The following is a 119,817-nucleotide window of genomic DNA, read 5'->3' as shown; positions in this document are numbered from 1 at the left end:
TTCAGAGGGTGACCAGGGTCCAACCACCCCCCCAACCTCCAGGGTCCAGGCCCTGGTCCACAGCAACTCTTGCCTAGACAACTGACATAGCTTCCAGACTGGGCTTCCCCATCCTGACCTGGCTCCTTTTCAGCCTTCACTTCACACAGCAGCCAAAACAATCCTTTTAAAACATAAAGTCAGCTCAGGTCATGCATCTGCTCAAAATCCTGCAGCGGCTGCCGTCTGCCCAAGTCAGAGGCCCTTCCATGGCCGAGGAGCCCCTTAACTGAGTTAGACCAGCTGTTCTGATCTTGCGTCCTGCTACCTGGCCCCCTACCAGCCACCCAACTACCCTGCCCTCTCCCCATTCCTTGCGGGCAGAGGCCACCCCCTCTCTGGCCAGCACCTCTGCTGCCTCCCTTGCCCAGAACGTCCTTCCCTCTGCTATCGACGTGCTTGGCACCCTCACCTCCTTCAGGTCTTGACTCAAATGTCACCTTCTCAGAAGGTGCAGGGAATTCCCTGGTGGTCCAGGGGCTTCCCTGGTAACTCAGCTGGTAAAGAATGCCCCTGCTGTGCAGGAGACCTCAGCACAATTCCTGGGTCAGGAAGATCTGCTGGAGAAGGGGTAGTATTCTTGGGCTTCCCTGGTGGCTCAGCTGGTAAAGAATCCGCCTGTAATGTGGGAGACCTGGGTTTGCCCTGGGTTGGGAAGATCCCCTGGAGAAGGGAGTGGCTACCCACTCCAGTATTCTGGCCTGGAGAATTCTATGAACTGTACAGCCCATGGGGTTGCAGAGTCAGACATGGCTGAGCAACTTTCACTTTCTTTTCCAGTGGCTGGGGCTTCCCAGGTGGCGCTAGTGGTAAAGAACCCACCTGCCAAAGCAGGAGACAGGAGCCTGCATGACTGAAGCAACCGAAGTGGTTAGAACTCCTGACTTTCACTGCTGAGGGCAAAGGTTCAGTCCCTGATTGGGGAACTGAGATTCCACAAGCTGCGCAAAATACATTAATTAATTAATTAAATAAAATTGCGAGCTATACCTTCCTCCAACACTAGGCCCTGCCTTCTCTTTCTCCAAGCACCCGTGACCAACACCCATTGTCATGTCGCGACGTAACACAGCACACTTCGTTGTTGTCATTTAGTCATTAAGTCATGTCCGACTCTGCGACCCCATGGACTGTAGCCCGCCAGGCTCCTCTGTCCATGGGATTTCCCAGGCAAGAATCCTGGAGTGGGTTGCCATTGCCTTTTGCAGGGGATCTTCCTGGTCCAGGGAGTCCACGTCTCCTGCATTGGCAGGCCGATTCTTTACCGCGGAGTCATCAGGGAAGCCCAGAGTGCACTTCACTTCTTTGTTTATTGTCTATCCACACCATAATGCAATTCCCTGAGGATAAACTTTGTTGGAAGAATAAAAGAGATTAAACTCCCTCCTGTCACTAGTTACACACGCTGGGAGAGAGATGGTGATTTAGTCGCTAAGTCGTAGCCGACTCTTGTGACCCCCGTGGACTGTAGCCTGCCAGGCTCCTCTGTTCATGGGATTCTCCAGGCAAGACTCCTGTGCCAGGCTGATAACAGTCTCAAGGAGACCTGGGTCCTAATCCCCGAAACCCTGTAAATACCACTGCTTGCTAGTAGTCTGTTCAGGCTGCCATAGCAAAGTGGCACAGGCTGGTTGGCAGAAATTTATTTTCTCACAGTTCCGGAGGCTGGAAGTCCAAGATCAAGGTGTCCGCAGGGCAGTTTCTCCTAAGGCCTCTCTCCTTGGAGTGCAGGTGGCCACCTCCTACTTGGGTCCTTGCATGATCTTCCCTCTGTGCGTATATATCTCCTAACCTCCTCTTCTTATAAGGACACCAGTCATAGTGGATTTGAGCTCATTCTGACAAACTCATTTTTATTTTAGTTCTTGTATTCATTTCATTTTTGTGTGTATTTTTCAGTATTGATTTATTTGGCTGCACTGGGTCTTCATTGCCGTGTGAGGGCTCTTAGTTGTGGCATGGGGGAGTCTTAGTTCCCTGACCAGGAATCGAACCCAGGCCCCCTGCATTGGGAGCATGGAGTCTTAGCCACTGGACTGCCAGGAAAGTTCCCGATGACCTCATTTTAACCTAATCGCCTCTTTAAAGATTCTATCTCCAGATACAGTGACGTTCCGAGATTTTGGGGGTTGGGACTTCGACATATGAATTTTAAGGGGGCATGAATTTTAAGCCCATGGCAGCTACCTTATATGAAAAAAGTTTTTGCAGATGTAATTAAGAATCTTGAGATAAGGATATTATCCTAATGGGCCCTAAATGCCGTCACAAGTATCCTTAAAAGAAGCTGGGAGACTTGTATGCCAACAAATTGAATATCCTCCAAGAAATGAATAAATTCCTAAAAACACACAATCTGCCAAGACTGAATGGTGAAAAAAAAAGAAAATCTGAACAGACTAATGGCAAGAAAGGAGAATGAATCAGTAATCAATCCTCCCAACAAAGAAAAGCCAGGACCAGATGGTTTCACTGGTGAATTCTACCAAATATTTAAAGAAGAATTTATACCAATTCTCCTGAAACTTGTCCAAAAGACTGAAGAGGTGAAACAGATCCAAGTTCATTCTAAGAGGCCAGCATTACCCTGATACCATTTCGTTACTCTGAAAGCCAGACAAAGATACCACAAGAAGAGAAAACTACAGAGAAATGACATTAGCAAGGTGGCAGAATAGGAGGTCTTCAGCCCACATGCCCTCACAGAAACAAGCCTAAAATTCATCCAGAACCTCAAAAGACCCCAAACAGCCAAAACAGTCTTGAACAGGAAGAATAAAGCTGAAGGCACCACTCTTCCTGACTTCAAAATATATTACAAAGCTACAGTAATAAAAAAAAAAGAGAGAGTCCAATGGAACAGAATAGAGCCCAGAAATAAACCCATGCATTTACGATCGACTGATCTTCAAGGGCTTCTCTTGTAGCTCAGTTGGTAAAGAATCCGCCTATAATGCAGGAGACCCGGGTTCAATTCCTGAGTTGGGAAGATGCTCTGGAGAAGGAAATGGCAACCCACTCCAGTATTCTTGCCTGGAGAATTCCATGGAATGTAGCCTGCCAGCTCCTCTGTCTGTGAGGTCACAAGAGTCGGTCACAACTTAGCGACTAAACCACCACCACCAATCTTCAACAAGGGTACCAAAAACACACAACAGGGTAAGGATAGTCTCTTCAATAAACGGTGCTGGAAAAAACTGAATATCCAGATGCAGAAGAAGGAGGGTGAACCCCCATCTCACATCGTACACAAAAATCAACTCCAAATGCATTAAAGACAACTGTAAGGCCTGAAACTATCAAATGTTAGAAGAAAATAAACATATAGAAGAAAAATATATTGAAGAAAACATAGAAGACAAGCTTCCTGACAGTGGTCTGGGCAACAATTTTTTTGGATAAGACCCCAGGGGAACAGATGACAAAAGCAAAAATGAGCAAGTAGGATGGTTTTAAACTAAAAAGCTTTCTCACAGAACAGGAAACCATCAACAAAGCAAAGAGACCACCTACGAAATGGGAGGAAATATTTTTGGATCGTATCTTTGATATAGGTAAATAGCAAAATGTATTTGAAACTTAAGCAACTCAAAAATCTTTTTTTTTTTAAATCCAATTTTTTAAAATAGGCAAAAAATCTGAGCAGACATTTCTCAGGAGAATGCATCTAAGTGGCCATTCGGTAAATGAAAAGGTGCTCAGCATCACTAATCGTCAGGTGATGCAAATACAAATCAAAACCACAATGAGATATCACCCCTTTCCTGTTAGAATGGTTTCTTATCAAAAAACAAAAGATAACAAGTGTGGGAGAGGACGTGGAGAAAAGGGAACCCTTGTATACTGCTAGTGGGAATATAAGTTGGGACAGCCATAATGGGAGAATGGTATGGAGGTTCCTCGAAAAAATTAAAAATAAGGATTTCCCCGGTAGCACAATGGATAAGAATCTACTAGTGGAACCCTAGTCTGGGAAGATTCCACATGCCTCGGGGCCTGTACTCTAAAGCCCACGAGACACAACTACTGAAGCCCATGTGCTTAGAGCCTGTGTTCCGCGGCAAGAGAAGTCACCGCCAGGAGAAGCCTGTGCACTGCAACGAAGAGCAGCTCCTCTTGGCTGCAGCTAGAGAAAGCCCTTGCACAGCAACGAGGACTCAGCGCAACCAAAAATAAATAAATTAAAAAAAAAAAAAAAGAACTATCATATGACTCAGCAATTTCACTTATGTGTATATGAGCGAAGAAAATGAAATCACTGTCTTGAAGAGATATTTGCACTCCCATGCTTATAGCCAAGATATGGGAACAACATACGTTTCCAACAACACAGGAATGAAAAGAGAAAATGTGGAGTATTATTCAGCCTTAAAAAGGAAGGAAATCCTAAAAATAAACAAAGGAAGGAAATCCTGTCACATGCTACCACATGGAGGAACCTAGAGGACACCTTGCTGAGTGAAAAGCCCGTCACAAGGGAAATTCTGTACAATCCCACTTGGATGAAGCCTCTAAAGTAGTCAAATTCATGAGAAAAGAGTGTAGAATAGTGGTCACCAGGGGCTGGGGGAGAGGGGGAAAGAAGATGGACTGTTTAATGGGTTCAGAGCTTCAGATTTGCAAGATGGAAAAGTTTTGCACTCTGTGATGATCTATATGGGAAAACACTCTTTAAAATTTTTTGGCTATATGTGCACATATCACTGATTCACTTTACTATACACCTGAAACCAACACAGCATTGCAAATCAACTTTATTTATATTCCAAATAAATAAAGAAATAAAGGCTTTTTTTTTTTTCCAAGTATCGGGGAATTCCCTGGTGGTCTGGTGGTTAGGACTCTATGCTTCCACTGCAGGAGGCATAGGTTTGAGCCCTGGTCGAGGAACTAGAATCTGGCAAACCAAATGGCATAGCCCCCCCAAAAAAGAAAATTAAACTTTTGGAGATCTGTTTCACAACAGTGTGAATGTACAGTTTACCCTGGAACAACATCCATTTCAGCTGGGAGTGTCCATTTATATGCAGATTTTTTTCAATAAAGATAGTACCTGTATTTTCATTTTACAGGTCTTTGATGAAGCGTGGGGAAAAGTTTGTGTTTGAGTAGAAATCGCAATTTGCAGAATCAAAAGAACAGGGAGTTGAGTCCTGATTCTTTCCAGTTTCGGCTTCCTGGCCTGGGTGAGTCATCATCTATCAGCTCTTTTGGTTTTAAGGCAGAGATAGCAGTGTGCAGATTTTACGACTGTGTGTGTGTGTGTGTGTGTCTGTGTCTCTGAGGGCAGCGGGAGTGGGCGAGAGGGGGTGTCGGTGGCCCTAACCTCCTGAATTGTTCAAGTATCAACTGTACTTAAACCACTGAACTGTACACTTAAAAATGGTCAAGATGATTAATTTATACTATGTGTGTTTTTTTTTAAACACAATTTTAAAAGGAAAAGAAGCCGGAAAGGGAAAGGAACAGATTCTCCTCTAGAGACTCCGGAAGGAACGCGGCCCTTGATACTGCCCAGTGCAACTGAGTTGGGACTTCTGGCCTCCAGCACTGTGAACACAGCAATCTGTGACAGCAGCCACAGGAAGCGAACACACTGAACAAACGATTAACCCTAACATCAGGCGAATCAGTGCTATGGGGATCAAAAGCCAGGGAAGGAGATGGAGAGTGAGGAAGAATGTTAAGTCAGTTGGGATGGTGGGGGACACCTGATCTCAGGTGAGAAGCCCTGTGACAACCCCTTGCTTGGGAAGTTACGAGAGCAGAGAGATGCACTGTGGTTATTGAAAAAGAGCAAAGGAGAGAAGAAACAGGAGCAAAGAGTAACCAGGGACGAGGTCCCCTAATGGCTGCAGTTAAGAGTTTTGGATTTGAAAGTAAGGAAATGTCACACTTTGACCCACGTGTGCAGAGGCATCATGGGGGAATAACCCGGGGGCAGTTGTACTGTACACCCAGCTAGACCAGGGAGGAGGGGGGCTGGAGGGAGAAGCAGTGGAGTTTGGGATCTACAGGGAATCAGTAGAATCTGCCAATAGGATTTGCTGATGGATCAGGTTCAGGGGGCGTTAGTGGTAAAGAACTCGCCTGCCAACGCAGGAGACATAAGAGAGGCAGGTTTCAATCCCTGGGTTGGGAAGATCCCCTAGAGGAGGAAGTGGCAACCTGCTCCAGTATTCTTGCCTGGAAAATCCCAGGGACAGAGAAGCCTGGGGGGCTACAGTCCACGGGGTTGCAAAGAGTTGGACATGACTGAGTACACACGCACGGGTGCAAGAAAAGAAACAGGGAGAGAGAAGTGGAGGATGTCTTCAAATTTTGGCTGAGCCACTAAAGGACAAGGGTGTCATTTACTGAGATGACAAACACTGAGGGAGGAACAGATCCAGGCACCAGTTAAGAGCTCTAATCTGGATGCATTCAGTTTGAGGTGCCCATTTGTCATCCAAGAGATGCCACAAAGATATTTGGGTCTTTGTGTCCACAGTTCAAGGAGAGGGCAGGGGAGTCACTGAGCCACGTGTCTGGGTGAGGTCACACAGAATGGGCAAGGAGGGGGCAGGCTGCATCTGACAGCAGGGATCCCGTGATGCCAGCTCTCTGTCCCTCCCTGGGCTAGGACAGTTTAGGCTCTGGCCCCTGTCCTGTGTCACAGTCTTGGGCTCATCCTGTTGGTGTTCCTATGCAGCCTTTTGGCACCAGCTTGTGTTCAGCCAGGCCACAATTTGGCAATTTGGGCAAATCCTAATCACTGACCTGGAGTAAAAGTGAAAATATTAGTTGCTGAGTTCAATTCAGTTGCTCAGTCATGTCCAACTCTTTGCGAGCACACCAGGCCTCCCTGTCCATCACCAACTCCCGGAGCTTGCTCAAACTCATGTGCATTGAGTCCGTGATGCCATCCAAACATCTCATCCCCTTCTCTTTCAATCTCTCCCAGCATCCCGGTCTTTTCCAATGAGTCAGTTCTTCACATCAGGTGGCCAAAGTCTTGGAGCTTCAGCTTCATCATCAGTCCTTCCAATGAATATTCAGGGTTAGTTGCTTAGTTGTGTCCAACTCTTTGCAACCCCATGGACTGTAGCCCACCAAGCTCCTCTGTCCATGGGATCCTCCAGGCAAGAATACTGGATTGCCATTCCCTTCTCCAGGGGATCTTCCCCACTCAGGGATCGAACCCAGGTCTCCTGCACTGCAGGCAAATTCTTTACCGTCTGAGCCACCAGACCTGAAGTAAGTCTTTCCCAAAGGGCTCTGGACCCCTAATCCCAAAACTTGTATCACAAACACAATCAGTAAAATATTTTGTAGCAAACATCACATATATATTTGCCACTTGGATGGCAAATGGGTACCTAAAACTTAACACCTCTAAGCCAGAGATCTTAATTTGTACCCAAATTAATATTTAGGAATTCTGTGGCAGTCCAGGGAATTTAGGACTCAGAACTTTTGTTGCTGGGGGCCCAGGTTCAATCCTTGGTAGGGAAACTAAGAGCCCATAATCTGTGTGGTACAGCCAAAAAATAAAAATTTAATATTTGTTCCCCAACACACACATAGACATAGTCACTTACAAATTAAATACCTTCTTGCTTGTATAAATTATTTTTAAAATGTTCATCACATAACAATGCAAAAACAGAATCTAAGAAGAATGTTCTAAAGATGAAAGTGAAAAGTGGAAGTGTTAGTTGCTCAGTTATGTCCAACTCTTTGTGACCCCATGGACTAGAGGAGCCACCCAGGCAGGGTTCTCTAGTCCATGGAATTCTCCAAGCAAGAATACTGGAGTGAGTCGCCATCCCTTTTTCCAGGGGATCTTCCCAACCTAGGTATTAAATCTGGGTCTCCTGCATTGCAGGCATATTCTTTACCACCTGATCCACCAGGGAAGCCCCTGGTTCTAAAGATGAGATGAACAATATGTGAATGTTTTATTTATTAAAAGTAAAAAGTTGGTTTGTTGCTTTCAGTTAAAAAGAGACTTAACTTGGATGAGCAATGCGACTGAATATGTCAGATCTGATGAGCTGGTCCCCGGTTTCACAGAAAAACGCGGCTGCCAAGGAGCTCCAACAAGAGAGGGACGTGTCAGCTCCATCTTCTTGTGCGTCTTACAGCATCAGCATCATCTTCAATCTCTGCTTTCTTTTCCAGAATCTTACACAGCCACAAGTCTATTCTGTAAGGGTTAATTGTGTTAAAACTGAGTGATTGTCTTCCAGCTAACTGGGCACAGGCCCACAGCCCCTCTACATCCCCCTTGGTAGCCCCCTGCACTGGGGGCCTCTCCCAAGCCCCTTCACCCAGGAGTACTAACTGCTGCCACACTGAGGCTGTGCCTGTCTTCATGGATTTCCCTTAACTCTGCCCAGTCCATTGTCAAATCTCCTTTATTAAACTCCTCAGTAATCCCCACTGACTGCTACTGTTTCCTATATCAGCCTGGACCCTGTCTGATACATACCTTGAAGGAAACCAACAAACAAGCAAAGATGTTGCTGGCCAGCCTCTGAGGACCTACACACCTCCTTAGGACACTTTACTATAAGTACTTTAGGGCCATCTGACCAGCATAAAGTGAGGACAAGCATCAACCTTGCATGTTAAGAAAGGAGGGAGGAGGAAGAAGGGAGGAAGGGAGAAAAAGAAAGAAATAAACAGGTAGGGAGGAAAGAAAGAAGGAAGAAAGAAAAATTATGTTTTGTTTCTTCCCCCAGGTAGTTGTTTTGCACCCAGAGGTGACTGCCCCTCATGTAGGCCACTGGACAAAGCCCTGGCTAGAGAAAATTTATACACACGATGGCTGGAGTTGGAGCATAAACAGCTCTGCCCCTTGTTCACTGGATGAACTTGGGTACGTGGGTCAGCCTCTCCCCATATAGGTTCCCAGGCAGTGGGATGAAGTGAGAGGGTGGATCTCGGAGAGACAGTTGTAGGCAGGGTGCTCCACACTTCCAGGGCTGGAAGGAGCACCTGCGCTTTGAAAGTCAAAGTGAAAGTGTTAGTCTCTCTCAGTCCTGTCCGACTCCTGGGACCCCATGGACTCCAGCTCGCCAGGCTCCTCTGTCCGTGGAATTCTCCAGGCAAGAACACTGGAGTGGGCAGCCAGTGCCTTCTCCAGGGGATCTTCCTGACACAGGGACGGAACCTGGATCTCCCACAGTGCAGGCAGATTCTTTATGGTCTGAGCCACCAGGGAAGCCTGTGCTTTGGGCACCACCCAATTCCTCCGGCCACTTCTCTCAAAACCCTCCTTTTAGCAGTACCTCCTCCTGAACCCTGGGCAGGGTGGTGCCAGCTCCAGGGCTCTAGCACTGGGAGGAGCAAATCCCTGGGCTCAGTTGTCACCGTCTCCCCTGGGGTCTGAACCTTTAGCACACTGCCTGGCTGGTGAGGGCCTCACCTTTCCTCCCCACCCAGCACCCCACCTGCCCCTGGTGGGGCCAGCTCTCACTGCAGGCCTCAGAGAGGGAAAGGATCTGGCCGAGGCCCCTCCCCCAGGCAACTACTATGGACCTCAGGGTCCCGCGACGTCTCTTTCCGATAGCGTCCCGGTTCTCAGCCTCCACCGAGCAGGCCTGGATCAGACGGGCTCTGCGCAGGGAAACCGAGGCTCCTAACTGCGGGCTTCTGGTTTTTCCAGTAGTCATGTATGGATGTGAGAGCTGGATCATAAAGAAGGCTGAGCGCCGAAGTATTGATCCTTTTGAATTGTGGTGTTGGAAAAGACTCTTGAGAGTCCCTTGGGCTGCAAGGAGATCCAACCAGTCAATCCTAAAGGAAATCAGTCCTGAATGTTCATTGGAAGGACTGATGCTGAAGCTGAGACTCCAATACTTTGGCCACCTGATGCGAAGAGCCGACTCATTAGAAAAGACCCTGATGCTGGGAAAGACTGAAGGCAGGAGGAGAAGGGGATGACAGAGGACGAAATGGTCGGATAGCATCACCGACTCAACGGACAGGAGTTCGAGCAAGCTCCGGGAGATGGTGAAGGATAAGGGAAGCTGTGCTGCAGTCCATGGGGTCGCAGAGTCGGACACGACTGAGCGACTGAACAACTGCGGCTTCTACACCCTCTAGATTGCCGCATCAGAGCACACATCCCACCTAAGCCGCAGTTTTCGGATTCCGGATTTGCCTAGGGACTCGGAGGAGTGCTGTCGCTCTGGGAAAGATGAATGAAAGGAGGAGCGGGGCGGGGCCCGGCGGGAGGGGGCGTGGTCGCGGCGGGGCGGGGCTGCGGGAGGGGGCGGGGCCGCGCAGGGCCGTTCCGCAGCTCGCCGGCGCCCCGCCCCGCCCCCGTGCCGCAGCTCGGAGGCCCCGCCCCGGTCCGCCCCTCCGCTTGCTCCCCAGGCCGCCGCTGTGCGGAGCGGTTGCCGGAGCCGGTATCCGAGACGCGGCGGCGGCGGTGCCGCGAGCCCCGAGCCCACCCCGGCCTGGCCCGGCCCGCGCTCTCCGCCCCTGCCTCCCTGGCCGGCGGCGGCGGCGGCTGCGGGCGAGCGCGCGGGGCCCGGGCCGCCCCCAGCCCCAGCCCCGCCGGGCCCCGCCCCCCGCCGAGTGCATGAGGTTGACGCTACTTTGTTGTACCTGGAGGGAAGAACGTATGGGAGAGGAAGGTGCGCTGGATGCGGGCGGCGGTGGCGCCGACCTGGGGGCCGGGCGGGCGGGGACGCTGCGCTGGGGGGGAGACGGAGAAGCAAGGGGGGCCGGGCGCGGGGAGGGGGCCGGGCCTGCCCGCCGCGGAGGCCGGGTCTGCGGCGAGGCCGCGCCCCTGTGTCGTCCGGGATGAGCTCGTCCTTCAGAAGCCCGCAGGCCCCTCCCTGGAAAGATCCCCATCCCGTTTTCCCCTCCTCGGCCCCGGTGAGATGCTCCCTCCACCCCTCGCTGGCGGAGAGCCCCCTCCTCCCTTTCATCCCCGCCTTCTCCCATCCTCCGACCGACGACCACCCCGGAGGAAGCCCGGGCACAGCCCACCCGGCCCTGGCCTCCATCCGCGCGTGCTGTGTCCATCCCAGGCTCGCCCTGGGCCACCCCTTATCGCGTCTCTAACCGGCCCTTAGAAGAAAGAGTCGATGGGAAAGCCGCAGCCTTGGGTCCGAATCGCAGCCCCAAGTCTGGGCCGGCTCTCTGACCTTGAGCCAGGCGCTACCTTCTGGGCCTCAGTTTCCTTGTACAGTTGGCCCCCGCATAGTTGGCGTGCCTGGGAATCTAGGGGCAGGATGGGCAGAGCAGAGATATGAGTCTGCTGAAGCTTGTGGGCAGCGGCCCCCACCCCACCCCCTCCCTGCACCAAACCCACTGCCTGCTGTCAGTCTTGATTGGGAGGATGATTAGTCTTTCTTCTGCCCCTTTCACCTACTACGACGGTCCAAGGCTTGGGTTTGCAGGACAGTTACGGTAGGAAGATCCCCACGATTCCCTCTCTAGCATCTCCTTTCCTGGGTTTCCTCCTCTGAGCCATCTCATAGGCCCACCTGGTCCAACAAAGCTTCTACTCTGCCAGCTCCTCCAGCCCTGCCTTCCCCCCAGGTCCATGAAGGCCCACTTGGAGCCACCTTACGGAAGCTCCTAGGTCCCTGAGTCCTCTTGAAGGGGCAGGCTGTGGCCTTGGAGCCTGGTTGGTGACCTTGCAAGCTTTATCTTGTCCAGGGCTCAGTCTCCCCATCTGTGCAATGGGAAGGGGCAAGCCGGGAGATCTTGCAGGGCCCACCCTGCTCCGAGGGTGCCAGGCCCCAAGGATGACTAAGCATGCCTAGTGGCCCAGCTTAAAGAGGTGCCAGACCTCCCTGGGAGCACGTATCTGGGAGCTCAGCCCTGAGGCCCTGGCCCCTTGTGAGGCCAGGGCATAGCCAAGCCTTCCAGGGGTCTTTAATACAGGACGCACCAACTTAGCACTGTACACTCTCTGCCCTTAGAAAGAGCTCCTCTTCCTGGGCAGGCAGGAGAGGAGAAGGGGCTGTGACGAGAGTGTCAGCCACTGCCTTCCATCTAAATCATGCTGCTTTCTTTTTCCACATTTACACTGCCAGAGCGTGAGCTGAAGAATGCTCTTGCTGGGGGGTGGACCTCTGCTACCTCCTCCTCAGCTTACATAGAGAGAAATTGAGGCCCAGGGGGGCTTGGAGACTGAGCCATGGTCTCAGCAACTCTCATTCTGTCTCCTGCTCTGCATGGACACTGCTCAGCTTGGGTTCTGTGTGTGTACAGGGGGCTTTATGGAGGTGTACATGGGGTCCAGCGAGGCAGGCCAGGCCTACAGCAGACGGCCCCTCCTGAGTATGGTTCCTAACGCCCTTTCCACCCCTCACCCCTGCAGGAAGTGAGTTGCCCGTGTGTGCGAGCTGCGGCCAGAGGATCTACGATGGCCAGTACCTCCAGGCCCTGAATGCTGACTGGCACGCAGACTGCTTCAGGTAGGGCAGGCTAGTGGGGGCTGGGGTGCCCGAAAAAAGGCTTGCCAGAGGCAGGGGGATCTCTCTCTGGTCCTAGGCCTCAGTTTCCCATCTGTAAAATGGGGCATCTGGCTTAGAAGCTCCCTGGAGGCCTCTCTTTTTTGTCATTCTAGACCTCTGAAGAGAGAAAAGGAGAGACCTGCATTTATGCTGATAATCCCAAGGCCTGATGGCACCTTGGCAGGCAGGGGAGTGGAGGGTAGTCCACCCTTACCTTCTGGATGCTGGTGCTTCAGGGAGAAGAGGCAGACCAAGCAGGCCTTGGGAGGAGATGGGCCCCCGTCGTGGCCCCAGGCTGGTTGCAAAGATGCATAACCAGTAAGACCAGTCCCTTCCGTCCAGGACACCAACTCCCAAGTATAGGAGAGTAGGATCAGGGTTGTGGCGGTGCACGTGGGGATGCAGAGGTGGCCCAGCAATCTGGTAGCACCATCCTGAGAAACAGGGCCGGGGAGAGCCTTAGAGAGCCCTGTGGGGCCAGAGCTGGGGTCCAAAGGATGGGAGATTTCCCAGGTGGAGAAGTGTGGTAGGAAGCAATTGTAGACAGAGAGTCCAGCAGGTGCAGAATGAATGAATGGTAGAATGAATGGTGACGGGGCCTGGCCCAGTCAGTGGCCAGCAGGGTTCAGGCAGAAAAGCACCAAAAAGGAAGGGAGGTAAAGTTGGGGAGGCCCCGCTGGGGTCAGGGCAACTACCACCAGCTGAACGAAGGGTTAAATTTGGGCACTGGGGGCCGCCAACAAGGATTTTTTTTTTTTATGTTTTAAAAATAATTTCTAATATTTTCCACACTTTAGCAAGGGCTGGACACTGGTTTAAGGACTCTGTATAGTTGGATATGTGTGGTCTCCTTTAGTTGGGACACAGAGTGGTTAATTCTTGACCAAAGACACACAGCCGCAGGGGTAAAATGAACATTGGCTGGGGAGCCCAGAGGAGAGGTGAGGTGGGTTCCATGTCCTGGGCTTCCCAATCAGGTGTTCAGAAGGAGGCCTTCAAGGAGGAACGGGGCTCTGAACAGGCAGAGAAGACCACATGCACGGAGACAGGGAAGGGGGGACAGCGCCAGCAGCTGAGGCATGGGAACAGCTCATCTGGTTGGACAGAGTGAGTTGAGGGATGTGATGAGAAGGCAAAGTTAGGACTGATGTGTGAAGGGCCCTGAATGCCAAGATAAGGCGCTTCTGAAGGCAGTAGGGAGCCAGCAGAGAGTGTCAGGAAGCAGGGGAGGGTTGTGAGCAGAAGTGCTACTGAAAAGTGCCATTCCAGTGGGCAGATGGTGGTCAGGTGACAGGGAAGGGACTGTCACAGTGGTTCAGGGATCTGTGCTCATAAGACCCGACCTGGGACAGTGACTCAGAGCAGAGAGAGTTTCAGATCTGAAAGGGACGCTATTTGGCAAGTTAGTCATAGTAGCCGCTGTTCATCAGTGACTCCTGTGATGTCATGTCCTCAGGCCTTCACCATAACTGTAGGAGGTACCATCATTTGCCCAATTGCCATGTTAGAAACAGAGGCTCGGAGAAATCAAGTAACTTGCCGAAAGTTGCAGCAGCGGAGCTGGGACTCGAACCTGTATCTGTCTCACTCCAAGTCACTGCAGAGTTGAAGAAGTCAGGGACCATGAGGGAGGAGCTGGGGGCTGGTGAGTGGCAGGGGCACACTAATCTAAGCCATTTGGTTTTGCACCCCCGGGTGCAAAGGAGACGAGTGGTCCGTTGGGTCTGGTGGAGCTGGGGGCCAAGTTGGCCATGAGTCATGCCCTGTTCTCTTTGAGTTGGAGAAGCAGTAGGCTAACCAGAGTGGCCCTGCCCTGCCCACAGCTGGCCGAGGTGATCCGAGACCAGTCCCAGGCGGAGAGATCAGAGAAATCAGCCCACTAAGGGCCGGCAGAGGGGATTGAGATGAGGCTGAGAGAAAAAAAGGGAAGAATTTTGGGGGTCCCTGTGTGTGGGGTGGGGAGGGAGGGAGAGTCTTGGGAGACGTGGGGAAGGGGCAAGAGTGCACCTGCAGAAGCCACAGAAGGGCAGAGTGGGGCAGGACGCGTGGAACCCAACTTGGGAGGGGTCCCTGCCCTGTTCACCAGCAGAGGAGGGAGGCCCCAGGTGGGGACAGTAGGGAGGGGGCACATTGGGTTTGTCCCTGGTGTGGTGGGGCCACAGGGAAGGCTCCCACAATGGGGCAGGGGCCCACAGGCAGTAAGAGTCGTGGCTTCCCCTGCTTCCATGACTTCTACAGCATTTCAGGCCCCACGCTGTGTGGTTCTCCCAACAGCCCCCAAACCTGGTTAAGGCCACCAGTCCTCCCGCCCATGACAGGAAAGCAGCTCATAAAGGAGGGACTGCTTGCTGGGCCCCCTGGAAGTGCCAGCCCCTGGGCTTCAAGGCCTTGCGGTGGGAGGGTTGCTGTGGGCCCACGGAACGCCTCTGGCGTTAGCACTAGGCGTCACTGTCATGGCAGGATCACCCCCTTTCTCTGTTCCAGCCTTCTGGAAGGTTGGGGCCAGGCCCAGGGTGGTCCAGGCTTCCTTTGGCCCAGCTGCTGCCTCCGGGAGGTCCGTTCTCAGAAAAGCATGGTGCAGGAGCCCCAGGGCTGCTGTAACTCTGGTAACATCTCCCTGGAGGCTGGTGGGGCCCGGAGGGCGAGAGCTCAGTGCGCAGCTGGCACTGGGGGCTGGAGCCTGGGCTGGGATGCCCCCCCCCACCCCTTCAGGGGACTTTCAGGGAAGGAGGATGGACTGTTCGTGGAAGTCAACCTCTGTTCCCTTGGGGGCAGCACCAGAAGAAGCAGCTGCTCCCTGTCCCCAGAGAGTCCCCGGAGCCTTTCAAAGCAGAGGCCGAGGGGGACTTCCCAGGCAGTCCAATGGTTCAGATGCCACACTCCCAGTGAGGGATTCTCAGGTGGAGCTAGTGGTAAAGAATCCACTTGCCAAGGCAAGAGATGCAAGAGACACGGGTTCGATCCCTGGTTCAGGAAGATCCCCCTGGAGGAGGAAATGGCAAGAATTTCAGGAAATTCTTACCTGAAAATTCCATGGACAGAGGAGCCTGGCAGGCAACAGTCCATGGGGTCACAAAAAGTCAGATATGACTGAACACACACAGACACACTCCCAATGCAGAAGGTGCAGGTTCGATCCCTGGTCAGGGAACTAAGATTCCACAAGCTATGCAGCAAGGCCAAAAAAAAAAAAAAAAAAAGAGGCTGCGAGCTGTGGAGGGTGCCTTTCTCTGATGTGCAGGGCTGAGGGCAGGGTGGCGGCCAGGCCTCCCCATCTGCACCAGAGCCCAGGCAGTAGGGCCTTCAGCTGCTTCCTGTTCTGAGCTAAGACCAGGTCCGCTAGCACCCACACTGCCGCATCCTCCTCCCCTGCCTCGTGGCCACGCTTGCCCCTCCCTTGGCAGCCTCCAATCCTGAGTGCCTGGAGTGGGACGGGGAAGCAGCTCTGTTGGCCCACCCCTGCGCTTCCCGCAGCCTCCGGGGGACCCAGAGATAGGCAGCAGCACAGGATGCTGGCCTCCCCCCTGAGAAGACGGCGTGTCTTCATCAGAAGGGCCAAGTAAGTGGAAAGCCCCCCTCCTGTCCCGTCCCAGGCCTCAGGCAGGGCCTGCGGTGTGAGGGCTGGGGCCGGCTGGGGCCGGAGGCCATGGTGGGACAGACCCACCTGAGGCCGGGTTCTGGGGCAGGAGAAGTGAAACTCCTTGGTCACTGTTGGCTGCCTGTCGAGGGGGAAGCAGGCTGAGGCTGCGGCCCCTGGCTCTTCTGGTACAGGTTCCCATCAGGCTGGCCCCCCAGCTGCTCTTTTGCACCCTTGGTATCCAGAAATATGATTCTGGGTAGAGGGCACCCCTGGGAGGGACTGCTCTTTCCTTGAGGGGGTCATCCTGGTTTCCCAGCCTGGCCTGTTCAGCACCCCCACTCCACCCCACCCCACCCCCAGTGCCCTTCTCTCCTGCCCAAGGTTGGCTCTGCCATTGCCTGCTCTCAGGGAGGGTACAGAATCCTGGGTGTTCCTCTCTGGACACCCTTTGTAGGGACATGACCTGCCCCACCTGCCTCCTCTGGCTCCTGCCCAGATGGGGCCCTGAGGGATGAGGGGATGCCCAGGGTCAGGGGCTCCTGTGTGCCTGCCATCAGCAGAGTCCACCGAGGCCCCAGGGGGCCGGCTACCAAGCCTCTGTGTGACCCTAGGCTGGGTCCGCTCTCTGAGGTGGAGGTCCCCTGGCCGAGGTAGAAGCTGAGCCCCAGGCTCCTGGGAGCACTCCCGAGGACGCTGGGGGATGAGAACTGCTCCAGCTGACGGAAACACTTATGTTCTCCGCGAGCGGCGAGCACCGTTTAAAGGTGCCTGGCCTGGGACCTCAGGGAGCCGGCAGGTTATAATGGCAAAGGCTGGGGGGATGCAGGCAGCGTGGGGAGCCCGTGGTGGGGCATCGGAGCAGGCTGCGAGGAGGTGGTTATTGGGGAGCTGACTGCAGTCTCAGCGCTTGAGTGAATCAACAGTCGCGTCTTCAGGGCTGCTGCAGTGTTGAGTGTGTGTGCGTGAGCGAAGGAGTAGTTCTCCGGCAGAAGAGCAGTCTCTGCCCTGGAGGAAGGTGACCGCCGCTGTCCCGCCCACTGGGGCGGGGGAGGGGGCTTCCAGCTGCCCGGAGTAGGGGGAGACTCCCACGGGGACACTCCCGTGACGCGGTGGAAGGGCGCAGTGACTCCCGGATCGGGGTGCGCGGCGGGAGCGCCCCGCCTCTGTGCGGAGCCCGCTCTCAGGCCGCCACCTTCCCTTCCGCGCTGGGTTAGAGCCCGCCGGGGGCTGCGCTAGGGACTTCCCCTAGGGACCTCCCCACCCTGGAGCGTCGTCCCACCCCCTGGCTCGGTACGTTCCTTGCCCATCGCCCACCCTGCGGTAAGACGTCCACCCACCACAGGGGCCACGAGTGTCGGGGCAGGAAGGGCCGCGGGGGCGCCCGATGACGTCATGGCTCTGGTCCAGCCGCTTCCGCTGCAGCGCCGCCTCCCACATCCCAGCGCTGCCTCCAGGAGCTTTCCTTGTCCCCCCCGCCCACCATTGAGGTTTCAAAACCTGGGCATTTTGTGCTTTTCTGCCACCCGACCCCACCCAAAGCCCTGAGCTGTGGTCCCCAGCGCCTCCCTTCAGGCTCCCAGACAACAGGGAACCCGCTGAATCCTCTTAAAGGGACAGCGTCCCATCAGCGCTCTGGTTGCTGTCCCCTCCCTCCTCCTCCTCCTCCTCCCCCCCCCCACCCCCCTCACCTCCTCGCCAGTTGCCTAGTTCAGGAGCAGTTATGGAGCACAGTCAATGAGCCCTGCCACCCTGCAGGCTACAATAGAGTGGAGGCCTCCCCTGCTGCCTGGGGCACGGGCTCTCTGACCCAGTCCCAGTCTCTCCTGCCCTCCTCTCTCCTAGATTGTTCCTGCACTGAGCCAGGAGCTCTGAGCCTGGTCCTTCTATCCGTGTGTGACTTTGGCACATCATGCAGAGCACCCAGACAGCAGCAGAGCTGGACGGATTCCCTAGCAGTTCTCTGCATGGCATGTCCTCAGCTCAGACATACCTGTGCACGCCAGGACCCCGGGTCAAGCTCTACGAACCCAGCAGGGCTCGTGCCCAGGGTGGAGGGGCTGTCGGTCACTCAGAGTCCATTCTTGGATTTGTTCACCCTGGCTTAGCTGGGCTGCTGGTCCCCACCCCACCAGGACCCTTGAGCGTAAAGAAGCCAGGCATGTCGGTCTGGTTCCTGGCCTGTGGAGTTGTGGCTAGGAGGAAACCTGTACATCATTTCTCTGCACCTGCCCTTCAGGGGCTCCACCAGCCAGGCCTCCCTGCTCCCCATGCCAAACCCTGTTCCTGTGACCGGCAGCACCCATGGGGCTGGCTGGAGTCTAGGAAGCCAGGAGATTTCCTTGTCTTAGCTGACTGACTGGTCGAAACTGAGCTGAACTCCTGCCTTGTGTCTTAGTGCAACTGGGAGCATCTTCGTGGGGCCTGCACTGCCCATCTGTATGACCTTGGGTGGAATAGACCCTCTCAAGTTCATCTGCCTCATCTCTAGAAATGGGGATAGCCATGCCTGCCTCATGGTACCCTGTGAGGACTAAGTAAATTTAAGCAAAAGGTGAGCCTGTCATACAGAATGAAGTAAGTCAGAAAGAAAAAACAAATATCATATATTAACACTTATCTGTGGAATCTAGAAAAATGGTACTGATGAACCTATTTGCAGGGCAGGATAGAGACACAGATGAAGAGAACAGACTGTGGACACACCCGGGGAAGGAGAGGTGGGATGAAGCGAGAGAGCAGCTTTAACACTTATACACTACCATGTGTAAAACAGATAGCTAGTAGAAGCTGCTGCGAAACACAGGGAGCTCAGCTCGATGCTCTGTGATGACCTAGGGGGTGGATGGGGGGGTAGGAGGGAGGCTCGAGAAGGAAGGGATATGTGTATACTTACAGCCGATTCATGTTGTACAGCGGAAACCAGTAGAACGTTGTAAAACAACTATACTCCAATTAATTTTTTTTTTAATGGGAAGATGTGAGCACTTAATAGGTCTTCACAGCTCCTAAAAGTCACCTCCATTTACATCAGCAGCCTCCCCATTGCTGGGAATGGGAGGACAAGAAGGGAGAAGAAGCAGCCTAGACTAGATGAGTGGGGCTCACAGTTTGTTCCAGTGCCCCCCGCAACATGAGTCCTGGGCTCCCAGGTTCTTCCCTGGGCCTAAGAGTAAGTCTTCTGCCCACACTTGGCCTTCTTCCTTGCACGACAGGGGATGGGGGCCTCAGATGAGGAGCACTTCTCACCCCAGGGCTAGCAGGTGGACCAGACACTCTGGGTGCAGAACTGCTGTGGTGGGGACGCAGGGGTTGTGATTTGAGGTTGCACACAGGACCAAGGCTTCTGGCCAAGGGAACATGGTAGAGGGAGTGGGGTGGTCACCAAATCCATCCCTGAGTCCACTCACCAGGCCCTGTGCCCAGAGCAGGCTGCCTCCATCCAGAGAGCACACCTTTCTCTAATGCTGCCTGGGGACTGGCAGGGCCCAGGTGTGGGGGGAAAGGGTGGGCCCCTCTGAGTCCCAGCTCCCCTTCCACCCAGGTGTTGTGAATGCAGTGCCTCCCTTTCGCACCAGTACTACGAGAAGGATGGGCAGCTCTTCTGCAAGAAGGACTATTGGGCCCGCTATGGCGAGTCTTGCCACGGATGCTCAGAGCACATCACCAAGGGGCTGGTCATGGTAAGTATGCCCCCCAACCTTACCTGGTGGGTGTGTGTGTGTGTGTTCACACGTTACTCCCTGCCCCAGATCTCTCTCCCATCATCTCTCTTGTTCTTCTTTTCACTGGGTTTCTGATTCCCCAGCCAGCTCTGCCCCCAAGTTGGTTTGGGGCTGTCCTTCTGAGAAGAGGCAAAGGGGAGAAGCTACAGGGGCTGAAGGAACCTCTGAGCTGGGTTCAGAGGTGTGTGCACGCCCCCCCCCCCACACACACAAACACTTGCTTCCAGGTGGCCGGGGAGCTGAAATACCACCCCGAATGCTTCATCTGCCTGACATGCGGAACCTTCATCGGTGACGGGGACACCTACACTCTGGTGGAGCACTCCAAGCTGTACTGGTGAGCGCCAGCCCCTCCCTGATCCTGGCGTGCCCCCAGGTCTCCCACGCCAGGGCCCTTCCCCTTTCTGCAAGAGGGCGGCCATGGTGACAGTGCAGAGCCCACTGGGAAATAAGACGCCGCAGTCAGATGGAGGAAGCCTGGGACGTTAGCTCTCTTCCTGACATCATTGCTGTGTAACTCTGGCACCAGCGTGAGCGCTACCCCTGTAAGCTCAGGACTCATCCCCAGCAAGACCGCCCACACCCCAGACCCAAGTGCGGGGGTCCCCAGGCCACTCACACCTCTGACCAACCGACTGCAGACTCAGGGACCCCCACAGGCCCCTCAGATTTGATGCTTCACTCAGTGGCTCACAGAGCTCAGGAGGCAGCACAATCACTGTGCTGCAAATACTACAAAGTGACAGTCATCCAAACAGTATGGTCCTGGCACAAAAATAGAAATAAGATCAATGGAACAGGATAAAAACCCAGAAATAAGCCCATGCACCTGTGGTCAATTAATCTTTGACAAAGGAGGCAAGACTGAAAAGCTAAGATCAGGACCAGCCGGCTGGAGACACACAAAGGGCAAGTCCGGGAGGTCTGGCATGCAGAGCTTCCACGTGTGCTGCTCGCAGAATCAGGACACGTGAGCCGTCCTCCCCAGCGTCACCACGGTTTTTACTGGGGTTTCGTTATGTGGCGTCATTGACCGAATCACTGGGCATGGGGGTGAACTTGGGCTCCTTGAGGTCAGACTGGATCAGAATGGCAGCCTCTCATCCCATGGTCAGTCTTTCTGGTGACCAGCCTACCCCTACCCCCCCTACCGCCGCCTGAATCGGCTCATTAACATTAACTCAAAAAAAGACAAAAAATAAATACAAATTTTGGTTCGATGCATGGGTGCTCAGGGCTGGTGCACTGGGACGACCCTGAGGGATGGGATGGGGAAGGAGGTGGGAGGGAGGGTCAGGATGGGGAACACATGTACACCCATGGCTGATTCATGTGAATGTATGGCAAAAACCACCACAATATTGTAAAGTAATTAGTCTCCAATTAAAATAAATAGAAATTTTGAAAAAGAAAGAAAAACAGATAAAAGCAAATGCAAAAACATTAGCTCAAGTGTGGGTTGAGGGGCTCATGAAAAAAGAAGACACACTCCTCTTCTGAGGATTTAGAGCCTCTTTCCCAGGAACCAGGGACAAAGATCAGAGAAATCCTTCAGTGTGGCAGCACTGATAAAGCTGGATTTGAGGGCAGCATGGCTTCTGAGGCCCCCAAATGGACTTTTAATGACTTCCTCCCAAATGGGATTTATCCCCAGGCCTCATCCTGGCCAGCTGACAGTGTAGACAACCCCGAATGACTGAGCCCCAGAGAGGGGCAGGGCCTGCTCCCAGCCCACCAAGCAGCCAAGACCCTCCTCCTCCCATGGGGAGCAGGAAAGCGAAGGTGGAAGGAGAAAAGAGCCCGGGACCGAGGGATTGTGGGGGGTGATGCTGCTGACTGCCCTGACGCACTTCTCTTCCCACTCTTTGGGTCCCCACCGCCGGCGGCTCTTGCAGCGGACACTGCTACTACCAGACCGTGGTGACCCCCGTCATCGAGCAGATTCTGCCTGACTCCCCTGGCTCCCACCTGCCCCACACGGTCACCCTAGTCTCCATCCCGGCCTCAGCTCATGGCAAACGTGGCCTCTCGGTCTCCATCGACCCTCCTCACGGCCTGCCGGGCTGCAGCACGGAGCACTCTCACACCGTCCGCGTCCAGGGGTGAGTGGCTGGGCTGCCAAGGCTGCAGCTGGTGTGGCTGTGGGCACGGATGCCTTAGATGGGCAGGCCGACTCTGGGGCGGGGACTGAGAACGGGTAAGTGTGAGCCCAGATGGAGCCCAGCTCCAACAACCTGGTATACCAGCTGTCTGATCCAGTCATTCCTCCAAGAGAAAAAATCTGTAACAATTGCCAGATATAATATTTAAAATGTTCTCTTTACTTACTGCATGACCAAACAAGAAAGAGAAGTAACCAGGCCAGGAACAGGTGAAGAAGGGAGCCTGAGGGTGTCAGCAGAGCATGGAAGGCAGCCATACCTTGAGGGCAAATCTAAATGGGGGGGGGATTAAGTTTCACTTTTGAAGTCTTCTTGTGGCTGAGCATCTCTCAAAGCCCAAGTGACTAGCTCTAGGAAAGTGAGTCTAATAAGAGAACACTTATCCCTGCTCCATAAAGTTGGGACCCCCCCCCACCTCCCCCCCCACCACAAAGTGCTCTCAAGGTGAGGAAAAACAAGAAATAAACCATGCCTTCCACCAGCGATTTCCACCCCTCCTTCCCAGAACTGGAAAATAAACTGATTTGAACCTGAACAGAAGGGGAGAGGGAATCTCCCCTGAGAATTCAAACACTTGAGTTTGCCAACCAAATTGACAAGCCTGGGTGGTTCAAAAAGCCTCCAGGAGAAGTTGTAAAAGTTTAAAGTACTTCTCCACTGGGAATGTCCCTAGGCCCTGACAGAAGCAGATGCAGGTGGGACCCACCTCCAGGCTTCAGAGAATTTCCTGAGATGAGTGTCCCAAGGAATAGGAGCCGTTCAGTCAAAAACCACAGAGCACGTGTGGCAACAAGGCACTGTGAGCGCAAGCTGACGGCAGCAATGGGGCAGAAGCAGACCTACAGAAACTGCAGAGAGCAACGGGGCAGAAGCAGACCTACAGAAACTGCAGAGAGCAAGATTATCAGAGACCATGTAAAATACGCACACTCCATGTGTGTTCATTTTCTGTTTACTCCATGCATTTTAATAAGTAAGAGATGCTTGGGAAAAGTGAGTAAAGAACAAATGAATTTGGAAAAGAACCAAATAGCACCTCTAGAAGTGAAATACAGGTTTAGCATTAGAGCAGGGTTTTAAACAGCTGAAGTGAGAAGCAGAAACACGAGATGAAAGTAGAGAAAGAAAGGCTAAGATGTACTAAGAAAGTAGAGAGGCTTAAGAAAGTAGTGAGACTAAGAAAGTAGAGAAAGAGAGGACAGAGTGAGTGGATCTAATTATCTATCTAGAATCCCAGAAGAGAGAATGGGAGAGAGGCAGTACTTAACAGCTGAGAACTTCCCAGAGGGGATAAAAGATGTCAATCCACAAACTCAAACCCGGTAAATCCCAAACAGAAAAATAAGAAATCTACCCATGGACCACCCCACCTAGTGAAACTACAACACAAAGGCCAAAAAATATATATCTTAAAAGTAGCCATAGGGAAGAAACAAATTTTCCTTCAAAAAAAGACCTGACTGTGTTCTGGTGGTTGAGACTCCAAGCTTCCATTGCACTGGGCTCGGGTTCGATCCCTGGTCAGGCAACTAGAAATCCTGCATGCCGCAACTAAGACCTGGCGCAGCCAGATAATTTTAAAAAGACAAAACAGAATTCTATACTTGATGAAAATGTCCTTCAAGGGTGAAGGTAAGGGGCTTCCCTGGTGGCCGAGTGGTAAAGAATCGGCCTGCCAATGCAGGAGACATGGGTTCAATCCCTGATCTGGGAAGATCCCACATGCTGTGGAGCAACTAAGTCTGTGCACATTAACTATTGAGACTGTGCTCTGGAGCCTGGGAGCCACAGCTGCTGAGCCCAGGCGCCTGAAACCCGTGCTCCACGATGAGAAACCCGCGCACTGCAACACGTAGCCCCCACGCGCTGCAGCTACAGAGAAGCCAGCACTGCAACGAAGACCTAGCCCAGCTCCAAAAAACAACAAACAGATAAATCAATTAAAAATTAAAAAAAGGAATGAAGGTGAAATAAAGATGTGTTAAAGCAGACAAAACAGGATTTGATACCCGCAGATCATCCCTAAAGAAAATTCTAAAGGATGTAGAAAAGGCCTGAGATGCAAGAAGAAATGAAAGTTAAGGGGCCAAGCCAGTGGTTCATACGCTGTGTGACACTGAGCTGCTTCCTTGTCCTCTCTGAGCTTCGTGCTGCTGCTGCTACTGCTAAGTCACTTCAGTCATGTCCAACTCTGTGCGACCCCATAGACAGCAGCCCACCAGGCTCCCCCGTCCCTGGGATTCTCCAGGCAAGAACACTGGAGTGGGTTGCCATTTCCTTCTCCAATGCATGAAAGTGAAAAGTGAAAGTGAAGTCACTCAGTCATGTCCGACTCTTAGTGACCCCATGGACTGCAGCCTTCCAGGTTCCTCCATCCATGGGATTTTCCAGGCAAGAATACTGGAGCGGGGTGCCATTGCCTTCTCTGAGCTTTGTAGTCTTTGTCTAAACCATGAGGGAGTCAGATACCTTGGAGCCTTCTAATATTTCTCCTGGGCCTTCATGGACCCTTGAGAAATAGTTGTCTGAGTGTAGGACAACTAACCCCTTGGAGTCAGTGAACCGTTCCTTCCTTGGGAGTCAGTGAACAGTTCTCACACACCTGTTGGGTACCAGGCCAGTGCCTGGCAAGAAGTGAAGATGGTTGGGGCGGGAGCGGAGAGGGTAGCGGGGGAGAGGAGGAGGCTGGACTTGATGCTGTGTTTCCAGCCCCATCTGGAGCATCAGCCAGGCCAGCAGCTGCCTTCCGCACACAAGTGAGCAGACAGACTGGTGAGAGACAGGGAAACTCCCAGACCAGCTGGACCCTGACAGCAAGGCAGAATTTTAGGAACAGAGAGTCAATGACACCTCCTCCCTGCCTCCCTCACTGGGCGAGCATTCTTTCCAGCCAACGTCTGCTTTCCCAGCAGTCTGCGAGGGGCCACACCCTTCTCAAAAGCAGCCCAGCTTGCCCAAAGGCTGCTGGCCAGATTGAACTGTTTGTTTGAAGAGTCTTAGCTGGCCACTTTTTATTTTGTTTATGTGTATTTTGTTTATAGCAGCATTGAAAGGGAAGTTAAATTTCTTTGCCCCAGCCTCCCCGCTACTTGAGCAGGAGACTGAGGCAAGGGAGACGGAGAGTCTAAGAAATATATATATACACGCTTTCTTATTGGTTTTTCGGCCAAGCCGTGCGGTTGCGGGATCCAAGTTCCCTGATCAGGGACTGAACCCAGGCCCCCCCACAGTGGAAGTGCAGAGTCCTAACCACTGGACTATCAGGGCAGTTCAGGAAATATATTTGGAAGAAAAGTTATGACCAACCTAGATAGCATATTAAAAAGCAGAGACATTACTTTGCCAACAAAGGTTTGTCTAGTCAAAGCTATGGTTTTTCCAGTGGTCATGTATGGATGTGAGAGTTGGACTATAAAGAAAGCTGAGCGCCAAAAAATTGTTGCTTTTGAACTGTGATGTTGGAGAAAACTCTTGAGAGTCCCTTGGACTGCAAGGAGATCCAAACAGTCCATCCTAAAGGAAATCAATCCTGAATATTCATTGGAAGGACTGATGCTGAAGCTGAAACTGCAGTACTTTGGCCACCTGATGCGAAGAACTGATTCATTGGAAAAGACCCTGACGCTGAGAAAGATTGAAGGCAGGAGGAGAAGGAGCCGACAGAGTATGAGATGGTTGGATGGCATTACTGACTCAATAGACATGAGTTTGAGTCAACTCCCGGAGTTGGTGATGGACAGGGAAGCCTGGCATGCTGCAGTCCGTGGGGTCGCAAAGAGTCAGACGCGACTGAGTGACTAAACTGAACTGAACTGATCCACAAGAAGTCTCTGTGAAAATATAGTCACGATTTAAAATTTTTTTATCTTGAAAAATACCAAATTTACAGAAAAATTGCTCAAATAATAAGTGTATTGAATACCTATTCACCCTTTCGGGCTTCCCAGATGGCGCTAGTGGTAAAGAACCCACCTGCCAATGCAGCAGACATAAGGCATGTGGGTTCAATCACAGGGTCAGGAGCATCCCTGGGAGGAGAGCATGGCAACCCACTCCAGGATTCTTGCCTGGAGAGTCCTGTAGAGAGGATCCTGGGGGGCTAGAGTCCAGGGGGTTGCAAAGAGTCAGACACAACTAAAGTGACTTAGTTGTGTACATGTACATCCTTTACCTAGGTTCATCATTTTTAACTTTTTGTCACGTTTGAGATATGTGTGTGTTTTCGTCTATGTATATCTAGGTGTCAGTGTATCAACATATATATATATATTTATTTGTATATGTTCATACACACATGTGCACATATTGCTGTTATTTACTGAATCATTTGAGAGTAAACTATAGGCACCATTGACTCATCTTTTCCTCAAATACTTCAGACATTCTCCTGAAAATAAAAGCATAAATTCTCTTTATGTAATTACCCACTGTGTCCTATAGTGCAACTATATGAGAGTTAGGAAATTTACCATCAATATAATACTTTTATCCAGTATACAACCCCGAACTCGGATTTTGCCAGCCGTCAGGATGCTGTCCTCAAGTGTCTTCAGCTTCTTTTAACCTGTGCCAGTGCCTCCGCCTTCCATTGTCCTTTATGCCCTTGACATCCGTGAAGAGTCCAAGTCAGTCGTTGAGGAGGATGCCCCCTGCCCCGCACTCGGGTTCCTTTTCCCTAGATTTGGGTCGTGCATTTTGCCCGCGTGACTGATGCTCTCTCCTCCTCCGTGCATCTTAGTGGTAGACACAGGAGGTATAAAGTGCACCCTTCACTGGGGATGCCCGCTTCGATTATTTGGTTAAAGTGCAGTCTACTGTCTCTGCTGTAAAGGATTTTTTTTCCCCCTTTGCAGTGTAACCAGTGAGTCGTCTGTGAGATTTGAGTCTGTAAATATCCTGTCCCCAACCACCTTTCACTAAGTGGCTCTTGCCTTCATGATAAGCCTTCCCTATGGCAGATCCTGCTGTGGTGGTTACAAAGGATGATGTTTCGAGCTCTGTTCTTCCTGCTTCATTTCTTACCTGACCTCCCTGTGTAAGGAAGCGCTTCTCCCCCACGTGAGAATATACTCTCAATAATTGAAAACTTGCTAAGACTCTGTTTGTCTTAAAGCTCTGTCTCCTTTCTGTCCTGCCCACCGCCACAACCGTATCCCTCTGCCCCAGCCCTTCCGCATCTCAAGGCAGAGATAAACATTCCTTGAAAAGCTTTAATGAGGACAAAATGAAATCAGATCATTAACACTCAGGAGGAGTTAAAAGAAGCAAAGGAGTGTGGCAAGTTGGCCATCTGTGACTTAGCTCGTGGCCAGCTAATGGAAGTCACCAGCCCCACCTCACCCGTAGCTGTGGTTCAGGGAAGGCTGCTTACCCCTTCCTGCCAATCTCGGAGGAGTGGGAGCCTTAGGCTCGTTTTGCAGGGCATGTTTGGGGGTCAGGCAGGAAGCCAGTAGGTCCAGACCCTCTTAGGCCTCTTTGACACTCGTCTGCTCCAAGCATCACAGGCAGTTGGAAGGAGAAGTCTGCCCTCCGTAGCAGAGACAATGCTCTGTTGAACAGGAGCCCCCGAGCATCTCATTGTTGCTGCTGTTGCTGTTCAGCCACTAAGTTGTGTCCAACTTTTCTGCGACCCCATGGACTGTAGCCTGCCAGCTCCTCTGTCCCTGGAACTTTCCAGGCAGGAACACTGAAGTGGGTAGCCATTTCCTTCTCCAGGGGATCTTCCCAACCCAGGGATCTAACCTGCATCTCCTGCATTGGCAGGTGGGTTTTTTACCATCTGAGCCACCAGGGAAGCCTGAGCATCTCGTATAGCAGGGCAGATACCTCGGGGCATGGCACTTTCCACCACCCATGGCAGGCGTTGCAATTAATGTAGAACTCTTCCCACTACCCAGACTTCGGTGTTCTGGACAACTGCCACCCACCAGTCACACAAGACAGCATGGTTTGCCCCCACACTCCTGACCTGATCCCCTTGGCCTTGGCTTCCTGGGGCAGGCAGGGGTCTGACCACTGCCCTGTGCCCACAGAGTGGACCCAGGCTGCATGAGCCCGGATGTGAAGAATTCCATCCATGTCGGGGACCGGATCCTGGAAATCAATGGCACCCCCATCCGGAACGTGCCCCTGGACGAGGTGCGGGTCCCAAGTCTGGCAAGCGGGGTTGGAGGTGGTGCCTTCGTGCCTGCTCGCCACCACCTGAGACTCACCTGTCCACGTGCCTGCTCTCCCCAGATTGATCTGCTGATCCAGGAAACCAGCCGCCTGCTCCAGCTGACTCTGGAGCATGACCCCCATGACAGCCTGGGCCATGGGCCGGGGTCTGAGCCCAGCCCCCTGGGCTCCCCGGCTCACACGCCCATCGGGGAGGTGGGCAGCTCCGGCCGGCAGAAGCCTGTGCTGTAAGTCAGCCCTGCACCGTGATGCTCTGTATCTTGTTACTTTCACTGACACTGGGCCTCAGTCGGGGTGGGGAGGGGTGGTCCCTGCCCTCCAGTTGCTCACAGTCTGATAGAAAAGTCAGCCCTGCAAAAAAAAAGAACACACCAGCAAGGGGTGCAGGGAGCTGGGAAGAAGAAGGGGAATGAGAAGGAGGAAATGGGGAAGCGGCGCCCTTAGCCGGGGGTGAGAGGGCTCCCGGGGTGGACCAGAGCCCTGGCTTCAAGGAGCCGCTGGCCTGGCGCTCAGGATGCTGTGGCGTCTGGTGTGTGTTGAGAGGTGGGCTCCGAGGCGGCAGCTGGTGGCCAGGGTCTCACAGCACAGTGATGCATCCCACAGAGACCACTCTGGTCCCCTTTGCGAGAAGGTGCTCAGGACCAGAGACAGCCCGAGGGCTGTGATGTGGTCCAGGCTGGAGGGGCCAGGGGCACCTCTTAAAGAGAGGTGAAGGGTGCAAAGAAGCCCAGAGACAGCCTGGTCCTCATGCCACTCACTCTGGGGCCTGCTCAGGACTCCTGGTCAGGGGGACACCTGGGGTGACAGCCTTACACTAGGAAGCAGTGACCTTGAAGGCCTGTGTCTCCTCCTCCCCCGTTTGGAGCTCAGGTCACCCTGCAGGGCCGCCTAGGGGCGTCCTGCGCAGGTCCTCCGCCTCTGCACCTCGGGGCCAGGACTCAAATGCTGGGAGACAAAGCATCTGATCCAGGGTCGTCAGGCAGAGAATGCCAAGGGCAAACATTCCTTCCTGAACGGGAAGTCCAAGCCAGACAGGGCACGGAGTGCTCTCATCAGGGCAGGGCAGGGCTCTCATGATGGTCCCTGGAGAGCTGCCCGGTCCCACCCTTCCTGACTACGGGCGATTTACATGGACTGGCATCGGTGGGGCATGGCAGGCTGGGGGAAGGGGCAGGGCCAAGGCCTGGCCTCCGCCAAGGGGCCCTCGGCCAGGGGCCCACCTGATACCGGTGGCACCTGGCACTGGTGTGTCTCCCCAGAAGGAGCTGCAGCATCGACAGGTCCCCGGGCGCCAGCTCGCTGGGCTCCCCGGCCTCCCAGCTCAAGGACCTGGGTCGCTCCGAGTCCCTCCGTGTGGTCTGCCGGCCGCACCGCATCTTTCGGCCTTCGGATCTCATCCATGGGGAGGTGTTGGGCAAGGGCTGCTTTGGCCAGGCCATCAAGGTATGGGGCACGCCAGGAAGGGAGGGGACCACCTGGGGGTGACCTGTTGGCTCTCCACCCTCTTCCCACTAGTGTCCCCAGGAAGCCACAGTGGAAAGGCATCTGGCTTCCAGGCTCCCTGGCCAGGGCTTGCCTCCCCCTGGACCCCCTCGAGCTAGCTACCGTATATAGGTAGACTGCGTGAAGGAGGTCGTAGGACAGTGGCTTCTCAGAGTCGGGATGAGAGGGCAGCCCAGACTGACCCTGAAGGCTTCCTCCCCCAGGCCCCCCTACTCAGCCCAATGTGGGCCGCTCACCCCCTTCACACTCTCACGACCAGCCCTCTCCTGCCTCTGATGTTCTCTGGCAGTGACTAGCCTAGAAGGTTCAGGTTTATAGAAAAGGCACCAGTCAGGTTGCCATGTCCACCAGCTAGGCCTCAGCCCCCGGCCCCGTGTGTCCATCTGCCTGGGGTGGGGTGGGGTGGGCCTCCTGCAGGGCGGCCTGGAGCAGAACCCATGCCCTGCGTGTCCCCATGCAGGTGACGCACCGAGAGACAGGCGAGGTGATGGTGATGAAGGAGCTGATCCGCTTTGACGAGGAGACCCAGCGGACGTTCCTCAAGGAGGTGGGTGAGGGGCCTGCCCCACCCTTGCCCATCGAGAGGGGGTGGGTGGCAAAGGGCTCCGGGAGGAAGTGATACTCAAGCCCTCATCGAAAGAAGACAGACTCTGCCAGGAGGGCGAGAGGGGCAGGGACATCCCTGGGGGTGGGGACAGCCCAAGCAAAGGGCAGGGCGGCAGCAGGTAAGGCAGGAACCCCCAGTGAGGGGGTGGGGTGTGGAGACTCCCCCTCCTTCAGAACTGTCCATGGCGGCTTCTGGTGGGACAGTGGCGGGAGAAGATGGGGGCGCAGCCTGTTTGCACCCCACTCCCCAGGTGAAGGTCATGCGATGCCTGGAGCACCCAAACGTGCTCAAGTTCATCGGGGTGCTCTACAAGGACAAGAGGCTCAACTTCATCACCGAGTACATCAAGGGTGGCACACTCCGGGGCATTATCAAGAGCATGGTGAGTGCAGGGCGGAACCACGCCCTCCCCCCTCCCCACCCCCACCCCTACCTGCATCCAGTCCCAGCCACTCCCACCGAGGGACCCTGGACCCAGTGCCTCCTCCCTGGGCCCCAGTCTCCCAGGCTCTTCACTGGGGATCAGCCTCTGATCTCAAAGCCGCTCTGTCAGGAAATTGTTTGGAATTGTTCACCCACACCCCTTGGAGGGGACAGTTGTGGGTATCGTAGAGACTGAGGGGGTGGTCATCAGCCCCTACAGGACACTCACCCCCTCCTGCTTTTCTTGCCCACTGTCCTGTCCCTGTGGCCCTGTTGGCTCATCCTGGACTTTCTCCCCCCTCACCCCCACCCCCAGGACAGCCAGTACCCCTGGAGTCAGAGGGTGAGCTTTGCCAAGGACATTGCTTCTGGGATGGTGAGTAGGCTCTGATTTCAGGGGCGGCACGGAGTGGGGGACTTCGCTGACGGTCCAGTGGTTAAGAATCCATGCTTCCACTGCAGGGGACATGGGTCTGATTCCTGGTCAAGGAACCTGCCTTGCTTTGCAGTTCCCCGCCACCCGACCCCTGCCAAAAAAATTCTCTACCATTCTCCTAAATTCCATAGGAAGCTTCAAGAGAGGACAGAGGGAACCCAGTGGGAGGGAAGCTGGGAGTCTTCCGGAGGATGACGGGTCATCCTTGAGGCTGGGGTCCCTCAGCACGGCTGCCCCCTCATCTCCACGCCCCTCTACCCTCAGGCCTACCTCCACTCCATGAACATCATCCACCGGGACCTCAACTCCCACAACTGCCTGGTTCGTGAGGTGAGCAGCCAGGGCTGCAGGAGGGGCCAGCGGGACCGCCACCCACCATACTCCTAGGAGGTTGGGGGTCTGCTGGGAGGGTAACCGTCACAGAGAACGGCCCACAGTGTGGCCACGGGCCACACCAGGCTGCATCAGCGGCTCTGGGCCCGGAGGAGGGCCTGGATATGGGGCTGGGGCAATCAGGGGAGGTTTACTGAAAGAGATTTGGGGCAGGGAGATATACTTCATTGGGAGGCAGTGGGAGCAGGCAGCCCGGGGTCTAGGGGGCAGTGATGGAGAGACCACAGGCTGCCCCCAGAAGGCAGAGGAGGGAGTGGGCAGGTGGTGGCGGGAGCGTGTCTCAGCGCGGCCCTGCTTCCCCATCTCCCCAGAACAAGAACGTGGTGGTGGCCGACTTCGGGCTGGCGCGGCTCATGGTGGACGAGAAGACGCAGCCCGAGGACCTGCGGAGCCTCAAGAAGCCAGACCGGAAAAAGCGGTACACGGTGGTGGGCAACCCCTACTGGATGGCGCCCGAGATGATCAACGGTGAGTCGGGGGCCCCGCAGGGCACATCCCTGGGGCCGCATGGTCCCAGGCGGAACTGCAGGAGGCAGAGGTCCCGGCGCCTCTTCCTCCTCCTCGAGTCCTAACATAAGTTTCCTTTTGCTGCTGCAACAGATTATCACAACTTGGCTTAAAAAACACAAATCATCCTAGGGACTTCCCGGGCGGTCCAGTGGTTAGGACTCCATGCTTCCAATGCAGAGGGGCACAGGTTTGATCCCTGGTCAGAGAAGTATGAGCCCACTGAAAGTGACAAGTGAAAATGTTAGTCACTCAGTCATGTCTGACTCTTTGTGACCCCAAGGACTGACTGTAGCCCACTGTCATGAAATTCTCCTCTGTCCATGGAATTCTCCAGGCAAGAATACTGGAGTGGGTAGCCATTTCCTCCTCCAGGGGATCTCCCCAACCCAGGGAGCAAACCCGGTCTTCCACATCGCAGGTGGATTCCTTACCATCTGAGCCACCAGGGAAGCCCTACATGTCATGAGGTTCACCCAAAAAATTTAAAACTGCACACACAGATTATCCTATAGTTCTGGAGGTCAGGAGTCCAGTATCAGGCTCGCTGAGCTAAAGTCCAGTGTCAGCAGGACTGCGTTCCTTCTCGAGGCTCGAGCGGGAAGGATCTGTTTCCTTCCCTTTTCCAGTTTGCAGAGGCGGCCTCACTCCTTGGCTCCTGGCTCCTCCTCCAGCAAGGCCAGCAGCGCACGCAGTCTCTTCTTTCCGACACCCGTATCCACCGTCACCCCTCTTACCCTGACCCTGACTCTCCATTCTCCCTCACAAGGACCTTTGTGATCAGAGGGCTCAGCCAACTAACCCAAGATCATCTCTCCATCGCAAGATCCTTAACTGAGTGATACCTGCAAAGTCCCGTAAAAGGCAGCACATTCAGGGTCCAAGGGTCCAAGGAGCAGGCGGTCCCTGGACAGGGTCTAGGGTCTCTCAGGACCATTATTAGGCCTCCCACAGAGCCCCCTTCTCCCACCCCATTTGTTTTTTCAGGCCTGTCACACAGTGATCCCATGTGTGCCCAGACTGGGGGTGATAAAGTCCATCCACAGGCAGGGGACATGCAAACACAGGGTCAGGACAGGCAGACTCGGGGTCACCTTAACACCAACTCTGATCAAAGATAATATAACCCACACCCTAATAACATAACTGGTAAAGTGAAAGAAAGTGAAAGTGTTAGCATTAGTTGCTCAGTCATGTCTGAATCTTCAACCCCATGGACTGTAGCCCACCAGCCTCCTCTGTTTATGGAATTTCCCAGGCAGGAATACTGGAGTGGGTAGCCATTTCCCTCTCCAGGATATCTTCCCGACCCAAGAATCGAACCCAGGTCTCCTGCATTGCAGGTAGATTCTTAACCATCTGAGCCATCAGGGAAGCCCTTGTAAAGTGGGGTTAATAGTCCCTCTCTTGAAGAAAAGAAAAATAATAAAATAAATAAACAAACAAAAAGAGTCCCTATCTTTAAGAAGTGGTATGAAGATTGGGTAAGATTTGTTAACTAGTCAGGATTCAGTGAGAGTGGTTGTCCTGATTATCTGTAGCATTATTAGGCAGACGGTATTGTTCCCATTTTACAGATAAGGCAGGCCGAGGCTCAGAGAGTCTGTATCAGTCCCTGAGGCTGCTGTAACATGGGCACAAACTGAGTGCTCACAGCAGAAGTCTGAAATCCAGTAGAGCCTTGCTCCCTCCAGGGATTTCAAGGGAGAGTCCATTCCTTGCTCTCTCTAAGCTCTGACCCTGGCATTCCGGGCTTGTGGCCACATCGGCCCAATCTCTGCCTCTGTTTCCACGTGGCTGCCTCCTCCTGTATCTTCTCCTTTTCAGTCTCTCTTATAAAGACAGTTAGGATGGCATTTTGGGGCTTCCATGCTGGCTCAGTGGTAAAGAATCTGCCTGCACTGCAGGAGATGCAAAAGACTCGGGTTCAGTCCCTGGGTCGGGCAGATCCCCTGGAGGAGGGCATGGCATCCCACTCCAGTATGCTTGCCTGAAAAACCCCACGGACAGAGGAGTCCAGCAGGCTGTAGTCTAAAGGGTCACAAAAGTTGGACACAGTTGAGTGAGTACACATGCAGGAGGGCATTTAGAACCTGCCCAGATAATCTAGGATGGTCTCATCTCAGGATCTAGAATCGTATCTTCAAATCAATTCTTTATCTTTCCAAAACAGTAGCACAAACAGGCTCTGAGGGTCTGACACAGTTATCTCTCAGGGTCACCACAGGGTCCATGACATGCCCAGAGTCACAGAGTTGGTTAGTGACTGAGCTGGACCTGGAACCCCTTGCCCAGGGCTTTCACCCTGACTCCCCCTACTAATCAGCCACCAGCCACCCCTCCCCCCCGAGCAGGCTGGCTCAGCCTGGGTGGGCCCAGGTAAGGTCAGAGCCCAGGGCCTGATCCTGCGGAGGCTGCTAGCATCTGCCTCCTGGTCCCCACCTACGGGTCAGCACATCCCCCAGTGGGCAGTCCCCGGCCTGGCCCCCTCGCCAGCTGGCACCCCCAGCCCTGTGCACCTGCCAACCGTAGTCTCTCCATCCAGGCCGCAGCTACGATGAGAAGGTGGATGTGTTCTCGTTCGGGATCGTCCTGTGTGAGGTAGGCCCAGGGGCGGGTGGCAGCCGGCTCCAGCCCCCTCCCAACACATTCTGAGCTGCAGGCTGGAGCCCTACGGGGTCCCAGGCCAGGGAGGCTGTGGGGACGGGCTGCCCGCCACTGCCTGCATCCCCGTGATCAGATGGGTGCCAGACCCACCCTCAAATCCATCTGGGTGGCACCCAGCCCCAGGGCCCCCCAGGTAACTGCCGGGCCTCCTCTGGACAGATCATTGGGCGAGTGAACGCTGACCCAGACTACCTGCCACGCACCATGGATTTCGGCCTCAACGTGCGAGGCTTCCTGGACCGCTACTGCCCCCCAAACTGCCCCCCGAGCTTCTTCCCCATTACCGTGCGCTGCTGTGACCTGGACCCCGAGAAGAGGTGAGCGGGATGCGGGGCTTAGGGCGGGGTGTGGGTGGGGGGGGTTCCCGAGCAGAGCCAGAACCCACCATGCCCCCACCTCCTGTCTCCCACCCCCCACCCCCACCCAGGCCCTCCTTCGTGAAGCTGGAGCAGTGGCTGGAGACCCTCCACATGCACTTGGCTGGCCACCTGCCGCTGGGCCCCCAGCTGGAGCAGCTGGACAGGGGCTTCTGGGAGACCTACCGGCGTGGCGAGAGCGGACTGCCCGCCCACCCTGAGGTCCCTGACTGAGCCCAGCGCCCCCGGCTGCCCCTGTCCGCCTCCATGGAATCTGCCCAGCACCGGATTCCTCTACAGGAGGCGGCCTGGGTGTGGCGCCCTCACCGGGGCGGCGGGCACCCAGACCCTCCCCCGCGCCAGGTCCTGCCTTGCCCCATCTCTGCCCCCGGCCCCAGAGCTGGTCTGGCCTCACACACACCATCACCTCACCCTGCCTTACCTCTGTCTTGGTGGGGCCGCCCCCTCCCGCCTGTCCTTGCATGAGCTGGAGGGCCCATGTGAGCTGCGCCCTGTCCCGCACCTGCCCCCCAGCCCACCCCCACGCACACTCCGCTGTCTGCAGCTCCTCCGAGGCTGGGCTGGAGGACAGGCCACACCCCCCGACCGTGGCCCATCATGTGTGTTCCCAGGAGCAGACAGGGAGTCTGGGGCCCGTCAGCCCCCCAGGGGGTTGTCTCAGTAGCAGCAGGTATAGATAATTATCCAAACCCCCAAAGGGAGAGAGGTCTGCTCCCATGGGGCGGAAGTCCCGGGGGCCAGACAGCAGCCCTGACTCGCTTTGGGTCTTTTCCTTTCTTTATTGAAGCCACTTTAGTGGGAAGCAGGTACCAGGCCTCAGGGTGAAGGGAGGGTCCCTGGAGGGGGAGGGGAGCCGTGGTCCGGGGGCCAGAGGTGCTGGGGGACGCCACAGAGGGTGGTTGGGCAGAGTCCCCCAGCCTCCCAGCCCCCTGAAGTTCATCTCAGCACCCCCTCCAGGCCTCTCCCCAGGCTCCTTGCCAGTGGCTGAAGCAGCCCCTGCCCCTCCCCACACCCCTCTGTCCTCTGGGTTCTTTCTGTGTAATCTATTTTTTAAGAAGAGTTTGTATTATTTTTTCATAACGGCTGCAGCAGCAGCTGCCGGGGGCTTGGGGTTTTATTTTTTTTCGGCGGGTGGGGGTGGGGGGGCCATTTTGTCACTTTGCCTCAGTTGAGCATCTAGGAAGTATTAAAACTGTGAAGCCTTCTCAGTGCACTTTGAACCTGGAAAACAATCAAACACAGGCCCTTGGGACTATGACTCAGGGAGGTGACAAGAGTCATCTCCATCCAGGAATGGGGACGTCTAAGGAACAAAGCCCAGACTCAGAATAATAAAATAAATTCCGTACTCCCCCCCCAGATCCCGCATTGTGACGTGTGTCTGGGGGCCCCACAGAAACAGGAGAGAGGGACCTTTTGATTGAGAAGCCTGGTCTGAGAAGACAGGAATGGAGGTGTGGGTGGGGACAGATAAGAGGGTGGGGATGGAGGTGTTGGCCCAGCTTTTCCAAAGTTGAGTTTGAGGGTGGGGGGAGGAGTAGGGAGAGAGCCAAGGGAGACTAGGGAATGGATTGCTCTTATTTCATGCTTGCTTTTTTTTTTTCCTAAAATGTAAAGAGTCCCATCGGGAAACTGGAAACCACCCTAGTTATTTCAAATGTAGGTCATTTAATCCAGGGAATCGTTTAATCCAGTGGAAGGACAAAAAGTGGATGCTGAGATAACCATTTCTGTTGAACTCTAGGAAGCAGCCACCCCTTGGCTGGGGCACTTAAGGAAATAATTTAGTTATCTGGTGCCAAGGTTAACAATTCACCCCTTAAATTTGGTGGCTTGAAATAACAGTGGTCACTCGTGGCTCAGAACTTCTCTGTTAAGAATTGGGAACAGCTTGGTGATTGGTTTTGGCCTGGGGTCTCTCCTGTGTTTGTGGTCAGATGCTGCCCAGGGCTGCAATGCTTTGAGGGCTTCACGGGGACCAGAGGGTCCCTTTCCAAGGACCTTCTGTACATGGCTCATGCTCATGGCTGCAAACTGGGCTGGCTGCTGACTAGAGGCTTCCGTCCCTCTCAGAGGCCTCCCCACAGGTCCCCTTGAGTGTCCTCACAGCATCCTCGAGAGTGAGCATCCCAGGAGAGCAAAGCAGAGGCTCCACTGCCTTTTAGGACCCAATCTCAGAAGTCACACAGGCTTGCTTCCACCATATTCCACCGGTCACACAGACCAACCCCGATCCAGCATGTGAGCTGTCTACACAAGGCCACAGATACAGCCCAGAAGAAATCACTGTAGTCAGTCATCTTGGAAGCTGGCTAGAGACGTGGAGGGCGGAGCCCCAGAACAGTGCTTAGATTTTTGATGTGTGTTGGGGGGAAGGGTTGGATTCCAGTTGGTGCTGGAACTTCTTACTAAGAAGATAGACGCGGGACTTCCCCAGTGGTCCAGTGGTTAAGAACCCACCTTCCAGTACAAGGGACATAGGTTCAATCCCTGATCAGTGTACTAAGGTTCCGCATGCTGTGGGTCAACTAAACCTGTGTGCCCACACACGCTCTGGAGCCCACGTGCCGCAACTAAGACCGGATGCAGCCAAAAGTAATTAAAAAAAAAAAAGATGCAAAAATAGTGCTAGAGCTAAACATCGGCTCCTGCTGGACAAGGGCAGAAGAAAGTCTCTTCACCTGCTCCATGTTCCAGTCTCTCTCAGGGGACCGCTGTTAGCAGGCCCACCTCAACAGGAAGCCAGTTGCAAGGAAATCTGGGAAATGTAGTTTTCAGCAGTCCAGCAGCAACACTATCACAGAACAGGCAGTGGAGCGGGCTTGGGGCTGAGGTACCATAAGCAACCAGCACAACCCATCCTTTCGGCTCCTCACCCACACACACCTTTCTGCCATATTTGATTTCCATACAACTCTTAGCAATGCTTCCACATAACAAGACGCAAATATCTTTTGTACACAGATGTGTCATTCTCTTTCTAATGCCAAAAATTAGAAACAGTACAGGAAGAGGAAAATCAGGCACCATTGTTGTCCTAGAAATACCTAAAAGGAATAATATGCTACGACAAGTAGGATTTACCCCAGGAATGCAATAGTGGTTCAGTATTTGGAAAGTAAATCCGTGGAAAACCACAGCAAGACACCACTTAGCACCCACAGGATGGCCATAAGTTTTAAAAAGAAAGGAAAAATATGTCGATAAGGACGTGGATAAATCAGAAACTCCCTTCTCCGTTAATGGGAATATAAAATGGTGCTGCTGCTGTGCAGAACAGTTTGGCAGTTCCTCAAAATGTTAAACAGCGTTACGGGGCTTCCCTGGTGGTCCCGTGTTTACGAAATTGCCTGCTAATTCAGGGGACATGGGTTCAACCCCTGGTCCAGGAAGATCCCACATGCCACGGGGCAACTAAGCCTGTGTGCCACAACTGCTGAGCTTACACTCTAGAACCCACGGGTCACAACTACGGAGCCCGAGGGCTGCAGCTACTGAAGCCAGCCTGCCCTAGAGCCTGTGCTCAGCAAGAAGACGCGCCACCACAATGAGAAGCCGCCTCACCATAATGAGAGGCAGCCCCTACTCACCGCGACTGGAGAAAGCCCTGTGCGCAGCAACAAAGGCCCAGAAAGGCCAAAAATAAATATTAAAAAAATTTTTTTAAACAGAGTTCAGATCAGATCAGATCAGTCGCTCAGTCGTGTCCGACTCTTTGCGACCCCATGAATCGCAGCACGCCAGGCCTCCCTGTCCATCACCAACTCCTGGAGTTCACTCAGACTCACGTCCATCGAGTCAGTGATGCCATCCAGCCATCTCATCCTCTGTCGTACCCTTCTCCTCTTGCCCCAATCCCTCCCAGCATCAGAGTCTTTTCCAATGAGTCAACTCCTCTCACAAGGTGGCCAAACTACTGGAGTTTCAGCTTTAGCATCATTTCTTCCAAAGAAATCCCAGGGCTGATCTCCTTCAGAATGGACTGGTTGGATCTCCTTGCAGTCCAAGGGACTCTCAAGAGTCTTCTCCAACACCACAGTTCAAAAGCATCAATTCTTCGGTGCTCAGCCTTCTTCACAGTCCAACTCTCACATCCATACATGACTACAGGAAAAACCATAGCCTTGACTAGACGGACCTTTGTTGGCAAAGTAATGTCTCTGCTTTTGAATATGCTATCTAGGTTGGTCATAACTTGCCTTCCAAGGAGTAAGCATCTTTTAATTTCATGGCTGCAGTCACCATCTGTAGTGATTTTGGAGCCCTTAAACAGAGTTATGACCCAGCAATTCCCCTTTCAGGTTTACAAACAGAAGAGGTGGAAACGTGCACATAAAAACCTGTACATGAAGGTGCATAGCAACATTATTTGTAAGAGTCAAAAAGTGGGAACAACAAAATGTCCATAACCTGCTAAATGGACAAACAAAACTAGTATATCCATACAATGGAATGTTATTCAGTCATGAAAAGGAATGAAATAGTGATACATGCTACAACGTGGATGATCCCAGAAAACACAATGCTGAGAGAAAGAAGCCAAACATAGAAGGTCACATGCTGATGATTCTGTGTACACGAAATGTCCGGAATGGGCAAATTCATAGAGACAGAGAGTAGATGAGTTGTGGGAAGGGTAGATGTGTGTGTGTGTGTGTGTGTGTGTGTGTGCTCACGTTCAGTCATATCTGACTCTTTGTCACTCCATGGACTGTAGCCTACCAGGCTCCTCTGTGCATGGAGTTTTCCTGGCAGGAGTACTGGAATGGGTTGCTGCGCCCTCCTCCAGGGGGTCCTCCCGACCCAGGGGTGGACCCCGCATCCCTTGCGTCTCCTGCATTGGCAGCGGGTTCTTTATGACTAGCGCCTCCTGGGAAGCCACTCCTACTGTGTTAAATCCACCCCTTGAGGGCTGGATTGTGCCCTTTCAGTGACCACATTTTCGGTTTTTTAGGAACTTTATTTGGTTCTTTGTCAGATGGAGTGTTGTCTAAAAGTTTGGGTTTATTATTTTGTGTCTTTAAGAGTCTTCAGCATACTGAATTCTATGTTGTCTTTCATGCTGCTGTTGTATATCCTCAGCATCTAGGGGCTATAATTGTCCTAATTGTAACTTGGATTCTCACATGTGAAAATTTGTTTAAGGGCTTCGATATTTCTTTGTAAAAATTGGGTTTCTTTTTGGCTGCGTGGGTTTTCATTGCTGCACACGGGCTTTCCTTGGTCGTGGTGAGCAGGGGCCACCCTTGGTCGTGATGCACGGCTTCTCTTTGTGGTGGCTACTCTTGCTGCGAAGCCAGGTGCGCGGGCTGCGGTAGATGTGGCTCGTGGGCTCAGGGGCTGCAGCTCACAGGCTCGAGAGTTCTGGTCCAGAAGTTGTGGAGCACAGGCTTAGTTGCTCTGCAGCATCTGGGATCTTCCCAGGCCAGGGGTCAAACCAATGTCCCTTGCCTTGCAAGGCAGATTCTTAACCACTGCACCATGAGAGAAGCCCTCGACACTTCTTTTTTTTTTTTTAATTGAAGGATAATTGCTTTAGAGAATTTTGTTGTTTTCTGTCAAACCTCAACATGAATCAGCCATAGTATACATATATTTCTTATATGTATATGACATTTCTTAATAATGGGTACAATTTTCATTGTAGGTGAGTCCAACTGCCATACTTAGCCCAAAACTTTATGTATACATAATACATCCTGAATTAGTCTGTATTTTTTTTTTCTTGTAAATCTCATCTCCTGTCACTCCTGGTTATAGACCCTAACTAACACCTAAGGGAAGACACATTATCGACTCATTGTTGGTCATGTGTGGTGTTTAGTCCCCTGTTTGTTTCTGGACTCCTGGGTTTTCTCTTTCTTCCCTGGGAGCTCAGCTGCGCATCTGCTGCTGTTGCTGCTGCTGCTAAGTTGCTTCAGTCGTGTCCAACTCTGTGCGACCCCATGGACTGCAGCCTACCAGGCTCCTCCGCCCATGGGATTTTCCAGGCAAGAGTACTGGAGTGGGGTGCCATTGCCTTCTCCGCAGCTGTGCATCTAAAATTAATTTGATCGAACATTTCAAAGGGTTTTACTTGTCGAGTTTTCTGGTTATCCTAGCTGCCAAATCAGAAGCATGTGGGGAGGTTTCTCAGAACATGTTTCCTAGGCCTTCTTCCCCTGCCAAAATCCTGACACTGCTTCCTAAAGAGTCTGCCAAAATCTGGGTGCATCTGGGGCCAGAAATGGGGTGACAGTGGGGATTGTTCCTCTGTAACTTGAGAAGCGGCGCTAGTGGTAAAGAACCCGCCTGCCAGTGCAGGAGACATAAGAGATGTGGGTTCGATCCCTGGGTCGAGAAGATCTCCTGGAGGAGGGCATGACAACCCACTCCAGGATTCTTGCCTGGGAATTCCATGAACAGAGGAGCCTGGAGGGCTACAGTCTGTAGGGTTGCAAAGAGTCGGACACAACTGAAGCGACTGAGCACCCACGCACAATTTGGGAAACAACACAACTCACTTCCCCAGTGTTCTGATTCAGTTCCTGCTGTCTTACACTTCTGTGCCTAATGCACCCACAGAAGATGCTGAGTAAATGTACAGCGAATACGTGAATGCATGAAAGATGACTGGCTGACGCCTGTAGTCAGTGTAACACCCACTGTGCAGGTCTGATGTGTGATTAAACCAGAGAGCAACTTCTCAATAAAGATCATTTTCCCTTCCCCTAAAACAGGAAGGAGGAGCTTACCACCACCCCCACGGACTTAGCAGGCCCAGGTCAGACTACCCTTGGGGTGGACAAGCTGAATTCCAGCCTCTGTCCGGGTCTCTGAGGACCTCGATGGAGGTCATGCGGGAAGCATGCAGGTTGGCCTGGATTCCATTCTGTGGATTTACACCCACATGTGCTTGATGAGTGGGCCAGTCAGCCTGGAGGACAGGCCCTAGGGGTATCTCAGAGGTCCGCATTAGGCCCCACCTGTTTGTCTGTTCTGGGTGTGACAGAGTGGAGAAGGATCAGCAGGAGAAGAAGGGGGGGATAGAGGTTGAGATAGTTGGATGGCATCCCTGACTCAATGGACACGAGTTTGCACAAGCTCCGGGAGATGGTGAAGGACCAGGAAGCCCTGAGTGCTGCAGACTCCATGGGGTTGCAAAGGGTCAGATACGACTTAGCGACTGAACAACAACAAAGGACTCCTTAGGTGACAGGACCCTGTAGGGCCTCCTTTTGCCCCTTAAAGCCTCAGCTTTCCTTCTCCATCCCTTCCCCACTCTTCCTGTCCTCAACCCTTTCCTGACTCCCAGCAGAGAATTCCACCTGCAGCAGGGCTGCCCACCCTACGGCCTCCAACTCAGCTCTCCAGGTCTCCAGCTGGTCGCAGGAAGACCCAAAGACTCCTCAAAGGCCAAGTGCCCAGACACAGACTTCAGTTTCCCCCAAGCATCCTGCTCTCCTTCTGGGATCCAAACTCCAATGTGTCATCCTTAGCCATCCAACCCACTTAGCCATCCATCCATCCCAGGCTGACACCTGGGAGTCACCCTGGACTCCACCCTCCTCTTTCTGAAAGTTTCCAGGATGGAATCTACTTCTGGGCATCTCTGCAATCAGGCCTCTGCCTGCCACCATCCCTCTGCACCATCATCTGAGGTCAGCCACCAGCATGGCCGTCTGGGTCATCATACCTCTTAACTCACCCGCGGCCTCTAGTCTGGGGTTGGTGGGCCCCTGCTCAGGGCCTCAGATTTACTTTGTCTGCCTCCAACGGTGGTTTGCTTTCTTTTTATTTTTTCTTAATTAAATATATATATATATATATCTGGCTGTGCCAGGTCTTAGTCGTGGCACGTGAACTCTTCAGTTGTACCACGTGGTTCCCTGACCAGCCATAGGATCCAGAACCCCTGCTTTAGGAGCTCCGAGTCCTAGCCAAGGGACCACCAGGGAATTCCCTGCTTTTGCTTTTAAATGAGCTAACACTATACAGTAGATTTCGCATACAAGGAAAGAACTCTGGCTGCTTTTGAGTGATTTATTGGGCCCATGTGCATGTTCTTCCCTTGGTGTCCCCAAGTGGCAGCCTTACCCTGATGATCACAGACCCCCAAGGACAAGCCTTGCTCTTCAGGGCACTTGAGATTAAAGCTCTTCCCCTGTCCATTGTCACCCTCTCTGCTCCCAACTACAGCCCAGAGTTGACCCATTTGGCAGCTGGTCCAAGTCCCTGCAGAGGAAATCAGCCTCTTTCACCTGGCATTTGAGGCCTTTCCCCAAGCCACCCAGACCACCCTCCAGCCTCACCTTCTTCCCTAGAGAAACACAGCTTACTGGCCTCACAATTCCCAGATACCACCTGCTTTCCCAAACCTGTCTCCATGGAGTTGAGCTTTTGTCTGCTTGGTTTACATAAGCTGACTGTACAGAACCACATACACAAAAGTGGGCACACCGAGTATAAAACATAATCTGCTTTTTTTTTTTTTTGGAGACATTATAGAGTTCTGCTTAAAATATTTATTTGGATGCATTAGGTCTTAGTGGCAGCATGGGAACTCATAATTTCGCATGTGGGATCTAGTTTTCCGACCAGGGATTGAACCTGGGGCCCCCTGCATTGGGAGCACTGGAGTCTTAGCCACTGGACCATGATGGAAGTCCCCCAGTGGACTGTCTTTAAGGAAAGATGTTTCTGCAAACTTTTCATTATGAGGCATTTCAAACATTAAGAAAACTTGGAATAATAAGTTAATGAGTCCCTTACGCCCACCACCTACATCCAACAATTGTTAACATCTGCCAGTGTGTGTACAAGGTTAATTGTTTGGTTGGTTTTGCTGAACTATTTGAAATCACTTTGCAAACATCATGACATTTCACTTCCTGAACATAGCAAATACTTCGGCATGCAGACGCCTCCTAAAAATACATTATCTTCAAAACCACAAAACCATGATCAGACTCAAGAAAATTAACAATAGGGACTTCTCTGGTGGTCCAGTGGCTAAGACTCTGCGCTCCCAAATGCAGGGGGCCCAGGTTCAACCCCTGGTCAGGGAATTAGATCCCTCATGCTGCAACTAAGACCCAGAACAGCCAAATAAATATTTTTAAAAACAAAAGACAAATAACAATAATTTCCAGTATTACTACTATCTAGTCTAAAGTCAGTTTCCCCAGTTTTCTCAGCTAAGCATTTTATTTATTTATTTTTTCTCAGCTAAGCGTTTTATCACTGAGTTGTTATTCTTTTGCTGGTCGCATCAGGACACAGTCAAGGCTCAGGGCACCTTTGTCTGTCGTTCTCTTTCTTCCTGTGCCCCCACCAATCCTTTCATCCCTGGTTTTTTTTTTTTTTTTTGTTCCAGGCCAATCGTCTTGTACAAAGTTCCATCTTCTGGATCTGTCGTTTTCCTTGAGGTGGCACTTACCTCATTCCTCTGTCCCCTTTATTTTCTATAAATGCGAAGAGAAGTTAAATATAGAGACTTGACTGGGCTCAGTTAATCGTTTTGACAGAAACATCTCATGGCTGGAGTTCCCTAGTGGTCCAGTGGTTAAGACTGCGCTTCCAATGCAAGGGGGCCTGGGTTCGATCCCTGATCAGGGAACTAGATCCCACGTGTTGCATCTAAGAGTTTACATTCTGCAACTAGAGATCCTCCCTGATGCTGGGAAAGACTGAGGGCAGGAGGAGAAGGGGAGGAGAGAGGATGAGATGGTTGGATGCCATCACCAACTCAATGGACATGAGTCTGAGCAAACTCCAGGAGATAGTGAAGAACAGGAAGCCCGGCATGCTGCAGTCCATGGGGATGCAGAGTCGTTCATGACTTAACAACTAAAAAACAACTAGAAGTCCTGCATGGTGCAATTAAGACCCAGCACAGCCAAGTAAATAAACAAGCAAATGGAAAACTTAAAAAAAAAGAAAAGAAATGACTCATGGGTGCTGTGCTGTGTTCAGTCGAGTCTGACTCTTTGCCACCCAATGGACTGTAGCCCACCATGCTCCTCTGTCCATGGGATTCTCCAGGCAAGAATACTGGAGTGGGTAGCCATGCCCTGCTCCAGGGGATCTTATTGACTCAGGGATGGAACCCAGATCTCTTAAGGCTCCTGCATCGCAGGCAGATTCTTTGCCGTTGAGCCACCAGGGAAGCCCCTATCTCATGGGTGGTGTCATGTAAATAGGGGAAAGGAGTTTGATTTACTCTCCATGTTTTGACTGATACCTGGAACTAACTGGTGGACATTACAGGGGAAAGGAAGCTGTGTGTGGAGACAGAGCTGCTAAATGTGGCATGGGCTGCCTGGGGAGGTGGTGAGCTCCTCGTCACTGGGGGGTATCCCAGAAAGTTTGTGGACCGTCAAGTACACTGGTGAAGAATCTCTTGCTTTGGTTAGTGCACCCCAGTCCCCTCTCACCCGCTGGATAATTTAAGGGGTACTTTTGGTCGTCATGGTGATTGCAAATATTGTTGATGCACAGTGGATGCTGAGATCCTTGCAACTTTCGAGACAGTCCCGTAAAAAGAGCCACATACCCAACAGGCTACTGAGAACTTCTGGGCAAGCATTTCATTAGAAAAGGGGCTTTTGGACTCTTTAGCAACAGAGTTATTTTTCAAACAATAGCTTCATAGAACCGAGTACACAGAATAGATTCACAGTGCTTAAAGCTGGGGTCACGGCTGCGGGGGCCCTTCTCCAGGCTCCTAAGGCACCAAAGCACTCCTGTGAAAGCCACAGAGCTGGGGAACCTGAGATCCAGATGCTTATGAAATTCTCCATCATAGGAGTGGGGTGGTTCATTCCAGGCCTCACTGCCAGCATCGCTCATGCTGTGGGTACCTGCAGGCTGGTGATGGTCCTCTCAGGCTCAGGTGAGGAGCAGGAAGCATGGTCCACCCAGTGCCTGGTAGGGGCCCCATAAGGTTTCTTAAAGGCCAATCTGAAACATTTTCTCCAATAAGAAATTCATTCACGTGGCAGAAGTTCAGGAGGCCCACGCAATTATACTGTGGCTTTGCAGCAGAAAAGAGGTTCATGCTCTTCCCAGAAAATAACTTGTTTTTAATGGGCGTGTACTCTCTTTTTCTTTCCATCTCAGCCTTAGAGATCCCTGATTGCAGTATATGGAAAGGTTTCTCATTTCTTTTTTGTAACTTCTTTTTTTAAAGTGTAATATAATATACATATATAAAAGTGTATATATATATATAGGAAAAGCTCAATGAATTTTCACACACCCAATTGACCAGCATCTAGATGAAGCGGTAGGTTCCAGCCTCCCAATACCACCGTGTGCTACCCCAAAAGTAACTGCTCTCCTGACTTCTAACACTGGAGTTGAGTTTTGCCTGTTTTTCGGACATTTATTATATAAATAGACTCAGTATGTTCTTTTTTATGTCTGGTTTTTTTTTTTTTTTTTTTTTGGGCTGCACCGTGAGACATGTGGGATCTTAGTTCCCCCACCAGGGATGGAACCCGAGTACGCCCCCCCTGCAGGGGACATGCCAAGTCTTAACCACTGGACCGCCAGAGGAGTCCCTGTGTCTGGCTTCTCTCATTTATCCACATTGTGTGTAGTTGTAGCTGATTCATTCTCACTCCACTGAATGACATGACTACTTATTCATTATTCTGCCACTGATGTTCCAAGGTTTTGTTATACCCATGTGTGCCTGTGCTCACAGTCCTGTCTGCTTCTTTGCAACCCCTTGGACTGTAGCCCATCAGGCTCCTGTCCATGGAATTCTCCAGATAAGAGTACTGGAGTGGGTTGTCATTACCTCCTCCAGGGGATCTTCCTGACCCAGGGATCGAACCTGCATCTCCTGCATTGCAGGAGGATTCTTTACCACTAGCACCACCTGGGAAGCTCCTTGTTCTACCTAATAGAGCAGTTTATGGATCAGGAACAAAGCCAGCTCCCAGGCTGGGACCCTGGGGGAGCTGGTGGGTGCATTTCCCAGTTGCACTATCTTTCATTCTCATGGCAGGGGTCCATGAGTTTGAGTTGCAGTCCAGACCCCTCATTATGGCTGTATATTCCCTCTTACTATCCCTGTCCTCAGGTAGCGGTGGCTTGCCCAAGCATCAAGCCCGCCCTTAGTTCTCAGAGAGCCTACAGAGAATAGGATTATCCTGCTGTTTTCCAGGCAACGGCTGTGAAATCCACATGGCCCTTGAGGAAGGGTGTTCACAGCCTCGAAGCACAGCAGTTGTCTGTGTACTGTGCTACTAAGCACAGTGCAACCCCTCAGCAGAGAAGGCAGTGGCACCCACTCCAGCACTCTTGCCTAGAAAATCCCACGGGCGGAGGAGCCTGGTGGGCTGCAGTCCATGGGGTCACTAGAGTCGGACATGACTGAGCGACTTCACTTTCACTTTTCACTTTCATGCATTGGAGAAGTAAATGGCAGCCCACTCCAGTGTTCTTGCCTGGTGAATCCCAGGGACGGGGGAGCCTGGTGGGCTGCCGTCTATGGGGTTGCACGGAGTCGGACACGACTGAAGCGACTTAGCAGCAGCAGTAGCAGCAGCAACCCCTCAGGGGGACTCTTTGCAACCCCATGAACTGTAGCCTGCCAGGCTCCTCTGTTAATGGGGACTCTCCGGGCAAGAATACTGGAGCGGGTAGCCATGCCCTCCTCCAGGGGATCTTCCCAACCCAGGGATTGAACCCAGGTCTCCCGCACTGCAGGCGGATTCTTTACCATCTGAGCCACCAGGGAAGCAGTTGTCTTTGGGAAGAGGAATTGGATGGCCTGGAGCCCAGGGCGTGGGGGAAACAAACTTTTTACCTTATACCCCTGGGTGGATTCTGAATCTTATGCTATAAAGTGAAAGTGAAGTCGCTCAGTCGTGTCCGACTCTTTACAACCCCACGGACTGCAGCCTATCAGGCTCCTCCATCCATGGGATTTTCCAGGCAAGAATGCTGGAGTGGATTCCCATTTCCTTCTCCAGGGGATCTTCCCGACCCAGGAATCGAACCCAGGTCTCCTGCATTGCAGGCAGACGCTGTACCGTTTGAGCCAGCTTACTCTTAAAAACAAATGTTATCCATGTGTATATGTACACACACCTGTGTACATACATATTAGAACACGGACGTGTATTAGAATATTTGGGGAGTAGAGAAGTTGGGCTTTTGGGGGAGGTGACATTTGAGACTGCCTTTTTAAAAAAAAAAAAAACCTTTTTATTTTGTATTGGGGTATAACCGATTAACAATGTTGTGATACCTTCAGGTGGACAGTGAAGGGACTCAGCCATACACATATATCCATTCTCTCCCAAACTCCCCTCCCATCTAGGCTGCCACATAACATTAAACGACTTCCCTGGGCTGTACAGTAGGTTCTTGTTGGTTTCATGCTAAGTGTGTGCTAAGTCGCTTCAGTCCTGTCTGACTCTTTGCAACCCCATGGACTGTAGCCCACCTGGCTCCTCTGTCCACGGGATCTCCAGGCAAGAATACTGGAATGGGTTGCTATGCCCTCCTCCAGGGGATTTCCTGACCCAGGGATCAAACACAAGCTTCTTATGTCTCCTGCATTGGCAGGTGGGTTCTTTACCACTAGCGCCACTTTAACAGTGTGTACATGTCCATCCCCAAATCCCTAACTGTCCCTTCCCCCATCCATTCCTCCCCCTGCCCCCCCCCCTGCTGGCAGCCATAAGTTCATCAGGATGGGCAGAGGCCTGCAGGCTTTGGAAAGTGGGACCAGTGTGGGGAACCCTGAGATGTATTAGGCTGTTAGCGAAGCATCCAGGGGAGCTGGAGCCCCTGGAGGAAGAACTTTCCAGGGAGAGTCTGGGGTCAGGAAAGGGCTGAAGACAGAATAGAGGAGTGGGGTGGGGAGACAGAAGGAATGCTGAGGCTTTAAGGGACAAAAGAAGTCATCCAGGCTCTTGACTGTCACCTAAGTTGCAGTGGTGATTAAATTAAAAGACGCTTACTCCTTGGAAGGAAAGTTATGTCCAACCTAGATAGCATATTCAAAAGCAGAGACATTACTTTGCCAACAAAAGTTCGTCTAGTCAAGGCTATGGTTTTTCCTGTGGTCATGTATGGAGTGAGAGTTGGACTGTGAAGAAGGCTGAGTGCTGAAGAATTGATGCTTTTGAACTGTGGTGCTGGAGAAGACTCTTGAGAGTCCCTTGGACTGCAAGGAGATCCAACCAGTCCATTCTGAAGGAGATCAGCCCTGGGATTTCTTTGGAAGGAATGATGCTAAAGCTGAAACTCCAGTCCTTTGGCCACCTCATGCGAAGAGTTGACTCATTGGAAAAGACTCTGATGCTGGGAGGGGTTGGGGGCAGGAGGAGAAGGGGACGACAGAGGATGAGATGGCTGGATGGCATCACTGACTTGATGGACGTGAGTCTGAGTGAACTCCAGGAATTGGTGATGGACAGGGAGGCCTGGCGTGCTGCGATTCATGGGGTCGCAAAGAGTCGGACACGACTGAGCAACTGAACTGAACTGAACTGAAGTTGCCATGAAAGTGAAAGTTGCTCAGTCATGTCCAACTCTGTGACCCCATGGACTATATAGTCCATGGAATTCTCCAGGCCATGGGTAGCCTTTCCTTTCTCCAGGGGATCTTCTGGACCCAGGGATTGAACCCAGGTCTCCCGCATTGCAGGTGGGATCCTTCTCAACTCTGTCATACTCCAAATAGACATAAATAGGTGGGGCCTAATACAAATCCCTGAGGCACTGCCCAGGGCCTGTCCTCCAGGCTGACTGGCCCATTTCATCAAGCACACAGGGGTCCAAACCCACAGAATGCAATCTAGGCCAACCCAGGAGCTTTCCAGGTGACCTTTTCCAAGGTCCTCAGAGACCTGCATTCGGGTCTGGAATGCGGGATATCCATGTTATCCATGCCCTGGGGTTAGTCTGACCTAAATTCCTCCCCCCTTTCAAAGGCTGCACTGTCCAGTACTGGAGCCACCCGCCACATGTGCTACTTAAATTTCAATGTCGTTTGGTTAAAATTAAACAGAATTTAAAAATGAGTTCCACAGTCGCACTACCTTTCAAATGCTCGGACCTCCTCAAGTTGGACAGAACAGAAATTATTTGAAATGCTCAGCTGAGGTCCCAGGAAAGAGAGAAATCCCAGATGCCAGAAATAAGAGGGGGCTGACCCCTGCAGAGAACAGCTTGCCCTACTTCTGGGGTGAGGACAGGGGGCACAGCAGGGGCTTGTGCTCAAGTGTATGTGGGGACAGGAGACAGCCTTGGGAGCATGCCTAAACTCAGCGCAGGTCCTGAGAGCTCTGTCAGGACTAACCCCAGGGCATGGATAACATGGATATCCCACATTCCAGACCCGCATGCAGGTCTCTGAGGACCTTGGTAAAGGTCTGGACCTTTAAAGAACTTGAGAAAAAATGCCCATCTAGGGGGCTTCCCCCGTGGCTCAGTGGTAAAGAATCTGCCTGCCAATGCAGGAGACATGGGTTCAATCCCTGGTCTGGGAAGGTCCCACCTGCCATGGAACAGGCAAGCTTGTGCACCACATCCACTGAGCCTGTGCTTCGGAGCCCGTGCTCAGCAACGAGAAGCCACCACAGTAAGAAGCCCACACACCACAACTAGTAGCCTTCCACTCACCAAAAATCTGAGGAAAAGCCCATGCAGCAATGAAGACCCAGCATACCCCCAAATAAATAAATGAATAAAATTATTTTTAAAAATGGTCAGCTACAAGGAGGTGACAAGCAAGCTTATCTGTCGCAGCCTGAGAATCAGAACTCCCAACCCAGCATTGTACTGGACGGGAATGGTTCAGAAAACTCCCAACTCTAAAGACAGAAGTACTGAGCAAAGCCTGAGGATACTTCTGGGGGAAAAGCGAAAAGGGGAGAAGAAAGCTTGGAAGTTGTGCTCCCAAGATCCAGGCTGCAATGGTTTCTATTGGAAGGAAAAAACAAAAACCAGCCACCCTAAGGATGAGCTCACAGTAAGAAATGTCAAAACCCCCGGGGGCATGATTCACTGGGGTGGAAACTCTGAAGACAAAACAAACCAGAGGCCCCAGGTCTCCAGAATACAGGACAACAATCTGAAAGAGAATACAAAGTGAGTCTGTTAAAGGTGATAAGAGAGTGGTTGCCAGACTTCCCTGGAGGTCCAATGGTTAAGACTCTGCACTTCCACCACAGAGGGCGTGGGTTTGATCCCAGGTCAGAGAACTAAAATCCCGAGTGCCAAAAAAGGGCAATAGCACCCCACTCTGGTACTCTTGCCTGGAAAATCCCATGGACGGAGGAGCCTGGAAGACTCTAGTCCATGGGGTCGCTGAGGGTCAGACACGACTGAGCGACTTCACTTTCACTTTTCACTTTCATGCATTGGAGAAGGAAATGGCAACCCACTCCAGTGTTCTTGCCTGGAGAATCCCAGGGACAGGGGAGCCTGGTGGGCTGCCGTCTATGGGGTCACAGGGAGTCGGACACAACTGAAATGACTTAGCAGTAGCAGCAGCCAAAAAAGGAGAGGGGGGAAGAGTGGTTGCCTTTAGGGGTGGAGTGGACATGAAGGAGGCTTCTAGGGGTACTGGAATATTCTGTGTCCTGATCCAAGTGCTGGTTACCTGTATTTGTTCAATTTTTGAAGATTAGTGACATGCACACATAGGATTTGTATACTTTTTCAGATGTATAATTCAATGGCATCACTGACTCAATGGACATGAGTTTGAGCAAGCTTGGGGAGTTGGCCACGGACAGGAAAACCTGGTGTGCTGCAGTCCATGGGGTCGGAGTCGGACACGACTGAGCGACTGAACTGATGTTATAATTCAATACAATCATTTAACAAATGATTAAAGGAAAAATATTAGGAATTAGAAAGGTAAAGAATAAGACATTATCGGGTGGAAACAGAGGCAGGGTGGTTTTGTGGGGTTTTTTAGGTGCACCTTGCGGCTTATGGGACCTTAGCTTCTCAACAAGGGATGGAACCCATGTCCTCGGCAGTGCAAGCGTGGAGTCCTAACCACTGGGCCAAGGAGACAGGTTTTAAGAAGAATCAAACAGAACTTTTAAAGATAAAAATGCACTCAATGTAACACAATTTTAAAAGGGAAATCAGTAATGTAACAAGTTAAATGAATCCGAAATGACAATGACTGACCTGGGAGACATATCTGAGGAATAGATTGTGCTCAGAATGCACAGAAGGGTAAAATGGTGGAAAACATGAAACCGAAGTCAGGACACACAGAAGGAAGAATAACAAATTCACACAGGTCTAAGAAGTTCTATAAGGAGACACAAAGAATGGGGGAAAGACAATATTTAAAGAGGATGATGACTAATTTTCCAGAATTGGCAAAAGACAGGATGTTAAAGATTCAAGAAGCAGAAACCCTACTCCTGCTCAAAACAGGAAGCCCACGTTTATTTACTTATCAGCCGCAGGTGCAGCATGTGGGTCTTAGTTTCCCAATCAGGATCGAACCTCGGCCCTGGCAGTGAAAGCACCAAGTCCAACCACTGGACCGCCAGCCAATTTCCAAAATGAAAATTTTTTTGTGCTTCAAACAGCACCATAAAGAAAATGAAAAAAGACCCATAAACCTGTGAGATGGCTATAATCAAAAAGACAGATTAAAAAAAAAAAGATAACAAGTGCTACAGAGGATGCAGAGACACGAGGACCCTTATGTACTGCTGGTGGGAATGAGAAATGGTGCAGTCACTTTGGAAAACAGTCCAAAGAAAGATCCTCAAATTGTGAAATATTAAGAGTTAACCACACCCAAGAGAAGGGAAAACATGTTTCTACACAAAAACTAGTATACAAATGTTCATGCGACCTCATTCATAATGGCCCCAAATGAAACAACCCAAATGTCCACCGACTGCTGAATGGATAAATAACATGCAGCATGCCCACACAATGGAATTTTATTTCATGATAAAAAGGAAGAAAGTGCTGCACATGGATGTACGGCATGGCACAGCATGGGTGAAGCTTGATAATATTAGGCTAAATGAAAGAAGCCAGTCGCAAAGGAGCACATTTGATTCCATGTAAATGGCACGTCCAGGGGAGGGAGGCTCAAGAGGGAGGTGGTGCCTGTGTAATTACAGCTGACTTGCCTTGTTGTATGGCAGAAACCAACACAAGGCTGTAAAGCAACTCTCCTCCAATGAGAAGACAAATTTAAAAAGAAACAGTAATAATAAATGGAACATTCACAATGGACAAATCTATAGACAGTAGATTAGCTGGTCTCTGACTCTGGGGTAAGATGTGGGGAGTTAAGGCTAAGGAGAGCAGTTTCTTCTGGGTGTTGCAAATGTTCTGAATTTGATTGTGTTGATGGTTGCACAACTCCGTGATTACACTACAAACCACTGAATTACACACTTTAAATGGGTGAATGGCATGGTATATAAATGATATCTCAATAAAATTATTAAAAATAATACCAAAAAGCACATGAATGGTGCCATTATTGAATTACAGGGTGTCTTTGTCTACAGAGCACCAGCAGTGGCCGTGGAAGCTCTCTGCAAGGCTACCCCAGTGGAGGGATGGGAGGAAATGGGATGATGAAGACAGGGTCTTAGTCAAACTCCACATATTTTCATTTGATACCCAGTTTTCATAGAAGCAAGCGGTATTTGTTGAACTTCCTCTGTGAGTCAGGCCCTGCTTTCAGGTGCCAAGACTTCATGTGCCAGCAAAACCAACTCCCCACCCTCGGGGAAGATGGACTTTAGATAAGAAAATGACAAACAGGTAAGAAGTCAGGTTAGACAAGCTGGAAAAAGAACCAGCTGGGCAGAAAAGAGATAACTGGTATTGGGTTGGCCAAAAGTTGGTTCAAGCTTTTCTGCACCATCTAATGGAAAAACCCAAATGAACGTTTTGGCCAACCCAATATTTTGCATACAACAAGTTAGGAAGGCTCCTTTGAGAAGAGGCCTGAAGGAAGCAGTGGTGGGTACTGTGTGGGTATCAGGGGGCAGGAAAAGCAAAATCTTGAAGTGGGAAGGTGATCAGGGCGTTAGAGGAACAAGAAAGAAAACAGGGTGGTTGGGTGGATGAGTGATGGGAGAGACAGGGAGGAGGGGTTGGGAGGGTGAGCAGACCAAAGGGCCTCTGGCTCCTTCCCAGGAAGATGGCAGGGTCCAGAATGCCCTGACTCAGGTTTTAGAAGAAACACTATGACCACTTTGTGGAAAATGGACCAAAGGGCCAGAGTTGAAGCATCCTTCTCCAAATAGTTTCACCTCTTATTCAATAGATTTGAGATCTTTCTAAACGGTTTTGTTTCTTTGCAAAGTCTGCACACTTTTAGTGCCACTAAGCTATGGTTTTGGTTAAAAAGAAAACATATTCAGTATTCTTTATTCTCATCATGTATAGATGGTGGTATCATTTTTTCTCATATTCAGATTCACTTGTTTGGAAAGTCTTTGACCTAAGAGTAACACTCAGGCTTGTAACAGAAGCTTGGCAGTAGCTCAATACAGATGCTTATTGAGATTCACATGGGTGGATCTGCATAGATTTATACAGTATCAATATGTCTTTTCACATCAATTGGCTAAGTCATTGATCTTAGTCTCAACATAAAAATGATTCACATTTGAGATTACTTAAGATAAGTTAGAAAACACCAACATTTCAGAACTTAAAAACAGCTGAATATTAAGACTATTGTTCTTTTACAGGCAAAGAATTGACAGATTAAAACCACTTCTGGAGATCACATAGCTAGTAGTTTAAGTGGTGTGGCCAGGATTTAAACACAGGCAGTTTAAAATGCAACCCACAAGGGACTTCCCTGATGGCCCAGTGGTTAAGACTCCGAGCTTCCAATGCAGGAAGCACAGTTCAATCCCTGGTCGGGAAACTAAGATCCTACACGTGCTGTGCAGTCAAAAAATAAGTAAAATGCAACTCATAAACTTCACCACTACACTAAAGGCACCTCCCAGAAAGAGGCATCTGAGTTGGGCCTTCTAGCAGGTTGCACCTCCCCACTCCCAGGATTAGAGGGAACTGGCAAAGGCTGGCATATCCATTCTGGGGAAGGAGTTAGGGAACAAACGAGGATCCCAGCTCATGAGAACAACCTCAGGAGAGGCTCAGTATCTTGTTTTACCATGGAGGCAGTCAGTGCATTTATGGAAATTTCTAGGGTTGGCCTTAATCTTCCAGATCCTGTGTGGGGTGGAAGCTGTGTGGCTGGAGATCAAGGGAGGGGAAACGAGGCCTAGAGACAGTAAGGTCTTGGAAGATAGTGAGGATCAGGAGTGTGGCACGATGGGTGTTGGCAGTGGGTGTTGGCTAAGAAGAGAAAGGACGATTAAGCCTGGTGGGAGTGGTGGCCCTTGGATGGTCCTGGTGCTGGGAGAGCCCCAGCCATAGGCCTTCCTACAAGTCCTCCCTCCTTTTACTTCATTCATGATAAATCACACTCTTCTCCCTCACACAGTGCCCTGTGGGAGATGACAACTCTCTCAACAAAGGCTCCCGTCCTTCAGAATCTCACCTTGAGGTGTGGGCTGGGAGACTTTGGTATAAAAAACTTTTCATTTAATCTTTCCAATCTGAGGTGGCTGGTATCTTCCACCTTAGGATAAAATGATGATAAAACTGGGACCTTAAAGAAGCTAAGTGACTTGCTTGAGATCACACAGCTAGTAAGAGGCAGAGCCCGGGTTACTTGAGTTAAAAGCTGCTGTCAATGCTAGCACTGGGGGAAAGTAGCAGAAAATGCTTAAATATACCAATAACGGACGTGAAAGTGAAAAAAGTGAAAGTGTTAATTGCTCAGTCTTGTCCCCACTCTTTGCGACCCCTGGGGACTGTAGTCTGCCAGGTTCCTCTGTGCATGGAATTCTCCAGGCAAAAATATTGGCGTGGGTAGGCATTCCCTTCTCAGCCCAGGGATCCAACCCGGGTCTCCTGCATTGCAGGCAAAGTCTTTACCATCTGAGCCATAACTGCAAAAATTCTATGAGGTTTTCGATTTTTCCTAGACAGCTCTAGAAGGGTTTAAGGGCATCCACTATTACCACAATCTCAATCACAAACCTGTGAAATTACCAGCATAATGAATTTCCACTGCCTTTCCATTCTGTGCTATTGCTAGAGGGAATTCACTCAGGATAGAATTCTTTTCCAAAAGCAAGATGCAACAACTCTCTGTTTCAAGGACAACTTACACTCCAGTCACAACACCCCTTCCCCAAGACCGACACCTAGCTGGCAGTTAGAATCTCGGAGTCAGGACTCAAAAGGTCATCCACATTGCCTCGCACGCTCAGATTCTGACCCCCAAACTCCACCTTCCAGGCCCTTCGCCCCTGTGCGTTCTCAACGGAATGCTCAGCTCAATGTGGCGGGGAGGTGGCGGCGGGGAAGGGGAGGGGGAGGGGGAGGGGGGGATCGGGGGCGGGGTTCTCCATCCTGGGGGAGGCAGCCCTTACTTTAGTGTTAGCGAGCGACACCCTGGCCGGTAGATGTCGGAGTGGGACCAATTGGAGGAGAGCTCTGGGGTCCCTGCCAGGTCTGGTGTTCGGAAAGCTTAGACCACAGACAGCACCGCCGGCCCGGCGCAGATCCCAAAGACAGCCCGGAGAGGAGCCCTCGCTGTGCGCTGCAGCAACCAGAGGAAAGGTTCGGGAGGTCAGGCCAGGCTCACGTCCACTGGCGGGGCGGGGCGGGGGCCGGAGGCGGCCGCGGGTGAAGCCCGGATGCGGGGGGCTAGCACACAATGGGCCGGAGCGCACGGCAGGGCGCGCAGCCAACGCGCCGCCGCACCACGTGGGCCGCAAAGCGCGCCAGGGCCACCAGAGGCCCGTCGGCCCAGGCCGGGCGCGGCGCGGCGTACGTGCGCGCACGCGCGCGTGCGTGCGTGCGATTTGCGATCAGGCGGCGCGGCGGACAGCCCCGGCGGCGGGGCGGGGGGAGTTATATTGCGGGGTCCTTCCTCGCTCACCCTGGTTCCTCTCGGAGCGGAGACGGCAAATGGCGGACTTCGATACCTACGACGATCGGGCCTACAGCAGCTTCGGCGGCGGCAGAGGGTGAGGCGGGCGTGCGCGGGCCCCGGCCGGGCGCGGGAGGCGGACGGGAGTCGGAGGTGGCGAGGTGGCGGGGTGGGGGGGTGGGGGGGCTGGCCCCTGGGCGGCGGCCTTCCCGCGCTCACACCAGGGGCGGCGAGCCGTAGGGGCTCGGCTGGGCCGGCGGAGGCCTCGTAGAGGTACCTGGAGGACCCGGGCCTGGAAATGGCGCGCTCGGGGAGGGTGCGGCGGCGGTTAGGCTCCCAGGGGTTTGCTCGCGGGACAGACCCCTCCCTGTGCCTCCTCCGCCGCCCGCGACGTGTCTTTCCTCTTCCTCGGCCGCAGGGCCGGGCTGCCGCGGCGCTGAGGGCCCGGGACGACGGGCTCCCGCTTCCAGCCCCATCCCCCAGGACGGCAGGGCCAGCGCGGGGCTCTGCTGCAGAGCGGGGGTGGGGGCCCGCTGCCTGCCGGGCCCCAGCCCGGGTCCCGGCCGCCCCTTCCTGTTGTCAGCCCGTGCTGCAAGTGTGCTGGGCCTGTTTGGCCATGAGACCAGCAGTCTGTGTCGGGTCGGAAGGCCGAGAGAGAGGTTATTCCCTTCCGTTTTCGGGTGAGGCTGGGATTTGGCAGCTGGAGCCCAAGACGACCAACCAAAACAAACACACACCGTAGCATTTTCCTTTTATCCTTCCTTAGATCAGAGTGCCTTACTGACAAGTGCTACGTGCTTACTGGCAGATAAATGTTACGACCTGGAGAAGGAATCGCGTTAGGCTTCGTTCTGATTCTGGTCATACACAGACTATACGTGCACCTTGTTTAAAAGAAAAATCCTTGTCTAGTGAATTAAAAGCTTATGGTGCTTAATTCCAGGGACCTGCTCTGCATTTTTTATTTTTTTTTATACACGAGTGACCGCGTACAGAATTTAGGAGATGGGCTATGAACATCTTTCTGTTTGTCAAGGGTACACTTTGCCTTTGTGTGATTTGCAGAAAGGATTACTTTCCCAAGAAAACACCACAATAGTACCTACTGAGGTGTCCAGTCTCCTGAGTTTCAATCCCAAAAGTATCTTTGTTTGCTGAAGAATGACCTTTTAATACCTCGATTTGGGAATGGCTCAAATAAAAGCTTGTTTGGGTGCGTGAGTGCACTAAGTACCATTTATGACTGTAGAACATGGAAGTTGGGGGAGGTGGAGCCACCTGTTATTTCAAAGAATACTTTATTTGCTAATAAAAAAGAAATAGATGTTGGATTACATGTACAATTACTGCCTTTGGGGTAGGTTTCTAGACATCAAATTTGTAGTTAAGTCATCTTGAAATTTAATGACCAGTATTTTTTTTTTTCTCCTAGTTTCAAAAAACATTTGGAAGAACCCAGGAAAACTCTTAAGATTAAGACAGATCCAAGGAATTTTAGTTGGTTTGGGACTACAGTGTTAGTTGTAGTATACAAAACCTGGGGATTTTTTTTTTTTTTTAATTCTTGGCTTTTGACAAATGTACCAGATGTTCTGGTGACTTGAGGTGTTCGAGTTAGTCTTCCTGTGTGTATCAAGTTTTGACAGTTGGGCTGCCTTGAATAACAAGTTGATCAAAAGTAAAATTCTCGTTTAAGATGCTGTTTATCAGAGTATCAGAAAAGACAAAAGACAGTGTTAGCCATTTGCCCAGATGCACTCCAGAAACTTATACGAGAGAGTAGTAGTTGGCCCAGTACATTTCCTAAGCTTTATAACAAAAAATCCTTTTGCTATTAAGCACCTTCTACAAATGACCTTGGAATTTTCCACTTGACTTCATCTTTATATAATATACATAGGAGATATTGCTCAGGTAGCTAAAAAGTAGTTTTTAAAAACCTGTTGGTGAATTTGTGTGTTATTTTAGGCAGTGTCTGGAGTGGGTCCAGAAACTTCACAGAGGACCAGACATGTAGTGGTGTGATCTGTGCCAAAACTTTCTTGTTCCAGATGGTTAATGTTAACTTCATCAGGTCGGAAGTTATCAGTTATTGGGATCTTTGACATTTAACAAAATGATAGGATCAGATGATCATCTTCAGTGATCGAGTTATGTTCACATCAGTACTTGTCTCAGGGCTTCCTGAGTGGCTCAGCGGTAAAGAATCCGCCTGCCAACGCAGGAGCCACAGCTTCCATCCCTAGGTTCAGAAGATCCTCTGGTGAAGAAAATGGCAACCCACTCCGATATTCTTGTCTGGAAAATTTCATGGACAGAGGAGCCTGACGGGCTACAGTCCTTGGGGTTGCAAAGAGACACGACTGAGCATGCATGCACAATACACGTCTCAGTGCTGTTTATGTCAGATGCGCTGCTTCACCATTATGGGTGATCACCACCTGTGTTGTTTCATGCTTGTTTCTTGTTGTTTTTTTTTTTTTTTTTTGTTTTTAATGCTCCACCTTTTTTTTTTTGGCTTCACCCTGTGTCATGTGAATCTTTGTAGTTCCCCTACCAGGTATCAAACCCACGCTCCCTGCAATGGGAGCACAGTCTTAACCACTGGACTGCCAGGGAAGTTTGTGTTTGGCACTTTTGTAAAGCACCTTGTCTCTAGTCTGGGCTTCCCTCATAGCTCAGTTGGTAAAGAATCCACTTGCAATGCAGGAGACCCTGGTTCAATTCCTTGGTTGGAAAGATCTGCTGGAGAGGAGATAGGCTACCCACTCCAGGATTCTTGGGCTTCCTTTAATGGCTCAGCTGGTAAAGAAGCCACCTGCAATGCAGGAGACCTGGGTTTGATCCCTGAGTTGGGAAGATCCCCTGGAGAAGGAAAAGGCTACCCACTCCAGTATTCTGGCCTAGAGAATTCCATGGACTGTACAGTCTGTGGAGTCACAAAGAGTTGGATCCAACTGAGCAACTTTCACTCACTTCTCTCATCTAAAACACCTTAGGTAGGATGTCTTAACTCTGTAATCAACTTGGGTCACAGGTGAAAGGGATGGCAGGTTTGTCAAAATCTAAAAACTTGGGTTTTAATAATTATTATACATTTCTTGTAAGTGTATTTTGTAGTTGTGTGTAATAACCAGTATGGTTGTCAGGAAGCAATGTTGAACAACTGCTTTATTTCCCCAGCCTCTGAAGGCATGTTCCCAGCAGCAGAGGGGAGAACCAGGGACAGCATTGTTGCTCAGAAATCGAGTAAAACAGAATTCCAAATTATCAGTTGATTGTACCAGATCTTGAGTGTACTTTTGTTTTGCACTTTGCTAACTTATCTTTCTGAGGATCTGATTTTTCATTTGCCTTTGGCAATAAAGTGCCATTGACACTAATTTTACATTTCTGACTACAAAAGGTCTTTTGAGTGCTGAATCTAAAAGGAGCATCAATCCTGAGAATTAGATTGGAGCTTAGAATTAGCAAGAATTGATATTGCTGGAATGGTACCTGCTAAAGATGAATTAAACTACAAAGTTAAATATTCTTTATTAAGTTCCAGTGGGGGGAGGTTAGAATTCTGATCTTTGAGTCTTAGAGGACTTAAGCTTGGCATCTGTGTCTAAATGTCTACGTTTAAGTCTTATAATGCAGAAGAAAGTGTATGAAAGCTGACTAGTTTCACTGACAGGATCTGTAAAGGTGTTGAAAGGCATATTATGAAAACCTATCAAATGGCAAATTGTTTAGGTTTATTGTCATCCTCCTCTCCCCTCCTTAGTCTCCCCGTGCTTGATCCCAAGTCATTGTTCTCTTCAAATACTTGGTTTTACCAAGAGGTCTTTGAGATGTCAGAGATGTTCGGGCAGAAGCCATGGCATTAGAATGAGTCAGACAAGAGCTCAAGTGTTCTCTCAGCTGTGTATTAGCTGTGTGGTCTAGACGAGTTCCTTAACCTCTCTAAGCCTCATTTTCCCCACATATACGATAGAAACTCCTCTGTAGAGCTGTTGGAATATTAAATGAGATGTTAAACTGCAGCACGGTATCTGGAACATAAATGCTTAACAATCGGTAGCTGTTGATTTATAATTTTTTACTTCTTAAAAAATTTCCTTTGGAGTTAGTAAGAATGGGGAAGTTTCTATTGAGAGTTAGCTGGAATGAGTTATTGTTTTCCTGGGTATATTTCTAAAGCCAATTAAGGGAATGCTATTCATTTTATAGGCATAAAACATTTATAATAAGCATATATAAGTATCATAAATTAGTATTAAGTAATTTGTTCTTGTACATTATTGGTTTGTAACAGTTCATGTTGGATTATTAAAATGCTTCTGAGATTTCTTAAAAAAAATTCTTATGTACTTTTAAAATTTATATTTCTATTTGAAATTACCCTTAGTGTTCTAGAAAGACTTCATACAGAATCAAGACATCTTCCCAGAAACTTGGAACGTACAAAGCAGAATGTTTGGCTGAGAGGGTCAGGGCATCGGGGAGTCAGTCCTGGATCAGATCCAGCTTCCCCTGGAAACAGGAGAGTGTTGGGCAGGAGACCCTGCTGCCTTTTTGCCTTTCCATCGTTTGTACAGGTGGTTAGACTTGCACACTCAGGGCGCAAGTGACCAGCTGGTTTTGATGGCACTTCATAGCTGTGATGTCTAAGTTGTGTTTGTGAATCATTGAATATCCTTGGATTTAAGTTTGCCAAGCGTATCATAGTTTTTTTAACGTTCTTGAAAGGACCCTCAGGATGTGTTCACGTGTACTGATACTCTGTTGAAGACATGGCACCTGCACTGTGCGCCAGCACAGGGAGATGGAGCTGGTGACCCCCTCGCTCCACAGGCTATTCTTCTGTAATTGGAATAATCAATTGCATTTTTGTAGGGAACCCCCTGATTTTTTTTGGCCAAGCCCCACAGCCTGTGGGATGGTAGTTCCCTGACCAGGAGTTGACCCTGGGCCCTCGGCAGTGAAGGTGCATCATAACCAATGGACCACCAAGGAATTCCCTGGAACCTTTTGAATATCTAGCTTAGTAGAAGACAGCTGGTTTCTCATTTTTGTGTCTGTATTCACTCTTAAGGTAGGTTGCTTGACATTCATGAAGAAAATCCAGCCTTAAACAGATAAACAGTTGGAAGTGGGAGGATTGTTTTAATGGACTTTTTAGATAATTGTAGGTACTCTTAATTTTTAACTACCAAAACTTGCCAGTTGGTAATTTCCATAAAGGTTAATTGTAACAGTAAACATCTCTTACATTAAAATCCATATAGATTTGTCTTATGTTTTGAGTGTATCTTTTACCTGTGCATTTTTTTGGTAACATGATGTATTGGTCCTTTGGAAAATACCAGTTCACTGAGTTATGCAGAGCTTCCAAAAGCTGACATATTTCACTATACAGTGTCAAAAATCAGGTTCATCAATGTCACCGTCAGTTTCATCAGAAAAATTTCAGGAATTGGGAGACTGTCAAGCGTATGTTGATAGATAAAAGTTTTCTAAAATTCTGGGTTTTGCTTTTGCTTGAAAGCCTGCATTTTGTCATTGGCAGCAGATAGTATTGTTGGTTTCCTGAAAGGGACAAGACTCGCTTCATTTACATGAAAGTGCCTGACACCCAAGTCTGGACCACAGTTGGTTAGTTCTTTCAGGTAAAAGTGTTGTTCCATGAAATGAATAGCTGGTTCAGTTTGTAACTCACTCACAGGAGTGCTTTTCCTTAAGCTAACCACGTACTTCTGTAAGCAGCAGAGTGCTTCATTCCCATTTGGTAACAGGATATTTTTTAAATGGGTCAGTATTTAATAAAGTTAATCATTTTGACCACTTTATCAAAAAACATTCTTTGCTAAAGATGGCTTTTTATTTTTTGTCTGAACCACTCACTCGTGGATCTTAACTTAGTCGACCAGGGTTTGAATCCAGGCCCTTGGAAGTTAGCGCATGGAGTCCTGACCACTGGACTGCCAGGGAATTCCTCCCTCCCCTTGTTTCCCCTATTTTTTAATTTAAATATTAAAAAAAACTGTTAACAGTACTTTGTTGGTTCCGCCGTACAGCAATGCAAATCAGCACATTTATACACACCCCTCCTCCCTCTCCCCTCCCCCAGCCCCTCCCCACGCCAGCGCAGTGCCCGCCTGGGCTCCCTGTGCCGCACACGACCTCTCACCAGCTCTCTGTCCTACACCTGATAGTGTGCGTATATTGATGCTTCCCCATTCGTCCCACACTCTCCCTCCCCTGTGTCTATGTCCACAAGTCCCGTTCTCTACATCTGCGTCTCTATTCCTTCCCTGCAAGTAGGTTGTGGTACATACATACAATGGAATAGTATTCAGCCATTAAAAAAAGAACACATTTGAGTCCGTTCTAGTGAAGTGACGAACCTAGAACCTGTTACACACAGTGAAGTCAGAAAGAGAAAAACAAATATAGTATATTAATGCATATATATGGACTCTAGACAAATGGTATTTGATGAATGGTTTTCTTTTTTTAAATACTGCAAGTGCATGAGTAATGGTGTGGTGTGGTGCCCCGTCTTGATGTACGTGATGGCCAACAGCACGATCTGTGGAGGTCTCTGCACTCTTTGACTTAACAGGACTACTACAGCTGGTTAGCCCACGGAACTGTTAAATGGAAGAAAGGTTTTCCTCTGGAGAGACAGAGCCAGAACCAAATAAAGGATGCTTTAATGTTCTTTTAGGGACCATCTGAAAATCTAAATGAGTACCCATCTTGGTGAAAGAGGTTACTTGCAATCCTAAAGTAGTTGGCAGGCTTGTGGCTTCATTCCTTCTACCCTGATAAGTAGCAGATACTGTTGCAGTTTCGGAGATAAAGCAGTGAACAAGAGTTCCTGCCTCAGAAGGTTGCAGTTCCCTGCCTTGCTTTTTGTATCTTTCAGATGTGACTGAATTACGAAGCTCCCATTCACAGCAGAGAGAGCCCCCTGAAATAGGGCTCGTTGAAGAACTCACCCCAGACACTGCCCCCCACACCACTCCCAGTGTTCACCAGAAACTTGGAGAGGCTTTCATGCACATCCTGTAGTAATGATAGTTGTCAGGATAAAGGGATTTAATTTTGAGTGCTAACTAAAGGCTTTGGGAAATCCATACACTTAGAGAAAGATCAGAAGGCAGTGGCACCCCACTCCAGTGCTTTTGCCTGGAAGATCCCATGGACAGAGGAGCCTTGTAGGCTGCAGTGCATGGGGTCGCTAGAGTTGGACACAACTGAGTGACTTCACTTTCACTTTTCGCTTTCATGCATGGGAGAAGGAAATGGCAACCCACTCCAGTGTTATTGCCTGGAGAATCCCAGGGACGGGGAAGCCTGGTGGGCTGCCATCTATGGGGTCGCACAGAGTCAGACACGACTGAAGCGACTTAGCAGCAGCAGCAGCTACTTGGGAGTGCAGTGTCTTCAGTTGGTCCATGGGCTTGTTTTTTAAAACCTAAGCTAAAATTGAAATGTAATGTGACATCTTGGACGGGATCCTGGGACGTGAAAATGACAGACAGGAGGTGAGAGCTAAGAAAACCTGAATAAACTGAGCTTTAGTTAGTAAATGTGTTGATGTTGGTTCAGTGATTGTAATCAGTGTCTTACTAATGTAAGGTGTTAATAGGTAAGGGGGCTGGTAAGATGTTAATGAAATGAGGAGCTGGCTTTTGACAGCCTTACCTTTTTTGCTTATTGTCTCGAAACGAAGTAAATTACACATTTTGACCTTTCTTTGCACGCTCAGAGGATTTTGTCTTTGTTGCTTCCTTGCGTTTTATTCTCAGAAAGGCATTCTTACTGGGATTTATATAGGATCTAGGAAGAATGCCTCATGGCACGTGATATATGCTAGTGTTTGTGGGTGGCACGTGAACGACCAAAGCTGTTGATGAGCCCTGGAAGCACTAGAGGCAGAGGAGGCCCGATGCTTCAGTTGGCCCAGAGGCTAATACCCAGGCCAGGGCACCTTGTCACTGGTCTTAAATGGCAGCAACAAGACCTCCATTCTGCATAGTGGTTTTTGTTCGTCTTTGGTTGTGCTGGGTCTTCAGCGCTGCACCTAGGCCTTCTCTAGTTGTGCGAGTGGGGCGGCTCTGCAGCTGCAGTGGGCGCGCTTGTTGCAGTGGCTTCTCGCGCTGCGGAGCGCGGGCTCGGGGGCACGTGGACAAGTTGCGGCGCATGGGCTTAGCTGCTCCACAGCATGTGGAGTCTTGCCGGACCAGGGATCGGACCGTGTCCCCTGCGTTGATTGACATGCGGGTTCCTATCCGGGCCCCGCCGGGGGGGTCCTGCTTAGTTTCTGATTCACTTAGAAGTCTTTGTAAAGTTCTTTCCCAGAAATAACAGCATGTGTCCTCCATTATTTATTATCTTACATATTTGGAAGCAAATCTTGAGCGCTTAGTTTTGTTTCATACACTTATGCTTGTAATCCCTGTCATGTTAATCTCTTTTCTTACAGTCACCCTTCCTCCAGTCTCCTCTCACTCCTCTTTATCTTTGCTTATTCACATTATCATGTTGAGTTCAGTGTTTTGTCTGCTGTCTGGAAAATAAGAGTTCAAGTGCCTTTTGCTCCACCCTGCAGAGATGTTGCTCATTACTGTCTCCTGAATTTTCTGTCATCTTTTACTTGGGATGTGATTTCTTCTTTGTAGATAACCTGGAGCCCCTTAACTGAATTATCAGCTCCTTGCTAGTAGGAACTGAGTCTTAGGTTTGTGCCCTTAATATGGTGCTCTGTATTTAATAGACATTCAGATACTTTGTTGACTTGAGTGAAGAAATGTGACCTATAGGATTTTGGTCACACATGGAGTTGAAAGTTGGCTTTCTGAAGTGACTGAGGGTGTAATTATTACTTTAAAACTTTCATATATGTATATATTTTCAATAGGCTGTCCCTGTCAGCAGCAGGCGTGAGTGGGCAGGACCCTTGCTCGATGGGGGCGGGTGATGGGGCCTGGGAGCGAAGCATAGACCTTCAGCTCAGTCTGTCTCTGAATTACAGCTTCGCTTCGTCTGTTGCCTGTTTTTCGTCCACAGCTGCTAGTCAGGCTGCTTCTGCGTGAGCAGTGTATCCCGCAGGGTGTTTAATCGACCCATAACACTTCAGAATTGTTATTAAACTTTTATAAAGCAATCAGTCTTGTGAAGTATTTTTATGGTCAGTCTCAAGCTCCTCTATAACATAAAAATTTGAATATTTATAAAGTAACAGATGCAAAAACGGAGGTACAGAGGTGATTTGGAAAAGGTCCTTCACCAAGCTAAGGTGCCAGATGAGTCTTCTGTGTTTTAACCTATTTTAGAAAGTGCTTTCGTGTAACATAGCTTATTTGGAATAGTAGTCCCCTCTAAACTCAAAAGTATCTCCTAAGAATTCTGGCTCACAGGCTTTCTGACATTTGACTTTTATTTGACGGTGATGACAGCGTGTGGCGCTTTATCACGTGCACGCGTCTGCTCTGGGGTTTGTCTCAAGTTGCTGGCACACTAGGCTCTTGGTAGAGTGAATACATTGAAGTCCGTCCGGCTCCAGTCCCGTTGCGCTGTAGTGTCTCCAGTGAACTACTCTGTGGGAAGCTAAAAGCCACGCAAGCCCTGTAGAGCCGAGGGCATCGGGTGGGGCAGTGTTTAGGACTGCCTCTGTGATTCCTTGAGAAAATCTAGTGTTAAACCACTGGCAGTTGCGTGAGGCTGGGGTGAAATGAGCGAGTTCGTGGGTCTGAATTAGCTCTTTCCACAGCTCCTGCTCTTAGAGTACTGCTTGCCTGAAGTGGGGTTCTTCAGTCTTCATCTTCCCAAAGCCAGAGCTGGCTTCTGATGATCCTGCATTCTTGCTAGAAGCGATCCTTATCAAGGCTCAGGTGGCTTTCTGCACTCAGAGGCCGCTTCACCCTGTCTCTTCAGTCCTCTGTCCAGCACCCCACAAAAGTTCTCACATGCCCTTTTAGCAAGTCTTCCTCCCTCCCGTTTTCTTGGTTCATTAAAGGTACCCCTGCCAAATTTACCATTCTTTCATCCTCACCTTCTCGTTAATTTTTTTTTAAGATCATTTTAGCCCTTTGCCTTTTTTATGTATCTGTGTAAATACATACACAAGCATGTGTGTATGCATTTACAGTTATTTTTGTTTTATTTGTGGTATTCAGACATAAGCTACTTGAGGGCAAGGGGCTGTTTTCCACCAGGTGTTACTTTAAGTGTTTTAAATTACAGTTGGTTCTCTGTTCTGACAGTTTTCCGAGTGTTTGTACTGTTTTTATACATTCAGTACCCAGTCCCAAGGAGTATCTTCCTGAAAATATTTTAGGTTTTATGGTTATTGAAATGCAAAATAAGCCACATTCACTTGTAAGTCTATTTTTCTCTTATTCAAGTGTTGTCTTAAAGGTATTTATTATCAAACATTTGAGGTATCTGGAATTCATGTCAGGCAAGTTGTGGAATTTCTATCATGATATTTCTAGCACTGCGTGAATTTTAAAAGTCAAGTTACTTTCCAAGACCTGGTGTTAATATTATACCCTGCAGAAGAAAGGGAAGGTGACTTTGGGCAGAGCTTTGACTCATGTGAGGAGACTCATTTGCTTTAAGTGTCTCTTAAAAGCAGCACCTCCCTCTTTTAAATTGTTTTCCTCTGAACCTTTTATTTTGAAATCTTGCAGGTCTCCAGTAAAGTTGAAAGAACATGAGACAGTGGACCGTAGTAGAGTTGGAAGTTTCACGGTTGTTCTGTCTTGATACATTCATGCGCGCACACGACATTTGTGCCAGACCCCCTGAAAATGAGTGGCTGTCCTGACTCTTCATTCCTAAGTAGTGTGTCTTCCTGAGAACAGAGGCATCCTGCTCACTGTAGTACCAGTTACCACTCCTAAGAGATTCAATGCTGACAGTAATATTCACACACACCAGTTTCACATTTCTCCACCTGCTTTTTCTTTTATGGCTGTTTGTTCTGGGATCCAAAGATCATAGGTAGCACTGGTTGTTATTTTGTTAGTCTCCCTGCCTTAAAGAAGTCTTTCATGACTTTTATGTGTTTGAAGAGTCTGCTCATTTATAGAGGGCATGTCATTTAAGTTTGTCGCGTTACTGGAGATACTAAGTTCAGTTGCCTGTTCACAGTGGCAACTGAGCCTTGCCTGAATCAGTCACTACTGTGTTGGTGTGGTTTTCTAATTACATGATTCCTCCTGCATTTTTTAGCTGACATCATTATTAACGTAAAGAAGAGTTCCCCTGCCTTCCATTAATTTTAGCAGACCAGTGTAGGTTCAGAGCAGAATTGGTGAGAAAGTCCAGCGTTCCCATGCCCCCCTCTCCTCAGAGGCGCGGCGCCCCCGCTGTGGACATCGCAGCGGCGCAGTGGCTCCGGTCAGCGAGCCTGCGCTGACGGCTCATCACGCAGTGTCCGCAGGTGGCAGTAGGTTCCCTCCTGGCAGTGTGCGTTCCGTTCTGTGGGTTTTTGCAAATGTATAATGGCCCATGTATTTTAAAATTGCCTGTAAAGCATTGTAAATCTCCGGTTGCAGGTGGCCGTGGTGGTGGTCACTGTTACTCCACACATGCACGCTGTGTGTATGCAGCAAGCAGCGCGTGTGATTTCTCAGGAATTCAATGTTTTTTATAGTATTGACACAGTTTTCCAAATAAAGCTTAGAAAAATTGAGAAACTCCTCCAGGTGAGTATTGGTAGAGCTGGGATTTAAACCACTACCTCTCACATTAGCAATGATGTGATGGAGTCCAGGTCCTGCCACTTGTAAGCTCTGTGAAAGGGAAAGTCGCTCAGTCATGTCCGACTCTTTGCGACCCCATGGACTGTAGCCTGCCAGGCTCATCTGTCCATGGAATTTTCCAGGCCAGCATACTAGAGTGAGTAGCCATTCCCTTCTCCAGGAGATCTTCCCAACCCAGGGATCAAACCCAGGTCTCCCGCATTGCAGGCGGATTCTTTACTGACTGAGCCACCATGGACAAGTAAACGCCTCTTGTCTCAGCTGAGGAAATTGCATTGAGTTTTAAGTGAATTAGTCATGTGCACATATATCTGAGGACCCAGTGAGGTAGTGCGTGGCGGAGTGGAGAGTATGTATGTACATAGTACTAGCTACACAAAAATCTGTATGAGAGCCTGTTATCCATCATCAGACAATAGCAAGAGACAGTTGTATTGTGAATGAGTTAAACTTCAGCTTCAGGACAGGAAATTGGACAGTTCATTTCTGTATGTGTTAGTATTATTGGGTGTGTGGGAGGGCATTGGCTTAGGTTCTGTTCTTCTATTATTATTTAGGGAATAGGAGAACCCCTTTTCTGTAGGAGGATGTTCTGTTTGGATTTGATTCTCTAGGGAAATCTATGTTTACACTGATTGTGTATTTCTGGACATTTTTGTCATCCAAAAATAGGCATATTTTCCATAATGAATTTTGGAATACTTTGTCATTTCAGGACAATGTACATGGTGGTACGGCTGAGTGAGAGGCATTTTCCTTGGCCCTCTGGGCAAACTTGAATCCTGTCTTTTTCTCCCTCAGGTCCCGTGGCAGTGCTGGTGGCCATGGTTCCCGCAGCCAGAAGGAGCTGCCCACAGAGCCCCCCTACACAGCGTATGTAGGTAATCTGCCTTTTAACACAGTTCAGGGCGACATAGACGCTATCTTTAAGGATCTCAGCATAAGGAGTGTACGGCTAGTCAGAGACAAAGACACAGACAAATTTAAAGGTGAGTTCAGGGGATTTTTACCGGGCTATTGTAAGGGGGAGAGAGGGTCTAACGCAGAGGCCTCTAATTATGAAAGTGTTGGAACATTTGCCTGGTCCAGGTGGTTGAAATAAACACAGCCCTTTAACTCATAGGTCTTCAGTTCTATGTGGCAGGGAGGGGAGGTATTTATAATCTAGTTTGTAGAAGATGTGACACATGCCGAAGTAAACCTGGAGTGTGCCTAGCCTGTGTAGCAGTTGTGTCTCTGCCAGAGAAGGAGTTCCCAGGAATGAAATGAAGAAATGGAACTCGGGGCTTTTCAGGTGTGCATCACTTTGGCTGACTCGTGCACTTGGGGGTGGTTTTCCTGTGATCTGGTTTATTATGAAGTCCAAAGAGTAACCTGGTACTTGTCACTCTACATTTGTGACGTCAGCGCATGTGTTTGGGGAAGTGATGGGGTCAGACTGCAGATCAAGTTAGTGTCTGTGGATTAGTCTCTTTAGGGCTCTTGAGCAGAGAAGGACTAAGAACAGGGAATCAAATGGCATTGGCGTCTAGCTGAATGAAGGGAGGTGTGCCTGTATTTAAGTGCTTGATGCAGGGTCCAAGGGCATTTGGTTTGCTTTATTGACCCAGAAATGCGCCCATGAAGAGCGCAGAGAGGCTGTGGTGGGGTGGGGGCTGTACCCGAAGCAGTGGTGTGCTTGGCAGAGTGCTTCTGTATTTTTGTCGTTCTGAAAGCTTTCTCACCTAAGAACCTAGACCCTTTTCATCGTAAGTGATCAAATAATGAAAACCCGTGTACCCGTTAAGCTTGTGGAAGTAAGTCACACTGCGAGGAAGCATTAAGAATTCAAATTTAAGGTACAAATATGTGGGTGAATGGTCATTACCGAGGCATTTAGAATGCAGTTTCTCATTTGCTGTGGACATGACCATAAAAAATGATTCCCACTAGGTTTTCTTTCTGCTACTTTGTTAGCATTCAGCCTATTTGGGAACATTTTATCTAAGGGGAATAGAAATGTGGGGGTGAAGCCAGCCTCAGGGCCGAGCCAGCAGCAGCAGGTTTTAAGAGTTTGTCTCATACGAGGGCATCTTCGGCAGCTCTAGAGTGAGGCAAGTGTGAGCTCTAGAGGGACCAGGCGACTGTTGGCTGTTTGAGTTTGGAAGTGGTTTTCTCAGTTCCTCTGAACATTGAATCCACGTGGGAGAGGCATGGATACGGAGGTACAGGCCGAGCTGGGGACGGGGGCTCTCCAGCCATTCTTTGTGTGAGCAGATGGTGAACAGGAGAAGTTAGGACGCAGGCTGTCGCGCTTGCCGTCCTAGTGGGGTTTGAGGGTGGCTTGTGATCATACAGGAGGGGGAGGGGAGGGTGGTAATACAGGGTGCAGTGTGAGCACAGGGGGCAGTGGGGAGAGGGCTCTTAACCCAGATTTAACCCAGGGGGCAGGGAAAGGGCATGGACCAGAGTGTGGCAAGTAGAAGGGAAGGCTTATTCAGAGGTTTAAGCGGGGAGAGAGGGTGTGTGGTCTCCGCTGCCAGGGGTGTCCTGTTTACAGGCCCGTGCCAGAATCTGGCATCAAGGACTCGGGTTGTCGATAAAGCCCCCAGACTAGCTGTCTTTAATTAGCCTCCTGAAGAGCATGTGCTTGTTGCTGAGGGTGTGTTTTTCAGCTTTGTAAAACAGATTTTACACCAACTACCTGAGCGTAAGTAATAGGCACCTTCAATGTAGTATTCCTTCAAAGCGTGTTTAGTATCCAGTTTGAAATGTGTCTTCAAGCCCCGTTAGATGTGTTCAGAAGTTAGAAGTCATTCAGAAGTCAAAACTAACAACTCTTCAATGATCCAAGCAAGGTTTTAATATTATGGTTAAAAGGTAAAGCTTTATAAAAATAGCTACTATTTCATTGCCTATTTGGTTAGCACTTTCTGATAGAATATAATTAAGAGGAAGGACTTCCAGGCAAATTCTATTTATTAGAAAGTAAAACATGCACTTTCGGGTTCTGCACGTCTGTGGCCGTCTAGGTGCAACAGAAGTGGTAGTTGTGAGGTAGGGAAGCGGTACAGACAGGGTCCCGCCGTGTCTTCAACCTAGAGTTCCTGGAGAAAGTCAGGGTTTGTTTTCTCTTACAGGATTCTGCTATGTAGAATTTGATGAAGTGGATTCCCTTAAGGAAGCTTTGACATACGATGGTGCAGTAAGTATATTCGGGTCTTCTCTGTGGTGGTAGTCGCTGGATTTTGTCTTGCCAGTACTTACCATATTTTCCCCTTATTAGCTCTTGGGTGACCGATCACTCCGTGTGGACATTGCAGAAGGCAGAAAACAAGATAAAGGCGGCTTTGGCTTCAGGAAAGGTGGACCAGATGACAGAGGTGATTGGTTCTTCTACAACTGAACATAAAAGTTGCTGTATGCCCACTGATTACAAGTCTTGTAGGTTATAGTAGACCTCTTATCTCGTGGGTCTGATTAGGTATTTATGAGCTTTTGAAAACGTGTAAAATCTTATAAAGAATGGATGATGCTTCTGCAAGCCTGGGTTTTTTTCTTCTTCCTTTTGGCAGCAAAAAACTTTTCTAAAATTTCAGTGAGGTTCCCATCACATGAGCTGAATGTCTTCCAATGAATTGCCCCATGTTTGTGCAGCAAGGTAATGATCAACCTCAATTTTACCTTTTTTGTGTATTCTCAGGAATGGGCGGCTCTTGAGAATCTCGTGGTAGATGGGATTTCCGGTGTCAGTATCTAGAGTGTCACCACTTACCCTTTTTGGTGGCCTTGCTGCCGTTGTATGGTTCTTGTGAGTAGCCCGCCTGGCCGGACTGCTGCCTTCGATCCTCTCACAAAAGAAACTTTCCTGAAAGGTACCCAGGCACGCATCAAGCCTCTATTAGAGCCTCAGTGTTTTGGGGTAGGACTTCAACGCTTCTACGTCGAGCCCAAGTTGAACTGATCCACCTTGTTTTGTTACCATTTCTTTGCTCTTACACATGCCTGTATCTCACACTGAGTCTTTCCCCTTGGTGGAGTCTAGTGTGTACGGCATGAATAGAGTAGTGTTATTTCTAGAAGTAGTGTGGAGGTTCTAGAAGCTTAGAGAAAGCCTCATGCTAATGGTTCCTGGTGGCTCCCTCCTAGATAGTAAGAAGTAGTCCTGTTGACCTCTTGTTTCTTAAAGGTGGACATTGTCCACTTGCTAATTGCCTCTCTTAACTCACCGAGGCAGGCTTGGGGTGCCTCCTGGTGTCGGTTCATGAGGTCAGTTTGCGTGCCAGGCTTTGAAGAGTTGATGTCCTAAACATTTCTCATCTCTCTCTCTCTCTCTTTTTTTAATGATGAAAGTAGTTAATATTTGGTCAAAATGTCCATTGTAACCATAAGGTAGAAAATGAAACACAGGTCTGTTTTCTTTCCTGTAAACTGGAGATGCTCTGCACTGGCCACCTTGTTAGAGGAGAGCATTCGTGCCTCCCTGCAGCCCTGTCATCCCCTGCAGAACAGAACTCGATAGAAGGTGACTGCCAGGTGTGGGAAGAACTGGTCTTGGGAGTCAGTTTCTTAAAGAATTTATTTCCAGTACTGCTTTAGCTAAACAGATGGCTGCTTATATCTCTTGAATGATTTAATTACCCCAAATCCTATAGCCAGTCAGAAACAGCTTATTCACAGAAGTACAGTATAAGCCAGTAAACCTGTAGCTTTATGTGCAAGCTCGTCTCGGATTGAAAAGTGCAGCAAAGTCATCTCAGAGCCGCCTCGGGTGCAGTTGGTGACTCGGTGAGTGCTGGCCCCCGTCTGCCAGCTCTGCATGCCCTGGTACTGAAGAAACGGCACAGCGAGTTCCAGCTCTGAAGCTTACCAGAGGAACTAACACCTTTCTACTGTTCGCTTAGCTTGGGTTTTTGGAACTCTGAAGCAAGACATACAGTGAATGTAGCCAGAGAAAGTACCTTGAGCCCAGCCGGTGTAGACCATACTGTATCTAGAACCGGCAGTGCCCAGGTGGTGGCGTACAGCCCGTGCAGGTTATCTCTATAGGTAGACCTCTCTGACTCTTTAATGATGTCTGTTTTTGACACATGCTCTTGTTAAAAAGAAAAAAAAATTCAAGCAATACAAAAAATAGAAAGAAGAAAGCAAATAAGGTCCCTGTCAACCAGAAATAAACAGTATATTAAACTAAACTTTGTAAAGAAAGCTCAGAAGTTTTTCATGGGTAGGGTGCCTCCTAGAAATCTGTCATCAGACTTGATGGAAAGGTGGTTGTTAATGTCAGACCATGCTTTTTATTCCCCATTGCTCATATAAGAAGAGATTTTGAAGCGAGGTGGTCGCTTAACGTTAACGTACACTGGTTTGTTTTCTTTCCCCTGCTGTGCTTGGTCTCATGATCCTGGACGGAGTATTGATAGCAGTTGTGTTTATGTGTCTTGTCTGTATGGGTGTGAGCTGATTTGTTCTATGCTAAACTCTGAAGCAAAAATTAATCTTATTTAAGGGGAATTTACTTTCATACCTAGTGAGGAAAGGTACACTTGACAGTTTAGTTTGGGGAAAATGTCAGGTTAATTGAGTACTGATTAAGCTTGGTTAATGAATGGTGAATGCTCTGGTTGTTAAAAGTGATTTCACAAAGAACCTTAGACTTGATTATATGCGTCCAGATTAGGTTTTCCCCCAGAGCAGTGCTCCTGCTGCTCTAAGTCTTTTTACAATTGTTTTCATTACTTGTTTTGTTAAAAATGGAATTGTTCAAACAAGTAGTCTCTGAACTGAGTTTCAGATAACTTCATCAATTTACAGATTCCTTGCTACCTTTAAAGACCATAAAAATTAAAACCTTACCTACCGTTTACGGTAGTCAGTTGTCTGTATTCACAATGTTGGGTTCTTGCAAACACCCAGGTAGCGGATCCTGAGCTATTGTTCCTGGGGAAATACTCGCCATGGTGAGGCTCAGGCCTGTGAGCCTTTGGTCATGTTTTTGTCAACCAGTCGATACATCACCGTGTTTAATATATACACAGTTGATGGGTTAACGGTGAACTCACAGGTGCTGCCTGAGAAAGGCTTCTCTGACCAGGCGCGCCCAGCCTTCTTGGTCTTCGGAGCGCTAGCCAGCATGTCACCGCGATGTTTAGGTGCTGCTCTAAACAGCAGAGTCACTCACAAAGAGCGCAGAAGGGCAGAAAGCGCAGCGTTAACTAGGTTGTGAAGAGGGCGCTCGCTTGTTTGAGCCGAGGTCTGTCCGCCACTGGGTTGGGAGTACACGTGTCAGGTGACAGGTCTGCCCCTGCCCTGTGCTGTCGGAGTGACACCAGAAGGCCCGAGTACTGATCTCGGGGTTCCAAATCCGGTTAGTGGGTAGACACATTGCAAACACGAAATCTGCGAATAAGGGGGACCGACTTCCTCAAGCTCAGGATCCTTCTTCAAGGATAAGTTCCTACAAAGCTTTGACCAGTGACACCATCCTTGGAGTGAATAAAAGTAGTCACCTTCAGGAGCTTAAACAGAGAGGGCAAGCGTATTTGTTTAATTATGTCTTAAATTTTTATTGAAAGCTAAAGGTTATACTGTTAAAAGGTTATCTTAAAACAATTCATCCCCCTCCCCAATGACTTTCAGTTAAATACAAAACAAAGTAAGGCTTAAGGCTCTTAAAAGTCCATTGAGAAAATGTTTTTCACACTGATGACAATTGCAGCTTACTCTGATTGTAAATAAGATGCGATTTACTTATTTTAGCGGATGCACAAAGGATTGGGGGGGGAAGCCCTTTGCAGCTGTAAGAGGTGTAGGTTGGATGTGCGGTTCCTGCTCTCTGACTCCCTCTTTGGGAAGGGAGTGGGCCTGATGACAGCTTTGTTTACACACGGGTGCTTTGCTTTTAGAATGATCCACACCTGAATGGCAGCAGAAACTGGAAAAAGGGGAGTGGTCACCCAGAGGTGACTTGGTGTTTTTATTTTGTCTTCACATCTAGCTCTGTGTGTGTGATTTTGCATTCTAAATTGTTACTTCTAAATTTCAGGTTTATCTTTTTTTTTTAACAACTATAGATGATAATCAAAAACAATAAAATGTGCTTTGAGGAGTTTTGTTTTAAGCCTTATTAGGATATAGTCTTACTGGCTTTCCCTGCAAACTTAAGAATTTAAACAGCTCCTTTCATTTTTCTCTCCTAAAATTCTTTTTCTTTTTAATCTTCTACAATTCAAAAAGTGTCAGTGTTGAAATTGCCCAGCAGATTAACATTTGAACCCGTTTTGAGTGCACTTGATCTCGGAAAAATTTCTGATGCTGGACACACTAAAGAATTTTAAATGGAGTGCAAACAGTTCACACAGCTGTATAATCAGCTTTGAGGTGGGAGTATAAAAAATCCTTTGTGGTTCTCTTCCTTCCGCAGGTTTCAGGGATGACTTCTTAGGAGGCCGGGGAGGGAGTCGCCCAGGTGACCGGCGAACAGGCCCCCCAATGGGAAGTCGTTTCAGAGATGGCCCTCCCCTTCGAGGGTCCAATATGGATTTCAGAGAACCCACAGAAGGTATGATGGTGACGTGTAAACGGGTGGCAGGAGGGCGCCTTCTCACGACGCCTCGGTAAACCGCGCTGTGTTTCTTTCCCCCAGAGGAACGAGCACAGAGACCACGGCTCCAGCTTAAACCTCGAACAGTCGCAACGCCCCTCAATCAAGTAGCCAACCCCAACTCTGCCATCTTCGGGGGAGCCAGGCCCAGAGAGGAAGTCGTTCACAAGGAGCAAGAATGAGCTTGCGGTGGGGAGGGAATGGGGTGTGGGGGGCGTTCGAGCAAGACCACAGCCTGGCTGGCCCCCCGGACCGGCAGTCCTGCAGTTACCATTCCTGCGCCTGACCTTTGTCCTCCTTTCTTACAACGGAAACACAGAGCTTGTGAGTGCATGTCAGCAGTTAACAAGTGGTTTTTAGTACATTCTTGGCTTTGCTGTATCTACCTAGTGCCTGTTTTGTGCTTTTTTTTCCCCTGCCACTCCTTTCCCCTTTTCCTTCTGTCCTTTTCCCTTCTTGCTCCTTGTCTCCTTCCAGCACATGAGTTTCTCTAGAGGGGCAGAGGCGGCCGCCGTGCGGGAGTTCTCTGGGTTGAAGTGCTGCTTCATTTCTCTCCATTGCTTTTGCCTTTTACTTCTGCCACACCGGCCTTTTCCTTTGCCTTTTCTCAGTGCTTCTCTTCTGACCTGCATGTCGAGTTCTGTATTGCTGTGGCTTCCAAGGAAGAAAGCAAGTCCCACGTTGGATAGCCCCTTGTTTTTAGTCAGCTGTGATTAACAGACAGCCTTTGGGACACCTTGCTTTCAAAACAAGGATAAAGTATCTGTTGATCTCTGCAGATTCCTTCCTATAACTATTTATAGGTAGTCCTGACTCCACTACCCGCTTCCCAGATGGGCTGTTCACGTGGAAGAGGCTCACATTTCAAACAGCAGAACCCGAGAGAATGGTGTGAACTGTCAGTGGGGAGTGCACGCAGGAGGCAGACTGAGTGCCCTGCTGCGCTCACTGTGTGCTTATCACTCTTCCATCACCGTGTCCACGGTGGTCTCCCTCGGGCACCAGCCGTGTCAGAGGCCCCTCTGTGGCTGTATGTCTAGCTTGCTCTCCGCCGGGCACAGCGGTGCTTTCGGGGCCGCGGGGGGTGGCGCTGTGCTGGGCTCACCCTATGCGGACACGGCTTCCTCTTGGGCCCCCACGGTGTGTCCGGCCTCCCTCTCTGGGCTTCGCTGTCCCCCAGTGTTAAGTCACAGTGAGAGCCTGTGCTTCCCACCGCCCCTTAATTTTGGAATGAAAATGGGCCTAGGATCTGGCACTTTACTCTATCACTTGATGAATTGAGAATTTGACTATGCAGATCTGTCAGGTAACAGGGAGGTGGCCCAAGGTCACCAGGTCTCAGCTTCAGGATGTCACTCCCACATAGAGTGTTCAGCTCTCACCCAGGGCCGGGCAGCTAGGCAGCAGCTTTTGAGCTCAGACACCTATGTGTGAACACATTTTTCAGCACCCGAGTCCCAGTTCATCCCACTGGGAGCAGTCCGGGCTCGGCTAGAGCCCCAGAAAAGAGAGACCCTCACCAGCAAGACTGGAGGGCCGGGGCAGCCGGGCCTGGGCGGCGCGCTTAGGAGACAGCTCCTCGTTAGCTGCCGCCCTCGGCTTCCCTGTCCCCAGGTCTCAGCAAGTCACAGAACTCTGCCTCCTGTCCTCCTCCCACCTGTCGTCTTTGCTTCTGAGATAAGAACCATTTGTGTAACACCAGTACTTACCTAAGAAAGACATGCATTACGTGGTTGTGATCAAACCTGATGCTTTCAGATGACCTACTTACATCTCCAATGTGGAAAAGATTAAGAACAAAACAAATTCATCTAAACTTCTGGGCAATCCAGTTGACTTTTAAATGTAAGAATGGAATTCCAAACACTTAACACATTCAGCTATATGACAGAAAGTAAATCTATGGATATGGTATTTTGTGAATGATCTTTTAAATAAAAGAAAACCTTACGTAATATTTAATGCTTGTCTTTATTTTTTTGAGTTGTTTTTTAGCTGCTCATAAAATTAGCAATTTTATATTTGGAAAGTCGTGTCCAAATTTAGTAGGATGTCCTATTCAGTGGGCAAAGCCTCTTGCTTTCAGAAGTTACAAGATTTGTGAGCTTATTTTAGAAGCTTGTAATGATTAGAAATGGGATGCCAATTTTTCTCTTTTTTCCCCCATAAAAATAATTTTCCTAACACATCTTAGATGGTGTAGCCATAGGTTTTGGCTGGGTAACCCTGGGCGTGGCCTCATGCTGGTGCTGGGTGCTGCTGCTCGGCAAGCGGATTGTATGTTGAGGAGGCGCCGTGTGTAGTTTGGTGGTTCCTCTGACCCAGTGGGCAAGGTGCGGGCTGCAGGCGGCCTTGGGGAGAGGCCCGACTGCTGGGGAAGGTGGCGAATTGACTTACCTTGCGGTCGGAGCCTGACTGCAACTTAATCTGGAGAAATGAGCGGGGAGGGTGGGTGTGTTCCAGCAAGTGCCTGAGCGACTGTTGACTTCAGCTGCTCCCCAGCAAGAGGACTTGACGTCAGCTGGTGTTTTCGTTCAGAGGGGAGCAGGAACGTCCCTGAGGCTGAAAACCCTCTGCCTAGAGTTAAGCAAGTGGGACTTGGTCTCCTGGAGGGGTTTCCTGGAACTGGTGGTGGGCAGGGGCTTGAAAATCAAGTCTGATGATGAGAAGCCTTCCCACGGATTCCGTCTTTGCAGGCCCGTGGACCTCGGAAGGGTCCTCTAGGTCTGCCAGCCGTTCAGAGGTTTCTTGTGATTGAAATGAGACTGCCCCTGACTCTGTCTCCCCCAGATGCGGCTGTAACCGCGGTGGTTGCTTCTTCACAAGCACCATTTTTAGAGACCACGGGAATCATTTTAGTACCTGCATCGAAGGTATGTCTTTCCCCCAAATAAGCACCTGAATAAATAGGGTCAGTTTCGCAAATATTTGTACTAACTATGTGAATGTTCCACAGATCGGTTCAGACGGATCATTGACATATGGTTTCTCTCTGCTATTCTTGAACTGGCTTCAGAGAAACTGATTTTAGTAGAGTGCCAAGTGAGGCCCTTTTAATAAGGGGTTCAAGTTTCTAAGAATGTTCTTACCTCGGAGTCCATTTTGTCAAGAGGCCGGATTGTTTCTCCAGGTCCCAAGAGAGGACAAGTTTCCACAGCAGGCTTCCAGAAGCCTGAGTTTCCCATCCTGTCTAATGTTCCTTCAGGGAGGTCCCGGTGAGCTGGGAGCAGAAAGAGGGCAGTGGTCAGGAGGGCTGTATGTAGAAGGACGGTGTTGGGAAGTTGTACCTAGCGTTCCCTCTCAATTTGTGATTACTAAAGATTGGCCTGGTTCTTTCCGAAAAGGAAATTTCTTGGTAGAGATTAAGTCTAGAAGAAGAACTGATTTACTTGAGTTTTGTAAAGCCACTCTGGCTTGAGACCCGCTAGAAACAGGGTTTCTTTGCAATGTCAGGAGACGGTGCAATGCAACCTCCAGAGACTATGCTTGCCTTTTTTTTTTTTTTTTTTTTTGAGATTAGTTGTTTGTCAGTTGCTTCATTTGCTATTATTTTCTCCCATTCTGAAGGCTGCCTTTTCACCTTGCTAATAGTTTTCTTTGATGTGCAGAAGCTTTTAAGTTTAATTAGGTCCCATTTGTTTATTTTTGCTTTTATTTCCAATATTCTGGGAAACAACCCTACTGTAATTAATCTCTTCACAAGTTGCACTTCGAGTACACTTTGGCTTCCCTTCAGACCTCAAATTCCAAATGGCTGTTGAGGTTGTGCAGGGCCACTTGTGCACGACGGGGTTCGGTGTTCGGAGTGGCAGCCTCACTAGGACCTGAAGCCCCGTGCTCAGCCGCCTGGAGGTTGGAGTCAGCGAGCTGTTTTCCGGCTCAGCTGCCAGTGCTGCCAGCAAAGAGGGACTCCTCACCAGCGCTTTTGTAGGGACGTCAGGGAGGGGGCCCGACAGATCACGTCCCGAGCTTTCTGATGTCACCGATGGCTCTCCTGGTTCTCCCCACCCTCCCCAAACAGTTTGCTCAGCCTGTGGGGCAGTGAATCACCCTAAAAGGTTCCCCCGAGGGGAGGCTGTGCGGACAGCAGGCTACTCGGGGCCCCTGGGCCTGGCCACTTCTGCCCTTATTGGTGAGGAGCTTTGCTCTGTCTTTTGCCTTTTCTTGGCCAATCTTTTAACACCATTTTGTGTTGCTTTTTATTTGAGTGAGGCTAACAGGGTTAAAAACACATCTAGTATCTAAGAGTTTTCTTTTTGCAGTTTTTTGTCATGAGAATGAGCCAGAATAATGAAAGACTTTATTTAATTATAACCTACGACTAATCTCTTCCCACATCTGTAACCACACTCTAACTGTAAAATATTAAATATATAAACAAAAGCGTGCTCCTTTGCAGTGGTGGGCTCATTGGTTTTCAGTTCAGGAACTTAGAGAAAATGTTTCCTGTACCTGTTCACCATGGGACAGAAGGCAATAAAATCATCACTGGCCTGGAAACTTACCTTTTCTAAGCAGGATAGAGGGGCAGGGAGATCAGCGACGCTTCCAGGTCACCGAAGCCTTCTGTAAGTAGCACCAGGATTCCTCGGAATTGGTAGCAGTCTCTCACGTGCATTACACTCCTGAAATACAGAATATGCTCACCAGATTTTTTTTTTTTAAGTAATGTTTCAAAATATAAATGACGATGTTAACAGTCTAAAAACACATGAAGTATATGAAGATTTCCTGCAAATTGGTAAGAGAACAAGAACTCAATGGAAAACTAAGCACCAATGAACAGGCATTTCACAGAAGAGGAAATAAAGTGCTCAGCTGCCGGGGTCCAGCCCCAGCTGATCCAGGGTATTCGAAGGAGAGACGGCTAGGCGAGGGTCGGGGAACAACTGCTTAATTAAACGTTAATTAAGGATATAAAGAATAATAAGATGAGGATAGCTCAGTAGGAAAATTCAGTGGAGAAAAGAGGCTGAGTAGCTTGGTTTACGCGGGGGACCAATAAAACTTCAAGACAAGAAGCTTGCACCACTTACGTAGGCCGCAGGCGTCCTTCCGTTCTCCCGGAGGAGAGGAGACACTGAGGCCTCCCCGGTCGGATCTTAGAAGCCCAGGCATAATTAGTAAGCATGGCGGGTTCCGCGCTCCAGATGGAGACTCAACCAGAGTGAGAGAGAGAGAGAGACATGGGGAGACCAGTCTTTCAAGGAACTGATCCCAATTCTTTATTTTCCATGGTCTACTTTTATACACTGAGGTGTTATGCAAAAGTCACGCGGGGTCAGCAGTCCTGACTTTTATCAAAGTCAGGTGCTTCATACAAATGTATACAGAGGTCTTAGGGGTGTTACATCATCTTCTGGCCAGGGGGCCTGCTGACAATTTACGACCCTCTCCTTGTGACAGCGGTCAGTCAACCAGGACACTTATTTCTCCAGGGGTGATTATTCTTAAAACAGACGCCACCCAAATAAAGTTACATTCCTATAGGGTGAGGGTGTAGAGGGTTTTAGTTAAGGAAAGAATTTACTTAGCCTAAGGTCTAACGTGATTAATATCAAAGGTTAATACTTATTTCTTCTATATATTCATTAATGTGTATAAGGGCAGGGGATGTGGAGACATAGCAGTAAACATCAGCTCAACAAATGAAAAACCCTTCACCAATATGATTTCTAATCAGCCCATTATACTTATACTAATAATTTTCTAACTTTTCTAAGGAACCTGTTTTTAGAAGGTTTAAAGCATCTCGTGCCTCTCACAGTTGGGAGGCTGTGAGCAATCACATGTGGCCAGACAAACCTATTCAGGCAGGCTAGAGGATTTCCAAAGGAGTTTTTAGGTTAAACACTGTCACACCCAGGAATTATTAACTGGAGCTGTAAGCTAACTCTTTTTTCAGAGAGAGGTAGTGGGAGACAGCCCCCCGTAAAGTCAGAGGTGTAGGTGAAAGCACAAAGCAGAAAGTAGGCAGACTCTGGTTTTGGGGGTAGATGCTCGAGAATTTCCAGGGGGACTCCTGAGGCTCGATCCCGCCTTTGCGTATGCCGAGCCTCCTTCCTCATGACCTTTGTCATGGGCGGAGTGCCTCACGCTGGCTCCAGGCAGTGATAGAATTCCAGTTGAGCTATTACAGATCCTCACTCAATATGCAATATGCCGGCTCCCGGCACTCAGCCTCATTAGCAGTCAAGGACCTGCATCAGGACTACAAAGAAAATACTATTTTATACCCATCCAAACAGCAAAGATGGAGAAGCCTGACAAACCAGTTGCTGGCAAGTTTGTGGGTCTTCACATGTTACAAATGAGAGTCAGTGAGTACAGCCACTGTGGGAATTAATTTGAAATGAGCATTAGCCCAAAAATTGAATGGTCCCACATTCTAGCCCAGCGGTTCCTCTCCCAGAGATCCACCCAAGAGAAATAACAGCCACACAGCTGTGTTAATTTCATACACACACACACACACAAACCACTTTACAAATACCTATATACAGAATAGAAAACAAAGTCTTTTAACTATGTATAGCACAGGGAACTATATTGAGTATCCTATGATGAACCATAATGGAAAAGGAATTTTTTCTTTTAGAAATGTGTATGTATAACTGAATCACTTTGCTGTACAGCAGAAAGTTATAACACTGTAAGTCAACTATACTTCAATTTTTAAAAAGTACTTTGAAGGCTAAAAAAAATACACAGATGACAAAAACATCACTTAGTTGTGGGGAAGGCAGAAGAATGAGGGAATATTCTTGGTTCCGCTGAGTAGTGAGCTCATGACCAAAGATAAATGCCACATATGCCTGGGCGTGAGGGGGCAGGAGTGATTCTTATTTGAATTGTAAAGGTTGAGAGTGGCAGCAGCTTTATAGACAGGCTCCAGGGCCTTCGAGAATGTTGTATATGCTTCTCAATGTGCATATACCTGAAGAAAATCCATCACTTCCCATCAGCCTTGAAAGGACGTATGACCCCAGAAGATTCTCGGCGTTAGAACTTAAGTTCTTAGAACTGCTGTGTTACTACTTAGCTTGCTTCTGTAACGGTTGTGCACACAGCTGACGCTCAGCTGTGAGCGAAAAGCCAGACAGTCCTGTTTGGAGTGATGAAGAGTTGCACGAAACTGAAAAATTAATGCCTCTGAGTTGCCCACTTAGAAGTGGTAAAAATGGTAAATTTTATGTTACCTGTATTTTGTCACAAAAAAAATACCAGAAACCATTGAATTGAAAAAAGAGTGGGAGATGCTAGTACTTAAGCAACTGGACACAAAATGGCTACTGGAGAGGGGTTGAAATGTCTAGTTTTTTAAAGCTTCTTTTCTAACTCACATCTGAATGATCTATAAATGAAATAGAACTTTGAGGAATTTCAGAATTGCCTAAAAGGGGGCAGTGGAGCCTCCTGGATTCAGGAATGGATTCAGATTGAGTGGCTCCTCCTCCCACTCAGTTTCAAAAAGGGTCTTTGGGTTGAGAGACCCTTGTTTTTATAGATGGAAAATGGGTTCAGAGAGGATCCTGGGTGCCACTGTGGACGGACCCCGAGACTTTGCTGACAGTCAGCAGTCAACTCCGCATCCTCCATAAATAAGAAGGCCCTTGACAGAAGCCAGCATGTGAAACGGCTCTATTCCCACTAGACACGTTGGCCCTTCTGTACATCTCTGCAGATGGAGAAACCTGGACAAGCACACAGCCCAGGGTTGGATGGGAACCAACACAGACTTGTCCCAGTGGGTGAGGAGGGGCCGGGCGGGCGGTCCCAGCGAGCCCCTGAACCCACGAGTGGTGAAAAGACAGGCTTTGGGGTCTGGGTTGAAATCCAGCTTAGCCTCTCAGCCTCCAGCCAGCTTGCCTAAGAAAACGAAGGTCTTCCTGCAAGAGTTGCCAAGGGACTTACACGTAGCGCTGCCCCCACATGGAACGAGGGAGGCAGCCGCGGTTCTCAGGCGCAGGTTTGGGAGTCAGGTGAGGTTGGCTTTAGCCCTGCTGCCCCCACTTGCAGGGGTGAGGACAACCAGCGCTCAGGGCCCACGAGGTAGCCCAGGTCCCCGCACCACCCTTCTCCCCCACAGGGTGGCAGCAGTGAGCACCCAGCCCTGGCGGTTCTGTTCTGCTTCCCACTGGGCCCCCCGGCAGCACTCCTAGCATCACCTGGCAGGGCTGGACTGGGACCGGAAGAGAAACCCTGTCCCAGCAGAGAGGGGCCCAGAGCTGGGGAGCTCAGGCTCTGAGATGCCAGACAGATGGGGGCTTGAGGTGAGACCCCTGTGGGCTTCCCTGGGGCCCCTAGCAGGTGGGGTAAGAGTTCAGTGGCCTCGGGCAAGTTGTTCGATGACCACTAACAGGAGGTGCTGGGGGACCCGGCCACCTGTCCAGCACCTCCTCACCTCTACGGCCGGATGCTGGAGCAGCAGGTGGAGGGAGTGGCCAGCTCTGCACCTCTATGAGCCTCATCTGGAAAATGGGAGTAAGGGGGCCCCCGGGCCTGGAGGAGCGGTCATGCATGTCCTTCCTTCTGCCCTTCACCTGGGTCTCCCTTCCTCTGGTGCCGGTGTCTGTCTACTCCGTCCATCTGTCTTTGCCTCTAGCTGTTCGTTGTGTCTGCCCTGGCATGCGTCTGCCATGCATCTCTGTGTGTTGGTGTGTCTGTGTTTCTCTTTCTTTAGCATGTGTATCTCTTTGTGTGTGTGTCTCTCTCTCTGGTTTTCTCTGTGTGTCTGTGTATTTTAGTGTGGACGTGTATTTCTGTGTGTGTGTGTGTGTCTCTGGTTTTGTGTGTGTGTGTGTGTGTTTTAGTGTGGACGTGTATTTCTGTGTGTGTGTGTGTCTCTGGTTTTCTGTGTGTGAGTGTGTGTGCGTATTTTAGTGTGGACGTGTATTTCTGTGTGTGTGTGTGTGTTTCTCTGGTTTTCTGTGTGTGTGTGTGTGCGTATTTTAGTGTGGACGTGTATTTCTGTGTGTGTGTGTGTCTCTCTGGTTTTCTGTGTGTGCGTATTTTAGTGTGGACGTGTATTTCTGTGTGTGTGTGTGTTTAGTGTGTCCGTGTCTTACTCTCTGGCTGCCTGTGTGTGTCTGTGCAAGCACCCCCGTTTCATTCTTCATTCCCTTTCTCCTGTCTCTCTGTATGTCTCTTCCTCCCTGAGACGGGTTCATGCGTACGTGTTCAGCGTGCATGTTGCGTGCGTTTGTGTTTCCATGTCTTCTGTCTCTCTGTCTCTGTGTTTCCCCGCCTCCGTCTATTGCAAGCGGGGCCTGTCCGGCAGAGCAGCGGATGTGTGAAGGCTGATTCAGTGGCTGACAGGAAGCCCGTCGCCCTGCCTGCTGCCCGCCAGTGTCTGGCGTTGGCATCGGCTCGGGCAGGTGTGCGTGCTCAGGATGAGGTGGCCGCAGTGAGGAGGCCCCCCCGCTCTCAGGTAAGCCTTTCCCAGGGGTACCTGGAGCCTGGGCCTGAGGCCAGGGTCCTGAGGCTGCCCCCTGACACCCCGGGGGGATTGGAGAGGCCCTGGTGTCCTGGCAGGAGCATCTGGTTGCCCACTGGGTGGGCCAGGAAGAAACCAGGACACCCCACACCTCCTTCCTTAGCCCCCACCCTGTCCTGGTGGCCCCCCCCCCACCCCCGGCTAGGAGCCCCTTGCCCCAGCCCCTGCAGCACCCCGGGGGCAGTTGTTTCTGGGGCTCTGGCCCCTTTCCTGCCCTCGCCTTCCCCGGCCCAGCCTGCACAGCCCTGGGAAGCACCCAGGGTGGTCCCATCACTTCCAGAGACTGCTGAGGGACCAGGACAGGGCTCCTGGGGGCTCAGAAGCTTTGGTTTCTTCATCTATAAAATGGGTCTATAAATACCCTGCCGCGGAGCTATGGGAGGATGGGAGAGGCGCTCCGGGCCAGCAGGCCGAGGTCCTGCCCCAGGCCCCGAGGAAGAGCTGTCCCGGCCGCCCCACCCAGCCCCCAGCCTGGCCACCAGGTCCCTGCTGGGGGGGTCGAGAAACTACAGGCCCTGGGGCTCTCCCAGTGCCCTGCTCTGTCAACGGGAGGCCATAGCCTTCCCCTTCCCCTGCCCAGAACAGGAGCTTCCCCGGGGCCCTGCACCAGCCACCTGAGCATTAGGCACCTCCGTTAGAGACCTCTGGTCAGCCTCATCTGAAGGCCAAGGTTCTTTGGGGAAACAGAGTAGAGCCCAGCAGATAAAGCCTTCCCAGGGCTGGGATGGAAACCTCTTGACTCCATCCCTACCCCGGCGGGCCTCAGTTTCCCCATCCATAGCCAGAGAAGGGCTGGGGGCTGGGCAGGAGGGTTGCCAAGGGCCTTTGGGGGCAGGAGCCTGGGTGCCGGGGCCGCTCAGCCCAACCCTGAGAGTTCTTCCGCCATGGGCTTGTTGCAAACCTTGTTCATCTGAAAACTGCCCACTTCCCTTTCTGCTATTTTGGCCGGCAGGCCTGGGGCTGCGGCGGCCTCCTCTCCCCTCCCCACTCCACCCAGCGCGGCCTGGCCCCTGGGGCCCCTCCTGGTGCTGTGGGGGCCCAGCCCCTCTCCTTCCCCCTGCCACCGCCCCGCCCGTTCTCAGACCTGGGTGGGAAAACAAGCAGAGGACCAATTGAGTCAGTCTCGGTCTCGGGGAAGAGGCAGCCCTAGTTTCTTCCTCAAATGAATCTTTTATTTTTTTTTTCCAAATGAATATTTTAAAAACCATATTGTGTGATTCTTTAAAAAAATGTAATTTAAAAAAGGATTTACGGGAAGGAGTGTAGGCCTTAGAGTCCACCTGCCCTGAGTACGGATCTTGGCTCTGTGACTGCTCAGCTGTGTGACCTTGGGCAGAGTGCTCACCTCTCTGGGCTGCCCTCTCCTCCCTTGGAGAAGAAAGGAGCCGACCTCTCCGAGGCGATGCTGTGTGGCTCTGTGACAGCTGCGGGGCTGGGGGCAACAGCCACACTCGCCTTCAGATCCCAGGGCCTCCCAGGGTCCCAGCACAACGCCCGCCTGGGGCAGGCTCAGGCCTGTGTGTCTGGGGGAGCAGGCAGGGAGGGCTTCAGGCAGGGTTGCCCCACGCTGTCCAGTGCAGGCCATCCAGCCAGGATGCAGCTGACCCCTTCCCATCCCACAGGGACCGTGATGATGACAAGTCACAGAGGTCACAGCCAAATGTGCCCCACGCCAGCCATCAGCAGCACCTCCGGGTGTCATCTCAGTGCTGGGCCTCCTATGACGAACCCGAGGGTTGCGTGTCATTTTTTCCCCCCATTTAACAGGGTGACTGGTGGCATTGGGATTCAGCTGCTGGGGCAGAATTTGTATTCTCATGCCCTGCCCCCTTCCCTCACTCAGTGCCAGGCGGGGGGAAGACGGACCAGGGCTAGGGGCACGCCTGACTGTGCGGCTCATCCCAGAACAGCAGAGCCAGGAAGCAAGAGCGCTTTCTGGTGGTCGGGGGTCCTCAGGGAGGGAGGGCAGCAGAGCTCAGCAGCCCAGATCCTTGGGCCTCAAATGCCAAGCTGAGTGTGTGGACTTGCCCGTGGGGTCTCAAGCAGACCCCAAGGGTGGCCAGTGCCAGACCCTTGTCCCATGGGAGTAACCCCCCGTGGGTCTACCCCCAAACCTCCTTGGGGGCAGAAAGAGCCTTCGTCTTGACCCAAAGATAAATGTGTCAAGGGTGGGTGCTCGAGGGAACTGTCCAAACCAGCTGGCCGGAAGTGTGACACTCAGCAAGTTTCTCTTCCTGAAACCCTGACTGTGGTCCAGGCTGGATGTGTGTGAAATCCCCACAACTGTTGGAGGAAGGCCCTGGTTGATCCCAGTTTTACAGATGAGAAAAGTGAGGCCAAGAGACCCTGAGATACAGGTAGGGGTCCCCTGTCCAAGACTAGGGGCTCCCAACCTCACCAGCCCTGGATGGACTTGGGCCTTGGCTGGAGGCCCAAGAGGGAGGCAGCCCTGGACCAGAGGGAGGTCTGGGGAGGGCAGAGGGTATGAGGCCTGGGAAGACGGTGCCCCAGCTCCTAGAGGATGGGGAGCTGAGGTCCCCCTGGAACGATATCCCGGGGGTGACCGATCCATCCTCTCTCCTTATGTGGAGGCCACTGGGTCCCGAGGTCTGGGAATGGTGGTGTTCCCCCTGACTCACTTGGCATTTGCGGGAAAGAGAGGTAACTTCTTCACGCCGGGCCGCTGACAGAGGCTGGGCCCTGCACGGAGATTCCCTGTCATCTTTGAAACGGGGATTCAGGAAGCTTGGGGTGGTGAGCGGGGCTGCGGGGTATGGTGCAGGCCTCTGGGGAAGCCAGAAAGAGGGGGGAGGCCTGCACAAAGCTCAGGTCTCCTTCAGCCTCACCTCCCGCAGCTGTGAAGCGAGGAGAAGCCTCCTCCCAGGTGGCCGAGGTGGGAGGCACAGGTGTTCACAGAGGGGATGCTCTGTAGCATGGGCTCCATGTGCCCATCGTGGGGCACAGGCCCCACAGGACCCCTGCTGCCCTCTGTCACTGGCCTTTGCATAGGGGGCTGAGCCTCTTTAGAGTTGCAACAAATCTCCCTGGAGGGCCCCTCAAGAGGGCTGAACTTGCACTCAGCAGGCCTTGCTAGGTGGCTGCCTGCGGCTTCGCTGAGGCCCTGAGGCTGGGACCGGCCACTGACCACAGAGCAGCCTCTTAACCCCTTCTCACAGCACAGTCCTCCACCAGCCACCAAAGTCCCTCTCTGCCCAGGCGCCCTTCTCCCCTTCCTGGTCTGAGGCCCACCTCCTCCGAGAAGCCTTCCTGACCTCCCTCCTCGCAGCTCCCAGGACAGGAGGAGCCAGAGCACCTGGGTAGATGGGCATTTTAGGAATGGAAATCGCACCCCCAGCTTCCCTGGGAGGCCTTGGGTGGGAGCAGAGAATCACCCTAGGGTGGATGGGGGCTCCAGTGTAGAAGGGGCAGTGGACTCTGAGCTTGGGGAACAAAGCTGGGTTGGCAGGAGGTTTCATGACAGGATGAAAGAGCAGAACAAGCATTAGGGTCTGGAGTGCTTGCACGCGTGCTAGGTCACTTCAGCCGTGTCCGACTCCTTGCGAAACTGTGTGGACTGCAGCCTGCCAGGCTCCTCTGTCCATGGGATTCTCCAGGCAAGAATACTGGAGTGGGTTGCCATGCCCTCTTCCACGGGATCTTCCTGACCCAGGGATCGAACCCTCGTCTCTTATGTCTCCTGCATTGGCAGGCAGGTTTTCTTTACCACTAGCACCTCCTGGGAAGCCCCTAGGATCTGGAGGCTGGCATTCAAATCCTACCTTTCCCCTTTACAGCTGTGGAATTTGGGGCTTCCGTTTCTCTATTTGTGAAATGGCGCGAGCCTCTCCCTCGCGGGGTGGCTGGATGGACTAAGCAAAGGTGTGCGTGGGAGTGTGCGCTTACAGGCAGGTTTCCAGAACCTTCCAGCACTTGATGATGGCCCTGGGGGACCCGAGGTGCAGGTCTGGGGTCAGATGAGCAGACAGGGCTGTTTCTGTCCCCGTCTGGTCCCAGAGCAGGGAGGGTAGGGGACGCTGGGCTGTCAGGGGACATTGGGGGGAGGGTTCCTAGCAGGGGCGGCCCTGCGGCCCCCTACCCTGGCTCACAGTGCCCCCTGTGGCAGCCCTGCAGGAAGAAGAGCAGCCCAGAGTGGACATGAGCGCGGACACGGAGCTGCTGTGGCCGGGGGCGGCTCTGCTGCTGCTGCTGGGGGCAGCGGCCAGCCTGTGTGTGCGCTGTTCCCGCCCAGGTAAAGCCTGGGGGTCGTGGGCCTGTTGGAGGAATGGGCGGTGTTCCCAGAGAATCGTTCAGGCCCAGACCCGGCTGCTTGGAAGGGGCAGTCAGATAAGCCTGGGGGCGCAGAAGTGAAACCCAGGGACCCGGCCCCTGATCATTCTCTGAAGACCACGGGTCTGACTCAATGGGAGTGTTGGTTCTCCGGGGTCAAAGGCGTCTGTCTGCGCATGGATTGCGCCAGACAAGGGAGGGGAGAGGGGGCTGGGCTGCCTGCAGTGTCTGCCTTCATGTTGCACTCTCCTAAGTAAATGGTGAGCAAACCTCACCAGGGTCAGGTGGCCCCCCAGTGATGAGTGGCTCAGCCCCCATGTCCGGTCTGAGGCCTGCCCAGGGCAACAGGGGAGATGGTTGGGCCTCGAATCTCAGCTCCCACCCGGCCCAGGGGGCAGGGAACTGGCTAATCTGGTCCTGCTCTTTCAGGTACAAAGAAGTCTGAGAAAATCTATGAGCAGAGGAGTCTGTGAGTGTCTCCCCAGCCCGGTGATGCCATGTGTCCTGCCTGGGCGGGGGCCGTCCCTCTGGGCCTCCCCTCGGGCATCCCCGCCCCCACCCCTCTCCCCTTCACTCTCACCTCCTCCATGCCGGGCTCCAGTGGGTCCTCAGCACTTAGGGGAGGGCAAGGGGGTGCCCAGGGACCGCCCAAACCCTGCCCCAGACTAGTCGGGGAGGGTGGGAGGCACGCTCCAGCGAGCACAGGAGCGTCTCCAGAAATCCCCGCCGTGACCCCAGCCCAGTGGGGACTAGGCTGTGCTGGGGGGGGTTGACAGAGGAATCCTGCCCTCCCGTTGCAGGGACAGGGACCAGGGACCAGGTGCTGGGTCCGAGAGAGAATGTGGGCATGAAACTTTGGGGGGATCAGGGAAGGCCTCCTGGAGGAGGTGGGAAGAATCTGAAGAGAGACAGAAGGGGAAAGGGGGACATTCCAGAGAGAGAGGGAACAGTGTGGGCAATCACTGACTTAAGGCTGGGGTGGACACCGTCTTGGGGTTGATGCAGCTGGAGTGAACATGTCTTGAGAGTAGTGAGCTGAATTCGGAGGAAGGAGAGTCTAGACTGTGGCCAGAGGCCTTGGCCTTTGTCCAAAGGGCCAAGGGGAGTCGCAGGAGAGCTTGAAGCAGGGCGGTGGTCAGGGGAGATGAAACGCTGTCACTGACCCCGGAGTGTCAGGACCCCGGCATGAGGGCTGCGGCCAGCGGTGTGCTGGTGGAGGGCTCCGAGACCTGCGTGCACACACGTGCACAGGTCTGCACGCCCACGCACACCCACTGGCTCCCCCAGCACTCATTCATGCATGCACTTCTCACACACACACACAGGGCCTGCTTGCACGCCTGGGCAGGCAGTCACATACAAACTCGCTCACACACCCTCTTCTCATTTCCTTTTGCAACTGAAAAACCACAGTGAGATTTGAAAATAGAATTTTCCCATCCATGCCCACTCCTGGGGCTGGGGCTGGACCTTCCCAGCCTTTTGGGGTCCCTTGGTCCTCTGGCTCGCCAGCCCACAACCTCCACCGGGGCAGGGGTGGACTGGACTCCCCTGGTGCCCTCCCCCTGCCCCAAGGCAAGTTCCTCAATATCTCCCCTCACCCCTCCTCCCTTAGTCCCTGCCCACTCCAGGCCCCTGATTAATCTTAGAACTGAAGATCCTCAGAGGCACAAGTTAAACCTCCCCATGTGGGAGGTGGAGAAAAAGGCCTGAGTAAGAGGAGATCAGAGGGAAGACTTGGGCTCTCCCCACCTCAATTGGGTTCAGTCCTACCTGTGCCCGGCCCAGCTCCTGTATCATTTCCTCTGGGAAGCCATACCAGACTCTTCTGTGGATTTAGGGCCTTGTTCCTAAATCAGATCACTTTCACCCCTCAAGAGCTCCTGGAAGACTGGACCAGGTCACCTTTCTGGTCCATGGAAGAAACCCAAAAGGCTTTTATAATTAGCTAATCTGCTCCACTAACCTTAGTGGTGGCATTTATTCCCAAAGGCACTTCATGGGCCAAAATGGCAGCTAAAGCTCCAGCCCTCATCTCTGCATTCCATGCAGCAGTAAGAATGAAGAAGGAAGACAAAAAGGGTGCATCCCAGTTGGGAGTGCCTCCTTTAAGACGCTTTCCTGAAAGCCCAACAGTTTTGGCTTGCATATCATTAACCAGAGTCTAATTACATAGTCACACTTACGTGTAAGGGAGGCTGGGAAATAGAGTCTTTTTTTAAAAACAATTGAAGTAACATTGGTTTATAACATTATTTAGGTTTCACATGTAGAATATTTTATTTCTATTTCTGTATACCTTATATCAAGCTGGCCAACGAACATTTGGCTTCCATCTGTCATCACACAGTTCATCCCCTTTACCCATTTTGCCCTCTCAACTTTGGTAAACACTACTCTTCTCTCTGTATCTACAAGTTAGTGTTTGTTTGGTTTGTTCATTTGTTTTTTGTTTGCTTTTTATATTTCACATATGAGTGAAATCATACTGAATTTTTCCTTCTCTAACATATTTCACTTAGCATAATACCCTCAAGGTCCAACCACATTGTCACAAATAGCAAGATTTTATCTTTTTATGGGTGAAGAGTATTCCATGGTGTATATATGCCACATCCTCCTTACTCATTCATCTACCTGTTGATGGGCACTTAGATTGTCTCCGTGTCTTGGCTGTCGTAAATAGTGCTGCAGCAAACATAGGGGCACATATTCTGTTGCTGTTCAGTTGCTAAGTCGTGTCAGACTCTGCAACCCCATGGACTGCAGCATGCCAGGCTCTTCTGTCCTTCACTATGTCTCGAGTTGGCTCAAATTCAAGTTCATTGAGTCGGTGATGCCATCCACCCATCTCATCTTGTGCCTCCCCCTTCTCCTCCTGCCCTCAATCTTTCCCAGCATCAGGGTGTTTTCCAGTGAGTTGACTCTTCGAATCAGGTGGCCAGAGTATTGGTGCTTCAGCATCAGTCCTTCCAATGAGTGTTCAGGGTTGATTTCCTGTATGATTGACTGGTTTGATCTCTTTGCTGTTCAAGGGACTCTCAAGAGTCTTCTGCAGCTCTATATATAGCTTTTAAAATTAGTTATTTCATATTCTTTAGATAAATACCCAGAAGTGGGATTTCTGGATTATATGGTAGTTTTATCCTTAGTTTTGGGGGCATCTCCATATTGAATTTATAGTGACTACACTAATTTATATTCCCCCCAATAGCACACAAGGGTTTCCTTTCCTCCACATCCTTACCAACACTTTTGATTTCTTGCCTTTTTGATAATATTGTTGTTCTATCAGGTCTAAGGTGAAACTTCACCATGGTTTTGATTTGCATTTATTTCCCTCATAATTAGTGATGTTGAACATCTTTTCATATCTGTTGGCCATTTATAAGTCTTCTTTAGAAAAAAAAAACTTATTTAGTTCCTCTGCCCATTTTGTTAATCAGGTTGTTTTTTGGCTGTTATGAGTTGTTTTTATATTATATTGTAAGGGACATTAACCCCTTATCAGATATATCATTTGCAAATAGCTTCTCCTGCCCGGCAGATGGTCTTTTGGTTTCATCGATGACTTCCTTGGCTGAGCAGAAGGTTTTTAGTTTGATGTCGTTCATTTATTGGGAAATAGAGCCTTATAATGGGTGTGTGATTGTCTAAATATAAATCAGGTTCTGTTTGAAAGGAAGAAAGTGATAGTTAGATGCCTAGCTGTGTTTGCTAAGCCCTGAAGTTGCCTCATCCATTACTGGGGAATAAATGGCATGTTTGAACATCTCCAGCATGCCATGCTCTCAAAGGAATCTTAAACATTCCTGGGGTGGTAGGTGGTGGGGGCAGCCTCTTTGTTGCTCCTGGTTGAAGTCACCACCAAGTCCCTGAGCAGCTCTCCCAGCCCTGCCACAGGCCCTCCTGACCGTCTATGTGTCTGGTTGGCTCCAGCCCAGGCCCGTGTGAGAAGGGTGGGCACCTGGTGGGCAGGCAGGGGAGCTGTATAGACGAGGAGACCATCAGGAAGCCCCGGATCTGAGTCCTGGAGGGCTGGCAGCACCCCCTCACTCTCGCCGTGGTCTGTCCCTCCCTGTCCATCTGTTCTCTCTGTCCCTGGGGCTGTGGGAAGCCAGGCCCTGACTCAGCACAGCTCTGTGTGTTTCCAGGCAAGAGAATCAGCAGAGCTTTGCAGTGGCCCGGACCTACACCCGTGAGTCCCCTGGCAGATGGGTCCCAGGCTGGGCCCAGGGTTGGGGGTGTCAGCCTCAAAGTCCCTTTCGTCCTCATTGTTCTGAGGCTGTGGCCAGGCCTGATCGGGCTGGGTGATGGGATGAAGGGACTACACCGGCCAGCTGGTCTGGGGCCCAGCCAATACCCCTTCATCCTTTGCAGTGGTCAGGGAGGCCTGGCCCGGGGACACGGCCTCCAACATGGAGTTGACAAGGTAGGAATGAGCCCCCAAACCCACACCCAAGGGAGGTGATGAGGAGGGCCCTGGGGAGTACCCACCTGGTGGAGCCCAGGCCAAGACCCTGCTCCTTCCTCAGACCTCAGAACCCCAGTTCTGATTCTGAGGGCGCCACCAGGGGGGCTGTGGGCTCCAGACCCCCAGGAACCCCGGGGGCCTCCTCCCAGCCCCTTCTCAGCCCTGGCCCCGCTCCCATGCAGGAAGGACAAGCTGTTGCGGTTCTCCCCCAGCCTCGAGGGTGAGTGACCTGGGACACAGGGGTGGGGGCTGGGGCAAGGTGGGATGGAGACAGGTGAACACCTGGTAAGACAGGTACTAAGCACGAGGCCTTCCCAGAGAGACATGCCAGCTGGGCTGGGAGGCCTGATGGCTGGCCCAGGGGGGCGAGGGGACAGAGAGCAGGTGTGACACTGTGAAGAGTGGGAAACACCTGGAGGGGCCCTGGGCTGGGGAACCAGCATTGAGCCAATTGGCCTGGACTTTCTTCCAGATTCTTCATCCCCCAGGTACCAGTACTTCAGCAAAGGTAGGTGGGTTCTGGGCAGGAGGGGGCTGCGGTGCGGGCCCACAGCCCCTGCCGCGGCCTGATTCTAGCCCCCTCCCGCAGGAAGCAGACCCAGATCAGAGGAAGCCTACATGTGAGCGGCCTTCTGCGGGCCCTGGCCACCTCCGCCCCGCCCCCACCCGTCCCGCCCTCAGCTTCCTTCCGCGAGAACGGCCTCCTGCCCTGGAAACCCGCGGGCCCGGGCAGGCTCCCCGCAGCACCGTGGCTCCTCAGAGGACCGCGGCTTCGTGGGGACAAGGCCGGGGCAGGGACGCAGCCCTGCTCGGGGGCGGGGCCGTCTGGGTGGGCGGGGCTGTCTGGGTGGGCGGGGCTCATCCTGCGTCGGCTGACCCTAAGAGTCCCCAGGACGTCTCCTCCTGGGCTCCCTGTTGGGCAAACTGAGGTTCCGGGGCGGGAGGCGACTTGCCTGAAGTCACCCGGCGCGGTGGCTGGAGCCAGGCCACCACGCTTTCAGCCCCAGGGTGGCTCAGGGGTGAGACCCTGGCTGAGCCCCCCACGGGCTCCGGGAGGAGTGACGACGGCTGGGGCAGCCGTGGTCTCACCGCCCCCCACGTGAAGCCCCCACCCCCACCACGGGCCTGCCCCGCAGCTGGTGCTGTGTCTGTGTTTTCTTGTCAGAGACCCCACCTCCACGGACTATTACAATTACGATCCGTTCCAGAAGCCCGTGGAAGGTGAGGCAGAGGAGGCAGCGAGGGCAGATCAGCTTCAGAGCCCACACCCTCGGGCCTGGGCCAGAGAGGGTTCGGAGGACCCGGGAGGACAACGAGGACCGGGGAGGATCTGGGAGGACCAGGGAGGACTGGGGAGGATGGCAAGGACCTGGGAGGACCGAGGAGGACTGGGGGAGGACCGGAGAGGACCGAGGAGGACCTAGTAGGACCGAGAAGGACTGGAGGAGGACCGAGGAGAACTGAGGAGGACCGAAGAGGATCTGGGAGGACCGAGGATAGGGGAGGACTCGGAAGGACGGAGGAGGATGGGGAGGATCTAGGAGGACCTGGGAGGATGGGGAGGATTGGAGGAGGATTGAGGAGGACCTGAGAGGATCAGGGAGGACCCTGGAGGACCTAGGAGGACTGAGGAGGCTGGCACTGCGGGCAGGAGCTGAGATGCAGAGGAGGGCAGGGATGGGAGGGAGCAAGAGTCAGAGAGCAGAGGGGAGCTGAGGGCAGGGACCGGGGGCAGGTTGGTCCCCTTGTCATTCAGGGCCTCCCTCAAGGCTGGGGACACATGGGTCCTTGGAGGGAGGCCCTGGAAGGGGCAGACTTGCTTGAAGGATGCCAAGCCCTGCCAGCCCTGAGGGTGCTGGAACCCTGGGCTCTTAACACCTTGGCTTTACAGAACAGGAGGGTGGGCAGTGCCTGCTGAAGGGGGCATAGGCCTGGACCCCCGCCTAGGCCAAGCTAGAGTGGGAGTGAAGGTCTTCTTCTCCCCCGCTGTGCTCCTATATTGGGGGAAAGCCCTCACTTCTCAGAGCCTCTTCAACAAAGATGGAAGCTGGGTGGGGCAGTGTTTAGAGCTTAGCTTGCTCGTTGGGGGGTGGGGGTGGGGTGAAAAGCCAGGGTACCAGGCTCTGATATGCCACACCCAGCCTAGGCCCCCAGGCAGAGGATCCTCAGCCTACCCCCACTGCCTGAAGGATTAGGCAGGTTCCTGTCTCCTGTGCCCGCAGTGGCTCTGCCTGCCCCTCTTGCCCGCATAGAGATGGGTCTCCCTTCTCTTAACTATCCATGGTGGGCCTGCCCCTCCCCAGAGCATTCAGGGGTAGCTCTGAAAGACAGAAGGAGCCCAAGGTGGAAGCCACGGAGCCAGGCCTGTGCCCATTAAGAAGCTTGTCCAGGAGAATGTTCGAGGCCCTGCGGGACCCAGGGGGGGCTTGATGAGACAGAGGGAGGGAGGAAGAGCCAGGCTTGTCGCGCAGGACCCACCAGCAGCCCCCACCCTCTCCCCTGTCCCTGGCAGATGACGATGACACCAATTCCTATGAGAACGTGCTCATCTGCAAGCCAAAGAGAACGGAATCAGGTAAGGTTGTACTGCTGGGGTCTGGAGCTCCCGCTGCAGGGTTCACCAGTACTGGACCTCGTGTCCCGGGAGGAAGCCCCGTCAGTCCCTGGATCTCCCTCCCTCCCTCGAAGGTCTGCCAAGCACGTGAAGGATGCAGGCTGCCCCCCTAGAGGGGCGGCCACGGCACCTCGCTGGCCTGAGGAATGGCCGTGGTGGCTGTCCCTTCCCCAGCCCCTGTCCTGGTGCTCTCCCTGCAGGGGATGAGGGGTCTGAGGATTATCAGAACTCGGCGTCCATTCAGCAGTGGCGGGAGTCCAAGAAAGTCGTGGGTATGTGGCCAGAGCCCAGACATTCCTGAATGGTCGCCTACAGCTGGCTTGCATTGGAGGGGGGCCGCCCTAGGACACACAGTCAGGGGGAGGGGGAGAGAGGGGCACTTAGGGTATCTGGGAGGACGGGGCCAGGTGGGCTCCCCCGAGGCCTGTCCAGCTGATCCCACGGCGAAGCTTCTGGCGCATCAGCGGCTGCAGCGGCTCAACCATGGCAGGACCTCCTTCGGAAGCACTGTGGCCTCTGAGGTTGGGTCCTCCTGGCCTGCTGCCCGTCCAGTGGCTTGGATGGAATCGCACCTGCCCTGCTCCGGGCTGGACAGACTGCCGGGAGATCCCAGAGAGGATGAGACGGACACACCAGGCAGTGTAGCCTTTCCCGTGGTCTGCATGGTACCATCTGCGGAGATAGGGCCGGGCTGAGCGTGTCCGTGTGAACCCTCTGACCGTCTGCCCATGGATCCGCAGAGCCAGCCCCGCGGGAAGCACCGCTTTCCCTGGCAGGAAGCCCAGACGAGGACGGGGAGCCCGATTATGTGAACGGGGATGTGGCGGCCATCGAAGCCTAGGGAAGAAGGTGCCTGGAGGAAGGTACAGTCCCCGCTGGTGGGCCGCACGAGGGGGATCACATTCCCAGGGAAAAGCAGAGCACCGGGGCTGGAGGAGCCACAGGAGGGGCTGTGGACAGCACTCACGGGTGCTGAAACAGGGTGGCTTCTTGGGGCACTGGACCTCCCGACAAGTCCCTGCCCACCCCCAACTCTTGTGGCTGGCGTGGTGAGGTGACATATTTACGGCAGACACAAAGTCTCAGCCCCGGGGGTGTCAGGCAGGGCAGGCTGGAGAGTCTGGGTGGGCCTCTGCAACCTTGGAGGGTGATGTAACCTCCCGTGACCCACTTCCTCGCTTGCAACGTGGAGCTACTGGGACCTGTGTCTTAGATGGGACACACAAGACCCGCACAGAAAGCAGGGCCAGGGACTTCCCAGGTGGTCTGGTGGTTAGGACTCCGTGCTGCCGCTGCAAAGAGCATGGGTTTAATCCCTGGTCGAGGAACTAAGACCCCGCATGCCACGCGGTGCAGCCACACAGACAAAAAAACCAGCAGCAGGACCAGGATGACTTGCCCATGTTGGACTCAGGGATGGGGCGGGATGGGGGGCTGGTGATGGTGCCAAGTGCTCACACACCACCCCTTGGCGCCCCCCAAGGCACAGAGAGGACAAGCCACCTGCCGAGGTCCCCACTTAGAGTGCGTGGAGGAGGGGATGGACACACGTGCAAAGATGTAGGAGCCTGGGCCCTGCCTCCGGGACGGGGGGAGTCAACCCGAGGGTCCTGGAAAGGCTGCCTGAAGTCCCGATCTGGGGGACACGGGCAAGCCTGTCACACTGGGGGCAGGCCTGGGCCGTTTGAGAAACCAGCAATAGGATCAGCCGCAGGCGTTTAAGCCCAAAGGGCAGAGCCCACGGTTCATTCATTCACCCCGCAACTAGGGAGCACCTGCCAGGGGCAAGTCCTGTCTTAGAGGTTGGGGACACAGTGATAAAGAGAAGATACATAAATCCCTGTCCACTTAGAACTTCCATTCTGGTGGGAGAGAGGAAACAGGCAAACTAGCTGGAAGAGGAGAGGCGAGACAAGAGTAGGGAGGAGAGGGGAGGGGAGAAAGGAAATTGAGCAGTTAAGATGTTAGGAGTGGGGAGAGGCAGGAGGAATGTGGTGGGGGAGGGGAGGGTGCCGTCATTTAAGCTGGGAGGCAGAGAAGTCTTTCAGAGCTCCCCTCCTCACCCTTCTGGGGGAGGGAAGGACCCCCGACAGGAGCCTGAGTCTGACAACAAAAGGGGAACAGAACAGAGCGATGGGGGAGTGGCAGAGGTGGAGGGCAGGGCCAGCAGCTGGGTTTTTTCTGAGATGGCGGATGTGCTCGGCAGGGTAAGAGTGACTTGATGTTTCTCAGGTATCACTGCCCGCTGCGTAGAGATGTGAATACAGGGACGGGGAGGCAGGGAGGCCAGTACCTTAGGGCAGGAACCTCAGAGGCCGCGGTGGGGGCAAACCGCTTGTGCAGCTGAAGGGGCTCCCTGATGTGCCGCGTGTCAGCTGCCAGGTGGAGTGAGGATTGAGGAGGCCTGGGGGGTTTGCCCGAGTCAAAGGAGAGGGCATCACTATAGGCAGCTGAGATCAGGGAGGCGACCAGCAGAGCGGGTTTTGTGGGCAAGGCTGGTTTATGTCTGGGCCTGCTAAGTTGGAGATGCCATGCAGGGGGTTGTACAAAGTGGGGAGTTAAGAGACCTGCGTCTGGATTCAGGGAGAGGGCAGGAGGAAAGAGGCTGTGCAGGTTCCTAAGAGGAAATAAATTAGAGTACACTGTCTGACAAATGATACGGGGAGCCTCAAGTTTGGGGTTGGACTCCGGCTGGCTGGAATTTACACCCTCGACCTCGCACACAAGAAGGTCTGAACTCCACAAGCTGGTGTCCAAAGTGGCCTGACAAGACTGGAGAGACCTAATCCCTGTGTTCAAGTAGGTGGAAGGGCCACCAGGCAAGGCTGGGGGCAAAGTGGAGTTAGGGCCTGGTACCCCTGGTCAAGTCCCTTCAGGAATTCAAACAAAAAGCAGGCACCTCCCTGGTGGTCCAGTGGTTCGGACTCCGAGCTTCCATGGGGGTTCAATCCCTGACTGGGGAACTAAGATCCCCAGCCTTTCACCTTAAAAAAAAAAAAAAAAGGCAGAAGCTCCTAGCTTCTGGAATAAGAACCACGCTCGTTTGATGGGCAGGTTCTCTGCTCACTGACCATCGCTGTGTATCCTCCTGGGGCCAAGGGCACAAAGCGTCAGGCCAGGCAAACCTTTCCCTCTTTAACAAATACATTTCCTCTTCATTGAAGGAGCCAGGGAACCATTTATCGCCTCCCCAGGACCCCTTCTCCAGAGCCGCTCAACTTCTACACTCCCTGCTGCACTCCTGGGAGGGGCATCAACGTGTCCTGAGGACCAGCCGGCTGGCCCCGGAGCACCTGGCCTGGGAAAGGACAGTTATACGGAGCCAACCTCTGACCGGCTCCCATGGGCAAGGCAGGAGGAGCCTGGGGTCTGGCGGCTCCCGCGGTGGTCCCGTGCCCAGAACTGGGGGCAGCCGCATCCCCCTACCCGCATTGAAAACATCGTACTACATGGGTGTTCGTGTCCTTTTTTTTTTGCTTTGGATTTTGATCCCAAATTGCTTACTAACGTTGGTTGCTGGGATTTCATGATGGATAAGCTTGTACAGTTAATTTATGCAGGTGGAGTTGTATTTAATATTTTGCGTTTCAGGGTAGAGGTTGTGTAATAACTTGTCTAAGCATTACGTGTACTTCACCTCGACAGCTGGGGGTGCCCTGGCGCTCCTTTCTCTAGGCCTCGGTTAACTAAAGCAGAGATGAAGCTGCGGCTAACTTCGCGAACCTCTCGTGGGAGTGTCCGCTGCGGGCAGACTGCAGAAGGGGCAGGCGGGGAGGAGTGGCCAGGGCCCGGGCTGACTGGGCAGGAACATGACCGTCTCATGGGACAGGCCGGAGCCTGAGGGACCTTCTGCCTCAGAGAAGCCAGAGTCAGGGAGACAAAGCACCTCCTCTGACCTAAATGTCTCAATAAACGTTTCCAGTTTAAGAGCAGTGATTTTCCTGTCTGCTTTCCCCGCCTCACTAGAATCTTCTAAGGCATGAAGGTCAGGCTTGTTTCATACAAAGGGGCCCTGAGGGACGTCCCAGGTGGTCCAGTGACTAAGGCTCTGTGTTCCCAGTGCGGGGGCCTGGGTTCCATCCCTGCGGTCAGGGATCCCCCAGGCCGCATCTAAAAGTTCGCAGGTCGCAGCTAAAGAAGTGCCGCGTGCCACAAAGGAGATGGATGATCCAGCATGCTGTGACCTGGTGCAGCCAAAGAAATACTTAAAACAACCCCAAAACTCTGAGATCTGGAGAGAAGGCTGTGGACAAGAACCTCTTTCCAGATGTCTCATCAGACATGAGACAGTTCTTTCCATGAGAAGTTAATGCTGCAAGTTTGGAAATTAGAGGGAAAAAACATCTAGAACACAGCTGTTGGCCGCCCGTCCCTTCACGCCCTGCAGCCCAGCCTCACCTGCGGGGAGGACGGCTTAGGCCTGAGCACAGGTGTGGCAGGGCTGCGGTGAGGCTCCAGCGGGAGGGGTCCTGCCCGGCCATCGAGTGTGGGAAGCTGGGGTGTCACAAAAAAATGGGCGCAGGCATCCCTTTGCTTCCCAAGGATCCCAAAGCTCCAGACAAAAAGTAAGACTGAGGAGGCAGGCAGCTCTCTCATGGTCAGCGTTTTCCCTGCAGGGGCCTGGGTTCAACCCTTGGTCAGGGAACTAAGATCCTGCAAGCCATGCAGTGCAGCCAAAAAATTCATAATAATAAATAAGATTGAGATGTGCTGAAGTATTTTGTAAAATTCCTGCTTGCAGTTTTTGAGGACCTTAATTTCCACCCCCCCCTCTTAATCAAAACCCCAACCCAAAGAGCCAGTGACCTTGGAGACTTTCCTGTGACCATTCGGCAACGTGGTCTTGACGCGTGTCTAACCCCACCGAGGGATTTGCTTCAGGACAATCTGGGAGTGGGGTGGTAGGGTTGCTGGGCGGGAATATAGAAAGAACAAGACGGGAACGTGTTGATAAAATTGTTAAGATGAGTTATGTGAAAGTTCACCATATCATTCTCTGTATTATCTATAATGATTATTTTCCATAATTTTTAAACATGGGAAAAAAACAGCATTTTGCCAACAAACAAAGCATTTCTACAAAATTCACTGGGAAATTCTAAAGCAACAGATACACCCGGCTACACAGAAAAGGTGACCTAGAGAGAGGTTGCTCTGGGTCTATCTGTACTGTGCTCCTCTGTGACTTTTTTTTTCCAATTTATTTATTTATTTTAAAAAACTTTCTGGCTGCCCCTCAAAGCATGCTGGATCTTAGTTCCCCGATCAGGGATCAAATCTGTGCCCCCTGCAGTGTAAGTGCAAAGTCTCCACCACTGGACCGCCAGAGAAGCCCTCCTGGGTGATTCTTGCCAAGCCCTTTATGAAGGGCTCAGGGCCCCAGGCTGTTTTGAGAGGCTGATAAGTTACAGCAAACTCTGCCTCACCCTGTGGGATTGTCCTTATGGCTTCTAGAAAAACTGAGATTAGCCTGTCCAATCTCTTATCAGAACCACCTCTCTACCTGCAGGACGCTGGGGGTATACGTGGGAGATAGGAAGCTGGTTTTCCTTGTGGTCTGGCACTGCCACCTTTCTGCCACAAAACTGTAAGGTTTTATTAGCAAAATGCCAACACAAGCACAGACCGGGGGCCATGTCCTGGAGGGTCTCTTCCCACCCTCTCACCCCATCGTGAGTCTGAGGCTGAGTCTGAACACTCCACGAGCAGGGAAGATGTGCTGGAAGCAAGGTGAAGACCAGGAAGATGCGCTCCAGGGTCGGTCCAGGGCATCACTTTTTCCAAACCAAAGGCTGTGACTCTCAGCAATAAGGACTCTCATAACCCAGCAAGAGAGGCTTCTGCTCTAACTGGCCACTGGGGCCATTGTCTTCTGACACAGCCTGGCCAGGAGCCCTGCCATCTGCAGAAGGGAGTTCACACCTTCCGCTATTTTCATATGCGTGTATCCAATTTCCTGAGGGGGGGAAAAATCCAACTTAAATCTGGTTAATAAGTGAGGGAAGAGTCTTAATTCTTAAAACCTGAACATCTGAACCAAAGGTTTGCTCAAAATTGATGCAGGGAACTCAAACTCCAGCTGGAAAATGAACTCTGAGAAGTTCATCTTGTTTCCTAAAAAGAATACTGATAGTTCTTTAATGGGTGCATGCGTGCTCAGTCGCTCAGTCATATCTGACTCTTTGCAACTCTATGGACTGTGGCCAGCCAGGCTCTTTTGTCCATGGGATTATCTAGGCAAGAGTACTGGAATGGCTTGCCATTTACTCTTCCAGGAGATCTTCCCTACCCAGGGATCAAATCTGTGTCTCCTGCATTGACAGACAGATTCTTTACTACTGAGTCACCTGGGAAGCTCTTTGATGGGTGCCGCTAAGAAAATGAAAAAAAAAAAAAAAAAAAGCCAGACTGCATTTGTCAACAGAATTCACCCAAGAGGTTGAATTTTACTCTTATTTAAATTACATCTCAATTAATCTCACTTATACGACAAGTAAATAAATACCTCTCTCATGAACACAGCCATCCCAAGGAACATCAGGTCACTGCCTGGCAGGACTGGCGTAAACAAGCCCCTAGCCCCCGGGACGACCTGCCATTGACTGAGCATCTTCCAGGCGCCTGGCCTGTGAGTGAAACAGCCTCAGCGTGGCCCACATTCCTGGGGAGAGAGGCATTGCTCTACTCTCACTGACCTTGATAAACTCCAGTTTCAAGTATTCTGCCATCTGGAAGGTTTTACACACTCGAAAAATGTTGCCGATGATGTCTTCTGGGGAATAGCCAAGATGCCACAGGTGAGCAAGGATCTGGACAAAAGAAAAGACATGGAGGCTGTGCAACTGCCGACGACAAGGATACAGGCGGGTGCGGCTAAACCCAAACCAGGGCCGGCCCGTCGCACGGCTGGGGGTGGGCAGGCCATCTGAGACAGCACAGGTGCTCCTGAGAATCGGCCCCACGGGCAACCGGGCTCAAGGTCCATGCCCTTTAGGTCTTGGAGGGTGGGGGTGATCCATGTTCCCAGCAGGCAGACAGAACACTGCAAATGTTCTCAACCATACTGCAAGACAAGTCCACCACTGTGCCCTGTAATGTCTTAATCCAACGCTCTTTTATTTTTTCTTTCCTGTGTTTACTATTTTTTAAATTGCAGGACAGTTGCTTTACCGTGTTCTGTTGGTTTCTGCCATACAACACTGAGAATCAGCTGTAAGTATACATACATCCCCTCCCTCCAAGGCTCTTAAAATGCCTTATTAATCACCCCAGTCAGCACCCTGGAGTGACTGCTGTGCTGAGTTGTCACTTGTGACACACCCTCACGGCACAATTAGGCCTGAACAAATCCTGACCAGGGCAGAGATGACGACAGAGGTCACAGCCTCCTGCCTTCTCAGCCCCAGGCCCCAGTTCCAACCCCATCCCCATCCCACCCAGCAGCAGGGTCTGGAGTCAGTTGCCTTGGCTCCCTGGGGTGCATTCAGGGGCTGAGGAAGCTCTGCGCCCATAAATTTGACGGCTCCCTTCAGTGCCTGGGAGTCTGCCTCAGTCTCCCAGCCTTGTGCTCCAGTTTCATGAGGTCTGCGTGCATGTGTGCTCAGTCACTCAGTCGTGTCCAACTCTTTGTGACCACATGGACTGTAGCCCGCCAGGCTCCTCTGTCCCTGGGGATTCTCCACGCAAGAATGCTGGAGTGGGTTGCCATTTCCTCCTCCAGGGGATCTTCCCAACCCAGGGATAGAACCCACGTCTCCTGCAATGGCAGGTGAATTTTTGACCACTGAGGTCTAGCCTTGTCCTAAATCCAGTCAATTTCTACCTTGGTTTGGTGGCAGTAGGAAGAAGGAAACCGGCTGCCATCAGACCAATGGCCTCAGATCACACCACGGCCCCCATGTGGACTTGAGGGCCACACGAACCTCAATGATGACCTCTGGAATCGGCTCACAGGACCAGGCCTGGGTCCCTGGATGTCCATTCCCAGGCTCTTCAGAAGATAGAGAGGCACAGCTCCCCTCCACTGAGAGAAAGATGGCTTCTCTACAAAGCAAGGAGTTGGGGACTTCCCTGGTGGTTCAGTGGTAAGAATCCGCCTTGCAATGCAGGGGATGTGGGTTCAACCCTTGGTCAGGGAACTAAGATCCCACATACCTCAGAGCAACTAAGCCTGTGTGTCACAACTAAGACCCTATGCAGCCAAATAAACAAATATTAAAAAAAAAAAAAAAATAGGCAAGGAGTTGGGCTGTTCTTTCCTCACGTCCTTGGTGGACAAATTCCTCTTATAGAAAATCTAATTACAGTAGAAACGCATGATGCTCACTTCCAAGTTGATTACTTTTAAGCTATGTGATTACAGTAAGGAGTCTAGCTTCTGAGCCAGATTTCTCAACTGTAGAGGGTACCCAACTCTTAGCATCAGTTAGGATCAGTTAGAGGATGCTCGACTCCTAGCACCAGTTTAGAATGAGATGGAATAAAGTGCCCAGCCCAGGGAGCACCCCCTCTGCCATTCTCAAGGAGCCAGACGTTTCCCCCGAGTCAAGAAAGGGCGAGACCAACCTTGTAGGCCTCGTCGATGTCAGCGCTCACACAATGCTGGATCATCTCCTTTACCAGCAAGGGGTGGGGCTCGTCACAGACCTGCCCAAACCAGAAAGAAAGGCCCATCAGGGGTGGACAGGCCCATCCAAGGGGGAGCCCTGCTAGATCCATTTCTGGGCACCCTAGGTAACCAAGGTCTTCACTTGCTGTCTGCATGTCTCCAGCAAGCAGAACCAGGTGTGGGACTGTCTCTCTCGCAACCCAAGTGAAAGCTGGGCAGTTCCAGCGGCCCCGGCAGGTAAATGCTGCCCTGTCGACTGTGATGGCCACACCGGCTCTTACCTTGAACACATTCTCACTGTTGATGAAGCCAAATCCCGAGTAAGTAGACTGCAAGTTGTTCAACGCCTGCCAAGGAGCAGAAACACGGCCAGGGAGATTATTCCGTCTCTGTCCGCCGCCCCACCTCCTCTTGGGAGTCCGCGTTTAACCCGTTCCTTGCAGGCCCGCTCCCCCGAGGCCCAAGGCAACCCCACCACCAGGGTGTCGGGTCAACATCCCCTGGTCTGGCTATGTTCATCCCCATGCAGCAGTCGCCTCCTTCTCCCTGTAAAGCGAGGGGCGTGGCCAGTCCGGGAAGCGGGGGCGGCAGCCGCACGCACCTGCCTCATGTCGCCCTGGGCGGTGAAGATGACGGCTTCCAGGCCGTCATCCGTGTACTGGACCTTCTCCTTCTCGATGACGCTCAGGAGCCTGGCAAGAATCTGCGCGTCGGTCAGCTTCGTGTAGCGGAGGACGGCGCACCGGGACTGAATGGGCTCTGGACCAGGCGGGAAGAGAGTCAGGCTCTGGGGCAACGCACAGCGGGACCCTGTCGGTCCTTTAGTTACGGGGAATGAGCCGCACGATGCCCGTGGCCCAGCCGCGTGGGCAGCACTCCCCCCTACCCAGCAGGTGCTTAAGGGGAACCCAGCAATCAGGGCTCGACTTCAATCATCAACCAATAAAGGTCCCAGCCTGCACTCCCTGGGCTGAGCTTGGCTGACCTTTCCCAGAAGCGGAAAAGATCTTCGAGGATAGAGACACGCGTGCGCCACAGCCCACAGGAGGGTCACTGCCGGCCCAGCTGGGATCCGGAACCACCGTGTACACTGTGTGTGTGGGCCCTCCTGGGCAGGTCACCACCCAGCCAGGCGGGGATGAGAACAGGGCACCTGCCTGGCTTCTTTAAGCTCCCCTGGGAGACTCGGACGCATGTGAAAACCAGCAGGCGGACGAATGCGGAATTCTGGGAGCTGTCCCTGAACGCTGCTCAGACCTTGACAACAGCGACTCCATGATCGCCAGGCCCCGGGTGGGTTTCTCTCTCTGATCCATCCTGTTCTGCTGCCCCACTGGCTTTCCTCAAAATGTTCTGGCCTGCCCAGGCAAACCCTTTGACCACCCCCTGAGGTCACAGTACAGTCCATCTCTGACCCTCGTACGTAAAATCTTCCACAAACCTCACCCGTCTCCACTCTCCAAACCTCCCCATCTGGTACCACACCTTCTCTTCTGCTGCTAAAGAGCCCATGTGAGCGCCACGAGGACCCCGAGCCATGCAAAGCTGACCCTCACCTATGATTTTATCTGAAGCGTTACAAGCGAGAGCAAAGCGGGTCGTCTTGGAGTAGATCTCCATGGTCCTCCTCAAGGCTTGCTGGGCTCCATCAGTCATGCTGAGAAGAAGAACACAAGGAGAGGTCTGCAGCTGAGACTCAGATCCCCTCCAAAGGACCCTGGGAAGCCAGCTCTCCTAACTGAGCATGCTCAGTCTCCCTCCGGGACCCCGTGTGGGTCTCACGCCCGCTGGTTGTACACGGACAGAGCACAGGCTGCCTGGGACCGCCCTGAAGCTCCTTCATCCGCTCGTGTGGGGACTTTGGGGCTAATTATCCGAGCCTCAGTGTCATCGCCCGTAAGAAGACAATGCTACTGCCCACCTCAGAGTGTTGGTATGACAAACAAGACAATAACACACAGAGTGTTCAGCAGAGAACCTGGCAAGATGCAAATGGAGACATGTAAGTGCTGGATAGATGTTACTGCTATAAAAGCGTTACAGTAAAATGGCTAATGTTACGGAAAATGGCTAAGATGCAGCCCCAGGATGGAACAGAAAACAGCAATTAAAAACTATGCTGACAACAAGACTATAACCACATGGAACTCTACTTGTTATAAGAAAAAGCCAGGATATAAAAATTATACTATTCTCATCCCAATTATGTAAAAATGCATAGTGTAGAAAAACTGTCGATGAAATAAAGCAAGATTGTACTCATATCTTCTAAAATTTCTTCAAAGAACACGAACTCTGTTATTTTTCTAAATGTCACTTAACAGTTTTTCATTTATCCTGGTAATGCATGCACAACACTGTGACTGTCCTCAATGCTCAATGTCACTGAAAGTGAAAGTCATGTCAGACTCTCTGCGGCCCCATGGACTACATAGTCCATGAAATTCTCCAGGCCAGAATACTGGGGTGGGTAGCCCATCCCTTCTCCAGGGGATCTTCCCACCCCAGGGATCGAACCAGGGTATCCTGTACTGCAAATGGATTCTTTACCAACTGATCTATCAGGGAAGCCCACTCAGTGTCACTAACGGTGTACTTTAAAGTGACTGGAAATGGTAACTTTTCTGTTAGGTGTATTCCACCACGATTTAAAAAAAAAAAATCATTTAAATTACGCATGTCAGTGATGCTGGAACAAACAAATGAACTGTCTTGGATGTTTGTAAGTTACTTAATTAAGATCAGGTTTAAGGCTCAGGCCCCTATGGAATCACGTTTCAGGATATGATGAGCAAATCTACCACAGAAGTGCAAAGGCATGAGCTTTTCCCTCCTAAGTTAGTAAATCCAGGCAGGAGACTTGGGGATCAAGGTGACGGGTTCTCGGCGAGGCCCCCTACCTGTCTGCTTCATCCAGGATGATGATCTTGTGCCGTCCTTTGGGGAGGGTGACTTTCTGCTGGGCAAACATTTTGATTTTGTTCCTCACAACATCGATGCCTCTGGAACGATGAGCCACAGGTTATTGTCACTGAGACCAATTCAGTTACCTTCATGGGGGACTTTCAACCCTCAGGACACCACCATGGACCCAATTTTGTTTTTAAGTCTCTTTTTTGGGGCAACTCTCATTATTTATAAGGATTAACATTTCATTACTTTTATCCCTTCTTGGAGGTTTTCAGAAGAACAAGGGAAAAAAATTTTACTTCTTTTTGAAAAACGGAATGAAACTCATTTTATCTTGCAATTATCATATGGGGGACCCACTGGACCCTTTTACAGTCTAAGATATATTTTGGGGGTCTCCATAGTCTTACACCCCCATACTGCACCTGGAAACATTTGCTATTTCATCATCCCAGTAACTGTCGCATCATTCATTTCAGTTCAGTTCAGTCGCTCAGTCGTGTCCGACTCTTTGCAACCCCATGAATCGCAGCATGCCAGGCCTCCCTGTCCATCACCAACTCCCGGAGTTCACTCAGACTCACGTCCATCAAGTCAGTGATGCCATCCATCCATCTCATCCTCTGTCATCCCCTTCTCCTCCTGCCCCCAATCCCTCCCAGCATCAGAGTCTTTTCCAATGAGTCAACTCTTCACATGAGGTGGCCAAAGGACTGGAGTTTCAGCTTTAGCATCATTCCTTCCAAAGAACACCCAGGGCTGATCTCCTTTAGAATGGACTGGTTTCATCATTACTCATCAATAATTCCCAACTATGCTACAAAAGACTAAAATAAGAAAATGAAATGATGATGGAAGTGCTTAGAATACTGCAATATTGAGGGGGAAAAACTGTTACTAACTACTGTCCCATCCCTCAGTTTCTTATTGTTTTGTGAGGTTCTACATTATCTTTCTAGAAGATACAAAAGTAGTTCAGATACACCACCTGAAAGCTCTCATTGACCACAGTGGAAAATTCAAAATTTTTCATTTTCTACCCATAATGCCACAGAGAAGCGGCAGAGGAAGATGTTTCGTCATTATTAGACAAGTCAGAAAATGAAGCAGGGAGACAGGATTCTAGACTCTGATGATGAAGGTGAAATTGATCACACAGACAAAATTTCAGGGTTTAAGAATCTTTGGATGCCAAAATCCCCCATGAATTTTCTCAAACTTAAGAATTGAGGAGTGGGACTTCCCTGGTGGTCCAGTGGCTAAGATGCAAGGCTGCCAATGCAGGGGCCTGGGTTCAGTCCCTGGTTGGGGAACTGGATCCCACATGCCGTAACTAAAGATTTCATGTGCCACAACTGAGACTCAGTGCATCCAAATAAATTAATTAATTAAAAAAAAAGAATCAAGGAGTGAACATATTTCTAAGGACAAAACCTGAACATATTTTCATCTAGTTAGTCACTCAACAGGAAGGACTTAGCTCCCCAAGGTCTTGTAACAAGAACACAAACCATCCCGTTTTGCTAAAAGAGCATTTGACAGTATTCATTCATCTTTGAAGAGGTTTGAACACCCACATTTACATACAGTCTGTAAGCGATCAAAAGCTGAAGGCAGGTGTGTTTGACAAGGTGACTTGAAAGGAAATAGATGATAAAGGACCAACAAAAAAAAACCCCATGGTACTCATCACTCTATTAAATCTAAAATTACATATATTTGCAATTATGGGCTATCCTCTCTTCAACAAAATTAAGAGCCACCGAAGTTTTCAAAACTAGTGAGTTTGATGATATATGGGTGTGAAGAAAAGGAGGTAATGATAAGCTTGAATCAATTTGTATCTGCTACCTGGAACTGGCATTTACAAAAAGGCTCAACTGCAGGTGTGCTCCTGATGGCGGATGAGCAGTGAGCTGCACTTAGAGCCTGTCTCAGGTCCATACACGTCATCCACACCAGAAAACACTGCAGAGTGAAAAGCCACGTCCTCGAGGGGACAGCCAAAGGCAGGCTCTGCAGACATTTTATTCAACAGGTCCTCATTTCATAATCCTCAACTATCCCGTATCTAAAAAGTAAATCGGGGAGACTTCCCTGGTGGTCTGGTGGTTAAGACTCAAGCTCCCAAGTAAACCAGGGAGGCTTCCCTGGTGGTCTGGTGGCTAAGGCTCAAGCTCCCAATGCAGGGGGCCTGGGTTTGATCCCTGGTCAGTGAACTACTGAAGACTGTGAAGTCAGGAGGAGAAGGGGACGACAGAGGATGAGATGGCTGGATGGCATCACCGACTCAACAGACATGACTTTGAGCAAGCTTCAGGAGATGGTAAAAGATAGGCGTGCTGCAATCCACGGGGTTGCAAAGATTCGGCCACGACTGAGCGACTGAACAACAGGGAACTAGATCCCACATGCTGCAACTAAAGTACCCTGCGTGCCGCCACGAAGACCCAGCACAGCCAAATAAATAAATATATTTTTTTAAATGGTTAAGATGGTTAATTTTTTTTTAAGATGGCAAGTTTCATGTGATGTGTATTTTAGCACAATTAAAACCAATTTTTAAAATCTCCCTTAAAAAAAAACTAAAGCAGTAAGTCAAGTGCCCATGATGCCACATCACCAAGCCAGCAATCCTGGTTCTCTTTTGTTGGAAAGATTAAAGGAAAACACAAAGCTGGCGAGACAAGCTCTACATGCTACAGAGATCTGAAAAATAGCTGTTTCTATGACAACCCAAAATGTACAACATGTGCTACCCTTCAGGCCTTACTTCCAAGGCATACCTGTCGTTTGAGGCATTGAGCTCCAAAACCGCATCCTTGAGGGCCGGGCCCAGCAGGGCTCGTGCCAAACACAGGATGCTGGTGGTCTTGCCGGTTCCCGGGGGGCCCTAGGAATGAGGTCTCCAGTAAGTGCTTCAAGCCAACAGAATGAAGGTAACCGGAACTCCCTCTTTACTGCTCACCACTGTACCCGCTCACCCCCGCCTAGAACTGTCCTGACCCCGATCCGCAGCCAATCTCCACAGCAACCAGCCCACAGGTTGGGAGGGAACTGTGTCCCATGGTCGAGGGGAGTGGTCTGGGCTCTGTGATCATGAGCCTCCTTGAGGAGGAAGCTCTGTGTACAAGAATGTACCTAAGAGGGGGGTGAAACCCAGACTCCAGGACGTTGCACAGGGCCAGGACCTGGTACTCACAGCGATAATGATGTTGGGCACATTCCCTTCCCTTGCAAAGACCTGAGGGAAGAAACGCTTGTGAAAACTGGTTCACCTGCCAACTTGACCAGTCAGGGCCCCCCAGCCACACAAGCTCTCTCGCCTCGGGGTCTCTGCACATGCCGTTCCAGCCTCCTCTCCTCTCTCCACCCCCTGCCCTGCCAGGTCTGACTTCCAATCACTTAGCTTTGGTCACTTCTTCCACTTGGGGCTTAAGGCACTGTAATCAGGATAACTCTTTCCTGAACTCCTCCCATGTGCGCCCACGGCCCCTGGACTTCCCCTAACAGGGCGTTGATCACATGGCCTGTTGCCGTTAATGCTGCCCTGGTGAGTCTGTGAGTCTAATACAGACTCGGGATCAGTTCTATTCTGCTCACCAGGATATCAACAGTTCCCAAAACCACATCGCATCTGGCCCAGAGAAGATACTCAAACATCTGCAGATGAATAAGTCTGTAAAATAAATACCTTGGTAGCCACTGACGTCTAAGCCCCAACGACAGCGGAGACCCCCTCTGTCATATCTCAAATAGCTGGGTTTCTAGACTCCACCTAAAGACCTCTCGGGCTGGAAATTCAAAGCTCGCTCTACGCCTGAACATTTCTGCTTGTCCTCTACACATGTCACCCTGAAGCCTGTTGCCTTGTTAATTAGTTCCTTCAGGCAGGGCTGGCCAAGCTATGGTGGAAGGGCAGGTGGTGGGGCGGTGCGGGGGAGTGGGGATAACCCAATCTGGGGCCTGTTTTTATAAGCCCCCTAGCTAAAAATGGTTTTCACATTTTTAAAGTCTTGTTTAAAAAATAAAGAATATTTGGACCTCCCCGGTGGTCCAGTGGTTAAGAATCTGGCTGCTAATGTAGCGGACCTGGGTTCAATCCCTGCTCTGGGAAGATCCCACATGCCACGGGGCAACTAACCCGGTGAGCCACAACTGCTGAAACCCGAGTGCCCTAGAGCCCCCGCTCTGCAATAAGAGAGTAGCCCCCGCTCGCTGCAACTAGAAAAAAGGCCCAGCACAGCAGCACAGACCCAGCACAGCCAAAAATAAATAAAACATTTTTTAAAAAATTAAAAAAAAAAAACAACAGAATATTCGACAAAGACTTTATATGGTTTCAAAGTCTAAAATACCTATTCACTGGCCTTTACAGCAAGTTTGCCATTGATGCTTCTGAAGAATACGAAACAATCTGGTAAGTCCTCTCTAACAAGCCAGCCCTTCAAACATCTGAAGTCACCCCCTCCAGCTTCTAAGTTTCTCTCCAAACTGAGTATCTCCTATTCCCTTAATTCTTCTACATTCGTGACTGTCTTCCTCCAAATGCCTTGAGCTTATCAAAGCCACAGTAATGAGATGTTTAAGATCATCTTTCAGGGACATCCTTGGTTAAGACTCCACGCTTCCAATGCAGGGGTTAGGAGTTCCATCCCTGCTTGGGGAGCTGAAATCCCACAGGCTGCATGGCACGGCCAAAAAATACAAATAAAAATCAATCACCTTAAAAACTCACTCACCTCCAGCCGGCTCACGGTGTCTTCATTCCCGACAATTTCATTCAACTTTACTGGTCTGTATTTTTCAACCCTGTTTTTAAGAAAATGCAGAAAGATGTTGACGAGGCTATTTTCACGCTACCCAAAAAGAAAGCACAAAAGGGCGATGCTGGGAGCTTTGTCAGAGATGATATACTTTCAGTAAATATAGAGCAAATGGTTGCAGGTTTTAAAGAGGTGTTCGAGTGGTGTTTGAAAAGTCAAGTGCATGTGAATCGTGTACCAAAGGCTTCAAACCTGTCACAGCAGAGAAACACCTGTTGATGCTGGAGGAGGGCCAGAGCCGGCCATCTGGAGCAACGGGACACTGTGGCATCACAGCCTTCCCGTCACAACAGAAGTCCAGTGCATGTGGCACTGACATCATTTGCTCTGACAGACACCAAAGCAGCCGAGCCCCCGTCTCACCCGTCACCTGCCAGTGTCTGCAGAAGCATGCCAGGGGCCCAGCAGGGCCGGCTAGACAGAAACCATGGCCTATCCTGTCATCCTTTCAGGCTGTATGGACTGGATAGGCTGGTGGCCTGAGGACAACACTTCTCTTTCTTAAAAAATTAATTTTTTTTTGGCTGTACCACGTGGCTTGTGGGATCTTAGTTCCCCGATCAGGGATCAAACTCTCATCCCCTGCATTGGAAGCTCAAGAGTATTCACTGCTGGGCTGCCAGGGAATTCCTAATACTTCTCTCTTTTAATTAACAAGCAAGCTATGTGATGAGAGAAAAATTATTTTCTTCAGCTCTGAGAACAGAAATGAAAGTAGACTTGCTGGGATTTGACCATCAGGATTTCCTCTGCCCTTTACTATACTCCCTGATTTACTCTGAGCTGGTACCCACTCCAGGTACTGGTCTTGCCCCAAAAGCAGCAGGACGCAAAGAAGCTTGTTTGCCACATACTGCAGAAAATAAAGGGACAGGTCTCCTCCAAGGTCAGCAGATGAGAGCATGCTTGGTCCTACTCATTTATTCTTCACATACAGCCCCCCTCCAGGTACCACGTGCTGTGGAAGGATTTAGAACTCTCAGGAGGAGAAAAGTAGAAGGTGCAGAGATGAACAAGACACGGTTCTTGCCATCAAGGGCTTTCCCACTAGAGGGGAGATACAGCTTAGCAAATTCTATGACAAAGCTAAGCTGCTTATATAAACCACGTGCTGTAGAAGCCCGAGGAAGGAAGAATTGTCACCTGGGGATGTTTGGAGCTGAAATTTGAGCTAGACTTTGAACAAGGCAAACATTCTCCTCCTTAAGGGACTTCTCAGCTGGTTCCCCTGCCTGAAAGCTCTCTCTCTGCACGGCCAAATGGCTTACTCCCTAAATTCAGGTCTTTACTTAAATATCATCTCATCACAGGCCTTCCCTTACCTCCACAGCTATTTGCTCCACAGAGCCTGTCACCATCAAATACTGTTGCTGTTCAGTCTCTGAGTCAGCTCTGACTCTGCAACCCCAACCACTGCAGCACGCCAGGCTTCCCTGTCCTTCAGTCTCCCTGCATTTGCTCAAACTCATGTCCACCGAGTGGGTGATACCATCCAACCATCACATCCAGTTGCCCCCTTCTCCTCTTGCCCTCAATCGTTCCCAGTATCAAACGTACTATATGTCTACTCGTTGATTTTTCACTTTGTTGTCTTTCTCTATCAAATGTGAGCTCTGTGGCAACACAGTTTGTTTTGCACACTGAAGTATCTTTAAGCATCTAAAATAGGATTGTGCCTGAAATTTATAAGGCAAACCACATATGTCATTTTACACTTTCTCGTAGCCACATTTAAAAAGGTAAAATTGGATGAGCTTAATTTTACTTACATAATTTAGAGACCCTAATACATTCAAAGTATTATCATTTTCAACATGTAATCAAAATTACTAATGAGATTTTTAAAAAAAAAGTAGTCCTTGAAATCCGGTGTATGCTGTACACTTACAATCCATCTCAGTTCGGACTAGCATCATCTCCAGTGGCTGGGGGACGGCACGGTGCAGCGTATATATTCCAATAAGTTATACTGCCCTTTATTTAGATATCTGTTCTCACCCAGAAGTGGGGTGGGCTGGAGGGATAGGAATACACAGTGGAGGCAGGGAGGAAACCATTACCACGCCCAGTGGAGAGAGTTGTGAGAGGTGCGCACAGGGAGCGGGACACCAGCAGAGAGCCTGCCCCACACCTGCGCCAGTGGCGGGTGACTCCCCACATCACCATTTCCTCCCAGCTCCCCAGGATGCTGCTATTTAAAGTGAGCAAGCCACGGAGAACAGGCCGGTGCCTTCTGCAACACCATCCCCGATTCCGAACCTGCGTCCGACACTTTCCGCTCAGCGATCATCAGAGTCCCAGCTGGCAGAGCGCCTGTGTAAGAGTGGGTGGTGGCAAGGGGTAGCTGTTTTCGGTGAGCACTGTGGTCATCAAAACGCCGCTTCCCGAGTCCAGGCTGGCCACTCTGCACCCCAGATGGGCTCAGCGACCCACATCTCTTGCCGCGCCTTCAAATAATAACCCACTGGACACCACCCCGGACCTCCTGCTCTGCTCAGGTGAATGAACTCCCGCCCCTGCGCCACCCTGGGACACACGGCCCGCCGCTCGCCCACCCACACGTCCAGGGGCCCCATCGTGGATGGCCTGGGTCCTCACCACGGCAGCTCGTAGTGGCTGGCGCTGCCGGGGACCTTGCTGGGGCCTGGAGCAGCGTCCTGGGCCCCGCACTCGCCAGTGCCACCACCGCTCTCCTGCGCCTCCATTCTCGCGCCGCCTTTTCCCGCCACCGGAGACCCCCGCCCGTGACGCCATCACGCAGTCCCCGCCCCTATTTCCGAAGGACGCTGGGCGCGAGCGGAAGCCGTGGGGCCGTCCCCTCTCCGCGCCTGCGCAGAGGGACTGCCCGGGCTGGCACCCGTTGCTATTGGCCGCAGTTGCTAAGGGAGACCTGGCGTCCGGCCTCCTGACTAAGAGGAAGGCGAGACCTGACTGCGCGGCTTTTGGAGATCGCTGGTCGCTCCGGGAAGGGACGTTGGTTGGTTTTCGTCTTTGATTTGTCTGGGAGGCCCTCTCCGCGTGGCGCGTCGGGAAGCGCTGTGCTGAAATGGGACCTCGCGCCGGGCAGGCCTGGAGGGGTAGGAGCATCCTGCCTGGTGCGGGTAGGAGCCGGGGCCTCTGGACCTTCCGGCCAAACTCAGGACCCGACAGCGAACACGCACAGGGGCTGACGTCCTGCGGCCTTGGAAGGGGGAAGGCCGGAGCTGGGACGTGCCCTTGGCCAGTTTTCCCGATTGCCCAGAATTCCCCTAGCGGAACACCAGCTTCCATTGGGTGGGCTCCTGCACTCTGGAACTTGTTTACTATCAGGAAATTCTCACAATGCTACAACATGGGACATACTCTCATTTTGCCGGGAAGAAACTGTGCCTCGGTAAAATGTGACAATTTCATTCCAGAAAAATAGGTACTGCATATTCACAAGTGCTTTGAGCATTCTTTTGGGCTGGTTTTCTACCTGTTGAACTAATCTTTCCTCCCATAGCCTAATTGTCATAATAATGACAAATAATAAAAATAACGAGTAGTGACTCTGTTTGCTGTCCTCTATTATGCATTATATTTACTGTCCTCTGTTATGTACTAGTCCCAAAGTGGGTGCTTATAGTATCCTCGTTTTACAAGAAACAGGCTTGAGAATGATTAATTTGTCCGGTATCATGAGGTTGTACGTGGTGGAGCCAACCCACCATGTTGCCAAAAGAATTTGTATAAAATTCTGTTTTATTGCACTTCAGATCAGATCAGATCAGTCGCTCAGTCGTGTCCAACTCTTTGCGACCCCATGAATCGCAGCACGCCAGGCCTCCCTGTCCATCACCAACTCCTGGAGTTCACTCAGACTCATGTCCATCGAGTCAGTGATGCCATCCAGCCATCTCATCCTCTGTCGTCCCCTTCTCCTCTTGCCCCCAATCCCTCCCAGCATCAGAGTCTTTTCCAATGAGTCAACTCTTCACATGAGGTGGCCAAACTACTGGAGTTTCAGCTTTAGCATCATTCCTTCCAAAGAAATCCCAGGGCTGATCTCCTTCAGAATGGACTGGTTGGATCTCCTTGCAGTCCAAGGGACTCTCAAGAGTCTTCTCCAATACCACAGTTCAAAAGCATCAATTCTTCGGCGCTCAGCCTTCTTCACAGTCCAACTCTCACATCCATACATGACCACAGGAAAAACCACAGCCTTGACTAGACGGACCTTTGTTGGCAAAGTAATGTCTCTGCTTCTGAATTTGCTATCTAGGTTGGTCATAACTTTCCTTCCAAGGAGTAAGCGTCTTTTCATTTCATGGCTGCAGTCACCATCTGCAGTGATTTTGGAGCCCAGAAGGATAAAGTCTGACACTGTTTCCACTGGTTCCCCATCTATTTCCCATGAAGTGATGGGACCAGATGCCATGATCTTTGTTTTCTGAATGTTGAGCTTTAAGCCAACTTTTTCACTCTCCTCTTTCACTTTCATCAAGAGGCTTTTTAGTTCCTCTTCACTTTCTGCCATAAGGGTGGTGTCATCTGCATATCTGAGGTTATTGATATCTCCCAGCAATCTTGATTCCAGCTTGTGTTTCTTCCAGTCCAGCGTTTCTCATGATGTACTCTGCATATAAGTTAAATAAGCAGGGTGACAATATACAGCCTTGATGTACTCCTTTTCCTATTTGGAACCAGCCTGTTGTTCCATGTCCAGTTCTAACTGTTGCTTCCTGCTACTGCTGCTAAGTCACTTCAGTCGTGTCCGACTCTGTGGGACCCCATAGACGGCAGCCCACCAGGCTCCCCTGTCCCTGGGATTCTCCAGGCAAGAACATGAGTGGGTTGCCATTTCTTTCTCCAATGCATGAAAGAGAAAAGTGAAAGTGAAGTCGTTCAGTAGTGTCCGACCCTCAGCGACCCCATGGACTGCAGCCTTCCAGGCTCCTCCGTCCATGGGATTTTCCAGGTAAGAGTACTGGAGAGGGATGCCATTGCCTTCTCCGGTTGCTTCCTGACCTGCATACAAATTTCTCAAGAGGCAGATCAGGTGGTCTGGTATTCCCATCTCTTTCAGAATTTTCCACAGTTTATTGTGATCCACACAGTCAAAGGCTTTGGCATAGTCAATAAAGCAGAAATAGATGTTTTTCTGGAACTCTCTTGCTTTTTCCATGATCCAGCGGATGTTGGCAATTTGATCTGTGGTTCCTCTGCCTTTTCTAAAACCAGCTTGAACATCAGGAAGTTCACGGTTCACATATTGCTGAAGCCTGGCTTGGAGAATTTTGAGCATCACTTTACTAGCGTGTGAGATGAGTGCAATTGTGTGGTAGTTTGAGCATTCTTTGGCATTGCCTTTCTTTGGGATTGGAATGAAAACTGACCTTTTCCAGTCCTGTGGCCACTGCTGAGTTTTCCAAATTTGCTGGCATATTGAGTGCAGCACTTTCACAGCATCATCTTTCAGGATTTGGAATAGCTCAACTGGAATTCCATCACTTCCACTAGCTTTGTTCGTAGTGATGCTTTCTAAGGCCCACTTGACTTCACATTCCAGGATGTTTGGCTCTAGGTCAGTGATCACACCATCGTGATTATCTGGGTCGTGAAGATCTTTTTTGTACAGTTCTTCTCTGTAGTCTAGCCATCTCTTCTTACTATCTTCTGCTTCTGTTAGGTCCATACCATTTCTGTCCTTTATCGAGCCCATCCCATATTACATCATAGTTTCAGGATAAAATCCGACTTTAATGTCTGAACTGGAGAATTCCCTCACGGTCCAGTCTGGTTAGGATTCTGTGCTTTCAGTGCTGAGGGCCCAGGTTCAATCCCTGACTGGGGAACTTTGATTCCTCAAGACTGCCACTCAGCCAAAAAAAAAAAAAAAAGTCTAAACTGAAGAAAAGGATTGGAACTTCTTTATCTCTATCCCTGTTGCTTAGCACAAGGCTCTGTAAGTGTTCAGTATGAGTATCTTTAATGAACAGTAAGGATCCATGTTTCCACAACAGCTTTGATCAGCTGTGAGGAACTGGGTTGCTTTATTCAGAGAGCTGATTAAAGCCTCATGGCGGTTTTTTCATCATGAGTTAAAATCTGTATACATTACAGAGAGATGACCTTATCTTCTAAGCAGTTGATTGGTCATTCAAATAAATATGGTCTCCAGAATCTATGAAGGCTTCCCTGGTGGCTCAGACGGTAAAGCATCTGCCTGCAATGTAGGAGACCTGGGTTTGATCCCTGGGTTAG

General features: G+C 50.9%; 4 protein-coding genes, 1 long non-coding RNA gene and 1 other non-coding gene across 11 annotated transcripts; 4 read left to right on the top strand and 2 right to left on the bottom strand.

The window, feature by feature from the left end:
• The first annotated feature begins 10,412 nt into the window (after positions 1 to 10,412).
• LIMK1 (LIM domain kinase 1) lies at positions 10,413 to 36,409 on the top strand. 2 transcript variants are annotated; one of them, XM_055562148.1, is made up of 16 exons: positions 10,413 to 10,667; positions 12,368 to 12,464; positions 19,625 to 19,763; positions 20,033 to 20,142; positions 21,701 to 21,907; positions 28,000 to 28,105; positions 28,205 to 28,371; positions 29,407 to 29,587; positions 30,108 to 30,194; positions 30,505 to 30,636; positions 30,994 to 31,053; positions 31,378 to 31,443; positions 31,818 to 31,974; positions 34,559 to 34,614; positions 34,840 to 34,997; positions 35,108 to 36,409. In XM_055562148.1, exons 1-16 carry the CDS (start codon positions 10,613 to 10,615, stop codon positions 35,268 to 35,270), a joined length of 1,941 nt encoding a protein of 646 aa, XP_055418123.1. In that variant the 5' UTR covers positions 10,413 to 10,612; the 3' UTR covers positions 35,271 to 36,409. The 2 variants fall into 2 exon arrangements, with proteins under 2 accessions (XP_055418123.1, XP_055418122.1); XM_055562147.1 differs by having other exon boundaries at positions 29,404 to 29,587.
• Positions 36,410 to 56,968: 20,559 nt separating this feature from the next.
• EIF4H (eukaryotic translation initiation factor 4H) lies at positions 56,969 to 78,334 on the top strand. The gene is made up of 6 exons (XM_055562578.1): positions 56,969 to 57,127; positions 69,597 to 69,784; positions 71,915 to 71,979; positions 72,061 to 72,157; positions 76,198 to 76,335; positions 76,420 to 78,334. The coding sequence occupies exons 1-6, from the start codon at positions 57,069 to 57,071 to the stop codon at positions 76,557 to 76,559; spliced, it is 687 nt and encodes a 228-aa protein (XP_055418553.1). The 5' UTR covers positions 56,969 to 57,068; the 3' UTR covers positions 76,560 to 78,334.
• LOC129638276 (small nucleolar RNA SNORA32) lies at positions 70,653 to 70,775 on the top strand. Its single transcript, XR_008707779.1, has one exon. It is a non-coding gene; the product is annotated as a small nucleolar RNA SNORA32 (small nucleolar RNA).
• Positions 78,335 to 78,426: 92 nt separating the features above from the next.
• Positions 78,427 to 101,842, top strand: LAT2 (linker for activation of T cells family member 2). 5 transcript variants are annotated; one of them, XM_055562576.1, is made up of 14 exons: positions 78,427 to 79,250; positions 85,641 to 85,807; positions 89,997 to 90,122; positions 90,590 to 90,629; positions 94,315 to 94,358; positions 94,541 to 94,592; positions 94,817 to 94,854; positions 95,107 to 95,142; positions 95,224 to 95,254; positions 95,800 to 95,855; positions 97,147 to 97,209; positions 97,449 to 97,520; positions 97,989 to 98,111; positions 100,413 to 101,839. In XM_055562576.1, the coding sequence occupies exons 3-13, from the start codon at positions 90,029 to 90,031 to the stop codon at positions 98,087 to 98,089; spliced, it is 627 nt and encodes a 208-aa protein (XP_055418551.1). In that variant the 5' UTR covers positions 78,427 to 79,250; positions 85,641 to 85,807; positions 89,997 to 90,028; the 3' UTR covers positions 98,090 to 98,111; positions 100,413 to 101,839. The 5 variants fall into 5 exon arrangements, with proteins under 5 accessions (XP_055418551.1, XP_055418548.1, XP_055418550.1 ...); XM_055562577.1 differs by lacking the exon at positions 85,641 to 85,807 and adding an exon at positions 88,131 to 88,230 and having other exon boundaries at positions 79,125 to 79,250; XM_055562573.1 differs by lacking the exon at positions 85,641 to 85,807 and having other exon boundaries at positions 90,005 to 90,122; positions 100,413 to 101,840.
• Positions 78,922 to 81,832, bottom strand: LOC129638073 (uncharacterized). The gene is made up of 3 exons (XR_008707686.1): positions 81,414 to 81,832; positions 80,883 to 81,002; positions 78,922 to 79,597 (listed from the first exon to the last, which is right to left on the bottom strand). It is a non-coding gene; the product is annotated as an uncharacterized LOC129638073 (long non-coding RNA).
• Positions 101,843 to 102,819: 977 nt separating the features above from the next.
• RFC2 (replication factor C subunit 2) lies at positions 102,820 to 116,352 on the bottom strand. The gene is made up of 11 exons (XM_055562572.1): positions 116,191 to 116,352; positions 113,509 to 113,578; positions 111,969 to 112,010; positions 111,553 to 111,659; positions 108,757 to 108,858; positions 107,413 to 107,513; positions 106,458 to 106,615; positions 106,138 to 106,203; positions 105,814 to 105,894; positions 103,944 to 104,057; positions 102,820 to 103,204 (listed from the first exon to the last, which is right to left on the bottom strand). The coding sequence occupies exons 1-11, from the start codon at positions 116,295 to 116,297 to the stop codon at positions 103,094 to 103,096; spliced, it is 1,059 nt and encodes a 352-aa protein (XP_055418547.1). The 5' UTR covers positions 116,298 to 116,352; the 3' UTR covers positions 102,820 to 103,093.
• Positions 116,353 to 119,817: the final 3,465 nt, after the last annotated feature.

This window comes from Bubalus kerabau, chromosome 23 (genome assembly GCF_029407905.1).
Source record: "Bubalus kerabau isolate K-KA32 ecotype Philippines breed swamp buffalo chromosome 23, PCC_UOA_SB_1v2, whole genome shotgun sequence".
Classification (NCBI taxonomy): domain Eukaryota; kingdom Metazoa; phylum Chordata; class Mammalia; order Artiodactyla; family Bovidae; genus Bubalus; species Bubalus kerabau.
Note: the sequence above shows the minus strand (reverse complement) of the source record. Positions and strands in the feature narration are given on the sequence as shown.

Excerpts from the sequence above, each read along its gene's own strand:
- LIMK1 (XM_055562147.1), top strand. The coding sequence starts at position 10,613 with ATGAGGTTGACGCTACTTTGTTGTACCTGGAGGGAAGAACGTATGGGA. Across the intron at positions 31,975-34,558 it reads GGCGCCCGAGATGATCAACG|GCCGCAGCTACGATGAGAAG; the intron begins GTGAGTCGGGGG and ends CTCTCCATCCAG. Across the intron at positions 34,615-34,839 it reads TCGGGATCGTCCTGTGTGAG|ATCATTGGGCGAGTGAACGC; the intron begins GTAGGCCCAGGG and ends TCCTCTGGACAG.
- EIF4H (XM_055562578.1), top strand. The coding sequence starts at position 57,069 with ATGGCGGACTTCGATACCTACGACGATCGGGCCTACAGCAGCTTCGGC. Across the intron at positions 69,785-71,914 it reads AGACACAGACAAATTTAAAG|GATTCTGCTATGTAGAATTT; the intron begins GTGAGTTCAGGG and ends TTTCTCTTACAG. Across the intron at positions 72,158-76,197 it reads AGGTGGACCAGATGACAGAG|GTTTCAGGGATGACTTCTTA; the intron begins GTGATTGGTTCT and ends TTCCTTCCGCAG.
- LAT2 (XM_055562573.1), top strand. The coding sequence starts at position 79,137 with ATGAGACTGCCCCTGACTCTGTCTCCCCCAGATGCGGCTGTAACCGCG. Across the intron at positions 90,123-90,589 it reads TGTGCGCTGTTCCCGCCCAG|GTACAAAGAAGTCTGAGAAA; the intron begins GTAAAGCCTGGG and ends CTGCTCTTTCAG. Across the intron at positions 94,359-94,540 it reads AGTGGCCCGGACCTACACCC|TGGTCAGGGAGGCCTGGCCC; the intron begins GTGAGTCCCCTG and ends CATCCTTTGCAG.
- RFC2 (XM_055562572.1), bottom strand. The coding sequence starts at position 116,297 with ATGGAGGCGCAGGAGAGCGGTGGTGGCACTGGCGAGTGCGGGGCCCAG. Across the intron at positions 112,011-113,508 it reads ACACCGTGAGCCGGCTGGAG|GTCTTTGCAAGGGAAGGGAA; the intron begins GTGAGTGAGTTT and ends TTCTTCCCTCAG. Across the intron at positions 106,616-107,412 it reads CGCTTCAGATAAAATCATAG|AGCCCATTCAGTCCCGGTGC; the intron begins GTGAGGGTCAGC and ends CGCCTGGTCCAG.